At 35.3% G+C, this 144,179-nt stretch overlaps 2 protein-coding genes and 1 long non-coding RNA gene across 9 annotated transcripts in view; 2 read left to right on the top strand and 1 right to left on the bottom strand.

Annotated features, from left to right (window-relative positions):
* LOC149774266 (uncharacterized) overlaps positions 1-1,500 on the top strand; it is a 46,784-nt gene extending 45,284 nt beyond the window's left edge. For all 5 annotated transcript variants that reach the window (XM_089945579.1, XM_089945577.1, XM_089945574.1 and 2 more), the window contains one exon: positions 1-1,500. This exon is cut by the window's left edge and continues 1,285 nt beyond it. The gene's annotated coding sequence lies outside the window, so the exon portion shown is untranslated.
* Positions 1,501-41,134: 39,634 nt separating this feature from the next.
* Positions 41,135-46,895, top strand: LOC149774265 (uncharacterized). Its single transcript, XR_016416918.1, has 3 exons — positions 41,135-41,499; positions 43,937-44,039; positions 45,209-46,895. It is a non-coding gene; the product is annotated as an uncharacterized LOC149774265 (long non-coding RNA).
* Positions 46,896-55,324: 8,429 nt separating this feature from the next.
* LOC149774264 (uncharacterized) lies at positions 55,325-129,504 on the bottom strand. Of its 3 annotated transcripts, none has more exons than XM_089945594.1 (10): positions 129,349-129,504; positions 92,561-92,631; positions 90,127-90,447; positions 87,550-87,683; positions 76,842-76,974; positions 74,514-74,681; positions 72,338-72,406; positions 64,377-64,430; positions 60,474-60,524; positions 55,325-57,671 (listed from the first exon to the last, which is right to left on the bottom strand). In XM_089945594.1, the coding sequence occupies exons 2-10, from the start codon at positions 92,619-92,621 to the stop codon at positions 57,427-57,429; spliced, it is 1,236 nt and encodes a 411-aa protein (XP_089801720.1). In that variant the 5' UTR covers positions 92,622-92,631; positions 129,349-129,504; the 3' UTR covers positions 55,325-57,426. The 3 variants fall into 3 exon arrangements, with proteins under 3 accessions (XP_089801720.1, XP_089801721.1, XP_089801719.1); XM_089945595.1 differs by lacking the exon at positions 129,349-129,504 and adding an exon at positions 110,998-111,170 and having other exon boundaries at positions 72,353-72,406; XM_089945593.1 differs by lacking the exon at positions 129,349-129,504 and adding an exon at positions 110,998-111,168.
* Positions 129,505-144,179: the final 14,675 nt, after the last annotated feature.

The following is a 144,179-nucleotide window of genomic DNA, read 5'->3' as shown; positions in this document are numbered from 1 at the left end:
TGAGGGCCCAGCAAGGCAGCTGTTAGTATCATTTTGATAAGTCTTTGTTATGGTTCAGCCGGTGTTAAAGACTTCCTGCATCCGTTCGGACGCATTAACCACTAGTCTACCGTAGGGTTAACCGTAGGCTGTAATATACCGAGTAAATTAGCTTATTGTCTTACAAATCTAATAGTTTGATTTTTGAATTTAAAAATAGTTTTTGGATCTTGATTATATAACTCCATATGCTTTAATATACATAACTGACACTCTATGCTGACATTGGTATTTCATACTTAAATGACATCATACCCAGCACATATGTTATTCCAATCGATACTAAATAGGTCAATATTATGGTTATTGGGCATACTTTTTGTCAATACTTTCACATTTAAAAACTAGCATAAAAGTGGGTTATTATATAGTAGCAGTGATTTTAGAATTGTTGTGTTTCTTGAATGCAATTCAGGAATAGTTCCTGAAGATCATGACAAATTACTATTAGCATTTCACAACGAAATGTAACTATCGTGTTTACCCGTTGATATAATGTTTATACAATCTTTTAATCTGGTTAAAAGGAAGTGTCTTCACTTGTTTTTTAGTTCCTTATTTCATAATTATGGCAACAATATAACGTCATTGGTCAGTATAGTAAGAAGATCGATTTATGTATTGAATGAGTGTGGTTTCAAGGCATACAAACACCGTAATGCTATATAAAAGTTATTTGCTAGATTATTTTACAGATGGATAATAAAAAATCAAACAATTAGAGGCTAAATTATAAGATGGTGAGGGTAAGATATGAAAAAGTGGAATGTAAATATTGTGCGCAAATGAATAGTTAGATAGCTAAACATATTTAGGATGATTGACAATAGATATGATAAATAAAATTAAAAAATATAGTACAACAGTTATAAGTTAGGATAAATGTTAACTTCAGTCAAGAAATTGAAAATGTAAAACGTTTACTATATCGAAAAGTTCAATCATGTGTCGAAAATGTAGAAATGATGGCGTATGGGCTGGACATTCTATCACTAAGTGATTTAGAGTGAAGGGTTCATTTCAAGAAACGCACTCAGGTGGGTATTCGAGTTATATGGAGTGGTTTATATAGGCAGACCCAGTTTTAATTATTGCGATTACTAACTCGTCCCTATGGATTGCTTTGTGGGAAAGAGTCCAATCTCATAAAGTTGGCTTGATGACATGGAATTTGTTTCACAAATTTACTCCACTTACTAAACAGTGAGTTTTTAATACAGAGTTTTAATCAGTGTATGATATTTTACAATCAGCTTAGGCTGTGAGAGGTAAACAGCATGGTATGTTTGATAAAAGTACTGGTCAGTGATGGGTTTTCTAAGTTCCTATTGTGTAGTCACTGAAGGAATGATAGCGAATCTGTGACGATGCCAGTATTTAAAATATGTTTGCTTTCTTTATATTTCAGAGCAAGGTCTATTGCCTTGATTTCTGCTGTAAATATTAAAATACCATCTGGCACTCGTGTGTTTGTATTGTGATTTACACTAACGATGGCTTCATAAGCCATTTCCTTATGCTTTGATACATCAGTATAAATACTCGTGTATTTATTAAATCTGGTGGTGAGTTTCTGATAAGAGCTAAGAAATATGGAAAGGTTAGTCTCATTTTCCACTGTATAGTGTATAATGTACTATTGCTCTCTTTAAATAGACGGGGATTTATTTTGGATTACATAAAGGCGAATTTATTTCTCTGTCAAAGCTGCAAGATACTCTAATGCTAACGGTAGCTACGGCATTTGGTTCGGTTTGGCATAATGTTTTTTTTGTTTTTTTTTTGAAGGTGTACTGTATTGATAGTATATCTCCACGATGTAATAGAGGTGGTTCATTCGCTTCAGCTATTAGGCTTTCACATGGTGATCTCCTAAATGCTCCCAGAGCGGGTCAAATTGTTTGATGGTGAATAGGTTCAAGTATTTTTAAATATGAATTTCTGGCTGAACCATACAAACTCATTCGTTGTCCAGTTTAGGGCACATAAATAGTCTTTATTGATTCCTTTCCGTCATCACTCTGAACAGTCTGTGCATTGCTAAGTTTAGTAAATCTAAAGATTGCGAGTTTTTGGTTTTCAAGTTCTGTATGTGCGGATAAAGGGTGTGTTTTCTGCTTAAGGCAATTCCTAATAACTTCAACAACTAGTTTAAGTGTACCGTCCAGAGAAAGTTTTGGTGCATCATGATGTCTTCATAACTGCCATAAATGCATGCGTACTGTTTTGACTTTGAACCAGTGGCATTAATCCAACATTGAATCGTATTTAACTATGTATCTATCTATCTATCTATCTATCTATATATATATATATATATATATATATATATATATAATTCTATCTATATATATCTATCTATATATCTATCCATCTATCTCTCTATCTATCTATCTATCTATCTATCTATCTATCTATATATATATATATATATATATATCCATCTATCTATCTATCTATCTATCTATATATATATATATATATATATATATATATATATATATATATATATATATATATATATATATATATATATATATCTGTATGTCTATCTATCTATCAAAGGAAACAGCTAACTAGGTGACCAATGTTAATTAGGCCATATCAAAAGCCACTTTGGAAAGGAGGAAATAATTGTATTAAATCTAAGTACCAAACAATACGAGCACTGACTATTCGTTGCACTGGGTATGCACACAAATCATCAAAGCAATGGGACGATAATGGTAGGATTTATATTATCCGTACATGATTTGGGGTTAGACATTACTACCGCTTCGTTCTAAATGGTTGCATTATTTTTCAGTAATCCATCATTCGTTAACAAATTTCAACGGATAGATCATTAGTGGTTCGTTTTGCTATATCAAAGATGGTAATGTATTTCATCATGTATAATATCCTTGTGCAATGCTTTATTTTATCTTAAGTTAATACGATTGGATATGACTTTCTGAACTGTTGAAAGTTAATTTTAAATGTATTTTTACTTGTTAGCCTTATATTCTTCCATATTCTGCCGAAAAATTAGATGATGATTAATTTCTAGAGTAATTACTACTTGAAATTGAAGTTCTTATTTGTGAAATTTGCATATCGAAAAGAGATTGTTATTGTTTGCGAATCATGTAATTTACTTTCTTTATGGAGGAATGAGCGTTTGAAGTTGAAATTATTTTCGTTCTTTAATTGTGCGACGAAATTTAACCCGGAGTATTTGCTACCCACTTAAAGTTTCATTCGTAGGACGATTGTTAAATTTTCCCAATGATTCTCGGCGTTGTACAATGATGTCTTTACATTCTTAAGTGAACCATGATTTTGGGGTTCGTTTAAAAAATATCGAATGGTTTCTTCTGTAATAGCGATTAAAATAGATGTCAAATGATGAAACTTTATTTTTAAGTAATTGTTAAGCAAAATTGATTTGGACTTTTCAACAGAAATATTTATGTATTTTATAGAAGCTATAGCATTAAAATATGAGAAACATTATGTTGAAAAGGGTTCACTACCTCAGTTTAGTATTAGTAAAGATGTCATAGGAAGATATTTATAACTTAGAATTGTTAACTAGTTCTAAAATAAATAAATTCTTGAATAAAATAGATTGGATAAATATGTGGAACTGGCTCTCTGCTTCATAATAAAATCAGTACATGTTTTTCCCTACATTAACTCATTATATCCTACTGGTGTTATAGAGCAACAAACAATGAATTCACATATCAATGATATAAGAAATACTTCGACGTTACAGCAACAAACATAAAAGTGATACGTCTAAATATCCTTACGAACATCAAGTAAATGAAAATAATACAAAACAGGTTATTTTCCAGCTACAAAAAAGATATCTAACATATGGATGGATATCAGCATAGTATTTGTAAACTATAATACAAAACATAAAATAAGGGTTAAAATTTGCAATAGAAAAAGGATACTTTATGCAACAAACCGAGGAAGAAAATGAAACAAATAAAATATATTTAGAGAATAAGGTTGTTGACTTGAAAGTTATTAAATGTATAATACTTTAGAAACTTAATCTTGACAAAGTTGAAAACACTCATGGAAATGCGACCTGTTTCTCTTTAGACGACAGCTCCAATCAATATTTAAAGGCAAATATTTAATAATAGCACATGAATGCTTAAGTACTGGGATAATTGCATCAGAACTCGCTGCGAGCGTAATAAATGTGGTAAAGGGTGATGCTTGTATATCTCACGGCAAATATTGCCTTTTTGATTATTCTTACATTGTACAAAGAGATATACAATTAACTCCAATTTCAATATCAACATGACAAATGCTAATCTTTCTTTAAAGCAGACATTTTTATATATTCTTGTTTTACCTCCGAGTTCCAAAATACCTGTTCCAACTATAGTAATTAAAAATGTACCATGTGTGCTGCTACTTGGGCCTATTAAGCATTGGTGAGGTTCGTTTTCTACCTAACCACGAGTTAGAAACACTATGCATTAACGTCGAGGCAGAACTTTACTTATAATCTGAGGCTCGAAAAATGGCAACGGACGACGAAACAGTCTACTTCATATCATACACGCTTGGTGAATGGAACAAGTGTCAGTATAACAAAGCCTCTCTGCTGACCTAACAGTGAGATGCTTGCGTATCACCGAACCAGGAAGACAACCATAACTCCACCGGACCTTTGAAGTAGGCGCAAGCTGTTTTTCCTCTGGATGCTTTCTGCGATTAGATACTTCAGGTAGAATCCGAATATGTTGCTGGTTTGGTGTTACATTGAAACTGAGAATAACGCTTAATGTACTCCTCACGATGTCTCTTAATGTGACGCTATCATCTTCTGTGTGTTTCCCCGCTTAGTGAAAGGCATATATAGTGGTCATGTAACTTTGTGGAAATGTACAGAAATATTGTGTCGGAGGTTGAACCTAAAAAGACCCAACGGAGCAGTACCATCACGTCGATGAGCACGCCTACAATATAGAAATTCCTCTTAGGATATTACAGCGAACATATCAAAAACATGACTGAAAGAATTAGGCACAAGAAGAAAGTTAAAGAGACATAATCTTGCAATGACCTTGCAGCCTGGTAGGACTGCGTATTGCATTTGCAAACGAAGCTCTGCGATGAACACAGCAAAGATTATGTGGTATTCCGAAATATTATTGTATTACATAAACAGATAAACGCTTAATTCAGACATACAGTTCATAGTACATGAGGGCACACACTTCCATCTTATAATCAGCGCCTCTGACGCTGTCTATACCAGTCGTAGAGTCTGCAGCGTTTCAAAACCTCTTTGCACAGTAAATACAGTCCAGTTCCAGACACTAGGAAGCACGTTGTATATCCATGATATCATATTATGTTGGCAATAGCCAGCTACTTTACTAGTGTCTCCATACGATGCGGCACTCTACACATCCCCTTTTAAATACTCAGTGACACGTGTGACTGCCTTGCAAACTAAGCGAGTAAGACAATGCTAGACAGGTCATATTATTTATTTTATTCATGTGACATTCGACAAGAGCTACGTGATGTGACCAGCTTATATACATGCGCTGTGCAAAACGAATGCCAAAATAATTTTTACAAATACGAATCCTACTAAGGTTTTGTGAAATATGTTAGGTAGTTTTTAATCCCAGACGAGGCCCACATTTTACGATACGACTCTAAAAATCAAATTAATAGAAAACGCAAAAACCAAAATACTTTTTGTAAAATTCAGCATATGATTTATTTCCGTAGAATATACACTGCAAGCATACAAAGAACTTACAATATTATGAATTAAATTTCAAATAGTCCTTAAAGTGATATCATGTGTTTAATGTAATGTATGAATATTTAATATTGAAATGCTTATGTGTGTGTAGTCTCGAAAGTTCTAATAAGTCAATGACCTGGATTATGTCCAACTGTTAACAGTCTTGATGTTACACCTTAATATAATCCTAAAGATTTTTGAATGAATTCACACAATTTCCAAAATGAAGTATTATTTCGCACTTTGTAATTCATGTAAATAATTTAAGTAAATAAATTTACCGAAATTGAAAAGTGAACAAAGCAATAAGAATGATTCCTATGTTAAGTTATGAATGAAACAATTTGAAGTAAACAACGTCAATATAAACTCTAAGTTTACAAGAACAGAACCCTGATGTAAGTCAGATCCATTCTGCAATATTTAATGCTCTCAACATGATCAGGATTTTCCAAGTGGAAAACTTATGTCATACACTTAGATGCAGATAAACATGTTTATCTGTATTAACAATGATTCGAAAATTAATATATAATCATAGATACATATTAGCTTTTCATTGTGATATTTACAAAATAAATGTCACTTGTCAGACAATTATTTTGACTTTGGGCAAAGTTCAGTTACACAATTTGGATATATAAAACATATAATCACAGAGAAAATGTAGCAAACAATGCAATTGAAATGAGCACCACATTATATTTTAATTAATATTTGAAATTCTGAACTTTAATAGAACTTTACATTATGACTATCAACTATGTTAAACTGACAGTATAGGCATATTCAACGAGTGGATAATTTTCTCATCAAAATGAAAGATAAAGGAATAAGATTTTAGAACGCTAATCATGCTAAGATTTGTCCACTGTTGCAAATGAAATTGAAAAACCAAAATATATCATAATAATATGACTCGGTGATCAACATGCACAAATACTGGATCTAACATTTCGTAAGCATATGTATTGCTTTTTGTGAAAATAATATTAATTTTATTGTTATCTCCCTTAAAATCAGTTTCTTCTAGAGTCATTGATTATACACTGAGCTGATTTCTACCTGTAGGTTCTCTTACGGTATGGGACTTTTAGTATGATGGTATTTATCCTTTTCGGCAATGGAGTTGTTCTAACGTATTCCCAAAATTATCCTCTTGTGAGGAGACAAGATCGGAACCAACACAAATTTAACAATGAAGTAGTACGACTACTGCTTCGGTGAGAAACATGTGTCCACAGGCAGTTTCTATGGAGAAAGTGGATAGGAAGGGGAAAGATAATGGTATGCTTTTCAACGCCAAATAATATGTTATATGTTCAAAAGATACTTATTTGGAAGCAAGTGATTGGATTTGATATTCTTTGAAATGTTCGCTGTTATTGCAATGTGTGCCTGATCTTAGACCAATGAGGTTATTTTGTAATTAATAGCATTGCAACTGGGTTAAAAAGAGGGAGTGCTTTATTTGGGAGATACATTAACCATTGTTTTTTACTATAAACTGTGGATTTACTGTTATGTATATTTTTAAAGTATTATGATGGGCAGAAAAATGCGATACAGACTGCTTCAGTATGTGACCCTATGGTATAAGAACAAACGAATTATTGTAATTCATAACGACACTAAATGTGAAAGAGTTAGTGACATTGATGACATCGGGAGGTGAAAGTCTGTCAACATAATTTGTTTGTCCTGTTTGTGTTGTAGATCTAATTTAGCGTCAGTTACTGAACTTTTTAATATAGTTTCTAAAATGAAATCACTTAACTCGTACAACTTTAAGCATCTCACATGACGGATGCCTTGTAATCGAAACAGTCTTTAAGTATTTACACAAAGAACGTACACATATTTATACATGTGCGTCCAGAAAACTGACTTCAGAAGGTGTATGTATAAATCTTAATATAAAAATATATCACATGTTGATAAGATGATTAAATATTAAAGTAAAAATGAAAATAAATATGTAGGATCCATGTTTTGGATATAAAAATATTGTTACAACTTGACTTATTGCAACCTATTGACCAAGTTTATTGTGTATTATTGATCAAGATGAAGATTAGACTATATTTGGCAACTCATCTCATCGTAAAGATCGCGCGGGCCCATACCTAAATAATTTAAATCAAACATGCACTGTTTTGTTTAATGATCCAGAATAAACCGTTATCTTCCAGTTGAACCTTTCTAAGAGTAACACCATTTCCTGCAATGTGGATAATATAAAGAATGTGGAGTAAAATCGGAGCTGAACTCATCTGTCTAGAAATACTCTCTTCGAACGTGGATATTTTGTTTTGGGACTGAGTTCCATACACTGATCAAACCAATCGGGTATAGGTGGCCTTCTATGAACATGAGTCTTCCCCTACTGAAATATTTTGCAGCAATACCCAAATTCATTTGAAATGAGGTATTCTTAGTACAATAATGAAGGATAATGTTAGAAATCAGCTTACATATGCAATGACTGATGTAACTATGATGTAATATTGTTCTTGTAGGGTACCCGTCGTTTCATTAACTACTCTAACGTGCATGTAGTGTTCTTTAATTAGGAGCAATAACTGAATATAATTTTCAAGAGGAGTTTCATAATTTCTCAGCCAGTAACATTTTGAAGATGTCTGTACATAAATCATTCATGGTTTCCAGGGAATGTGTGCAATCATGGTGTGGGTTTTTTTCTGAAACTGCCCATGTTCTCTTACTTTATTAAAGCACCACAAAACCAGTGTAGATAACAATTTATGAGTCTGATGTCACCTGCTCATTCAAATATGCAATATGTTTGTATCCACACCTGTGCATAACGTATCAGCACACCATAAAAGCACCTTAGGTTATTTGATAACAGCTGTATGTATACATCCAATTCGAAACGACCACAATACATTTTATTATATTACAACACGTGGATTTAAAATAATACAAACATGGTCTTCAGAATGTCTGTAAATACTCTTATAAAACGAGCGTTCAGACGACAATTGCACAATAGCAAAAATTACCATTATATACCTATTCTGATATTGTTTTGGTGTATACAGAAGTTGAGTAACGATTGACTTGTTAAAGATGAAATGAAATATTCTATTTTTAAAGATATTCCCCAAACGAAGAGTTAATTTAAAAACACACATATTCTGGTTGTATCACATTTGAAGATTTTAATGAAATTCCCAGGAAGTGAAAACACTCTTCCATTCTTGTATTGCAGTGAGAAATGGGAGAAAGGGGAGAAATAAAATAAATAATTGTTTCCGAAAAGAAATCTGTATTTCTCGTAGGCAAGTTAAAATCAAAATGCTCCTTAATCTATGGAATTAATGATACAGAAAAGATTAGTAATATGTTAGTGTTATAATTAATTGATCTGGATACTCATGGGTTAATAATTAAAGAAAAATATTACAAAAGAGCCGGTATGTGGACCACTACATATTAATATATGAATGCCACACTGAATACGTATGTATATATAGCAATCACATATCAACATAGGCGGTAATGAACATTAAATAGTATGAGTCACTATGGGTAATGATGGAACTGTAAAAGCTTGACCCAAACAAATGCATAGGTAGTTATGGGCTGTGGGTATAGTTGAATGACTTTGCAAAGAAATGAAACCCCTCAACCAATAAAGAATAAAGATGGTTTATTGCAGAATAACATCAGCCTTTAGAATCCAGTGCCATCCTATGCAAACCAGTTTATAATGGTAAGGCTGATATGTTAGGACAACTGGCATACATGTTTAAAAACCCCAACACTGAGCATTACAATCAACTGATGACGTAGTCAAAAGTGCCTCTTTCTAAAAGCATTTTGGAGATGGAACAATATCAACTTACGGTAAACCACAGGTCGATTCTTTCAAAACGATGATACAATAGACAAAAGGCACACCTTATGTAATAAAGAAAGAAATAAAACTAGTTTAGCACATTGCGTTCCGTAGTATGTAATTGTATGGCTCCACAAATCAGCTGAATAAACCATAGCACGTCATGTAAACATCCCGATTTGGCTAGTGTTGTTTATCTGCGATAGGAATTTATAATTTATATTGACAGAGTTTAATACAGTTCATAACACCGTTGGATTGAAGTTTACCACGCTTTAAGGCTGAAGCTGGGGCCGCATTCATTCATTATGTCAATAATAACATTAAAACAAAGCTGAACTTAAAACAGTCGCTCCTCTTGCCCTTCTGGTGGCATAATCATTATTAATAGATTTATTGTATTTGATTATCTGAGATATGTTTGACTTTAAGACTAATTTATATCAGCAGCAGCACTGTTGTTGAAATACAACGGCTTTCGAAAACATAATGCTGGAAACTGTACACATTTGTTAGACATAAGGAGGAAAAGGGTGACCATTGAACAAGATTAGGAAGAGAGTGACATTATAAATGAGATTTGTAACTCATGAGTCAGCACAGGGACGCATGGTAAGGATTTGTTTCGGACACTATGTGTGTAATACCTCAAATACTCTTAGAACTTAAAAGGGGGGAAGAGTGTTTATACATATATATGGCAAAGCCCAAGAGGAGGAATCATACAAGAATTTGCGGAAGCCAAAGGAGAAACAATGCGAAGAATACTAAAAAGCAATAAGACCGAAGACATAACCGGCGGTTGGACAAAGCACGCTATAGGTACAAAAAGAGTTACAGCTTCGAAAGCGTAATAAAGACACAGTATTCGTAGATGGAAGCAATGGCTTTCAGCACGCACAACAGCAAAAATGTGGACGAAACGATCTAGAAAAACACATGACAATACGGACAGGACAAGGTGTCAGAACCAGACATATAACACACTTGCATATTTGTATTATTACATTTAAAAGATCAAGCATCAAACTGTATTCCAAATGTTCGCCATGCCATCCACAATAATGGCAATGCAAACATTTCAGCAGGTCAATCCAATCCAGTGTCGTCAATGACTACGGCAGTTTCCAAGGAGTTCGATCTTAAGGAGATAACTGAATACAATATCTATCTCAAAAACACTTACCTCTTTCCCAACACAACTGCGGATTTGTATAGTTACAACAACACATTTACCGTTAAGAAACTTAATGAAACAATCTACTCACTTATGGTAAAGAAATATAAGCCAAGAATTCTAACCTAGATGTGTATGTGGTGATGCCATCGGTACGTCCAGCGATACAACATTTAAAAAAAAAGTTAACTCTCTCACAAATGCAGGTGCAATTCTAAGTCACTCAACTGTCGTTCACTAACATTGTCAACGATGCAGCCTTTCACAATTATTTTCATTAAAATCCTACCTTATTCCATAACATGTTTTCATGATAGAAGTCACAAGTGATGGAAATGATATGTGCACCTGTCTCTGTTTGAAGCAACATGACCATATGATACTAACGATGCACACCATAATTTATATGACGATCATGGAAACAAACAAGTACATGAACATTGCTCAAAGACAATACGTTACAAAAAGATAAGCTGGCATCATTTGTTATCTACCACTTTCAATAATTTGCATATAATCTTGAGAACGACTACATCCACGGAACATTGCTACTATTTTTTGAGGAAGTCAGTGTTATGTTCTTATTTATATCAAATATTTGTGAAGTATTTTGTCTTGTTCAAGGATAAAAAATATTATATAATGAACAAAATGGTGATTTAATTTGTCCGAATTCTCTACCTTCTAAGACTGATTATCATCCATAGTGTATATGCAAAGTTATATGAATTGTTAAAGCAACACAAACTAAGGCATACAGGTCAAAACCGGCTTTTATAATTGACCAATTTATCCCTCCATGCACATGTTTAAAACAATCTCAACTGTATTAAATTGAATGCTACCATAAGCACTCGAGAATCAATAGTTGTAAATTTGTGTACATATGATAACAAATCTCTATCGTATAGAGCATTCATTGCCAAACATACATGTAAGCTAAGCGATCTAAAGAAACAACAACTGATGATTAAATGTCATCGCATTAACACATTTGTTAGCCATATAAAATGAAGTTTCCTTTAAATTTCTCATTATACAGCTGACTAACATTAAGCGGTTTAGAATGATGCATATTAAAATTTGACTCAGAATAGCTTAACATCAAAACCCCAAATATATTACTGATTGCAGATTAGGAACCAACGTTTAATTAACTATAAAGTTTGTTACTGTTATGAGAAAATACTTGAGTGAGATTTTCAAAGGTCACTCATTAATTCATTTTAAAGTGAGTCATTCTTATCTGCAAATATTAAGGTCATGGTAGGATTATTAAGGTTTGATCCAAAAAGCTCTATTGTTTCATCATTCAAGAAAGTTGTATATTCAGCACAATTTAAAGAATGCATCTGCATATATTTTATTCCCAAGCACTTTAAAAGACTCCAACAAATAAACACTTGAAGCTGTCTATGAATTGGTCGAAAATCATGGGCGAATAAAGTTACTCGGAACATGTGATTTAGGTGATGAAAATATTTGACAGAAAGAAGAAATCAAAAAACGTTGCAATATGGAGGGAATAACGTGTATTATAAATATCTTCAGGTTTTATCTTGTTTTTATTTGACTGAATGGAAGATTATTTCTCATTTCAATGCGTTACGAGTAGTATTCAAATAATCTGTGGTCAGAATTAATAAACATATTCCACAATTTATGGAACGTCATTTAGTCTGTAAATGCTTTAACTGTATATTTAAATTAAAATGATTGATTATTGACTTCTCTAAATAGTTCATGTTGTCTCGTGGAATGGATGCCACGAGGTAATACATCGATTCAATTTGTATACGGTTTCTCCAGTATTGTATAATTATGATTAAGACAGTAAACTAACTACAAACTCAACTAAACAATAATTTTTAAAATTTATTTTAGGTACTATGTTGACAACAAAATATAAATAATCAGTTAAGGAATTGCATAGTTTGGTCACATATAAATTTGATTTTCACAATTTAATCCAATCGTTTTTGTTAAGAGACCTTTAAGAAAACAGTCTAGTCATTCATGTTCACTGTATTGTCCTAACATAAAAGTACAGCGCTGAATACGTTAAAAATTGTATTTTCCTTCTAGTCTTTGCGCTAGCTTTACTGTTAAAACAACAAATATTCTTAACTTTTCATCAATTATCAATGAAACAATTTATAGAAAAATAATAATGATGCTCAAATGGACTGTACCAGCATGCAACATCACCTGATTGGCTCATATACATATCGACTTCACGTCTCTGTGCATGCTCCTATTCACGTTGCAAATCTGAGAATCTGAAACCTCTGTTGGAAAATATGTATTCAAAGGATCTGAGTGAATTGGATGGATGTAGTCATTGAATTCCATCGTACTTGAGTTGATGGGATTAAAGTATCCAACTATTTCCTGACTTACGTAGATGTCATCGTGTCTCGTTGAGTCTTCTGATTCACTATTCTCAGGAACTTCATCTGGTACAACCAGTAGTGCTTCTCTCTGTAATTCAATGTCCGTTTCAACGGCAGTGCTCATTTCACCTTTTGCATTGCTTACAATTGTCCAGTATTTTCCAGCCTGGTTTACCTCTTGTACATCTTCGTTCTCGTCATCACTGTTGGACGCTTCATTGACATTTGAACTTCTGCCAACATGCAAGCTAGAATATATATATATATATATATATATATATATATATATATATATATATATATATATATATATATATATATATATGTGTGTGTGTGTGTGTGTGCGTGCAACCTTTACAACGAATTAAATTATCACCACTGAACCCTGTACGATTATATATCATGTCAAGTGCATTGGATCCAGGAATGAATAGTGTGTGTCAGGAATTGAGTAAAACAAATTAATTGAAGTGACCAGTTTCTAGCCAGTCTGAGCGCTTTCTCCTCCGAGTCTTTCTCAAAATCAACACAAACGGAAATATGAGAACAATATCCACATAAGATATGTGAAATGTTTGAATTTTTACTTCTTTATTTATGCTAAAAAAAGCTTAAAAAACTTTTAATGTTTCTACAAGTTGACTTTACCTTGCCTGAATATAGCGTGTGTACGTAGATTTATATCAACCTAAAAATGGGATGAGCTATATGACTTTATATCAATTGAAGTAATCGTAAATGTTGTCTCATACATTTCTTTATTTTTTAGCAATTATAGGTAAGCTAGTGACTAGGTTCTAAAAGTGTTTCGAAACTTTTCCTTTCGGGAATGGACCACATACTAACACATTTCATTTGAATCTATTCATTACATGTCTCCCATGATATTATCATAAGTTTGGGCATTGCACATTCAATTAAATTGAACAAGAGCCTACAAAGCAGGTCGCACTAGAAGGACTGGCATAGCAACATCAGAAAATAAGAAACCTTTGAGATTGACTGCTTCAGAGTCATTTACACAGTGCCTTCTGCAACACACACACACACACACACACACACACACACATATATATATATGTGTGTGTGTGTGTGTGTGTGTGTGCGTGTGTGTGTGTGTGTGTGTATAACAATAACACGTTATAAATAGAAAGGATGAAATAAATTGTTTTATTATTACATGTTTTGCTTATCCCGAAAATACCAGACTGGCTGTGCTAGCCTTGGGGGTGCTGGAGTACGATACCTTTTGTATAATTAAATTGTCCGAATTGATGTTTTGACTCTAATCAGCCAACCGTCGGTTGGTCTCCAAACCTTAGGATACATTTACCATTCATTTGAGTCTGTGTGTGTTTTGTATTTTTAACGTAGCTTTAAAATAATGTTCAGTCATATGGCTACGATGTGTGCAATGTGGCATTTTTTAGTGACCTGTAGCAGTGGGGCATCATGCCGCAGATATACAGCATGTGTCCCACCCAGTCACGTTAACCTGACACCAGGCTGACCAGCCCTAACACTAACCTCTTAATGCTAAGCGCAAGACGAGACAGATGTCAGTACCATTTTATAAGTCTTTGCAATATCTCGTACTTGGTTCGAACCCGCGACCTCCGGCATCCAAGCTTGACGCTCGAACCACTAGGCAAAGGGTACAGTCCCAAATGAGTTTCGTTTGATGCTACAAAATTTGAAGAAGAAATAAGAACAGATGAATTTAATAAACCACTACTGTTTTCGTTCCATTTAATTTAATGGAAGCATGCAGTTAGCTTGGTTATGTTATTATTTCAAAGTATTATACAAAGAGAGAGAGAGAGAGAGAGAGAGAGAGAGAGAGAGAGAGAGAGAGAGAGAGAGAGAGAGAGAGAGAGAGAGAGAGAGAGGAATTTATGTAATAAATTGGAAAACAAAAAAGGCCAAAGAGAAAAAATTACCTGTAGTATCCTTTATCATGGTAGTTGATTAGGTAGTGAAATGATCAATCCCTGAAAAAGTGAAAAATGTACGAAATGTTTGCCTTATTCAGAAATACATGCTGATAAAATGGTCTGTCTAATACCATTACAGTTGTAGTAAGAGATATCGGAGCCAACACAGATTTTAAAATACTCTCGGAAGTAGCAGCCTTTAGAAGATAATTCATCTAATGGTTTTTTGTCTGAAAGGCAATTTTGAAAAGCAAATTTTTTTTCTTTTCAGGGTATCTCTATTTGCAATAATATACACAGGCACATATTCCAAAATGCATCTATTTATTGGTTTACATTTGTCACAGTTTCTTTATATTTTCCGTTGAGGAAAATACGACATTGTGTTTTTGTTAGAACTTCGATAATGCGATTCGATATCAAGTATTTCGCCATTGTGAAACATATACTCTCGCTACACGCCGTGTATATTTGTTCTTTTTCATTGCATATTTCTAACGCAAGGCCTACATAATATAGTCTGACGAAATCATATTTTCTCCTTTGAAACGTTTATCCATCATATAATTGACTTTGACAATATTCGTTTACTTAGTAAACTTGTATATACTCTCTTAGATTTTGAGAGAATACTCTGAGAGAATCAGCCTTAGGTGGCGATCAGAATAATCAATATCTTTATCTTGGTTTATATATTCATTAATATTTTGTACCTGGATTGTTTCATGACTGTAAGCTGTAAATGGAGTTTTTACATACCAGAAGTTGTGCATTATTGTAAGTTGTAAACCAGATGTTTGATATAATTTGAGATTAAGGTGTATAGTTGTTTGAGAGTTGATGGAATCGTCCACTGGGAAGGAATAAGTTTCCAGAATATTAAATTGCGTCGTATGTCAAGTACAAATATGTACATGTATGAAGCTGACCCACGAAATCTAATGAGGCTATTAGAATCATTCGAGAGGACGAACTGATTACAATTATTCATTGAAATTCATATACTGTTCAATGACTTTGGATCAATACATTTTATTTTATTTTTGTGAATTCATTCAAAGACAGTATTATTGACGCATTGATATATCAGTACATGTAAGACTACTTGAATTGATTTGAAATATTCTATATTCTTGGATATTGTATTAGGATTGTTTGGAATTTATTTCAGAATACTGTGTTTTCTAAATTGTCACATTTTCTCCGTACTGATACATATTTTAACAGCTAGATTCATAAAATCTTACTCTCTTAAGATCTATTTGAATGTTTATCTCACATGAACGTTTCCAGAGAACTATTTATGTAACTCTATATCGTTTTAGACTTGCTTCATATAGAAAACACATTGCACACATACAATATGTCTTAAATCACATAAACTAAGGTTCTAAGATATGTTAATAACACTATGTTGCGATTATCTTCTTTAAAATAATTTTAAGAAATGTTGACAAAGTTCATCAAGCTGTCACTGAATTGCATGAAATACGGTTGCCTTAGTACCTTTCCCATTCAAATATAGTGATAATCTTATCGGCAGCTTTATTTATTACACCAAAAGATGTATCCATCTTGTGCGCCTTAAATGTAGTGCATTCTGTATCGAAGTAGGTATATCATATTTTAAAATCCATGGACTCTTAGGTTGCTTTCAAACTCGTACCAAGAGCAAGTTGGACAAAGTACATGGATAAACATTTGGTAGTATCCTACACATATGAAGTTTCATTATTTAAAGATGGTTGCGAATAAGCGGATCCTGCCTCAAGTTGTTGAAGACGTTGCCTGACTACGTATTGTATCACGATCATTATTTTGTTAGCGGTTTTCAATATACCGAAGAATCATTTGAGGCTCATAGGGTTTTATGCAAGATGGATGTTGCATTGGTTGGCCACTGGTCAAAAATAGGCTCAGGTGAAATTTACCAAATAGCTAATCGACAAATAGAAGCAGAAATGTTGTAATGAGTTTGTAACAGGTGATGAAACATGAACAAACTTCTTTGAATCCTCCCGTAGAAAACTAATAAAGTTTAGTAGGGAGACATTGATCAGACACGAAAATTCACTCGACCTAGTCGAAATGACAGGAGAACTTTATCCGTTTAATATGATACAAAGTGCGTGGTCATCCACGTGTCTGTGTCTGACTGTGCTAGTGTCGCTAGGCATTTGTATGCTACCAAATGTTGCCAAATATCTTAGAAAACTACCCATCCACATATTCAATCACCAGTATCCAAAAAATCCATATGTTTCGTGAAAACGCCAAAGTTACTGACAAACTTATCTTCTAGTCAGTTTTTGACCGAACCCGTTATTATAGACTCGCCTAGAGGCATGCTATTTGAGAGATCTATGTGATTGGAAGTACATTTTTCAAGCGTATGAACACTATATTAAAACGCATGTAATGACTATACAATCAGAATCTCAAAGTGTGTAGTGGCGCACGGGAAGTACATCGGGGCGGGTGGGTGGCGATTCTCTAACACTCTGTTCACTAGCAAATAAATGTCCTGCATAGTGCCCCAATAATAATATCGTTTGATATACCCAACGTATTCCTTGCATACAACTCTTTAGTTGCTAAGGGATGTTTTCAGCACTAAAATACTCAAAATTGTAGAAAACGGTCATGATTTAAGCACCATATACAATATACTAATCATATATTACAGATAACTTTTAATTAAGCAGAACATTATCCTTTCACAGAGTATCAGTAGAATCGGTATTTTCTGAATTCTCTACTTCAACAAATCCTGATTATAAACTATCATGCCCAATCTCTGGTAATACAAAGTATCAAATGGATTATTAGTAATAGTAGTAGTAGTAGTAGTAGTATTGCTGTTGTTGTTGCTGTTGCTGTTACCATTGTTGTCGTTGTTGTTGCTGCTGCTGTGATACTAGTCGTAATAGTAGTAGTGACATTAATTTAACATAAATTGTCATACCCACTTTTACATGTTATTTCAAGCGAAATGTCAAAGTTGTGCAATGTATTACTATGATTTTTCTAAATTCATATCCAGAATTAAATTTCCAGAAATACATTAAACACTATTTAAAAAAAAAACAACTGATGTTTATCATCCGTAATACGAGAAGCAAATCATGACAGGATAAATATGCCAAGCTAAGTATTAGTATATCAGTGTAGTCGAAGAACAAACATTAGAGCTTATTATATCGATGAGACTGTGTGGTTGTTAAATGAATTGTCTAATGCGGCAGCTGATTTTACAATCCAAAGACAAACAAAATCAACTTACACATTTGTATATTATACGGATCACTTTCAACTTTCAACTTCACTTCTGGGCTCCTTACATGTGTATAAGTTGTACTTGTCATCAGCTGTTACATTCCTAATGCACAGAAATGTGTCGTTTTGAAAACATATGTTTTGGTTTTCTAAAAGAGATCCATTAAGAGTCCAAAAGAATTTCGTTGTTGACGTACTGGACACTTTACAATTTAAAACCAAGGCTGAGTCAAAACTATGACTTGGAACCATTTCTATATTTGGTAATAACGTTTCATCTGCAAGGAGAAACAAACAATCACATACTTCAAAATAATGGAAAATGGCATTAAGCCCATGCACTTTTATATGTGGAAAACTACAAAGTGGCATTGCTTGACAAGAGAATTGCTTAACTAGCTCGACTTTCCTATTGCTCTGCATTCATATGTACAAAATAGTAGTGAATGCTTTATCTCCGTGTCCGTGTGTGTATTAACAGGCACCATATGTTGCTTAGTCCTTCTAAACCATCGTAAGTTGAGAAATGACTCCTTTTCACATCTGATCTGAAATTTGGGTCAAATCATTTGTTCCCGAGTAGGTGATTTGGTGTCGTACAAGGCTGATTATGGAAAGAATTTGTTCTTTTTGGTAGATTGGATTATGTTACCCAGACCTGAGTCTTCTAAGTGTTGCTAGAAGCGCATGTATGCGTTATATCCCTCAAACCCGACACACTACCCAGACCCAAAAGTTTGCACTGACCATTTATTCTTTTGGTTGTCCATTACAGTTGGTGAGCTGCAAAACGTAACCTAGAGCAAAATAAAACAGAACACGTTATATTATATTTTGAAATGAATTGATGGTTCAATTGTACTAATCTTGCCGGTTTTGTTTTCTTTCTCTTATTTTGTTTAATATCATAGAATCGTAACAGTAGTAAACATGTTCAGCGACTTCAGCCTGACAAGAAATACAAATATTAACAGAGCCAGCGACAATCTGAATATTAGGATTCAAAATAGATTTAATGTGTTAATGAATGTGTCATACTAGAATATGTGTATAGAACAAATGAATAATCACTGCATCTCAAACATATGAGTTGAAATCATAATTCAAATGGCGATTATTTGTCCTAACTGGGACTTTTTGATTTGAATCACTCTTCCTGACCGGATCGGAAACAGATGTCATATTGTACAATTAAAACAAAAACAGGGAGGAAAAAGGCAAACTTCTTGTTTTAATGAATGGAAAGTTATATACAGACATATGACCCCTCACACATATATCAAGATAGATGAAATGAAAAGGGACACATAGAATAGAGAACAAACATGTTATTATTATCATTATTATTATTATTATCATTATTAGTTATATATATATATATATATATATATATATAGAGAGAGAGAGAGAGAGAGAGAGAGAGAGAGACAGACAGACAGACAGAGAGAGACAGAGAGAGAGAGAGAGAGAGAGAGAGAGAGAGAGAGAGAGAGAGAGAGAGAGAGCAGACCCGTGCATACAGTCCATACAAGTGACATTTTGAATGTAGGAAACGTTTTAAAAGAAGCCATAAGTGTATCCATACCTAGTTCTACGTGAACGTATTCATTTGTACAACGGTAGTTGCTGCTGGGTTAAACATCAACTTTGACGTTGTTAAACGGTTTGTTTCCAGCAGCGTTGAAACAAAATCATATCAATGATACATAAGTCAATATACGTAAAAAAAGAAACTGATAACGATAATGACGATTCTAATAACAATGACAAATTTAAATGTCAATTCGAATCAGATTCGCACTATTGCAGAAGGCAAATTATGGACAGAAATCAGGTCACATCGTATATTAAACGAGGTGCAAGATGCTAGAGACTACATACTGTAAATGGTAACACATGATACACAGACACCAAGTAAAATAATCCAGATGATTTTCGCACAAAAGTTACTTTGCAAAGTTTTTGCGTCAACGTCGTTAGCAAGTCTTCTATTGATAATGCAGAGCTACTAATCAATGATTTTGTCAATTCTCTGTATTCTGATTATTAATAATTCAAATTTTTGGTTAATATGGGTCATTGAAAACATAACCTTTTAACCTAAAATTCATAGGCTAGTATTAAGAGTTAGTTATTAGAATGTATTTATATTTGCCGAGGTACATACTGAAAACAGAGTAATTTATTTTCCGACGGTAATGTCCATGCCAATACTTTTGTTTATGCTGCCTCTCTCCTGAATACTGATTTATTCGAACACGGTGAGAGTGTTTTAGTAGCATCTATTAACACAGTCCACCGAACTCATCGTGGTCAGTTTCTTGGCGTTTGAGAAAATATCACTTTTATGGGTTCTTAATAGTGGAAATTACAGATTCGCAAAACATGATCCGCTTTCCGGGATTGCAGACGTGCACTGTGTTGATAGATATCTCGTGGTTTTCGAGTGGATCTAATATGCATTTTCTTTTTTTTTGTAACAAGTTATGTGTTGGACATATACCGTCTGATACATTACCATCATTCTGGTCGACTAAAAGTCTGACTCGGTCAGTGATATTTGTCTGAACAAATGTTTAATAACAAGGAAGTAAACAAGTCACATAGGCTACTGCACAAAACCTTTGATATATAAACGGCTAGTTGTATTCAGAAAAAAGTATTTTGACGACAGAGCCACTCGTATTCGCTCAGTTTTATCAACTATATATTTGACCCATACATCACATTACCATGGTTGTTTATTATGTATGGGAGCCATACCTATTCGTAGTCTGTCATCCTGTATCAAATACATCTATTAAATTATTACACTGCGATATTAGGTTGCACCTGATAGAGAAACAATATTAGTTCTCTTATTGTCAGCCTTACTCGTCCTCAAATCCTTAATCTATCATCAACACGTATTTATGGATCCACTACTATTCCACTTTTTTATGTAACAAAACAAAGGTTGGTTTTCATGATTTATGTAACAATGAAACTGTTATCTGACGGAAAAGTTGCAGCCTCATCACATCGGAGTGGACGTTAGGGAAGATATGGTAGCAGACTGTTTTCTGTGGAGTTTCGGAATGCTTTGTTAAAACATGATTAGGTTTGCATAACAGTATATCCTAATCCCTCTTCCTTCCCGTATGAAATTTGTTTGCAACTGTGATTTTATGCTTCTGTTTTTATCAACAATATTTGCTCTATTTTATCCACGTTTATATTTGGTATATTTCTGTGTTTCAGTTTGTGAAAATGCGATTGATAAAGAAATATATCTGATCACTCTACCCAGCTTTTCACTACACGATTCATTCCCTTGATTGTAGCCGATAGTCAAGGATTTAACCATTACTATGTTTCTTAATGTAACATATCTTCTATCGTCTCTCTTTTTCGACAGTTGTAAGGACATCATTTGCATGTTAATTTATTGACTATTATGTTCGCTTGTTCAGTAATTCCTTTATAATAATATTATTGCACTGAACATTTAAACAACCGTACTTAACAAAGATTGTATGAGGAATATGTACATGTCTTTTATCTTACTAACAACTAATGATTGGTAGATAAAATCAATGTATACTAAGTTAATTTTGGCGAAAAACATAACAAAATATACATACAGATGTAGTTTTATAGTTTTGCAATTTACGAAACAAGTTGTAGCTATTCATCGATAAGCAACAAACATGAACAGTATGTCGAATTTATAACGTGTAAGCCCATACTTTAACAAACCTGGTGCAATAGAAGTGCATAGCATGGAATAAATATCAATGACTTTAAGTGTGTTTCTGTGACGAGTTTCCTTGTCCTTCATTAGGTATGACAATGCCCATTGCAATTAAAGTTTAATAAAGTAATTAATGAAGCAGTATTTGAAGTTTACATATTGCTTTCTTTATGTTTCTCTTGTTTGCAATCATTTTAATTATATTTTAGTTATTTAAAATTAATTTATTTATAATTCAAATTAGTGGATGTTTACTCGAAAAAAAATTGATGTAAGTAGTTTAGAGATTTAACCTTACTGGGATAACCTGAGGAATTTCCTGACTATTGGAAAATAATCCAAGAATATACACCTCGATACATCGGTGGCATGTAAACCTGACGCTTTGTTTGTTTTCAATGATACAGACTTGACAAACCATGACAAATATTTGTTAAATGGTCTGACGCATGTCGGATTCAATCAAAACTGTATCGAGCTCACTTCGATCACTGATATTAACGAATTGAAAGCTAAGAGTGACGCCAAACTATAAGCATGACATTTTACCTAAACTCTGAAAATACAGCCATGCATCATCTACCTACCAGAAGATGTAACAATCTTCACAACAGCCTCTGAACCTAGCTTAAGGAAGCAAACTCCTTGCAAGAGAAAAATTATATGAATATCAAATAAATCATAAAAGTGATGTGCTGTTTGATTTGTGGTTGATGATCAGTTGATCAGAAAAGGAATGAACATTTACACCAGCAGGTACGAATTTGATATTTTTAGAAACAGATACGTCGCAGTTATTGTCACAAATTGAACCTTTATTTGCAAATGTCCCTGTTAGTTATGTTTCGCAATTTAAACTTCAGCACATCTCTTCTCCATCTTTGGGGATGCGATGTTATGATACTGTTACGTGCCTCCTACGGTATTATTTCTAATACTGGAGAAGGTGGACGATTAAAATTTAAATAGCTCTGAGCCCCAGTAACCAACAATCCCGACGGTCTAGGCGTATACATAAATCAAGGAGAAAGGTATAACTATTTAATAAAATATATCAAATTTATTCAATAATTTCATCGACAAATTTCTCTATCGCAATTTCTTTCGAAAAAATAAAATCAATGACAGTTGCCAATTACTGTTTGATCATGAGAAATTAAAGGTCTTAAGTAAAAGTGTTTCCTTTCAGTGACGTCTCTGTTACTCATTTGTCAATCACTGTCTGCCTCATGTTTCTCTTTGGTAATTCGGGTACCCTAAATGCCTATCACGTGCTCTCCATGTCTCTTCTATCGTCTCCAAACCTTGGAGTCGATTCTAACACCCACCGGGAAAGCTTCCACAAGAAGCCTTTGTTCGCAAATGCTATCCTAGAATTTATCTAGAATTTCTTCCCCGTTTAACGAGCACACCATTCGGAGTACAGTCTAATGCCTCTTAACTTTTCTATGATCCACCCCTGGCGAGTTTCACACATGTACTGACTGATATATGTATTTAGTTCTAACATAAGCGGTAGCTTGTTGAGACTCCTCCGTAGATCTAAATCTCCCAGGTTTGATTGGATATGGTCTGGTCTCTATGAAAACTGCCCCTGTGTAATTTATCACTTTCTTGTAAGTTTCTTGTTTCCGGTACCTCGAAATTGCTTAGTGGTTCAGCAACAAACGTTCAATTTCTTTGTGTCCATAATCTGGTATATAGTCGTAATCTTACATTATATGTATTGACATTAGTTCAGGTGCTCTTAACTACGAATTAACTATATGAAGATATCAGTATACATGTAGCATGAGGCATCAGCACATTTTGCCCACAACGTGACAGGTACTACGTTTGTGTCTATATGTGTGAACACTCTTTCAATTGTGATGGGTGTGTGCTATTGTATATAGGTATGTTTGGATATTGAAAATTACTAACGTTTTCTCTTCTTACTCTTCACATCTACATTTATAAGGATTATAGGTATGGTAGGGAGGTTCGTATGTCTTCATTTTTGTTGTTAACAGATGGTGGGAATATTATTGAGGATATGAACAAAAGAATAAATATTTATTTTGTTTAAAATGGCTTTGACTGCTGTTGTATCCCCTTTCTCTTACTTCAATTAATTTGTGTAAGTGTCCGACCTCACATCAGAAGACTTTAATTAGTAAGTATCTATAGTCTTAACATTACATTTCCACTTGTCACCATGATGTTCAATATATGCCATTTTTAATATTAGCCTTCCCATTGTAACCAGGCTTTCCCATAATGCTTGTGCTCTGGAATTAATGGTAAATTTGTATTGTCCTCAGAGGGTATACAGTTTCAGTGGTGGCATAATATTACTTCGCATGGTCCATAGACAGTCCAATTTTTCCCGTAGCATCCCCATTAATACATATGTCACTTACTACGTTCCCTGTCTATGTAAACCTTTACTTAAGGCGTAGTGCAGCCGCTACATGCAAAACATCGTATGCGCCAAACCGTCAATATCAGAGAATAATGAAAGATATTGGTCCTAAACAACATCGTTAGGTGCCCTCAGCATTAGATAATATCGACGTTCCACCACATTATAAGCCATGTAGATTCTCCCTGAGGCTGAGAAAGCTGGTAGTTTTTCACTTTTGTACCAATTAATCTATTTTTTGTCGGCGAAACCCTCTAGTCATCGGAGCTGAAACACATGACTTGATAATGCCACCATTGTTGACAAAAAAGTAAGTATCAAACTACAAAGCATATGACTTAAGACGTGTTGAATTCTGGTTACAGCTTTGAAGTGGTAGGTGACGTTGAAATTATTCGTTTTCAATAGCAATCTAGAACTATTTTTTGCTTTATTTGTTTTTTGTCTCTGTTTTGCAAGGTGAACTCGTCCAAACTAAATTAGAGTGAGCGACCATAGTTACTATGACAATTTACAAGGAATGAGTTGACAATAACAAAAGCTTTTGACACATTGTGCTGATTCTGTATTGTCCTGGTGGCGGGTTGAAAAAGCTCTAACATTTCCGTATGTCGTGTTAAATCTTGGCATTTTGAGTATATTCAGACGAATGTCTCTCGATGTGTACATGTATATATCACATTACAGTGACTTCATTCATTAATTCAGAGCAATGCTTGAAATGTTCCCAGGAAGCATATATTCAACAGCCTCCATTTTATAACAAAAGGGCTAAATCTCTCATAAATTCACCACATCCGATAAACCAGGAATTGAGAAACTCCATATATTCAATGTACCTCTGCATTTGAAACTAACAACATTTATACTGCATTGTTTATGTTATTCAGATTCGTTTACAAGATATGGACATTGTTTTCAGTCGGAAATGAATTTACCATTGCCCCTTTTTGTAAGAAAATACAAAGAAATAAACGGAAATGTTTGTATGTATATCAGAGTAGTTAGGAATACACTATACGTTAGCGAAACAGAAAAAAATACAACTGGATGAATAGATAGATTCATATGGACTGCATGATCAACTGGAATTGATGGCAAATCGTTGCCATTATGCAGCAAAACAAACTTAAGACTCATCTACGTAGAATACATGAACTGTCTACACTCATCTGGATCATAAAGGATGTTGAGGGCTGCGATAAAACTATCAATGTTGTTTCAGGTTACAAGATCACCTTCCAAGAAACAAATGGGGCAAGATCCTTTTGACTGTCGCGGAACATGGCAACCCTAACATCACCTGCTAGGAGTTTTCAATGATGTAGGTTGGAGCCCAATAGTTCTGCCTTACTCTTGAATATTCCAAATCCTTGACATGGTCATTCAGTTCACTTTGTATTACTAAGTGTGATTCAGAGGAGGAATATTGGATACAAAAAATCGGTCGTGTGACATTGGTGGTTCATGACTAGAAATTTCTTCTTCTGTCTTGCTGATTGAAGGGAGAACGATTCTGGTGTATCAGAAACCGGTAGTCCTTCTCCGTGTGGTACTTGGCCTATAGCTGATAGAAAGTTTGGATAATGCACAAGCCATATATGTTTCTTTGACGGACTTTCTCCAACTAGAGGCACCATGAAGATGTAACAACTGCTGATATGATCCTTTGGCTCTATCCGAAATATTGGCGCTGCAAAAGGAATAGATTTCCTATCCATGTTTATCCACTGGCGAAGATTTGTTGCACCAGTGCGGCACCATATGTGTGGGGCCGACATAATCCCCTGGTTCCCAGTTATGCAGTCAAAACGATGATAGGCTTTTTTACCATAATGGTTATACTGCGCTTTTGTGATGCAAAATCATTTCACCACAAACATAGCAGAAGTTATCTGCATTGTTCACACAAGCACGAGGCATCTCTGACCACTTTGGCTGAACAGAAACGTGTGCCTTTGCAAAATCAAACACTTACAAATACGAACGCGTGATACTGTATGATTTCTAGACCTCGTATAGGGTAATTTGTTCAGTAGAGTGATGTAAGCTTAGTTATGATTGCATCAGCCATGAATCCTAGGAATGACATGGTGCAATTCATATCATGTATGTAGCAATATCAGCTTTAGATTGCATAATGTATTCCTTAGCCTACAAAACAGGTCCTGTCCAAACCCAGTTTTGTATAGATCCAGTCAAATATGTATTTTAGTTATTTCTAGTTTAAGTTGATATCCCTTCCCTTTATAACTAACTTATCCTCCCAATTGGTGCAGTGCGTATATTAACGTTTTTTTGTAGAATTGGCAACACGCACGGTTTCTAAATGACAAGTCACGACTATCGTTATTATATTTAAGGCCAGGCCGATCCATAATGTATAGTTGTAGCGATAGTATTTTACCGCGAAGATCCACAACGTACCTGTTCACATCCACAAGTGTGAACGGAATATGTGTAAAACTGTTAGTACGACATGGAAGAACCATAGGTGCTACATTACCGTGGGAGTCTACACAGTTCAAGCTTGCTTTCAAGACAACCACTCTCAGTGTCATATATTAAATTCACCTGGGTTGTTGAGATAATCCTAACACTATCATGTGCGACATAATATACCTTATGTAAAAATCGTTTTTCATCTGTAATTTTGTTAATCCAGCCTATAACTGATCATCTGGACGACCGTGCAATGCCGTCCGATCACGTTTGAGATTATATTGCGATGACAGAATTGAGAGTGGACAAGTTCTCACGTATGGAAATTTTAGTGTCTTTGGTTGTTATTAATGTGATTCTTCGTACGTTTCTTCATTAATAAATGATATGTTGTATCGCCAGAGGGAAGTTCAACATTGTACCATGTGGCAGCAGTATCTATTGAAAATGTAACTGTGTTGTTCGCATGCAGACCACCAAACGGTTGTGATCATAAATTAGGCAAACTATACTAAACTGGCAGCGATGCTAGTGAGATCTCAAGTGTTTGCAATTTACTGGTGGTAAAAGGTGCTCAAACAGTCAACTGTGCTCTGGTTTTGTTGATGAGATTTTTATCATCGATGTAATCCTTGGGCTGTATTTCAACAATCGGCTGCATTGCCGCATCTATTTTACGTAAAACTCGATGTGTCGCAATCGATTCAGAACTCATCATCGATGTTTTGCGTATATTTGATATCTAAAATTTCATTCATATGCGATATGTATTTTCGTCGATGAGGTGATTGGTGGCCAGTTGCTGACAAATCGATGTGGCTTCATTAATGAATTCGGATTCGTTGTTCTCCGCACGAACCGATCAATCAAGAGATTTTAATTCATTCAAGAGGTTGTTAGGGTAAAACATTTCCAGTAAAGCCTTCTATTTGGCTTCATTAGTTATCAGGTATGTGTATAGCATGTCGATTCTGCGTGGGTGCTGGCGTACATTTTGATTGAGTTTAGTACTGTCTTTTTCTTATGATTTAGTCCAGTAGATTGTTCTTGCCGTGAGTAATATGCGGGTCTCTGTTGTTGTGCCACATGCTTTCTTAATTGCTCCTTTTCTTCTTGCCTTTTTGTAGGCTTTGACTGTGCATGGGCGGATGTTTGGGTACACGTGCTGCGTATTGCTGAAACAGTATTCATCCTCAATTGTTCATCTTGCAAACGTTGTCCATCGTCATCTCTAAAATATTTGAGGCCAGGGTTTGGTTCACTTGGAATTTGTCTTTTATCAGATCTCATCACAGTTTAATATAAGCTCCACATTTTCATAAATTCTCTCCACAAATCTTCGTCTTAATCAATAAATTCACAATTACATGAAATAATATTTTGTTAAACAAGTGATTCCACAGATCACTGGTAAAGTATTTCTTTCCAGCAAACTCCCATAATACCAACTTAGGACATTCTACGTTAATGTTTTTCTGATGTGTCCTTGACTGTATTTTGCCGCTACTTTTTCCAGTGGCTAGCATCGATTATAGGCGTTATGAAGATCGCCTGGTGCATATTTTTCTCAAGTCTTAAAACTGTGTCTGTATCGCTGACTGGTACTCGTGTGGCACAACAGGGAACCTGGCAACTGCTTCTCTAACGACCTTATCAGATGTACTTTTACCATTTTGTAAGTAATCTAGTGGTTTCTCCCTTTTCACCAATGTCTTCGTGGAATTAGGCAGAAACAAAATAATCCTTGTTGTTGGCCTTGTGGCCTTGTATATCATTGGCCAGTTTAGCTATCTAAATAATTTCACCACGTTCTTCATCTGTTTCAATCAGATCTGACAATTGTTCCACCGTTTATCTTGTACCCTTTTATTATCATCATCACGTACAGCAATTTATTTTGCTGGTCTAATAAACGGCACAGATGTTTCTCCAAAGCACACTATGAGGTCTACTCGTACAATCTTCCACAAATGCAATTTTGGGACAATTGCGGGATATTCGACTATGGCTTTACTCCAGCAACAATATTCTTGGAGAAAAGCATTAAAATTATTTTACTTAGCAAACAAAGAGATCTATACTGCATGCAAAACCAAAGCAAGGGAAAGAAGGAGTTTGTTCTTATGGAACCACATCCACTTAAAAGTGAGGTCACAATACTCCGACGGCTTTATCAGTCTCTGAAAGATTGACCAAACATGGACGTAGGACACATAAACAGTGTCGAAGAGATGCAAAATACACCTATTTACACAAAGCCAACAAGCACATCAATAGTTCAAAATATCCACTGATAATACTTTTTACAGTTACACAAATTAAATACATTCAAAAAGTTTTGTTGTAAGGAACTGGACTCTCTTTTACTTACTGCCAAAGCATAGCCTGCTAGAGTTCTACGTGATACCTACGGTTTATAAAACAATTTCTCAGTTGAAAGTAGATCGACCATAGAACATCCAATATGCTTCGGACCATCATTTATAGACACAAATTCATCAGCAAAGACTGCATAATTTCTGCATGACATTGCAAATACCTTCAGCAATAATGAACTTTCACACTAAGTTGAAGACACTGACGATTAATTGGCATTCAAAAATGCCATATGCAGATATCTTACAGAAATACACGGGTGCTGTTCACAAGACATTTTAAAACATTCTAGCAAGTATATGGAGGACTGTGTTGTATATACTTTACACCAAAGAAAACATATCAACACAGCCGTCTATGGTAATGACGCTATCGTTGAATCTATAGACGTTGATGAATATTTTAATCGTGTTGTGATACTCCATTGGGAAATCGATATTTCGATGAAACGGTGAGTGAAAAGTCTTTCAGAACATATTTTGACCACAAATTGCTTTCTCTTCCGGAAATAAACAATATGCTGTTGAACTGCAAAGAAAGATCAAATTCTGTCTGATTGCATGAATAACAACTCGGAGAGTGCTAACCATATTTGTGGAGTCTTCAGTTGACTGAAGTTCCAGAATCTTCCAAAATTCATCAACATGATGTACCACATTGTGTAACGAGAATAATTAGAGACGTGTCCAGCAATAAAGAAAATGGCGATTACAAGTCAACATAAATGTTCTTGCATCATTATATAGATTGTGATAGATGGATAAATATTTATGAGGAACAGATTTTCGGATGCCTGGAAAATGGACCGTAATAGTGTTGTTCCCACGGATGGAACTATAACGGTAGTAATGTAATCTTTGGCGTGGAAAACAAACCGAAACAATCGAAATGAAAAAGGATGGAAGGTTCGAGAACTCGTTCAGCGAAAACCAGAAAATGATAACAATCCAGCAACCCTGTGATCGACAAAGATTTTACTCAATGATGAACTTATTCATGCAAGATCAAATGATAACGAACTTATGTGTTTTCTTTTTGCACACAATCATCGTTTTGTAAATTGATTAAAATACCGCTTTTATCAGTCTCAAGTCTTATAGTAAGCATATGTTAAAAGAATATGCCAAGTTCAATTCAACGTAATTTTATAATTGTCTTTCTTATAGTATGCGTTCCGTTTGATAAAGCTATAAAGGAAGCACATATTCTTGTTGCACTTGTATTTTCTTTTTGCAAATATTATAAAGGTATCGTGTTTTGTACTGACCTGTTAAATGAAAATATGTTCTAATATTGGTATGTTATAATACGTTTTTTTAATGTTGTTTACACTTTTTTTCCTTTAACAAGAAGAATAATGGAATTTGAACAAGCAATAAAGAAACTACTAGAAATATTTTGTTATGCGCTTGTTCTTTTCGCAAGTTATTTTCAAACCCTATACTACAGTCAATGTGCTTTGTCATCTTTCATTTAAAATAATTATCGAATTTGATCAATACATAAAGAAAATATTTTCGCACATATTTATTCTTTTCGCAAGTACCTTTACATGCGACAGCGTGCGTACTGGCAGGTCTTGGAACCAAAATGCCATGACTATTGAAGCTATGAATCAATTTGTTCCTTTCATTATCTTTAACTTAAATAAAGAATGAATTATTTCATCTAATAAAAAATACGAGATCTTTTTGCACTTATTCTTTATTTTTGCAAGTCATTTTTAATTACTGTATTGCTGTATGACCAAAATGTCATGAAAAACACAGGCTTTGAATCTATTGGTCAATGTGCTTTGGTAGGATCTTTAATTTCAAAAACGAATTATTAAATTCGATAACGAAATAAAGATGATCAGAATGCTTTTGGCACTATTTCTTGTTTCTTTTTTGCAATTTGCTACTAACACATGGAAAGTTCTTCGTACCGTATCATTTTTGCCGTGTGTGCGAATTCTCGTCGGTCTTACTAACATTCTACATATGTACAGTGTTTGCGATCATTTCGTGACGTTCTTTGCGCCAACAGCCACAGTTAAATATGAATTAGGTTGCAGTCTCATATCAAATATTCAGACTGTTTACATGAGCATCTTTTTCATCTAATAATAACGGATATTCATTCTTAAACTCCATGTTATTAAATTAATGTGTCAAACACGGTTGAGCCATATCGACTTACACGTTGATGATTGTGATATACATCTGTGTACAACATATTGACCAGGTCACGTTAAAAATGTTTGATCTTGACATAACAAAAGTCATCAACAGCTTCAAAATTTCCAACACGGACGAACCAACATGGATTGGTTGTGTCAGCTTTAATTTATATTTGTTTCTACATGGCAACAAGTCCTCCATAAAAAGGACTTCCTAAGTTCACGGTTGGGTCAGAGATGTGCTTTCTATGTCTGCCCTGTTCTCTCTGACGGTCAAAGTAATCAAATTCGTTCGCACGGGTTCCGCATGGTTTTCTCGAACAATGTTTAAATTCTTTACTTCATCACTGATCCTCGTGTGACCCGCGCTGGTGTTGGCATGAAATTTGATATACGAAACGGTTGATATGAAGGTTCTGATTTATGTTATAACCTATATCGCACATTACTGGTGCTCTCGTGGGGTATAAATAATCATCAATAGCTGTTCATAATATTCACTCTGCAAGTGATGTGGGATAGACTTGACGTGTGTCAAGTTGCAAAGGAGCAAAATTGTCCAACAACGTCAAAATGACACTACTACTAGGGTTGATCTGCGTTTAATGAGCACTATAGATATATTAACAATATGTTCCAGTTATGTCCATGTTGTAAATCTCTATGTGCATTCACGGTTGATACGCATGATATAAATACAGAATAAACACACACAAACACACAATGACACAATCAAGACGAGATGAATCAGTTGGCTCTGAAGTTTTCTCAAAGTAAATCTAGATTTAGACTCGAGCAGCCGGTCTAAGGAAATATTTAAGTATAGGTTATTAGGACTGTAGCGTCAATTTACATTTATTCTTAAAATATAAAATCATTATTGTCAGTGTAGGAACTTAAAACCGCTATTTTGCCTCACTTTTGCAGATGACACATTAATTCCAAAAATAGGCATAGTCGGTCGTAATGTTTCGGATTTATCTGTAGTGTTACAGTGTCATACATTCCGCAAGTCCAAGGGAGAGTTCTCCTGGATGATTAATGGATCTCTGGTAAAACACAGTGACAGATATTCACCTGAAAATGATTTCCTCTTTGTACGACATTTAAGAGCTGAAGACCAAACGAACTTGTACACATGTCGAGAGCCAGGAAGTAAGCTCCAAAGTGATCCATTCTGGATAAAAACATGTAAGTCAATGATTGTGCGTTTGGCGTTTATAATAAATACATCCATCCATATGAATCCAAAAGAATCACACATTAAAATCGATGTGCTTATTGTGTGAAGGTTATATCGCAAATAACTTGTGCAAGAGGATATATAAATGTAATAAATTGTGCCACAGGTCATGGACACTTTTTGTAAGTTTTATCTGAGTTTGGAAGCTTTGCAATAATTTATTCTTAAATCTTATTCTTAATAGCAATATTTTAAATTATATACCTTTTCTGCATGGCGTGCGCACATAGTATAGTAGATTTAATGATCAAACAATCTCAACTATGTCAAATTATCGACTTGCGATCGCTAGAACCTTTTGGTGCTTCTCGTTGTATATAACTGAGTCAACTGCATGCATATTCCTTTCAGCTGGACCTATTTCAATCACGTTCAATCGAAAACATCTGGTTGTCAGCGAACATGATTGTTTGAACGTTAGCTGCCTTGCAGATTGCTCTCCACTCTGCTCAATTAAATCGTTTCAACTGGAACCGTCTTCGAGCCAAAACAACATTTTTTCTCTGAAGGGAATACCTTGCAAATAATGGATATTACACGAGAAATGTCTGGAAATTGCTCTTACAAAGTCGAAAATGTTATAACGGGTGTATTTAATGAAAGCTTCTTATCACTGGAAGTTCTTTGTGAGTGTAGTATCAGTAGGGGTTTTAATGAAATTAGTATTATTATTAGTAGTATTAGTAGTATCAGCAGCTGCAGTAGTATTGCTATTATTCTCTACTTCAGGACCGCTCGGTGGCCTAGTGATTAGAGCGTACGCCTCGGATGCGCGAGGTCGTGGGTTCGATCCCATGCCGATTCATACCAGAGACTTAAAAAATGGTACTAACAGCTGCCTCGCTTGGCGTTCAGCATTAAGAGGTTAGTGTTAGGACTGGTCGGCCTGGTGCCAGGATACTGTGACTGGGTGAGACATCATGCTACATGTCTGCGTCATGATGCCCCAGTGATAGACATCACTATGAACTGCCACATTGCAGACATCGTAGCGATATGACTGAAAAACTGTTAAAGCTACGTTAAACATCAAAATCACAAAATCACATCACATCACCTCTTCTTCAGTCATTGCTCAACATATGTTACATGTACAATATCACACAAACCTATGGACAGAATGTTGTGCCAATCATCAGTATCCATAAGTATTATCGAATGATGAAATTATGGATGGTAGCTTGTTTACGAACGCTCAAGAGCATTGTCTAAACATAATCGCACTATCAAATTAAACATTTTTTCCAGGTAAGATTCCTACAGTGCTTAACATTAGCAAATTACGTTTTGGACAATGTTTCTTGAACATACCACTCATCATGTCGACCTGAAATATTGACAAGTATGCTCTTAATATGCTTGCTGTTTTGCATCAATTTTTAAATTATAGAAAGTGTCACCAATACTTCTCATCCATCGCATTATGTCAGTTCTAGTCCTATGTATTTTAGATATAACGTCTAATTTCATTCTTTCACTGTTCAGATGGTCCGTATGACATTTTGTTTAATACATCCAGCAGCATTATCGAAGTGGACGAATTTGGTTCCATAGCAATAGTGTGCACTGCCGAAGGCTTCCCACCATGTATGATTGGCTGGTTTCAGAGACATAGAGAAACTATGATGCAGACTTGAAACTAGTTAATGTGAAAACGCATGTCAGGCAACGAATCGGAAAATTGCCAACGGCACGATAATAGAGGATATCGTGATAAAAGTTAGATATGGTATCATACTACTATTTTTTATGCTTATATTTATGGACACTTTCACTTATTTAAAATACGCACAAATAGCAATTCATAAATTATGAATTTCTCTTCAATTAAATACCACATTATAATCGCACAATTTTCTCGGAATCCAGCGGAACCTGAATCGATCTACTACTTAAGAATATTTGCTTTGAAGTTATTTTTTATTCATGTTTGAACAATATATGTATATATTTTCAATTGTGGTGGGAAGTAGTAATGCTGCATGCTAATACTAATATAATGGTCGAATTTTATAATATTTCTCCACAAAGAGTAAAGATTTAAAATCAAATTTGGTTTCACAAAATATTAAGTAACCTAACCATATTTGTTATATAGCAACAACCTACATGTATATGTGCATGCATATGATTAGACATTTTCTAACTGTAGGACAACGGAAATCTTATATTTTGCAGATTCAACACTGATTCCACGGATAGCTGTAGTAAAATATAATGCATCGAATTCGTCCATAGTTTTAAAGTGTATTTCACCCCGTACGCTAGCAGGACGGTTCTCCTGGAGACTTAATAGATCAATAATAATCAAAAGCGATATATATATATATATTCTGAAGACAATATGTTTCTCCTTGTAAGAAATTTATCAGCTGATGATCAATATAACTCCTATACGTGCACATAACCAGGAAGATGGATTTCAGAGTTATCCTTTCATAATGAAAATATGTAAGTTGAGGATATTGGTCATATTATTTTGTGTTTTGTTTTCTCTGTTAATAACATATGCTCACCACTAATTTTTACCATGGCACCATAAATCGTTTGGAACACCATCATAACAAAAGTATTTATCTAAATGTAATGAATCTCACAATTTAAACATCATGGAATCTACTAGAAGGTGTTGTGATTGAGCTGCATCTTTGACATTATGACATATAGTGGTCATCGGTGTGGGCTTCATTAGCAAAATATTATTATCAGCATGATTAAATTATGATTGTATGATTTATTACCTATGCTCATGGATGAACTACGCAAGCTCTTGAATGTAGAGATAAGTTGAGATAAGTTGATTATGCGGATGAGTGAAATGAGGAACAAAAGAAACGTTAATAAAGCAAATAACATAATGTGATATCCACAATATCCAGTGGTGGTTTTATGAAAACAAGAGTGAGACATGCAGCATGGAAACTATAATTCTGATCATGTAAACACTTATTGAATGAATCAGAATACGGTCCAAGTTCTTCGGAGTCTGTCAGCAATAACATATAAAGGCATATATGACTGCCAATGAATATCTTATCGATCTGAGAAACATCCAAATTTTGTAAAGCCTGTTCAAGTACTAAATTAAAGAAGGTGTAATGGAAGGGGTCGTTTAGTGAAAAAAACATGAGCCTAACAGCCAATACGTCTAGGTGACGAAGACAGACATTGTATTATCTCTTAGCAAAAGCAGCACTCTCACCCCAGCTACTTTGCTAAATTCTCTGTCCTGATTTTCTTTCAAGGCAATGTGTGGATTTGTATTAAAAGCCAGGAAGGTCATGTAACTGGGATCCCTTCAGCAAAGATAAGCAAGTCATAGGACATTTATAGCTGTAAATAATAATGGCAATGCATGTATCTCCTAGCGTTCTTCATTATAACTCAAAAATGCTAGTTAAAAGTTTCCCTTGCGAATGCAGTATCCAATAAATATAATAGTTTTCGTTATAAAATATTCAAATTTATCAGCAGGATAAAATGATATCGCCACAGTGTTGATCCCACATTGTTCTCGACAGTGGCAATATCACTTTTAGGACTTATTTTCCATTTTATGAATTATGTCTTCCATGTGTAAGATCTATAGACCTGTATTGCAATGTTGAGGACCTTTTTTCCTTCTTTTTTCGAGTGGCCGAGTGGTCTAAAGCGCTCTCCGTTACGGATCATTGCCATCTCACCTCTGTCTGCGTGGGTTCGAGTCCAAGGCTCGGCTAGCGTGGGTACGTGGGAAAGCCTGCCAGTAGCTTCTCGTGGGTCGGTGGTTCTTCCCTGGGTTTTTCAGGGTTCTTCCTCCACCATTAATACTGGCCGCCATGTATAGCCTATCGTGTGCTGAAAAATGGCGTTAAACCCTACAACAACCCTACAACAAAAATCCTTCTTCTTTAACTTCACTGTTTGTCACTGTTATTATATATGTCTCTGTTTCTCCCGCTCCTGCTCATAATATCCTCCCATCAAGATGAATTGGTGCTAAATATGCAAAGACTATTGGCCTTCTCTTATATATTCACAAAATCAATCACATGTATACAAAAACAAACCCCAAACATCTGCATGCAGACTTCAAGTATTAACACTTGTATTAGTTTTCTACATTATTCCTGCACAGTCTCAGTGATTGAACGTACATTATCTGATGATATTCGCTATTCAGTCTCCTTTACAGTATCGTATTCCTGTTACATTTTATGATCAATGGTCCATATTACTTTAGAAGAACTCTTTATTCAGTCATTAAAATATGCTTTTCGATTCGTCCTTGATGTCTAATATGTAAATACTTTTATGTACATCACCGATATTTAATCCAGTTTTGTATTAGAACCGATTTTGAATATGCTTTAGATTTTTATATGTTCCAACAGTTTGCTCCATTTTGAGAGTTGTTAACATCTAATCTTATGGAGCCTGATATAAATTTAGGATATAGGGCCACTATTTTACAGCCAAAGAACCCGTCTACTGGCTGAGAATAACAAATAGCTTGCTAAATATTTTGCTAGTAAATGGATTTAATTGTTTTGCATCTTTACTTTCTATTAATTCTTCTTCATCGTTCTTCTATAATACCAGACATTACTGTCGATGGTTTTCTTGTCTTCTAAATTAATTACTTTATATCTAAAAGCACTAACACAATTTTAAACACTTGATTGCCTTGCAAGATTTCATTACTTATGTCCTTTTTTATGCGGTGCTAATTGTCCTTGTAAATTAGTATATTATTACATATATTGCATAATTTCTCTATGATGCGCTTTAGTACATTTAACTAGCTTGTCTGTTTCCTTTCTCATTACTTGTTGGAGGCTTGTATCGCATTATAACTAGTGTTACGTCCCTTTTTAATATTGTCTTATGTACCTAAATTATGACTTGATGTTGAAAATCTATATTTGCAAGACATATGATCAATAACTTATTTCGTTATATTGCTCTTTCAGACAATGAACATCCAAAGGTTTCCATCATTTTCTATCTTCACATTTGTGCAAAATATACAGTTGTTCTATTAAATACTCTCCTTGGGTAACCTTGATTTTGAAAATGTGTAGCGATTTACTTTATAATCATTTGTTATTGACAGATCAAACTTTGCAGCTTGTCCCTCTATTTTCATTAAGGATTTACAATCATGATGACCTGTCAAAGTGTTTTAAAATAATTAATTAACATATAAACAGCATAAATTACCTCAGTTTCTCGAAATGTTTACTTAATGATGAAACATTTTTTGTAGTTATGCCGAGAAAATATATTAATTAACTTTCCTTATATGTAATGCTTCTATTCAATCTGTTTATGGTATCTCTTTCAATGCGATTGTAATAGCCAATAACATTTCCTGAATCGAAGTCATGACGATAAAAATGTTTAGATCAGCAGCTAAAACACCCATAAGACGTGTCTTTACATGTTGGTTTTAACTAACGTAATATTGTATTTTATATTTCTTTCCGACACCTCTGTGTTTGAATTCCTCAATAAACATTTGTATCATGTCGTTGATCATGAACCTAACATTAACGTCAAGAATTGTCCAAGGCATAGTTAACAACAGTTGAATACTTAGCACGATTTAAATTTAATTGCAGAATTACTTGCACTGCATTTCATTAATACTTCATATGAACCAAATAGATTCTTACAATCATGCTGACATTTGAGTATTTGCATAAGTACAATTACAATTTCAATGACAAAGCATAGTTAAATAAAACTGATGGCTACTAATGCATGTTAAAACTTGTGGTGGCAACTGCAAACCTTGAATAGGAAAAGGAAGACAGAACATATTAAAGACTGAAAGAAACAAAACAATCACTATTACAACTATTAAAGACAAGAACAAGGGGAATATGTAAACGAACATATTAAACAGTATATGAATCAAATACTCCATAACGTGGAATGGCAATTGTACGTGTCAAATCGAGACATCAAACGTGATTCTGTGTTCTCGCTTGTATTTTCCGATACTGAATAAACAAAAACAAATGCCTTCGCGAGTCAAACACTACATGCATAAATGTTAGCATTAATATGAATCAACACTGTGACAGCAAACAAGAAAATCGTACATGCGATAGATTGTGGAGTCATGTAAACTTGCAACATTATTGCTGATGAGAATATTCGGTCTCAACTACTTACGTCAGTTTTAAACAGACACTCTAGTAAAAGTACGCCTTATAAAATCATAACCAACAGGAATAATGAACTGCAAGACATACAGTACATGTGTTTTACCATTTATTTCAATGATTTCTTTTAAGGCGTTGTATGTCTTGTATTATTCACAAACTCGGTCCCTTTGCTGTGAAAGCTTAATTTCGCATTTCCACGATCGAGGTTGCAAATATAATATATTTTAATTTTATCTGGCAAGTGTTAAAAAGAGATTGAGATGATTTTAAACTAACTTATAAAACACATGACTGACCTGGAGTTATTTTTCATATATTCTTTTTAACAAGTTTAAATAGGAAATACATATAACTTATAGCTAGAATTTTATTTATGGCAGATTCTAAAGCAAAGATTACAATATATGACAATTTCTTGGATGTTTTGACCTATCTTGAATGAACATAAATCTGCACCGTGTTCTTTCTTTACCCTTTTGCTCGTATATTCGTTTAACAGTTATCTGTGTGTATGCTTGCTTCTTGCTATATACTGGAAACCTTTTCGATTCTCTCTTTGTCCTTGCTATCCTGTGTCAAATTCTAATATATAGCAAGATGTTTCTGGTACATTTAAGTATTGCTAAAATTCGATAAATTGTGGCAATTATGATCATACTTTTTGTCACCACTAACAGTGGACTTAGCATAAATTTAAAAGTCTGAAATATGTTCTAAAATTTGATTGTAATATATCTGTACTCACCATACTCCTTTTAATATTGAATTTTAAGATGACATTTCTGTCAAATAATTGACCTTGACTACCTAAGATGATATCAAATAAGACCTGATGCATTTTCTTTAATCGTGCGTGTTCTTTCTACCTTACCATATTGCAGAAAGAAACCTTAATCCTGCTTGTTCATCAATTGCTACTAAAGAACTAAGTTCATGAACCTACAATTGTATCCATTCTACAAGTGTGTGTGATTTGGATTATTCACGTAGCTTTAAAAAAAATGTCAGTCATATTGCTACAATATCTGCAGTATGGCAGTTTATAGTGATGTATAGATATGGGGCAACATGCCTCAGACGTGTAGCATGATGTCCCACCCAGTCACATTATTTTGACACCAGGCTGACCAGTCACAACACTAACCTCTTAATGCTGAGCACCAAGAGCGGCAGCTATTAGTAACATTTTTATACGGCTTTGGTATGACTCATCTGGGGTTCGAACCCGCGACTTCCCCTATCCAAGGCGAACGCTCTAGCCACTAGGCCAATAGGCCACCTGAGCGGTTACATAATAAAGTTATCTATGCTCCATGTATATATTTCAATATGCTAGCAGGTGGAGGTCCTCCAAGACCATGATTTAGAATTTAATTTATTTCTTTGCATCACCAGTCATCGTATAGTTTTTTACGTACAGATGTAAAAACATTGTTTGTATGGAAAAGTAATTTTCTGTTTAGTATAACAGTATATTTTTACACATTTGTTCCACTTCTTGATCAACTGGATTGTTAAAGAGAGTTAAGGGACACATATAAAGTAAATTAAATGTAAACTTTGCTAAATCTAAAGAAAAGTTTTTTTCCATACAATTTAATATTTGAATTAAATCATAAACAATTAAACATTCAGTTTGAATATTGTTTCAAATTTAATTACTGAACGTTATGTTTATGCTTTACTTGATATTGCGAAAATAACATATATAGCATTTAGACTGTAAGTCCTTTAAGCCACGTGGTACAGAGAGCCATTATTTTTCTTCAAAAGTTTAAACCTCAAACATTGAATCTAAAATTAATGACTTTGCATTAATTCCAGTAGTAAATGTGTTTATCCTCACGCATTTGGTGAGTTGGAGGACTATTTTATTTTCTAAGGGATGAGGAGTTGGTAAAAGCCGCATAACAGGTAAAATATGTATTCAACGTTGCAGCGCATCATTGGATATGTAGCAAATCATAACATAGTCTACCTCTGTTTTTGTTTTTAATTGCAAACATATTTGCAATAATCAATATTTGTTCGATGATAGTTAACAGATAGTCATGCTTGCTTGTTTTCTCAGTATTGTTTAACATAAATTTAAAATGTTAAAGTTAATGTAAAACCAGCAATAGGAAAAAGATAACCATTAATGCACAACCCTGCGTAATTTGCTTTGTTTGCCATCATTGTTTATTTTCGTGATTAATTGTTGCAATTAAAGTGATATTTTAGGACATGCTACATCCATTGTTTATCGTTCTTTTTAGATGGCCCAGATGAAGTAATCTTAAAAACTTCGGACAATAAAACAAAAGTTTATCAATTTACGTCCACGACCGTCTTCTGTTTTGCTGACTGCTTCACGCCATGTATATATCGATGGACTCTCTCATATACAGACAAAGTTATAGAATGTGCCGAACTGACACTTGTCAATGTGACATATAATGGTAGTCTCACATGCCATGCCGCAAATCCTATAAATATGAATGCTACAATTTATGAGACCATTGATAATATGGCGAAGCCAGGTAAGAGATAGCATTTTAAATTTATTTTCTGTAAATGTTGTTCATTTATGGAGATTTACACGAAGATAATTATATATATCTGTATATCTATCTATCAATATATATATCTATATTTATATATATGTATCTATCCTACTACCTTTATATTTATTTACCTATCTATATCTATCTCTCTCTCTCTCTCTCTCTCTCTCTCTCTCTCTCTCTCTCTCTCTCTATATATATATATATATATATATATATATATATATATATATATATATATATATATATATATATATATATATATATATATATATATATATATATATATATATATATATATTTATTTATTTATTATTTATTTATTTATTTATTCATTTATTTATTTATATATCTATTGTTACGAATCTATGGTAACATACAAAATCAATTAGTTTTTTAAAACTTAACAATTAATTTGATTATTAAAATAACAAATGAAACATGTGAGACGAACTTACAGTATAATAAAATGAATCAAAATTAGTCCTTCAAAGTTCTATGAAAGTCCGAAACGAATGAAAGGTCCCTTGTAATTTACAATACCGGAAATGAACAGGTCCTCAAGAATTATGACGTCATCAAGATGGTGTAATCTATAATTCTTTCGAAAAATTTATAACAGTTGCAGAATACTCTCTTGAATTCAAACAAAGAGTACTTTTCATCACCACTGAACAGTCCAGAAAATGCTTTTTATCTCTCGAAAAAAATTTAAGTACAACATAAAATACATCTGTAGACTTACGCCAAGACCATCAAATTGTGAATGACTCCTAAAATCGAAAAAAAATTGATTGCTTTAAGCTTTTCCGTACATACACCGTATTGTGAGACTGTAGTATGCGATATACCCAAGGTAACAAAATATACTACTGATTTTTGATAAACTAACTATATTCACATGACCTCCAACAACCAATGGACATCCAAAGAATTAGTAGGAAAAATCGATATTCCATTAGTCATTAAGACAATACTTCATAGGCGCCATTTTAAGTCTTATTATTACGATCAATATTGTAAATTGACAGCATGTACAGTACGTGAACAACTATTTCTGAATCCTATGTAGTTTGCATTTTTAACAGAGGGAATGTATAGCAAAAAATATTTTATAGCGTTTACGATCATGAAAAAAAAATTTACGAAAATTAAATTCAATTTTAACCGGAAGTTATAGAAAATGTAGATATACATTGCAATATATGCATACATACATATATATATACATACACACACATATATATATATATATATATATATATATATATATATATATATATATATATATATATATATATATATATATATATATATAGCACTGATTATTCGAGGTGAGATCACTAAATGTTAATATGAGAAATTCGATTTTGAAGGAAGATATCACTTGTTTCCAGAGACATTATCTGTTATCTTCGTGAGTCTTGAAAGCATTATCATTAATTAGCGATACATCACGACATTATAACAGTATTACATTTGCCACAGACAGCAAGAGAGCACTTAATCAGATTCGTATTCATATGAAATTCTAAGAAACAAAATTAGAATAACACACCGCAGACAACCAGTTCATATGTATTGAACGACACAAAGTCTGGACCAATCATCAGGGAAAATTATTCAGTTACCAAGGGCTCTTACATGAAACAACTTTTTCCAAGGAGGACATTCATCAAACGACAAAAATCAATAGCCGAAGACGAGGATATAGAAACTTCTATCATAGGTAGGAAAGCATATTCTGTCCATATATTTTGATATAAATCGATTGGCTCAAAGTCATTTACAGAACAGAATATACATCAAGGAATAAAAAGGTGCTATACGTAAAATATAATTTCGTCGAGAGAGGTTTCAAATGCAAAAGCTAATATTTTAATTTAAATTTTCGGTCTAAGATTTAGTTCAAAATATTTGCTGAATAAAATAAAAATAATGACGATGCAATTTAATTTCAACACCATCTGACAGAAATAATACATCAAAATATGATGTGAAGACTGGTTAAAAAATATAAAAGCCGTAAACAAATATTTGTCCGAACCACACCAAGAACAAAAACAGAAACTTCGAACAGACGAACCTAATTTTTCTTAATGTTAACATGGTGGATTGTAACATCTGCATATACATGAGTACATATTCTTGTGCAATATTGTAAATAAAATTATATTGAATCATATGTGTATGATAAAGACATAGTGGACATAGCGAGGTCAAAATTCGACCTAAATATTACTCTTGTATTTCTGTATTTTCTAATATAAATGATCTATTATGCGACATCACTCAATACTAGTGTGTGATAGAAGTGTATAAAACTAAGCTTTTTATAGGAATATATCATGATATTCACCTATCCATGCGCATCTTTGTTGTTGTTTTCTAACAAAACCAAAATCTATTTCAGACAATCCACCGATTCGTTGCCTGCTACAAGTTATTCCAGGCATTGGATGAATTGGGGTTATTGCTTCTGTTGTTTGCATTTTACGGAAGAAATATATACCCTGGTACTTAAAATTGTTCTCTTTTCTAAGCATGACACAAACATTCTACATGTAATAACATTACATTGTTTTATAATAAATGTGTTTTTAGACATATAGTTCTAAATATATATACGATTCTTTATACCGATCACTTGTTAAATAGTGACTCTGAACATCTGAACATGCAATAACCAATCAAGTTCGGCAAAGAAAGGATAAATAAAATTCATGTTTCTTAATTGATCTAGTACACGTCTGAAAGTGAGATCATTGTCAAGAGACTTGCGTAAATGCATTACTTTAATCGATTAAATACCATCTGCGATTGAATTACATCAACTGGAAAGGTGACTCGCACCACGAATTCAAATACATGTTGACTATTAAAATGTTACCAAAACAAACTTGCTAGATGACAGTGTTCAATTCAGTGTAGGATACCTTTAAATAAATCATATAAGGTCTAGACTAATGGGATTAACAAATGAAATCATATTGTTTAGGAATACCATGATTCGACACATTTATAAGGAAGGTTTATTGTGGAAAGTATATGAAACCCGAATAGAGGGCCTTTTTAAAGGTCATTATTATGTCATTGTTGTACGGATATATATTTCAGAATTTTACATCTTGCTTTGCTAAACTTATATTTAGTCACGTGTCACAGTATGTGTTCGTGTGAGAAAGAGAGATAGAGTGAATATCTGTACTATTTCAAGAAAGATCAATCACTGCTGGTTAATGGTGTGCTGATGCAAATTAACTAAAACTTTCATATATATAGTTAACTGCTTCTTAAATCATAGTTCCTTAAATAATATAACTAGTTTAATTAGTACTTCTTATCCCATGGAACTCACTTAGATGAGGAAGTATATCTCACAACGTGACTGATCTGTTCATTATGGAAGGATTTGATAATGGCTTTAGTCCGGAATAATATATGCTAGTATGAATCATTCATACGCGTATCAGATTGGTACAGTTTTTAATAATGCTTTTAAATGTTTATTTCAATCTTACGTATCAAATAATGACGATACAATATAATTCTTATTTCTATCCAGGAATGCCCTTTTAATGACAAGAAATGTAATTGCTGATTCATTTATAAAGTTTCCACGTTTCACTTTCGATCCCGATTAATGTTATGGCAATCAAATTCCTTGAATTATTTTCTTTTTCAGCTCACGTGTAATCCGAGTATCAAACAATGCTATAAATGCACATTCTAATATAGGAGAAAGCCACCAAGAGGAAACCTTATCGGGACATTACTGGACAATTGTGACTAACGTAAGAGGATAATTTCGCACTGCCCTTAATGTTAATGTGGAACTCATAGAGTACGTCGATCCATGTACGAACATAACTCCAAGACACCACTTTTCTGAAGAGACGGACGTATATTCCATTTCTTTAATTTCAGATCCCGTGAAAATGGACACAAGCTGTTCAGATTCTGTAAAAAGTGAAGGATATATTAATCCTGTTCCTTCAGGTCCCGGAAAATTCAATGAATGTGTCAATCCAAGATGGTCACATCCCGTTGATTGCAACGAATACATATATCCTGTTCCTTCAGATCCGTTTGAACTTGATGGATATACTAATCCTACTCGAGACAATGGTGCACCCGATGTTCAAATCCCTTCACTTCCATGGAAACATGATGAAAATACCACATTTGGTCCTGCAGATCCAGTGGAAAGTGATAAAAACTTTGATTATATTCCTTCCGAGAACATAGAGTCTGATAGATATATCGATAATATTCCTTCAGATTCAATTGATTTTATTGGGGATGTCGATCCCAATAAGCCAGATACGATATTACACGATATACATATCGATCCAAATATTTCTGATCCCTGATATTCCGATAATTAATGGAATCAATTTGTTTGGATAATGTGGGGTTTAAGACTACATCATTTCAGTAACCAATTTCACATTGAGGAAGACTTGATACCTACATATCATTGGAATTTGCCTTGCCAAATGTCATTATATGGCTGGTCACAAAGTCCTCAACTTTGCAGCTGTGTCAAAAGTTGTGATTTTCTGATCTAGGACGTTCTTAGAAGATTTTGTATTCTTATGCATCATTAGATTCGGGTTTACATTGGGTACCATTTGATTTTAGTATAACAAGACACGTAAGAAAAGAAAACAAAATGACCAGTTACCTTTACAAAACGTAGCATTAAATTGATCTGAAAAACATATATTACATAAGGACATTGAAATTTAGATTGGTATTGGAACTGATTTCGTTGTTAAAAATAGTTAACAAGTAACATATTATAGCAACAACAAATGGAACTTGGAAGTGTGACTCAGATAAACGTTTGATACATAAAAGCTTCGATTATACATACGCCAATTATCTGTGATAGTCTGTGGTACTGGGTGGAATGGAGAGAAAATTAAAAACATATATGTAATTTACTATCTTTATAAACGACAATTTCGACTTCATTATAGAAGCAACACTGTATAATAAACTGATATCAACAACATATTTTACATACATCAAGGACATCTTATTAATGTACTAAGAATTAGATGAAGTTGACTAACTGGATTTTAGCCAATAGTCGGCACCAAATTTCATTATAAAAAGCCATCAAAATCGCTTTTGATGAATATGCAAAACTCTTTGGAGTAGTGATTGACTCTCAACGAAATGTTAGCAACTAGGTATCCAACAACTGTCAAAACACGGCAAGACACTGAACTATTTTGAAACATTTCAGCCACTAACTGTTGTCTGATACTTAGCTAAATATAAATAAATGTCTTATAAAGTTAATCTTCAATTACTGCACGCTTGTGCGTCATTTATGTAGAAAATACACATCTGGCAGATTGGAATTGGTACTAAACTGTTTTTTCTATTATATATATATATATATATATATATATATATATATATATATATATATATATATATATATATATATATATATATATATATATATATGTATGTGTGTGTGTGTGTGTGTGTGTGTGTGTGTGTGTGTGTGTGTGTAATGTTCTGTAACTTTTGTATTAATAATTAGTTAAATGTCTTTGTCCGGTGTGTTTTGTATATATTGCCTAATAATTGATCAGGTGGTTACCGCAGAAATGTCATATTTTATATGATGACTTGTTTTTTTTATTTTTGCGTTTCGATTGCATGCATTATATACTGTTGCATTATATAGCAAATAATGTGATGAATGGCCCTTGGCCTGTACATTCATTAATTCATACATACAAACATACGTACATACATACATACAAACATACATACATACATGCATACATACATACATACATACATACATACATCATACATACATACATGCATGCATGCATGCATGCATACATACATACATACATACATACATACATACATACATACATACATACATACATACATACATGAAACTATGAAAAACATAGCGTCGTTGATGATATGACCCTGTACACGCATAACTGTGAGGAACATATTTCATTATTAATTTATCTGTTTGACTAATTCCACAAGGCCTGCCTCACAGAGAGACCCAACAAGCGTAGTATAACATATTTTAACTTGAATGTTTATGACATCTAATCATCAGGTCTGGGCAGTTAAAACCCACCCTGAAAAATTGATGCTCCTAAATCAGAAGCCAAAACACAAATTTGGTCGTTCTTTGTGCTCACAGGGTTTTGTTTACACGAATCGTTTTCCAAATTTCGCCTCTGTAACTAGGTTACAGCTATTCGTAAACATGAAATGGCAACCCAATACAGTTTCTTGTGGTAAATGGGATGAATGAGATTTTAACGGATATTACTGGACAATTGGGTGGTACGAGAATTTCAAAGCCTCCAGAACTAAATAAATCATTGGTATTCAGAATGAACATATATGTCTAACACGGATCAGAAACAGTTTTGCTACAGTACATAGAGGGGAAGAGTTACCCATTGCTTATGCAAGGACGGTGTTACTCGGCTTGTTTTCGTTTTTATCATTTTCAAATTACTGAGTAAAATTCACACCATTGTGCACGAGCACTGTGCGTGCAATGTTAAGCACGATTACCTTAAGCTCTCTGGCTGTTGATTTAACCAAAACAAAGATACTTATAAAGTTGTTGCTGTTATTGGGCATGCCGCCATTTTCCAGCACATGACAGACTACTCATGGCCGCCAGTAAAACTGGTGGAAGAAATACCAAGATAAATCTCGTGAAGAACCGCCAACCTTTGGGAAACTACTGGCAAGATTTCTCACTTACCTATATTTTGCTGTAAAGTTTTACGGATGGCTTCCTGACACCCAAATATGAGTTCAATGTAAAATGCCTTACAGCCTGTGTGCCAAACCAATACATGTGTTTATTGTATATATAAAATTCCTTAAACCTATAACCTTCACGGATTGTTTCCTGAACAAACAAACAAAAAAATGCCCTGCAAATTATCTTATAGTGGTCTCAGCCCAACCAAGCCAGTAACTGACCGGTTGTTGAAAAATATATATTCCAAAGGGAAAGATGCATGTGCAATATAAAATACAATATTGTTTATGCTATCGATGTTATGTGATATAATTGCTGGTTATATTGAACGTTCGAGTATTTTGTCACTAAGTTTTAAAGTAAGTCCGACTTTTTTCATGTAACACACTGCTATCATATAAACTATAGCTGTTCGAAGATAGTCTTGTTTAACCGGAGAGACCCATTGAAGTCAGTTATGCGCTGTATGCATTGAAGGATGAGTTACGTTAGAGTTGTTATATAAAGTTGGTCTATACTGATGGGACACAGATTCATGGGTTAACCATCCGATCATAATAACACTCCAGTGCAATAGTTCTAATTAAACGATATGATAACATCAGTACTAATTACACGATATGATATGTAACGAAGCAAATGCATGTCTTGATCCACAACGTATATCCCTACATTTATACATACCCGTTTCTCATGTACTACAGGGCTCAATTCATTATATATTTAACTTAGTTTGGATTGGGAGTCTTATAACTCTGTGGGTTTACGTGTAACCTGTCTGTTTCTGTGTTTGATGAGATTGGCTAGGAGGACTTAAACGTGAGGGACCAATATATCAGGACCTATGGGTCTTCAGAAAATACGGAGGCTCTACAGGGAACCTTCCACATACTGGGAGGGGTGTGCCATACCTAGTGGTTATGTGACCACTGGACAAGAAATGTGTAACCGGACGGTCAACAAAGCATACACGTTTGATTTTGTTTATCCATGTTCAATATCACAATACGAATGAAATCAATCATTTAGTATCATTATGAGTGATAATAAGTATTACATATATCCTTTTTCTGGAAGATATTTGTTGATATTTTTGTACGTATTTTATACTTTGATACTCTTAGTGATAGTCAAAACATTGATTATATGTGTGAGCGAATTCTAAACATTCATGATCTATGACGATAGATCCATAAGTCAGTCATATTTTGTTTATAAGTTCAATATATTCATTCTGATTGATTACTCGCTTAAGTTACGTGTCTTAATTAGTTCCAGTAAGGAATGATATCATTTTCATTATATCAGTTCTTTGGCACGGTGCGCACCATTCTCTAAATGCCATTGATGGGTTTATGCGCACGAGTATGGTGTCAGATTCATTTTCCATTAAATTGCCTTATAAATACAAATCTCATTCACAAAGTTGCTTCCTGAATCTTTGTTAAATCGAATTACAATCTAGCTTCATCCTGTTACACATATTTGTTACGTTTGTACAAATAGTAGCTGAAGTTGAAACTTAACGTATCATCAAATTGGTACATACATTATAATTAGTAAGACAAGAAAATAAACACCGCGTGTAGTTTGCTGAATATATTCGCGCCTTACATCACTGTTGACGTGTATGTAAAGATGCTGGTTTTATTTCCTTAGTTTTCTTTAACTAGCACTTTTTAACGGAAGAAACGTAGTTGCACATTTCTACGCACTTATAAACAACTCATGAATGTCAGCGGATAAGTGTCCAGCATAACGTGCTACAAGGGTACATAACTTACATCATTGAATTGATGTTCGTGAAAGAACGTAATAAGAGTTTCTGAAATAAATTTTAACATATAAAATAACATGTTTTAAAAGCTGACTCCTGGACAGAATGACTTGTTGAGCAAACACATTACAGAAATTAAAGAGGTTTTGTCCTTTTGTGTTTTGTTTTGATCTAGGCTGTTTTGCTGGTGGTGGTGGTGGATTAGCTTGTCAATATAATATGTGACACTGTATAAACAACGATATTGAGCATATAGGGAGGGAAAAGACATATTAGAAACCGCTTGAAATTTTGTTGTAAGAGTTGAATTTTTTTCTTCTCCCTCTCTCGATCTTTCTCCCACCGTTTGTTTTTTGCATAATCATTATTGGGATATTGTCTGTTTTGCACATCTATTTGTCTATATGTATAAAAACCACATCCACAGCAATTATATTCTTTATATAGTTGTATATATAATCTGCCTACCCAAATCCACCACTCTTGTTATGTTCGTGTACGGTTAAGTGCTCCAAAACATGCGACAAATTAGCACACTCATAGTAAGTACAACTAATGTATGGTAACATAATGTAAACGTATTATAGTTTCTAAGATCCATGGAATGAAGCACCTATCCATATACTAATGTAAATACGAAGTTTTGTATAGACAAAACAGGTCACAAGATATTGTCGGACTCAAGCACTGCAAAGCATAAATACAATTTGTTATTGTGTTTTCTTGCTTCTCTTCGTGTTCGTTTTTGTTTTCTGTTATGCAACAAGGCTGTTGAATACAAAAAGAAAAGTAATTTTTGGGCTGGCAGAACAGCAACCAAATACAGTGTATTCAGGTCCTTTATATTTTGTTCTCCGTAAGGACAGAACATGCTGCAATATTTACGCGACAAGAAAAAAATATCAAGCCGGCTTATATTCGTGAAAATAGGACCTCATACAACCAATATGAGCGTAAGCAGAGATATATATGGTGGCGCTCTGCAGTTTCGTATTTTGCATAGGGTTAGGATTTTGAAGAAAAATAATTTCTCCGGCTTTTCTCACTGGTTATACTGACTATATAAAAAAGACCTTGTATATCTTAGGTATAATTCAAAGAACCTTTAATTCCCTTTATTTTGGTGTATGATTGATAGGTGTAATATGGGTTATAGATTATACAGCTTGGCTTTACTCTAGATGTGCAAGTTTCAAAAAAGTGTTAGCTCCACTTGGTCATTTTCACATCCTGAACTTCAGAGGTAAATTGAATGAAAAAAAGAGCCGATAACATTTTTTTTTACATATTATATATTTGGTAATTCATTCATAGCACTTTCAGAAGCTGGTATTGTCTAGTCTAGCACTATTCATTTTCCCTGTTTTAATAGCTGATATGGATAGCGTACACTAGACTAATTCAGGCTGATTTTTTTAGCACAAGGGAGCAGACAATTTAGTTAGCAGTGTGTTTAAATCATGTATAATTTTAAAAAGTACAATATCCAAAGCAAAAAATATCATCCACATTACATTAATGTAGCATAGAGGTATGCCAACATTCCCTCCATTGTGCATGTTTTAAATGCAGACAACTTCACCGTACATACGTCACTCTCACAAAATTTAATGATAACTGGTGAGCGTCCCCTATGCACAAGCAATACTATTCCCTAAACCATTAGTTTATGGTGGTGATGAGGGCTATGATATTTAAAACAATAATAATAATAATATAATAATAATAATAATAATAATAATAATAATAATAATAATAATAATAATAATGATAATAATAATAATAAAATTATGTTATGCCTAACTTGTCTCTGCATTGTAATTCATTTTTACAAGCAATCAAAAAGTAACCGATATGCGAACAACGACTCGTATAAGGTCGTCAAAGAATGGCTTTCTTTCACACTGTATTTCAATTTCAACATATATATTCTCGCTGACCTGAAGTTCGTTATATATATATATTATCATCATGTTGAATGTGAAGACGACACGAAGGTATTCATCGAATATCTGAGAGGGAGACTGATTCCATTGAAATTGAATATTCTTGCAAGATTACAAAAGAGAGATCATGAGAGTGTTATCTAATGTTATGATGTAAAATGAAGATAGAGACAGAGATTCAACCAAGATAGAACATTGAAAGCAATTAAATATAATTTATGTTCAGATAGCAGCATTAAGAATTACTCCTTTGAAATGGTGGAACATACGACTCATTCATGTCATAGGTAAGATATCAAAAAGTAACAAAGGTCTATAGATAAATCACTGAAAATCATTGATATACCGGCTGACACATGTGAATAGATGTGGCAAAATAAATAGAGATGAATACTCAAAATTAACGAACACTCACATCCGATTTTAGTTATGTTACGCACATATTTAATATCCGACGGCCATTATATGATTCAAACACTAGATATATTGAATTTTAGCTACATTATTCCCAATACCTAGAAAATGTATGTTAATTTTTCATATGAATCCTGATTTCGAAATGCAAGCGGAAGCAGAGTTTCATCTGTGGTGCATTTGTATAATATCTGCAGCTGAGGTCTATGTATTTAATTTACTTATCAGATAAATGACATGTTGCTTCTGTTCACTATTGCCTCAGTAGAAACGCATGAGCATTAACCAGCTGTGTATATTTGTATATAGTTACTGATGTTTTATTCTGCTTAATTCACATTATATCTAGGCCACGGTCTCCGAGATTTTGCTAAGGATCAATATATTTGCAAACTTACTCTTGAATAATTAAGTGTAATAATTATTTGGATGCTTTATTGATGTGTTTCTTATAAGGTCACGAAATCCTAAATAACAACTGTGCTACCGAATATGACCGTGTGTACTCAGACATTGCTTTTAAATTCATCATTTTGGCTTTCACCATATATCGCATAGATGTTCTTGTAGATGTTATAAGCCAGAGTTGGGGTACATATACAAGTACTTTAGAAACCAACCAATAATTCAGAGAATGAAAACAAAAATACAATACAAAAAAAAATCATAAACAATGAAGAGGAAAATGATTGAAGAAAAACAGGTAACACAAACAAAAACAGGAAAAGAGCGAATAGAAAGAAGAGGAAACAGCGAGAATAAATAGGATGAAAGAAGACAAAGTTGGAGAATCTGGAAGAAGAGATGAAAAGATAACAGAAGAAAGGGGGGAAACGAAGGAAGACACAGGAGAAAAGGCAAGCATAAAGGAGGAATTTGCATAAAGAAGATAGATGAAGAAGACAAGGAGAAATAAGATGCAAGAAGTAGAAGAACAAAAGAGGCAAAAAAATGCCGCAAAGGAAGCAGAAGAAAGATGTTGTAGTAGTAGGGTGTAACGAAATTTGTCAGGATAAGATAGGCTATACATGGCAGCCAGTGTAACTTGTGGAGGACGAACCCTGGAAAACCCTGAGAAGAACCACTGAGCCACTAAAAGCTACAGGCAAGCTTTCTCACGAAGCTACTTTAGCAGAACCTGAAATTCGAACCCACGCAAACAGAGGTGTGATGGCAATGAGTACTTGTATTGATTTATAATTTAAAACCTGATTATGCACATTGGGACCTTAACGCCGTTATCATCTGCGCCTTTCATTCCAAACGGACGTTTTCAGTGCAAAGGACGGCCCGTATGTCAGTCATTTCCAGTTCCTGAAGAAGTCCATTTTCAGCCATGGGGTGTATGCACAACTACACACGTGCGTACGTAGAAGGAAAATACTGTCGTCTTCTTTCGACATTTGCAATGTAGAATCAAGCAAAGGAAATGAATGAGAATTAAAATTTGCGTTTTACGTGGATTTAACAAGTGGTGTAATATCTATGTGCAAGTGTGCAAATGATATGACTATAAAACTCTCAACATTATGGTAATTTACCGAATTATCCAGCAGTTAGCGAATATGATGAACTACGTCGCAATATTGTCAGAGAAAATGAACTCGCTAATACTGTACGCAACATGGCGCTCTGTTAGTATGAAAAATCCGTTAAGCATGAAGACGCAACAAATGACAGAGTCATGACCATTCTGGTCAGTTCAGGTTAGAAATTATAAATCAAGGAATAAGAATTGACTAAGTTATGTGCACTATTTATCACATTAAAGGTTGCCGTTATTTAAATTGTTGGGGCGGGGTACAAACAAAAGGTAAGGTATATTCAGACTACAGAAGAAAAATGGCAAAGTTGTATGCCAAACTTATTTTGATTATGGCTAAAATCGGACAATTTACGATGACATAAAGGGTATAAACTTCTTCTATGACATCTTTTACAAGAAAGCACCATATGTGGTGCTCCCACAATAGGTGTGAGAGCACATGACTTTTAACAGGTAATGTTGATGTTCCAATACATTACTTATGTGGATTGAGAAGTAATTTATATCCTTTAAGAACTGAAATAGATGACAAAAACACTAGGCATGAGAAAAAATAAATACATTTAAAATTTCGTATTTACAAATATTATCTTCTTCAGTCAAACAGCAAATTTAATGAGTTTGATAAGATCGTACAGTCAAGAGATAAACAACATTACGGTTACTTTCATTATATTTTATGTCAAAATCTTTTTATTCAACACAAGAAACACATTGCCCTATATCAAATGTTATATTAAGTTCTAGTGAATTATTTTTGTCTCTTTTTAAAGGAGGACAACATGAAAACTTGTATTCTATTTAAAGATTTGTAGCTTTGCACGATCACACAGACAAAACTATCTCACTGAAACCAGTTTAGTTGGGTTTGTTGAGTTTCCCATTGCATCATCTACGCTAGCATAATCGTCAACCTGAAGCAGAATAGTAATGTCTTTGCATTTGTAACCATTATTTTAATCTATCACAATAATGTATCACATTCTCCGTATATTCCCTACCTTATCATTTAATCCAGTACTTCATATTGTACAGAAGAGTTCCGTAGAAGATGATGTTGTATTCAAATAAGTTACTATGTTTACTAAAATAATTTTAGAAGCTATTATATATGTAAAAAGATACTCATTCACCAAATAAACTAGATCTTTCTTGAAAGGAAAGCTTCACAGGTTGCATTGATTTAATAGATTCAGCTTAGCAGCAAACTAGATTTAACTGAAATTATATATAACACGAGCTAGTGTCCAATGGTCAACTTTAATTAATGATATTTGATTGAAATGTATCTGTTTATTTCTTTAAAACATAAACTAGATAGATGCAGAAGACAGACAAATGATAAATAAACTTTATTGTCTTCATCAAAATATATAATGCTCACACAATGAGCCAAGATGCATCATAATTAACGAAACAGTAATTTCGTATTTCATGATATGCAAAGAAAAACGAATTTCAATGGCTTTACTTTGAGACTATTTCATCCTCATATGGAGAAACGACTTCCTAAATCTTACAACGTGAATCAAATTGTCAGATTATCAAATAATATGTCGAAAAACCAAAACTTGTATAAAAAGTACACTAAGGGATAAAATTATCATGCGCTATTTTTCGCATTCCCAACGTATTCAAAACGATTAATAAGAGAGATATATACCTTGACACGACGAAATTAAGTTTAGAATTTTTTTAGGTTTCTGAATGTTTATAGCATTTTTTTATTTTTCTACTTGTAAGTCAGAAAATTAAATATATGGAGTACAGTAGAGAAATTAATACATCAATATAAATACAATATCAATACAACACATGTGATTTAAAATGTTTCTGTTGTAAAAGTCATATGAGTCATCCATGTGTTCAGCAACGACTGTCTCAGTAGAATGGGTGTAATTTTTAGAATTTGATTATACATAAGTACATACACCAAAGTCAATATTGAAGCAGGATGCCAGTTTTGGACGTGATCAAAACAAAAATTTGGTAGGGTACAATCGGAATTGAATCTAGCTCGTACGCATTTTGAGAAGCAAATTCGTACTACCGTATAGTGTGATTTTAATCTCAACGTGCTCTATTTCTTACACAATTTAGCATCTGACCACAATTATTGTAAAAGTCAAAAGCGATCGATACATTTATTCTGGAAGTTTCTTCGTGATAGAGTACGGAGCGTTCAATAATCAGAACTGAATAAAAACTGGCAAAACAAAAAAGTATTGAATCATAAAACAACAATTTATAAGATGGCATACACGACCTATATGACTTTCAATATACTATATTCATTATATATACCTTGCAAAATAACAAAAAATGATTTCCGGTACATACACAGCAACGGGAAAAAATGAAAACAATATTATCTGAAAAACGACTTCAATTCAAAGCTTGAATATATATCCTAGCTATTATGCATGATTTTATTATTTAAAATATTATGATTCTCGGGTATAAAAATATTACATCATTTGGTACCCAATAATACATAAACCACACCTCTAATTAATGTGTTACATCGCATGAGAATTGAAATGGAATATAATGTTGGAAACTTTTTTGATATCAAAGCATTGATTACAGATATTATGTTATTCATATTTTGATAGGTCCAAATATACAATAAATGTAGGATGGCATTTCAGCATTAAAAGAAAATAAAATTTAAAACAATTAAATAAATCTTGGCAATATCAAGATTTGCTTATTTACAAATATACAAATAAAGTTAGAACGGCATTATGCCACTAGAGAGATCAAAGCGGCTCTGTTACGCATGGTTTCCACCTGTTCCCTCCATTTCGTAGTTATTTTATCCATTCCTGCTCCAGGGGGTGATTATTTTTATACACAGGAGATGTGTACATATTTAGTCCACACAAATATGAATTTTCTTCTTCATTTTCTTTTCCAAACACTTATTTATAAGAATTAAAAAGTGATTCCTCAAATATAATGAAAATACTTATATTGTGCAGGTTTATACAAATAATTTCATATAAAACATACGGAATTCGTTGTTAAATCCTTTATACATAAAACATGTTTTGGACGTGATCAGAATTCTTGCATATAAATATCAAAGAAAAAACTAATCGAATTTAACATAACGCCTGTATGACACCATGTCAATTAACCAGACAATATGCTTAAACTACTACAGTTGGCCAACACATGGTTATATACATTATGTATAGGGATCTAAGATTTATTTCTTTTCTCAGGTTTAAAATTTTGCAAATATTCAATCTGACACACGTTGAACTAGAAGTAATAACAAGAGAGGAATTTACATGCTGAGAAAGATTATCCTCTATGTATCACTATGATCACACTGAATATTTCTTTATTTATCTTTAAATGGATGATACAATCTCAATTGTTTAGATTCATATACAATCCAGGGTGACCTGACCGGTATTGGAACCTATCTTCATTCAAAACGAATATTCATTTTCTCCGTTATTGTTGCTCTACAAACTGGACACACATTTAAAGTAATACTGCATTTGGTACAGGTTGCCATATGTGAACAAGGCATAAAACATACACTCATTCTGCTGGCAAAGCAGATTTTACACATGGCAGCGTAACGCAGTTCCAGGACCTCTTTAACTTTTTCTGGATCGGTGCCGGCTTGATGCTCAGTTATTGACTCTTCTATCTCATATTCTGATTCTACAAAGGAGGTAAAAAGATAAGCAAGACTTTAACGATGAAACAAACTAGCCTTAAATCTTAATTTTGTTAACAAAGCTCAAACATTCCAGCGAATACATGCGTACCAATTTTGTTCTAGCAAGTATGAATGTAACGTAGCAGCTTATTAAACATGCATAAGATATACAAGAAATACCAGTGAGTTAATAACTTAAAGAAAGTCCATTGTTACCCCATGTAATATAATACGACTAGTGTTAAAGCAACATTTGACTGAGAACCCATTCCATCTCCCGTCACAACTTGTACAGAATAACAGATGCAATACTCGCGACATGAATTTTTAATTCTGAATTTTACGTGTGGTTCTGGACAAAGGATATACTAGATTAAGAAAACTGAGTTGCATTAGATCTAGTGGGCACCCTCTCAATATCAATAGGCTCCGTCAGATGATTTTAATTTTGTTTTGCGGATTTTAGTAGCAGTGCCATGGAAATCGACACATTAATCAACACAGGAGAGGCATCCAACAACGTATGCACATCCATAGCTAGTGCCAATTTAATATATGTACAAAACCATAATAGCATTACTTGTGGTGTGTATGTGTGGTTTAACTCGGAATAGAAACAGATGCCTGCTCCTATATTTGGTTTGAAAGCAGGTAATTCTCCTCGCTGAGGTAGACCAATGGCACAGGCAGATATTTTTTTAAAACTTTCTTGAAAATAAATGCAGGTTAATTTTAAGTGGTTTGTTTGGCAAGACCGCTTTCGTTCACAATTAAAATTGTAAGATGATAGCCGTAATGGTCTAGGTTTAGGAAAATGGCGCTTTGGGAAAACTGTTGACACTTATTATTTCATTCGTTAGATTCGAAACCAATTGCGGTGGGTCTTGAGGCCAAACAGTTGACAAACACGTGTGCAAGCAAATCAAGTGGCGAGCATGTTATCTTCTGGGATCGATTGTTATGCATACGTTTGAATTGCATGTCGAATTCATAATGTTCATCTTGCTCTACAAGCCCTTATGGGGTTTCATTTTAAAGACATTGTTATGGATCTAGTTTGACTTGCATCAAGAATTCCAAGAGATTATTCGTAGGGGATTTTAATAGGGTTTTATTAAAAAGAATGTATAAGTTCAGCGGAAACCATTACCCGATTACTTTACATTGTAACATTGCGGAGATGATGCACACACATTAAAATAATATTGCGTTCATATGTTTCAGTGGCGACCTGTTCATAAGGACCTGGTAACATGCTCAACATGTTCAATGGTTTCAAACTCAGAATACGCTACAGCCGAATATTCGCTGTTATTTGTGATTTGCGTTGGGACAAGTCCATTATCCTTTTTTACCATACTGGTATTATGTATATATTGGTCGATACAATATACAGGATACACATAATGATGTCGCCAAGTTTGGAAGCCTTAAAAGCTTCTTGGTGGTCGACATATATTGTTGTGCACTAATCTGTGGCCCTTTGGCAGCATCCATGTTATGAATAAAAGCTTTTCACTCTCAGCATATTGGGACCTGCAGAAAGGTGCCCTAACATCGCTCAATGCACCATCGGCAAATATCTATGTATGTATATATATATATATATATATATATATATATATATATATATATATATATATATATATATATATATATATTGTGAGAGCTTTCTTGACTTGGTTTGGAGACAACTCAGATCCATTCATAACCCAATGTGTGTTCATATTTAAATATAAGATTGTTGAAGGGCAAAAGACACACCAATACCACTAGTAGTCAATAAACTGTAGCTTAGATGTTGGGATCTGCCACTTCGATGTGCAAAATGATCATGTTGTGTGCTTTGAGCTCCACTTTTAGGCGAGAGCATTTATGTATACAACATGACTATCTTTACAGCACACATATAATATACCGTACAAGAGTGAAAGTTTCTTTTCAATATGATGTTGCATGTTTAACATGGAGAATATATTACTTGCAGTTGACAATTTATTGAGTATTGGGCCTTCAAAAAGTAAGAAGAGTACAACTATTCAGTTTGGTATGTGAATATACAACTTATAGTCACATTATGTTGACACAAGTTGCAAGAATTTATTATCCCTTCATAAAATATTAATTATTGAAAATGCTAATTACTTACGAAGACATTTGTCTTAAATACACAACGGTAATTCAGTACGCAAATTATTGATATCTATATTAATTTAATGTCTGAGTCGGTGACTGATGGAATTCATTGAAAGCACCACCATCATTTCATGTTTTAAATGGGAAAGTATCACTTTAAGACACGTTTACCAGCAGAAATGACACAAACGTCTAATGTTGCTAATGTAGTACATAATTATAAATTCACTATTACTTGTGTGTGTAATAAAGTCAATTACAGGAGTGAAATTAAGTTTATTTTCTCGTTTGATCCTGGCTTCTGCATTTATCACAGGCTTACCAACAAACGACTTCCCTGTTTAACTTACTTTATGCCTGTAAGCTTTAACATTCTTCAAAGTGAACGAGTATACTATTTTGTAAGAATATATACATCATTAATCAACATTTGTTCTCAAAATCGCAAATCAAAGAAATATAGCTCAGCCAAACTGCACAAGCACTATCATATACACCATGTAATGGGATTAATATTATGAAATAGAGCTTACATGAAATTGAATGGTGTTTTCTCCACAGTACTCGTCCCAAATTCGTAGAGCCAAACGTGTTTGGCTGAACAGGTGGAAGGTTACATATGGGTATGATATAAACCATGAATCTCTTAAAATAGAAAACAATTTTACCTGATGATTGGGTTGCAGCCTGATGTGTTGCCAACTTCGGAGCAATTTCTTCTGGAAAGACATATCATGATATGTTATTTTCCGATGTGGTATACCTGATTAATGGAGCAATAAATGATCACATATTACAAAGCTGCTGCTTTTCTTATTAACTATTCCCTTTATAAAAGGAGTATACAGAGACATGCAAGATGAGATGGGTCTGCCTGTTAATAATGATTTCCAGATTGGTGCATTTATTTGCATCTGGAGTACATGATGACAACAGTAGCTATAACCGCCAACCAAAGGTAAAGTTCGCAACTACAAAAAAATAAAGAAGCTGACAATAATTAAGGCAGCAGCCCTTCCAAATGAATATATAACATTGTTGGGTTTGGTTTGTAAGTTTAGCGTTGAGCGTATACTAAGCTATGCATACAGTGCGTCGAACTCTAGCGGGCAAAGAAGAGCTTTGCGTATGATCTGTAAAGTCAGATCCTTTAGACCACTCGGCCATCCAGGGCTGTCATGTGCAAATATGGAGTTATATCAAATATGCCTAGAGAAGAATGTAAACATTATGTGAAATGTGTCTAAAATAAATGATAACGATAACACAGTAATACTTCTTAACACATACATTTATTTTTACTGCATTCAGGCAAAAGGTACAAAATATTCTCTATTGATGCATGTATATACAGTTTATTGATGCAGATCACATCAAAATACTCGTGCCATAGTGGAAAACTGCTGGCTCAGTAAGAATATGTTCCACAGTTAGTAGACACTGGTAGGTCGTAAAATCTGGTGGAGGTTCATCTTCTAGGAGATATGTGTGCGAGTCGGGTATGTATGTTTGATACAACAATACTTAAGATTTACTACTCGAGATAGGAAACTATCCTATAGTAGATATGATGTTATCGTCATTGCAGATGGCGAACAGGATGATTCATCACTATTCTGAAGTCCGAATACAAAAATGTACATAAAAAATGGGGGATTCCACGGCCATTCGGGAGCGTTATCTGCAATTGTATCAATGTGACTAGAAGTTCATAGTACTTTACTCAGATTGCATGAGCACAGTATGACTCAATCCGATAGATGTACATCTTTATTATCCATATATTGCTCTTTAGGATACCGTGTGTGCTGTTTACTGTATTCATAATGTGCTTGTTTGTATTCCAATCAATTGGTCTACATGATTTAGGGCAAATATGAGTAGCAGAAAAAGGGCTCCAGGATCATCTGTATCACCATGAATATGAGCATTCCTCGTACGATTATGTTGCTTGCTTAAGAGTACCTGCTTAGCGGATTGCTTTCTTCGCATGGAAAGCTAGTAAGATCGAATCGCAATGGTCTAATCAATTACCCCGCCCCCGTGTAAATACTTTGCTCGCTCGGATAAAATTAAGCGTGTTACTAGCAACGTCTTCAGAATTATACTTAAATTTGTTTGTGATGATTAACTAGCTTTTTACCTTGTTACGTGAAAAATTTTCGTAGATGTCATGCTTTTGAGAACGATAATTGTTTTCCTGGGTTATCTGGCATTACAGTTATAGTATCTCAAATTTTCAAAACTGGATTACGATGAGACGCGAGTGACCTATGAGATTATGAGAAACTAAAGGAATACATTTTAGCGTCCTCAGTTTCACATTTATTATGCGCCGCTCCACGATATCAACATGAACAATTCAGTGATCCATGAATCTGACTCTACCTATCAGCTGCTGGGAAATCTATGCCATCTGCAGTAAGCAAATAACGTTTGCAGGCGGGATACCGTTAGTTTTATCAACCTCCGCTAGCAGGATCTACATTAAGTATTTCCAACAGTACGCACTGTGTTAAACGTTTAGGCTTGCATAGTGCATTGTTAACGCATACCACTTGAGACATGCTCGTGATATTTTCTTTTAGAATAGTTATTAAGAATGCAATATTCGCCTGATATGGGACTCGTAATCAGCACAAATTATAAACGCAACGCGTGTCTTGTGAATGAAGTTTTTTTCAAATGTCGATATATGATACTGACACGGTCTCTGCCTTGATTAATAAGAAGTGCTTCGGTAGAAAACCCATGTGGACGCATTCTGCACTAGGACCTCGTACATTTGTTCTTGTTACATTGCACATTCGTCAGGCCTGATAAATATTTAATCCAGCAGTAGTGGATGTTCGCTCCCGTGTTTCTAAATTGTCGCTTACATTGGTCTTGGCGTCTTCTTATATTTGTCCGTGCCTCTTTGTCTGCAACGTTCTAGTTACATATTGATTTTCAGGATTTCGAGGATATTATCAGTTCTGTCTCCGTTCAGACGATCAATTAGAAAATCTTCCGGCATGACTCCGCGATGACTTTCGAATACAATTATACTCGCCAGCATTTACTTTGGTTCAGCGTAGCGACCCGTAACATTGAACCAAATTAACCGCATTATGTCATCTTGATTTGCAAGAAATCACTTAAGCCTGGCATGACTTATTTCAATGCGTTAGTTGGCTTCATAATTATTGTACATTAGGTGTGTTCCATTGGAGGTCATTGTATATAATACAACGTCAAACTCAAGCAAAAGAGCAAAATTATAAAAGGAAGATGAAAATAATACAAAGGAGCTATCACAAATATTTAGGCTCTGTCTTCTCTATATTCGAAAGAAAACAAGACCCAACAGTCGTCAATTAGAACATAAAATATAGTTCAAACCACCCAGCACTAAAGTAAGAATGCGGTTCGTTCGTTTTAATATTTTTCGCGTGTGTTGATTGAGCTGTCTTCGTTTCTTACTTTGCCAGTAAACGTATTCACACCTGTAGTTATACTGTTTGTCCGTTCTCTACCCTTTCATCCAGTATGCTGTACTTGAGATGATGAATAATAAAACCTATATCAATCAGACATACAAAGACAGATTCTTGCTACCTTCTGATATATTCTTATACTGTAACTTCTGTAAAAATTCAGATTCTTCGTAAGAATGTTTTAATGCATATTGTGTTTGACATTTCTTGCTCATTTGATTCATATGATTTGTATATGATCATTCTATGCTATTCTATAAGAAGGAGATTGCATAACGAGATTACGAGAGACTAAAGGAATACATTTTAGAGTCCTCAGTTTCACATGTATTACAATTACTTGCATTTTGTGTTAAATGCGAATATAAGCTAAAATCATCGACCATCATTTGCCTTCATATTTGTATAAAATCATTCATATAATAATCCGGCTATTCCTTACTCTGCAAAGAAACACATAACAATATAGTCGACTTCAATAGGTAGTATAGCAAGATGGGGCTACTGTGTCATTATTGACCCCGTTTTGCAATACAACTAATATGTGTGAACTACCTGTATTCCCTACAATAATTCTAAAATATGAGAATCGAAACATTTCATTATTTGAGCTGATTGGTAGAATTTTAGGAGAACTAGAAAAAGTTGTAAAATATAATAATATGTTGGCAGCTATATCAGTTGCATCATTTTATCCCTTTGTATTAGCACTAAATATGTCTAGTTAAAGAGCGTTTAATATCCGTTAATTCCTGCTAGCATAGCGTCAAATACGTTGAAATTAGCTTTGCTGTAAATTTAGACAATGTATTTATATGCCGCATGGAGTGTCGCGTTAACACTGCTATATTAGAAGCATGATGGTCAAAAGGACAAAGGGGAAAACTATAAAAGAGGGGCAACACCTTTTGTTGGACATGGTGGGTGTCGCGGATGCGTATCGGTTTGCTTCTATATTGAACCGCAAAATGATTGCCTGAGAGACCATACAAATACACACAACAGCGTTGCAAAATTTAAAATATTTGGTCATAAAAACAGCAATACAAATGCATGAAAAAAAACATGCGCTATAGTACAGCAAATGATACCTACCACAGCGTATTTCCAAAATCTGCTGCTGATCATCACCGAGCGATTTCAACTTGTCTGTAAAAAAGAGAAAATTAATTGTAATGACTATATAAAATAAATGTATGTCAACAGACTACATAAAAAGAATATCAGTGAAAGCTTATATTGTCTTGAAGTGACATTTAAACAAATATCAGTCATCAAAATGTGTTCGATGCAAGAAATGTATAAAATGTATAACGATTTCTCTGGGCTTTTAGTTTTGCAACTTTAAAGAAAACCATTTCCAAACTGGACTGCTTATTGTAATGCCCTTTGGATTTAATGTTAGTAGCTCAGGCAATCATATACGCATGCAGTTTGGTGCTATTTGACCAGACTGTTATTTGTAATCGATTAAGCAAGATACAAGAGACCAGAGTTTAAAATGCATTTAAAACGACCAATTTAACTAATGTGGCATGTAGAAAATGACATACAGTTTTTAAGCACAATGCGGAGGCAGATCAAGAAGGCAGATGGAAATATATCAACAGAAAAGATGGGATTTGGTAGTGTGCATTGGGCATCTGGTCTGAAACCAGTCAGAACTAGGCCACGAGCTCAAGAGGTGGCGGAATTCCGATGCTAGATGAATCGGAGATGTCTGTAGGTCTCTGTGCGGTTTCCAGCTCGCCAGGGAGAGAAACTGAAAGGGGCACAAATATAACCTTTTCAGACAAACCTGATCTTGCCCAGAATTTAAGATCCCAAACTGAGGTAGGTAAAGGCGAAGCAACAGCAACATATTGGCTCACAATGTCCCCAAATGGAACAGTATTATGTCTACTGTGTCCAGCAAGACAGGGATTAATCTTTTACTACTGTGAATATTTGTTGCAACATATATGAAATACTCAGAAGAATCTTCCTCTGTTTCTCTAGGTTTATCAAAAGATCTAGCCTGATCGCTATGTCCAGGAGCGAGACATATTTTGTCTTCGTTATTATGTATTAACTTGTTATCAATAGCATGGATAATACGTCCCCAAAGAATTGTGGTAGGCAATGATGTCTACCTTTACTCTAGAAACGTTTCTTGGTGTTGAGGACAGACTTAATTTCACATCGCAAAACTAGAAACATCCCTGGTCCAGACAAAATGTGAGCTATTTTATGTCATCTCGATACATGAAAGATTATTGTTCACAAAGTTGGAGACTTGACATTTAAGGGGCTCTCTAATACTCATTATCCCTTAATCGCAGCCGATGTGACTGGCAAACAAACATTTTAGTCTATGCCAGAGGAGGCTGCATCCAGAACTGAAGCCGGTAACATCCACTTATTATAGAGAGGACACACCCCGCATCCACTATGCTCAAGTAAGAATCTGAAAAGGTATATTCGAAATCCTACTGGAATTGAAGAAAAAGGATCACCATCAGGAGTGTCGCTAAGATTTGTATTACTTCTTATGAATGGGAAAAGAGTCCAAAGAGTGTATTCCTGGATCCTTTTGGTGACCTAATCTAGCTTTTGATGGGCGAGATGGGTGTATATTATGGGTTTGTATCTTGAACTAGGTATGTGGAATTTCACAGATTCCCCTGCGAGTTATCAGAATCAATAAGCTTCACTTCCTCCCTGGTTCCGATGAGACAGGGACTTACGCGAGGGATGGGTGTTTTTTGGTCCTTCATATCATTAGATTCGATGGACATAGTCCTCTCAAGAGGCTCGTTTACTCCAAAGATTCAGTCTGGAAAAGGTTCATAGAGAGTAAATACTCACTGAAAAATAATGATTAGCTCAACTTATCCTTTATATCTTATTATCTTTTGAAAACGTTACTTATTATATCTATATTTTATATCTTCCTCTTGGTAAATAACATTCATTATTATGTAATGTAAGTCCTTGGGTGTAATATGGAAAAATATAATGTTCATTTGAAAGTTATAAATTCAAATTTGAAATTATGTTTAAACCTATTTAAAGTTTTCCTATTCATAACCCATAGCAATAATTTTGCATAACACTCATCAAGGTTGCTAATGTTGCTTTAATAGGCAACTTAGCAAGTGCTTTATATCACGTTTGGTCAAATTGTATTCGTACTAGTATCTCTTTGTATACATTTCAATTAGGAATCTTTCAATCAATTCTGGTCAAATACGTTTGAAGAAGTAGTCGTTTTAGTGATTCTCCATTATTTAACAATGTTGGCCATATGTGATGAGGAATTGACATAATTTGCACACGTTTGTAAAGACATAGTTCGATAATGATTTGTGCCTAATTTAACTATATTCAATTCGGAAGTTTAGGACTTATTTAAAGTATTTTTATATATTTATTTTGTTAGTAATATTTGTGGCGGATCTGCAACAGTTATATAAATATGGAAGACCCCTTGCCAAGATGAATTGTTTTTAACATTGGTAAAACCATGCGGAGCAGTCTTTTGAATTTAAGTCGTTTTAACGTTCTTTTTGTTTTTGTAACATTAACCATATTGTGAAAAGTTATTTAAGTGCTTCTTCAGCTTTCATTAACAATGTGAATATTTGATGATATTTCATAGTCGTTTGCATAATTTGCATCGATCTTTTGAAATCAATTTCGCAGTCAGAGAGAATAAGTTCTTTAACTGTTTTCTATATTTACTAATGTCAGTTGCAGTTCTTCGTAGATCGGAATCATTTGCATACACTTTTAACTTCTTCGTACCTTAATGCTTTCTGCAAAATTAAGTCCAATTTTGTTCAGAAATTTCTGAGAAGCTTAAATGCATTGGTATAATTTAGCTGCAGTAGCAATGGTTGCAAATATTTATAGTTTTATATTTCATTTAACCACGTGCAAATTAAAAGTGTATAACATATGCTGAACATGCCTTTCATTTTGATAACTGGTCTGAGACTAAATCAGGAATAAGTTCTAGCTAATATTATTAATCCATTAACCGTTTTTTGGAATATATTTGGTATGGTTGTCACACCATCTCAGACTGGTGGAGATGCAGTTAGGAGTTGCAGATTTCACTAACATTAGTATTTGTAAGCAACAGTGTTGCTTAATGTAAACTCTTTAAATAATGTAGAGATTGACCAACTGAAAGTTACTCTCAGATTGACAGATAAGCATTTACATCAATAATAACCTTCTTATAAAGCCAAATGCTTCACTTGCACGTAACCAGCAGTTATGATATATATGCTTGTGCGATCTCTTAAAGCAGTAATAAACCACAGTATAATCTGAAATAGTCTCACACTGATTGCCGAAAGCCAAGACATGGCGCTTATACATGAGAGTCCTTGGCTATACATAAGAATGGATTTTTGAGAGCCGATGGCCACGAATTATGTGTAATCAAAGATAAATGTGTTCAATGTCTATGCCCTCTGATTTGAATTATGAGAGACGTACAAGGGGAGAAGCAAGTGCACCAAGAGTCTCCCATACAGTCCAGACAGGAAGTACGCTACAGATTGTCCAGAGACCGCTCTTTTAGCGCCATCATACAAGAGCTTTCGAAACTCCGTACAAAGAAAATGGATACCCTTGTGTTGCTTTGGAAGACGCTGTCAGTACCGTGGTGTCACAGACAATACCAATGCGATGTTGTACATGTTTAATGCGCTGTTGTTTGAATAGAAACACTACTCGCATTTTTAGCCTGTTTATATGGTGGGTATATTCTTCCCGAAACCACAAGTCCTAACGCACTAGCCTTTTTACTCCAAGTAGTCATCATGACCGAATATTATACACCCATGGTCGCGAAATGTCCAGTGTAACGCAAACAGTAGTGAACGTTCTATGCTAGAGACATCAGAGCTGTCTGTATCTTCATGCGTTGTCCGTGAAGTTTAATATCCTCGTAAGAGATAGGTAAATGCAAACCAAGGACAAACTCCAACTAAGACAAGAGTGTGTTTACTCATTCGAGTGGGATATGACGTAATTTCCTGTTTTTGAGGACATCCGTCCGACATACAGAAATTACGCAGATGGAACTACCTCATTTTTGTATACTCTTGGCAAAGGCTTAAGTGGACATTATGGATCAATCAGTTTTCAAATGGTTGAAATATATGAATAACCAAGTTCACAGACGGACTTCAATTACTGCCATTACACTGGAAATGTCTATATATAGACTTAACGGGAGAGAGCGAAACTAGACGTCTTCCGGTCCATACAAACCTGAGGTACGTTGTATAAAGGGGAAAAGTATGATGTGGAAAGTACTCATCGTGCATGTCAAAGGGGACCACCAAGTCGCATGGCCTTAAGGCATTCTTGACTGAGGCTGTGGACTGCAACTTGAAGGGTTTCTCCTAAACAATAATGAGTACGACAGAATGGCTAATAATCAAGCACATGTTCTGCCATTTTTAGATACTATAAAAATCAGAAAATAGAAGAATGGATGCTGGGATGTTAACAGCCTCTCTACTGTACAATTCTGGATATGAAAACGCACCTCTTCCCTTAATGGCGCTGGTATACTGGGTAGACAAGAATGGGACACTTGCCAGAGGATGATGTTCGCAAAACTGAAGATTGCATACTCCGTGTATTATCGAGAGGACCCACCCATCATGGACGATGCTCAACCAAACCTCTCAAAAGAGTGTTAGTCGAAACCAATGGGAACTTAAATAAATGTTTCCCGACCTGAAGTCGATAACCTCAATTTAGTTTATAGATGACAAACACAACGTCCACTAGATTCAACCAAGCCTCTGAAAAGGAATAGTCAAACATATATGGGGAATTGAATAAAGAGAGAAGATCCAGTATATATGTTATGTTCCACCAGACTAATAGTGCACACATGCGGGAAATGAGTGATGAGGAATAACCCGCAGGAGTGACACCGAAGCCATAGGGTTGTTCTGTATCATTAGGTAATGAAGAATGGTCTAAAGAATTTCTCTATGGACCTTGCTGGCGTCACCATTTCACCCGTGCTAGGCAATAGGGAAGTAAAACTTGGGGTTGCTCTTGGATTAATGTTGTACTTTGGAAATCATTCAGCCTTTATAACATTTAATTTGAAGGTCAAAATACAAAAAGGTGCACAGAAATGCATATGGGGCACCAATTTTTAATTTTATGAAGGTCAAGGAGGGATGATATTTAACTTTGTTTTAACCTAGAACCAGCCTGCAAAACAAAATTAAGTAGGATTGGACAGTACAATATATGTACGAATGCAGAAATGTGAATAAAAGTATTGTAAAGTAAATATTATTGTATTATCAAAGTGAAACAAATGCATTATTAACTATCCGGCCTGACTTGATCTTGGAAACTATTTAGAATATTATGGTAAGTTCTCGTGTGGGGTTAGTAGATTTATGTGATGACAATAATGTATGAAATTATTGTTTTCATAATATAAGTTTGATAACAATTAACATAAATATAAACCTCTAAAAATATATTAAACTTTCAGTCTCTAAGGAACAGCACATCAGCAATTATATACAACACATCTTCATCATCATTCATAGGATTTGATCATTACAAATATATGGATCACCAATCTGTTTCTGGTTTAATAACACCAGCAATAGTTGATGACAGATTGACAACATGGTATTGATGCATACATATTGTGTTTCAAATTTGCTCGCATTGTGATGAGTAGTTTTGAGAAGTTTTAAAATTTTTCGCTTTTAGCAGTCATAGCCATACTTGCATATCGGGTTATCGTCTGAAACAAATAAATGCATTGATGACAGAATGCCATCTATATAAATTAATATAATGGGACATTGTCTGCAAGGATGGCACAGGCTACATATCTTGGCATTGATTATTGCTACAAAATATTAGCTGTTGAAACAAATCTTTATATCCTGACAAGAAGCCAGAGTCGGTCTTAGATCAATCACCTGGTGTGTGACTTGAACCCAATACTCATGCATGTCGATCATGTATCACATGCCTAAGAATAAATTAATGGCATGTATAAAAATGCACAAGATTCATGTCTTTAGCAACCTGGGCTATGCGATTTTTTTTGAGGTAATTTGCATATCTTTTGTAGAGCATTGAAGGAGGTATGTGTGCAGAGAGGTAACAACAATATTCTCCTTGAACACTTTTCTAATATTTGTTGAGAAATCGAATGGTGTGCATCAAAGATACACATATACCTGGTCTGATTGTGCAAGGGTCACTTTTAAGGCTATACGGCAAAAAAAAAGAAAATTCATACACATGACTGCACAAACGAAATTACATTTAAGTAGGATTTGGTAGGATTGTCATATTATTTTATATCGGGGGAGGTGCTATCAGAATTATTTACCACTTAACAGTTACACTTACAATGAACTTTCTTAGCAGTCTTGTTGCTTAATGGAAATCCTTGATTATGGCGAATCCAAGCTAGATAAGAGACTTTCACATGTCATTACATAAATAATGCCCTCTTGTGAAACAAAGAGCCCATCATGATCGATATGATTGAGTTGTGTGTTTTAAAGCAGGAAGAAACTACTGTGTAATTTTGAATCACCGGGCTACCAACTGTTAAAAGCAGATTAACATTTATTACTTGACATTTATATAGAAAATACCTTGGGTATACACAAGAATGACGAATTAAATACGATGAAGCAAATAGCTGCTCCCGCTACAGGATGAGGGCTCCGCTGCCTACGCCCTTAAACCTGACACTGAAGAAACATAAAATTGAAGACTGTTCACCTCACACTCTGCAACAATCTGCACAGGACATAGTTTCTGCTACAAGTTAGTCCAGAAACCATTGCGGCAAGACCACTTTACCTTTCCTGAAAAATAAATCTTCTTCCCAAGAATATGCAAGCCTCGGCAGGTAAACATTTCCAAAGTTCCACATCCTGGAGCTACAAAACTCAATGCAAGGAAATGGGGCATATCTGCCTCAATGTCGCCTTGTGAATGCTACCGAAACGTTTTGTTTGAGACAATCGTTCAGCGACACCTTATTTAATTGATGCACCCCTGTACAGCAAACAACTACCTTAATTTAGATTGCCAATGTGCCAAGACGAGTTGATGATTCTGTTAGAACTAACCTCATGTTTCCAAAGGTAAATATTGATCTCGTATATCCCTATGATTGGGGAGTGCATTTAAACATTGAACACATGCGATCTGATGGTCTCAGAGAAAGACTGAGTATGTTCTATAGGAAACGGACGAGAAACGTCATGTCTTTCTTTACTTATCGGTGCACCTGTTTAGCAAGGACCCACACCTGGTCTCTCCAGAAAAATACCAATAGACTCCCTTATGTATCTTGGTAATTATTACATACATAACAGAAAGGTTGTGTATAGCATGGAGAATATGTATGCCCAAGTTTTTCCATAAGTGTCAGTGACATAGCTATGAGCAGGCAACCAAGGAAACTAACACAAGTTGGTCATTGGATTACGGATTACTCATGAATTGCGTGAGACCTGAAGTCAATTGCAGCTTGAAATCACTAATTCTTTACGTGATTTTATTGTTTTGAAGAATGTAACAGCAGTGAAACCTGTTGTCAAACTTAATGAAGGATCAACAATAATTCACTATAACATTTAAGTCAACTAACTGTAAACTAATGAAAAGTATAATATTATTATCAACAACAAAAAATGGAATTATGTCATCTCGTTGTATATGAAGAAATGTGGTATGCAAGCTGTTGTCAACCACGATTTATCAGCAGCAATACTTAACGTTAGCATTGGTTACAAATAATGCCAAGATCTCAACAAAACATTAACATATTTATCAATAACTTGTGTGCGACCGCCCGATCAGATGTAAAGAATATAATGATTATGTGTAAATCCATAAGTTAAGGCTACATATATAACATTATTTAAAGAATTAAAGACCACGAAAAATACTGAACTGAAGTGACAATATACTTACACCAGAGTCCAGCAAAAACGATTACAATTGAAAAGGATATAAATACAGAACGAAATAATATTTACCAAAATGTTGTGTACCTGGAGGAGGAGGTTTTTGGAGCAACCGCTCGTTTTGTTCTCCGTTGAAGTTTTCTGCAACAAAATAAGTGGTAATTACTCGGAACTTTGACAATGCAAAACGGCTTATATTTTTAGCAACTAAATAATTTGTTTGGAAATTAAAGCTTGGCTGAAAATTGTTTTGCTTCAGACTGATATGATAATTGTTTATGGTGTTTGGCTCTGTTAAGTGCAATACCAACTAAATCAAACTATATCAATACAACATGAGTATTCCGCAAAGCTTCCTTAAATTAAATCCACTTTTCAGGATATAACATTATGTCAGACCTGTGATCATATATATATTAAATACACAGACTCTAAGATGGAAGCAAGAATACAGTCTTAAGAGGTGTAGCAGGCCCGGGCATTCAACCGACAAATCATGGAGACCATGAAGAAAAGCAAGGTAATTCTAGCCAAGGAAAGACTTTTATTGAAGTGAAGCATGTATCCTGCATTAATAATAGATGGCTCACCCAATATTCACAAAATAGTATGGATGTTTTGCTTTCTCTTTTCTAAATATTTAACATCCGGTGCAAAAAGTGAATTAATAATAGATCTGCCTATGTATCAAATTGAATAAAGTTCAATTGCTCTGGCGAAAAGAGCATCTTAAATGTAGGTACTTATAATTATAAATAATTCATCGAGCCTAAATGAATTTGAGTTAAAATGCACAGTTCAAGCTCAAGGAAAGTGAGTAATGATTCGAACGTGTATTTGTACCTGCAAGTCAAAGACTGGGAAGTCACAGATGTACTAATTGCATGAGGACCTCCCATCTCTGAGTCAGGCACACTTTGGAGTAACAGTAAGCAGTCCAAAGGTGCCCATGTCCAATCATTTCATCCATATACAATGTATATAACCTTCAGAAAACAATGCATTAGGCAAATTTGAAAAGTCCAACTTCATCTCCTTTTGCACCTGGCCACACCCAATAAACTACCAACAGACAGATGATTCTCACTGAGGCAGCAGTGTATAGGTAAGTTAATTCTGGCTGGTGTGTCATCTCCGAGATAGGATACTAATATGGTGCAAATTAAAACAACTCCACGGTCCGAGTGAATCAATATACCAGTTGCAAGGCTTATAGATCATGCAATACGATTATTGACAAGAAGTCATTAACTTTGAGCTTTCACTCAATTACTGATGTGGAACGATTTCAAGGAATATCTCAAGAAGCATTTGTACTCAAACAGGTTCCTTGAAAAGAAACCATTAACGTCTTTGTAACAATCTAGAACCTTAAGTATCATCACATATATTTTGTTACAAGTCGAGTCCTAATGCAAGCTGAACAAACGCAGATATACTATCACATAATGCGCCGGCAGATCTGCGTCGAAGGAGTATGTTAGGAACAAGGCGTAGAGCAGCCAACACAGACACTCATCTACCAGAGCATTATGCGAGGTCAGAACTGAATATAGGTTGTGTTCAGATGGATTACTTATATTATATATCGTAAGTACTATGTCACAGTATTACAAGTCAATATTCTTTACAGTTCATTCAGTATTTTGGCATTACCATTTTCAATGTTTTATTCATTTCATTTATTTACATTTTGGAAAGAAAAGCAACTTCTCGGTTAATATTCATATTTTTTAACGAAGTATGGTTATGATACATAATAGAGAAAAAAATTATAAAATACAAAATTAAATAATACTTTGTGAATCGTGAAGGACGTAATAATTGAATACTTAATTACGTCTTTTGAATGCATCTAACGTTTTGTGTCCAAGTATGAAAGTCTGCTAAAATTTCAACCGATCATTCTATTCTGGTCTATTTCGGAAATGCCCACGTACTTTACCATTGGCTTTACCGTATGCAATCACATTCTCAAGGAATATAAATGTATGAGGACCACAAAAAGTAAACAAAATCATTTAAAGGTATAATCAAATTTTAAAAGTGACAGAAATTAATAAAATAGTGTTGCACGCCTGCATGACCTTTGTGACTTTGACTTGAGATGGACCGTTTATTACAACATTTTTAATTCTTTATCATGCTTTTTAAACTTCATTATAGTACAGACTTGCGAGGAAGATATGATGCAATAAATATAACATACATACAATGTTTTTTTGACCTGCGATACATTGTAACTTACTTTTTCCGCGAATTGTTTTGATGTATATCAAACTCACAGCTATGGCCCAAATGGATACGATTCCCAAGAGAGAGCTAACCACGATCAAGGCTGCCGTGTTACATGTCTCCGATGTTATTGTTGGTGCCGTGTTACATGTCTCGGATGTTATTGTTGGTGGACTGTTACCTGTAAAATAATACCATATATATATATATATATATATATATATATATATATATATATATATATATATATATATATATATATATATATATATATATGTATATATATACATGATGAGCTATGCTAGAAAAATCTATTTCAAAAATCTGAACGTTTCGTATCTAGAAGTCATCAGCTACTCTACATTTTACAGAATCAGTTAAGGAAATTTCGGATGCATTTTTATCATTAAGAATAAAAATGAATCCATATGTATTTGTACCCCCATTATGTCTGGTACATACGGTGATAAATAGGTGATAAGGCCAATTATTTCATTACATTGATTCATACAAAACATAGCACTGGATTTGCAATTTGAGAAGTATAAAGTAGTTTTAGAATAAAACCGGTATTTATTGTACAATGCCTTAAAAACATCTTTCTTCAATGAATGCAATTACGATAACAGAAAATAAGATGGAGTTAAAAAAATAACACTGAACTGTAGAAAATAAACAACAATGTTTAGAATAAAAAAGCCTTAAGTAATACAATGATGGACATATTATTGACAGATTCTAGTTAAAATAAAATATATAATAATGGCTGAGCTGTGCGTGGGTTGAAGGCAAGGTGACTCTGATTGTCGAAGCAGGCAAATATTTGAGCATATTCACATCGTCAGCAATAATAGTAATTAATATCAACAGACGTTAATCTACTTTGAAGAAAAAACAGAAGTAAGAGGCTAAATAAGGAAAAAAACAGTATCTACACACATATATATAAAAAAAATAATCTTCAAAATAAGCAAAGATAATTAGATGTTGCAAGGAATTGCATTTTTACTATCAATATGTTTAGGCTCTTATGACTGTATTATAATTATCAGTGTTTTGCCCTCAGTACGTAACTTTATTGTTTTAAAGACAGGATTTTCATATTGCAATGTTGAATTAGTCAGTCACACTTTAGATTCTAGAGTTAGCTCGCCAACTATTATCTGAACTATGTTAGACTTGATAGGAGAAAGTTAAGAAATTACGCAAAACTACTACTACTACTACTACTACAACTAATAATAATAATAATAATAATAATAATAAGAAGAAGAAGAAGAAGAAGAAGAAGAAGAAGACTAAAGGAAGACAACGACGAAGATGAGGATAATGATGATGATAAAAGAAAATGAGGGTGAGCAATATGAAAGATTATAAACTGATGCTGAGAATTTGAAAAATATATAATATGGAGTATAGCTGTTTTATTCAACCGAATTATATATTTCCACATCTGTATTACTACATATTCAAATGTATGCGCATGAACATTCTGAATAAATATCTGACCTATATATAATCACAATTGCAAAGTTACTGACTACTGGCTCGCAAAATATGAATTACCATACAGATTGGTTTGCCGTACAGTATAAATGCTAGTATTCTGAATGAATATCGCTTAATTTAACTGATTATATTATCAGAATGTTATCATTCTGATCCTGCTTGTTTTCTCGTTGGTGAATATCTGTATAGGAATGTGTGTGCCATCGTAGGTAATGCAGTATGACCAAGACTTCAATTTCTGAAGTAAAAAGCATTTAAGAAAATTGCAATAGTTGCAAGGACTGCGCTTTGAAAGAACATTCAAGGAAATTTCATGACATTCTGTAGAGATTATTTGCTTTAATTGGATTCTGAGGGTTTGCTCTTTCAAACATTTCCGGTGATTCAAATATGTGTATCATTGCTAATGAATCGCTGAACAAAGTATTCGGTTCCGACGTATTTCATAAATGAGCAGCCTATAACGCTTATCCTTTTTTACGATCATTGTTTATTCAAATACAAATACATTCATCAATTAATGACTTTTGTTTAGATATGTTATCGTTTCATATTGCTTTCAATGTACTGGTCCTTATTTGATAGTGGAAGTTTCACTACATCCCTTGCACTTGAATGCTTATTAGTCAGTACATTTCGTGGTTTATTTTGATTGCTGGCCTCTGACATTTCACAAGCAATCATCTTCCTCAAGAAAATGATCGAAAGGACCAGCAAGTCTGTCGCGTCAAGGATTTTTTTTTTTTATTTTAAGAAGGGCGGTTTTTTTTTACACCCAGGCATAAACATTGTGAAATTACAGAGTGATATGACATAATTAAATAAGCCTTACTTCTGTCTATAGAGAATGTTGAACAGTAGTCCTGTGACGTAATGTTTGTCGCACATTCTAAGGCTGGACCTTTAATGCAAGCAGAATATGTAGCGTCTTCCTTTCCTGGAGATAGCGTCAACATCGCTTCGTTCTGTAAAAGAACATAGTTATACATTATTAGTTTCCTAGTTGTAAACGTTAAAACAAAATTGCAGTGTAGTATCATTTGAAAACCGCGTTACATAAAATAAACTAGAGGTATTAATGCTGAAATTTTACAAAACATGTTTCATACTAAATTCTCATATTTGCTCCAATCAATTTTTGTTTTTCCCGTTGTTTGAGATTATTGTTTCACTTAGCATTTTGTTTTCTTTTCATTCGCAATCATTTATACCCTAGCAAATTCCATAAATCTATTATTCAGCCAGTTTTATTTCAAACTACTCTTAAGGAAATAAAGTTTAAATGAATTTTGTTACTTACCAAATCATGGACGAAATATTGCTTAACGTACAAAATATTTATAAAGGTAGACAATAAAAGTGTAATACGGTACTTGTACTTGATAAATTCAAATCCGATGGGCAACATCCTTGTTTATAGCATTTTGTCAGAAATAAATACATATTTGAAGTATTAGCTGCAATTATGACTTGTTATATGTTTGCATTTCAAGAGGCATTTTGTAAACAACATATTTCATAGCTAATTTGAGTCTATTATATTATATTGCATTTTAAGATAATTAGTACTTGTATTACTTTTATAGAACAATGTTTACCTGTATCTGAGTTTTGGGCATTGGTTTCCGCTAGGAAAGTCCTGGTCTACCTGATAATTTTCATGTTATTTTTAAAATTTGAGTAAAAGACTTAATTTTGTTGTAAGTTTGAATGTTCTAGAAATGAACATTTTGCCCTCTTCCTGCTTTTTTATTGCGTCGTGGATTTTATATTAAGGATGTTTACATTATAATTATTTATTCATGTCTTAACATTTTTAGCGAAAACAATCTTTTTATGTGTTCTGTTAAAATTTGAGAGGCTTTACATAGTTCAATCATTTATTGGAATTACAAAGCGTTCATTGATACTTTAGTGACTAAGTTACTATTTTTGGATTCTTGCGAATTCATTTACATGGCTGATTATATAATTGTGATAACCAAGACTCTTAGTGCATCAACACCATTCCAAGCTACTGGTACATCAACACATTGAAGATTGTAATTCAACCGGAACACCCTGACATTCATTCAGCTATAATCCGATACCTTTGGACTTTTGATAGTCTAGAATGCTTAGTATTGTTTTGGATTTGATTCTTAATATTGTATGTTCATTTTAAATGTTCAATTTTGTATTCCAGTGATATAAATTATTTGTTGGCGTTTGTCAAACCTGATGGTTTTTGCTCGTTTCTGTTACTTACTTTAAGACCATAGAGTCGTAACACTGGTAATGATAAATCTCATTCCAGAACACTGAAACATATATCCGCACAAAATCTAACTATCGTAAAGGATGTAATATTCAATTTATTGTATTTCTTTTCTAACTCCGTGTAATATTATGACGACGTGTAATTCAGCATTAGATTTGAAGTTTTAACCCTTCTTGGTTTCCATCAAAGTGAGGCTTTTTTTCGATATGTCATTATTTTTGAAAAATATGATTGAACTAGTTCTCCATTTCAGCATCGTTCCACTTAGAAAACAGGGTGGTACTAAGCAAAAAGAAAAGCGAGTTGATTTAGATCTAAATATATAAAAATGTTTAAAGAGTGGCAAGGTATAGCAATGACAAGTATGCAAAGTCGAAAAGTTTCTTTGCAAAAGGTTTCAAATTCAAGATTACTTTTCAAAAACAATGGAATAGAAATGTATAGTTTGACTCTCGGAGATTTAAATCTATTACTTCCTTTGGTATCAAATTAAAAAGTAACACCAAAGTATGTCAGGTAATGTTCCTAAAATTGGCAAATTTTAGATAATACTAGAATGTGTCATTTCTAATAAAAGAGCGTGAAATCACACGGAGGTTCAAATATTAAGCAAGTGTCTAATTTCTGTGATGACCTTGTACTCTACGCATGTGCTAAACAGAGATGTCACAAGTCTAGCCGCACTCGACAATAACGGTTCATTTAACATTATTTATTCACTGGTCCTTTTCATATCAGGCTATTTAACCATTTCTGTTCATCCCTACAAAAACAAATGCAAGAAAGATGGGCCTTCTTTAAGCCCTATGTTAATGTTCACAGTCCGAAGTACCAAGAGTTCCAGTCAATTACAGTAATATATTTATTTAAAAGGTACAGTTTAGCTATACCCATGCAGTCATTGATATGCCAATCACATCCTCCTGTATTTAAAAATGAAACATTGCAATAAATATTCCACACATATGTATCATAAAGATAAACCTCAGATCATTCCTTGCCATATTTTCTCCATTATTGTAACCATACACAGCTGTGCGTTTTGCCGAATTATGACTAATATCGACAATGACATATGTAAAATCCCAAACTCGTTATACAATAGCAAATTCAATAACTTCAGTACAGAAAATAACATCATAACATTCATGCCATTGAATGTTTGGTACCATACCGTTTATGAACTACTTTTTTCACCACTGCAGAAATAGTGAAAATAAATAATGAAAATATGGGCATGAATTTTACGTTTCCTTTTTGTTCAACACGAATCAGTAAAAAAAAAATGAATTCGCTAGAAAAAAATTGCAGTTAAAAGTGTTTTCAAAATAATTTAGCAGGCAGCGCCATGTACTGTAAATGCACTACTGATAAAATGCCACAAATTTGGTTTACATACTCCGTAATGAGGAAACACAGACACACATGCGCACGCACATACACACAACGTAGTATTGAAAATTTACTATAGAAGTATTGAAATTAATAGAAACAAGAAACTCAAATAATGACGTTTCGCAAACGAAACAAAATGTTTAATTGAACAAAGCAGAAAATTAAAATGAACAAAGGCAATATTATATAGTTGAAACAATGGGAAGGAGACTTCAGTAGACATCGAATCAATACCTTATCTAAACATCTGATACCACCAGACTTGTTATTTCGCTGTTCGTTCCTATTATGTCACGTTCCCCACCCGTCCCACGTATTTAAATGTGATTGAAGAGCAGCGATTCACATTAATGAAATCTCGTATGGTAGCAATAATTTAGGGATTCATTAGTGTAACAGTCTGATGCACAGTTCGCTGCAAAAATAAATCTATTGCAGTCTCTTTGCTTTCCTACGCACAATTACTTTTGCATAAGCTTGTGGATGGATGATCTGATCAACAAATCGTTTATAAAGCATCTAGTATAATAAAGTTTTCAGTGAAAGCAGTTTTATAACTTCTGTTTATTTTTATATAGATTAAATCTTGACTGTTTTACAATATAGTCAAATGAATTTCTGGTATTACTTTGCGTATTTTATTGCCATAACATAACAGAACAGAATGAAACTATATCGAGGAACAAAATATACTCAGTCATATGAGTCAACTATAATCAGAGGTTCGTTCTAAAAAAAATCCAGCATGGGGCAAAACAATTAGAGACTGCAATAATAATAAAAAAACAGATGGACAGTAATTTAGATCACGAATGGAGAGAAAATGAATGACGATATATTAAAAATCTAAACATCTAAAAAGAGAACTATCGATGATATAGAGAAAAACACTTTTATACATTTCGCTTAATATATAATAGCGTTGCAATGGGTTGCAATGTGAAATTAACATATGTTCCTGACCAGACCTACAATGAGTTTCTAAATCGTTTATACTGTTAATAACATATATAATTCACATTTACATGACATTATTGTTTTATTTTCATATGTAATTAAATGCTGATATTTCAATGTCTTTGGACGTCCGTTTCTTAATTAATTCTGTATACCCTCTCTACCGAATTCACACTCAAGCTGGTAACGTTATTCCTCATCCATACATTTTTGTGACGTTTTGGTACGTTTTCTTCTCGCACTTACTTTTATTACAGCTACTACTTTCAACAGAAATTCGTGCTTTGGTGATCTAAATTCCCAGAAAGGTGGGCAAACATTAATGTAAATTTTCATGATATATTCTTCCAGTTTGATATATGTTTTATAAATTTTATAATTTTGCACAATGTTTCACAGCAGGTACACACTTTTGCTTTTGTTGGTATAGAAGGCCGGCTTGAACATAATACGTTATGACACTAATGTTATTCTTTACCTTCCTCTCCTTTTAAGAACTGACTTGATATACGTTATTCATTTATGGGTGACCGGGACAGAACATCTAAATACATCATACAATATACCACACTTGACAATTCGTCTTATGTTTTAATTTCGTAAATGATAAGTGAAAGGTCAAGGACTAACATGGCTTGATCCATAATGTGAATCCTGTGCTTTTCAAAATTTCTTGGATTTTGCGAAGAGAATGGTTAGCTAGTTAAAACAATCAACCGCTTCTAAATTATGACCATCAATAAAGAATTGGAAATGCATGAATGTCTTCCTCCAAAAATACCTTGTTCCGATGTTTCTATAATTCATATTTAATACCTGTTCCTTGCATTATTGAAGAAAACAATTTAAAATATCTTGGGATTTTTGTTTTCATTCTCAACTAATATGACATCATTTGCTGAAATAAACCTGAATTAAACTTGTCACGTCATCGTGTGAAAAATAAATTTCAATTCTTTCAGTGTTATTTGATGTATCAGAAATAATTCTAAATCATCCTGAAATAAAAAGCAAGAAAACTTGATGAATTTTACTTATCTCGGGGACCATCATTGCAAGGGGAAAATTAATTTGTTCACCAATAAACTTAATAAACTATGTTATACCCTGATGCACATCATAAATCGCCCAAATCAAATTTTTCGTCAATATTTTATTTAATTAGATTTGAGTGTTCGGTTAGGGATTCCAAGTTTACAATATCCCTCCCAATCATAAATTCCAAGAAGTGCATTTACCCAAGTATCTATTATTACAAAACTTGAATGTTAAAGGATTAACAAATCTACATATATCACAGATAATATTTTGAAACTAAGGAAGAAATTTTTTATATAACCTGTAATTATATTGTCAAAGTCCACTTAATCTGATAGAAATATATCAACCTCTATATAATTCTTGTCATTTTATTTTATTATTCATATCTCCTTATAAACGCATTGCGGTGTGGTGTACACATGGGTACGATTCATGCATCAAACATGGTACACTAAAATCAGGTAATTCCTTCCTAGTGTTTCAATATTATCATCAGCTATTTACTTTTTTGACTTGACTATTGTACTTATATCCTATCTGGTTCGCCGCAATAATATAATCTTCAAAACATTTAAAAACACAGCTTCTCGAATCGTCCTTGGAGTACCTAAGGTCGAGCACTAGTCTTTACTCTCCAAATGATGTAAATCAGAACCAAATTCAGAACATGTTTTCTGTTTTATATTTTGGTGACAAGTTCCATTTCAAAATACTTATCGAAATTTCCCCTGTGTGCACAGTCCTTCTAGATACTCTTCCGAATTTATTAGTCACATCGTTCCCTCTACCAAAACTAGGTTCGTCGGGCAAAGGTCCCTTGCATATCAGGGCCCACATGCATTACTATGGTTTAATAATTTCTGCTTCGGATGATGTGTTCAATGGATCATTAAAAAATTCCATATCTTTCATATCATACATTTCAGAAACGCGCGGTGCCATATGGGTTCTTGTACTGTGCTATCTATTGTTTGAAAGATACATTTTTTGAGAGATCCTTTACATCACTATATACCAATGAGCGAATACACTGGTGATCACGCAACCATTCCTGAACAATATGGCAGAGTGATGGATTATAAATCTGGCATCCGCGTCCGACATCTCGTCCGAAATCATTCTTTTCCATTATGTATTTAGGGTATCCAAAGTAATTTTATGTGAATTAGCACAATTAGCTCAACGTCAGGATAATGTCTGAATGAAGCTATAATCAGGCAATGAGAGAGTGGATTTGTTGTTTTACCAATGTTTTCATCTTCTAGAATAAAAATAAATATATTAACAAACTTAACATTATAAATTAGTTTCACATTTTGCTGCGAGTAGTTTTTTCACATTTGAGCCAGTATTCAGTAGAACTTCGCACGCTACAAATCCAAAATCGCTTAGCGAGGTATCGGCACGATATAGCCAACATGGAACACTCTGGCAATCAAGTGCGTCGTTACAATCCTTTGGAGGTAAAAACTGCACACATGTTCAGAGTCAGAATTCGTGATAACAGCGTGGAAAGTTGTATCCCTACAGCATCTGATAGCGATCAAGATTGTAGTCTCTAAGAAGCAATGTTGGTACCACATCAATTGGAATATTCCACTGAACCAGATTATTAACAATTAATTCAGTGCACCGAACCGCTACTTGTGTAGTTTATTTTAAGACTAGGTAAAAACTTAGATATTAGAAAAGCAAGGTGACAGTCATTGTCAATCGTTTTGTCTTTTTATTTTTATTTTATTTCAAAGCTAAATTTGTGCGGACATGTCCGCTCTGAATATTCGTCTTTTTGTAAAGTCTTTAGACGTTGCACAGACGAGAATCAAAAACATATATTGTTGCTTCACTTATGGTGTAAATCCACTTCTGAATCAATTTCCATTACTGGGAAAGACCTCCGTTACTTTACGTGAACAACTAATCGAATTCAGGCAATGATACAACATATTACAGGTAAGGCCTCTAACCGCTTGTTTAACATAATTTAACTCATAAGAAGGGAATACAGAGCGTCATGGAAACCCTATTAGCTTTTGAAAAGTACTGAATACAGATTATAGAAGTTTACATATTAATGATTACATTTCAGAAAGTAAATGCTTTAATTCCACTAAATCTCCATGTTTTCAGACAAGCTGTTTCATGTTTTACACAGTAGCAGCCGCAAATCCTTAAAGCTGGGTTCCCCTGCAGAAAGTCAAACATGGGAGACCCCTACAACATTAGCATCGCCTAGATGGACTTAAGGTTTCCTGTATCAAAGTGAGTGTAGTTAACTTTAAAGATCCGCAAGAATAACGTGCAAAGACATTAGTTGTGACCTTGTTACTAGACATTTTATGTAAAATCTTTTTCGAGCATTTCATGTTTCATTTCTTATATGTGTACACGTGACGAAGATATTGCCTTGTGTAGCAAAGTACAGTATATACAGAAAGAATACCCTTGTATCGTTATGTTCATCATCATTTGCTCCGGTCGCCAAGTGGTTAGAGCGTCCGCCTCGGATGACGGAGGTCTCTCGTTTGAACCCAAGCCGAGTCATACCAAAGACTTTTAAAAATATTACTAACAGTTGCCTCGTTTGGAGCTAAATATTAAGAGGCTAGTGTTGTAACAAGATAACCGGGTGGGATATTTCGGATTGACAACAGAACACGTTTTGACGACATAGATATATAAGGTTTAATGTGGTGATTTATATGAGCAGTAGATTATGAAGATGTGTACGTATTTATAATCCATATATTGGATTTATTAAACATCAAACGCACAGATTCAAAATACGAATAAATTAGTTCAGTGACACAAAAAAATACAAGATAAATGATTCACAAATGATTCAATAATGGAAAGATGAATATAGTTCACTCATATAGTAAACGATGTAAGCTTTTTACTCATAGTAAAAATGTTTCGCTCAGGTAGCGAAATTATGTTGCTAAACACAAGAACGGATATACCATCTATCTTTCCAGTCCTGAATGATACACTGGGTCTTACGAACCCAAAATTAGCCTACAGCTAATAAAATACATGTACGGAGATACACTCCGTTACCCGTGCACCATATTCGCTCCACAGCTCCTACGAATCAATTTCACAACTGCTACAGACTCTGGACCCTCGGAATACTATCGTCACTCGGAGCATTAGACCCTCCGGACACTCCAAATATTAGACCCTCCGGACACCCTGGTCCTCTGACGGCTGTACAGCTGGGTCACCTTAGTCACTCTTGACATTCGACACTCCGGACACTAGATATTAGACACTCCGGCACCTTAAACGCTCCAGACAAACGGACGTTTCTACACTCAGACAGCACCGGACACCCCGGATATTCCTACCCTCAGACAACACCGGACACCCCGGATATTCCTACCTTCAGACAGCACCGGGCACCCTGGATATTCCTACCCTCAGACAGCCCTACAGCTATAGTTGTGCGAATCCTTTACGCAGGCCGCTTGCGGACAAAACTATTAGTATTGTAAAGACCCTTTACATACAGTAAAGTATTTATACGTTTAGACTTTTCGGTTTGCCGTATCGAAAGCACCGTGCACGTGTGGCATAGTACGAATCGTACTCACGATTTCGAAATACAATAGACCATATACATAATCACCCTCGGGTATCGTAGTACAGCGAAAAAACGAAACCCGAGTACATGTATTTAATGGATAACATTTACACCATTCCGTGACAAGTGTTAGAACCGGTCGTCCTGGTGTCAGGATAATGTGACTGGATGGGACATCATGCTACATGCCTGCGGCATGATTCCCCAGTTCTAGACGTCACAATAAACTGTCACGCTGCAGACATTTCACCGGAATGACTGAAATTATTTTAAACTACTTTAAAAGTCCAACACACACACACACACACACACACACCGAGTTCATAATCTTTTGAAATATATTGATATGAAGCATACACCTTACGAATCCTTACTCATCTATGCATTCCTTTAAGTACACGTAATCTAGAGTGAACATAAATATAAACGACATATCTGCGTACCTACATCATTCGGTAATGTTCAAACCTCATACGTTATTGACTCCATTGAATGGCTTCTACAGTAGCCATATGAGTGATTGCAACAGGAACTATGGAAACAAAACAGCCGTAAGAATACCCTACTAAAACAATTACTGTCATCGCCAACACCTTCAATAATAATAATAGTAATAATAATAATAATAACAATAATAATAACAATTAAAATGCTGTTGATTTGTGGAAAAGATGATACTCTTCTTTATTCCTTATATGAGTGTTAAAGTAAAAATAACCGGTTTTATTAATATTATTTTGTAATATTTTCATGTTTATAGATATTGATACACGCATGATGACTCATTACCAAGGGAAGCAAACACCGGTTGTATTGATGTCTCTTTTTTGTTTCCTGTTTCCAAAGACAACAAGACAAAGGCCGTTGTTAACTGTATGGTTCTTAAACGCTCAAATACTACATTATTTTTCCTAAGTCCCAAATGACCACACATCACTACAATCTGGTTTCACATTTACAGTCTTTCTCTAATTGCACATTTGCCTATCTCATTGGCAAAGTGTCCCAGCCGAAGATAGCAATTCGCGCCATGCACAACGATATATGTATCATACCCTAACACAAAGATTGATTCATATCACAAATTACTAACAACTTAGGGAGGGTCCATTTTATGATAACTGTTTGTGCTATTAAATGTCTCGTAAATACTATACCTGATGATGTCTGCTCCTATGAACCAGCTAAGTACGCGGCTTGATAAACATCTTCCAACACCAATTTCCCCATAATGAAAGAATAATCACTAAAATCTAAGAAAGCCATAAACAGACTTAAATTTAAAAACAAATTAAACAACACATACTCTGGTTCCTTTACACTATTTCCTATCAGCTCAAAAACTAACATATTGGAGTTTTCTCCTTGATATAAAAGATAGTGAAGCAACGAGTAAATATTTTAATAAAATAATAAAACTCAAACATCTGTCCGATGTATTTAAAACCGCTTGTGCGACTTATTTCATCATCCACGCAATGTCATTAAATAATGACGGCAACAAAGATGATGACCACTTTATATACAAAGATTTGATGCAAAGAGTTTTGAAAACAAAAATTACATTTGTTTACGTATTGTGGATTACACATCTTGCAACACGTTAGAAACTTGTGCAATCAAAAATGTACGGTAAAGATTGTTAAACAGTATTGTTCATGTCTAAGAAATCATTACTCGCAAATACTGATTTTAGTTTACCTCCTCCAAATGAACATATGAAATAGCCTGTGTTCATGCAAAAAATGTAAACACTCGGGTGATTTGCCCTGTTTTACCTATTGCCTTTTGAAATTGTACCAAATCTTTAATACCATCGCATTCCATCTACTGAACTGTCTACTCAGATACGCTCTCGCTCTCACTCCCTCTCTCTGTCTCGTTAACCCCTTCTCTAAAAAATATTATGTCAGGGTGTTATCAAGTGAAAATTAAGGTACTAAGCGGAATCTTGCGTCTTCCAGCGTCATAGGAATTGGGCTGTTTTAAGTTGAGAATCAGAACACAACCTGTAAATGAAACTCTAACCGACCATGTTTACTTACAGCAAATCCTACATTTTTCCTTTCTTTAGGCAACAAAGTATGATTACTGTCCTTTAAGTGAGAAATAATACAGTACTTAATCAGAAAATGCTGGTACATCGGCGATGAAGAATTTTATTTAAAAATATATTAAGTAGGCAAATGTACTTAATCATCATACAAATGAGTAAAGTAATTGCAGATATCCGACGAACTAACGTTAATGATTTTGCTGAACAGATAGAAAAATACGTAAGGAGTGAATGAGATTACTTACTGTGTTGGCAACACCATCATCACCCTCCCAATACGGAGTCGCTACAGGAATGCCACAATCTTCAGCTATCAGACTGGCAACGAGAATGCTTTCTACTTTTTTTATCATCGGCTTGCAAACCTTCTTTGGTGCGACTGTATATGTTAGACATACAATATTCTAGTTATTACATTAATATTTATAAGTGCAAAGGTTCAGACCAACAGAAAAAAAGGTTCTGAACTTCAAAGCATCATATGTATTTTTGTAAGTATGACAAGCTTGTTTCAGTTTCATGTCTTCATACAACTTCACGATATCATCGATTTATTTCACATCGACAGCACATTACATTTAAATTCTAACAAATAATACCTTAAAGAAATTTGAATAAATGTATAGAAATTCAAACATTTATTCTCGTTGGAATATCACATCATCACCTTGAATGGTGTTATGTTTTTCATTAATCATACAATACAATTAAAAGACGTGGTAACACAATAAAGAAATTAAAATATTATTATTTGCTACTAAAATATATCACCCTCAATTTGCTATGTATTCTCTGAGCGACACCACACATGTGAAATGTAACGTAGCATGACACTGACAAACACAGACACGCACGCACACACACATACACACACATGCAAACACATAAGCACAGACTCATGTGTTTACACACTTCTCTTATAGAAAACTCTGCCATAATTAACACATTTGAGCTTAACAAGTTTGGAAATCATTCGATGCCGCACATGCTATTTTATGCATCTCTTCAAACACAAAACAGACAGACACACACACGGATACACACACAGAGAGAGAGAGAGAGAGAGAGAGAGAGAGAGAGAGAGAGAGAGAGAGAGAGAGAGAGAGAGAAAAGTTAAATAAATATAATTATTGTTTCCAGTTTGTTACACTGACTAAATAATGACGAAATATGAACAATATAAATGTTATACGATTTTCGTCTAAAAGCAGCCATATCTGTATGAAGCGATATTATATAAGTGAACGATAGTTTTTTTTTTTTTGTAATAGAGAAAGATTAACTATGTTTATCTATCAATTTCAAATATGACAATATACACCCAAGTACGCTGGGGAAGTATGCCGATGTACACATCTTGCTTAAGTATGATGACATTGAAATAGGCAATAGTAACTTTGAAAGTAGGCTGTTTCGAAACGTTACAGATCTAATAAATATATACATTTGTATTACGATAAACATAGTTTCAACTTTCTGAATATAAAATACATTTTGAAGGCCAATATTGAACGCTTGAATAAAAGAATAAACCATTTGAACAAGGAACAACAACCAAAAAGCAAACCTAAACTCACAGTGTTTAATTTCAAAGAACATTTGATGGCTCCGTAAATGAAACAGATTTTGTAGAATCATCTATATAAATAGAACGGTTATTCACGAATTTAAAGAAACTGAATAAGCGCCACAGGTTCATGGTGTAGGTAAGTTCGAGTATATCGTTCCAAAGCTATAAATACATATCATGCAATGAACTACTTGAAGTGCCCGTTTCCTAGAATACAGTACTTGGTGTCCGCTCACCGGTATTCAAGTTGTGATTGTGTATAAGATATGAGTACATTTTAGAATGTATTTTGCGATTTGTTTCTTCCTGCATTTATACCGTGCTGGCTATATCCTATACGACATTAATTATGTAGAGTCGTAAGACAAATCACAGTGTGGTCGGGACAGGATATCATTTTAATTATTATTTTGTGAAAATGTATGCAGGCCCGGCCTTAGGCCAACTAGACTGATTTGGCCGAATCGGTTCCCCGCCCTCACAGATGCTTCACTCGTAGGTAATTTTTAAAAATATATTTACAGAATGAAAGTAATTTTCAAGCAATGGAAGAAACATTTAAGTTCAATATCATATAAAACTTGTTTTAAAATTTATTTCCAAATGCTGCGGTCACAGGGAGCCTCGCGTGTAAATCCAGGGGCCCCTCCAAAATGATCCAAATCGAGCCCCGCATTTGCTAAGGCCGTTCCTCAATATATGTAGCGTATTTCACCTACATGAATGCGCACGCAGCAAGAAACAGGATTTACTGACGTTTTACTTATTTATTTCCACAAAGAGTTTGCGTTACCTATCACCCACAATCAGATTACAAGGCATTGCTGGTGTAAAGTTGTAATGCGTTTCTCGGTTCAGTTTATGTTACTTATATATATATATATATATATATATATATATATATATATATATATATATATATATATGTGTGTGTGTGTGTGTGTGTGTGCGTGTGTGTGTGTGTGCGTGTGTGTGTGTGTGTGTCTGTCTGTGTGTGTGTAATTACTTACATTTGGCCTATATTCACGCTATTCTAAACTTCATAGGGTCTTTAGTTCAGTAAATGTCATTATGCCTAAACTCAAGCCATGCTCGGCTTGCTTTCAACTTCGTTACTCACAGAACATGAACACAATCATTTAACAAGCACATTAAAACGCTATTGTCTTGGAACGAACAACTTGTGTTGAATTGTTTTATTATAGAAATTGTGAAATATGCTGGGACTGCGCGAATATGATCGAATACTCACCCCTTACATGTAGCTGTACTTCGTATATCATCGGTAATTGATCCGTTCTAGAGGTAGCGACATATTTTGCCTGATCGAAATGATGAAAGTCGTGTAGAGTTATAGTTCCACTTCGGTCAAGAAACACCCGACCCTTGTAGTTCGGTGAAATAGTTGCATTTAGGGTGCAGTTTTGATATGACCAAATGGCAATCTCTGTATTTCTATCACCATTTCTGCTAAGGGTAACAACTGCATTGGAACAGTTGAATTTAATGTTTTGAAACACTTGGGCAATATCCCCAGGGCAAACATATTTGTGAGTAGCTCCTGCACCTGAAACTGAAGAGTTCATAACATATAATCGGTATACTTAATTAGAAGCTTGTCCTCCGTCCCCTATACTACAACCATTACTACTATAAATAATATTAATAACGGCATCAACAAATAGACGTACGTACAGATGATTCATTATTGCCGTAACCCACCATTATGAAAGTTGGCGTACGTTGAGACGGGAAAAGTCTAGCCTGACATGCTGTTTATAGGTCAGCAGTGTACACATATCGCCATTTCACTTTTGATATGAGACATAACAAGACATCGGAGATATCAAGGAATATGGCGCCGATGGAAAGGACAGCAAATAATATACTGAAAAGGACTACAACTTACTTGCAAAGTACAAGACGAGTTTTCGGAGAAAGTTGTGTGCCAAAATGAACAAAAACTGCCAGTCAATATTAGGGTGGAAAATACATTGAGGAAAAGGTTAAGAAGACTTTGTTGGCGTGGAGCGCAGATCGGCCGTCGTGAATACTGTGAAGTGTCGGCCTAATATGGACAGTCCGAATCATGTAAAGATTATTTTTAGAATGCAAATTACTATTTAGGCCAGTATACTGGTAATTTTCAAGACGAAAAGAGGTATCTTCAAAGAAAATTTACTTTCTAATTCGTTTATTAAATGTATGGACACCCTAACGCCATCGTTACCAATGCACAAGGAACGACTTGGAGGAAATAAAAATACTTACTGCTGAATGATGACTCGAAACTGTATGAGCGAACTAAATCTGAGATAGATTCCTTTATGCAAGAATTAAATATTTTGATCCGTGACATTCAGATAGACTTTGCCATCTGTAGATAAGTGAATAATACACACAGTAAAAGTGCAAAATAATAATGAGACGCAAGCGAATGTATACTAATAGTGATTTGCATCCTAATGTCAAAATAGCACGGCCCCAATCGATAACGTAAGCTTACCGTACATGCTGAGGAAGAGATGATAGGATAAGCTTTATGAAGGAAGAAGGCGTTCTCCAAAACAATGAAGACAGAATGATTACCAGCAACGTACTAGCATACAATGAAAAAGAAAAAGAACATGATAATGACTTCAGAAACACTAATCTGCAAATATCGGAATCTAGCTTATCTTAGATTTATTCCAGAGCCAGTGGAAAGGTCATGTCTAATGGAACGAACAGTATAAATTAGCTATGCACAGTGAAATAAAAATGGTCCGATAATAATGAGACGGGTATTGTACCAGACATGGTTGAACTCTTGAAAACAATACTTTACAAACACAGAGACTCACTGAAAAACTGTGAGACCCAATCAAAACCAGGTCTACTGCAGAAGTAGGCACACATCAGTCGAGAAACGTAACTACTACTTCACAATCCTAGGAAGCTCTAAGGCTACAGGAGTTGTACACTCCCTAAGATAAGAGAACTCTAGGGTGAAATTATTCCTTTCATAATGTAAACTAATAATAATAATAATAATAATAATAATAATAATTATAATGATAATGACAATTAGTAATTTTTATTAATTATATCTGGAATAATCGCACGAAAATATTCGTTGTTAGAAACCTCTACTAATCTTTATCTTTCTTTCTCTCTCTCTCTCTCTCTCTCTCTCTCTCTCTCGATAATATTTTGAATTGTTCTAAGGAGCATATTAGTTCCCATCCTCACTATATCTGGAATACTTGCTTCACGCTTTCTGTTATATAAGAACATATCGTCAAAATTAGACCATTCTTGTGGTGACTTAATTTATGTACATTTACAGTTTCTTTCTTTTACTATAATCTGATGATAATATTTGTCGAACCTCAATTTAGTTTGATCTGAATAGTGTTAAATTATATTTTGCATGTCTGTGTGTTCTTTGATAAATCGACAGAAAAAAAAACATTCATTTTGCTATCAACATAATCTTTCCTCCGAATTATCACAAATATGATTTCGTCCAAGAATTAAAATACTTTAGCAATGGTTCTGGTAGACATGTATTTTCAGTGGCAATTACCTCACTAATATACTATGTTTTTAATTATATATATATATATATATATATATATATATATATATATATATATATATATATATATATATATATTACATAGTACATATGTACTATTGCCCACCTGATAACAATCCTGCGACTGCATTCAAAAGCAGAAACATAAACCGTCTGGATTCGGACATCACGCTTTATCTGAAAAGCAAGGCATATTGTTATATACACTAAAGTATATCCCTTAACCTACCGATTGTAATCATGAAATGTTGTTGTTGTTGTTGTTGTGGGGTTTAACGCCATTTTTCAGCACGATAGGGCTATACATGGCGGCTAGTATTAATGGTGGAGGAAGAACCCGGAAAACCCCGGAAAGAACCACCGACCCACGAGTAATCATGAAATAAATTAGTGCATGATATTAAGTAAATAATGAATCTTACACGTTCGATTTGTTTGGTCTTTGCTTGAATCAAGTGTTAAATGAAATCCTTATATTTAAGGAAGTGTCATGTAACGAAGCACATAAACTATCGTGTGAATGCATTTTTAATGATATAATACATTATAATTGCTTGTTATTAACAAGTGTTTATGTGCATGTTTGATCGGGAAACAGGATGATTTCATAAACTATCTCATTGCATCCAGGTTGATATTAGTCAAGTAATCTTTGTAAGCATCGGGTGAATCATGGGGTACATAATAAAGGAATTTAAATTTATTCAAAAATATCTTTTTCATTTCATAGAAATAAATATCAAAGAAATGGCATTGTTGGAAGATGAATTTGTTCCAGCTCAATATAATTGTGTAAGTACTATATATTCGAGAACATAAAAAAAGATCATTTTCATTCCTGCGATGCCACACTCTATTTAATGATGAAGTTGATGAACATTCTGCCTCGTTGACTAACCTCGGATCAAGTTTGTTTTTGTACCCTCCGCAAATATAAATTTTTACTGAAAACTCGTTTCTGTTATACGATGCAGATAAATGAAAACCCAATGCATGTGTGTACCCATAATTCCACGACACTGGCTATTTGTCCGACTTTACATTTAACTACACACTTTTTTCTTTTGTTTTCTTAAAAACATTATTTTAGAACACTCAAAACCAAAATAATAAGTATAACTATAAAAGAGTTCTTTGAAAGGAAACTTTCGGTATTTAAAAACGATATAGTGCGAACTTGTTTGTGTATCCAGGGTATGATTTCAAGTGTTGACGAGTCATTGATAAATTTCAAGTACATCAAAAAGTTCAAAAGACGTCATCAGAACGCTACAAAAAAATGCTAAATATAGCCGTATGAGGTTAGTTTAGTTACATAACAGACAAATAATAAAGAAGTCAACCAGTTGCTTATTAATCAGCGGTCGAGTCACAGTTTATAAAAAAGTTCAAATTAACTTTGAGCTAGATGTTCATACAACGACTCTGTCGGACGATAATGTAGTATGGATAAGGAGTCATTTAAACCGTTGTCAGACTTGCTAGATGAGTTTATTTTTAATATATTCCCAGCTGTTATCATGACTCATATATTAGCATTAAATTAGTGAATACGTAACTAAGAGTTGTGAATTAGCACAGAGACAAATTATTTGAATACATTAATCGTTAACATAGGACATTTTAAGTGTAGGTGTTGTGCTGATTGCAGCGCTGATTTTCTCAATACAAACTGTATTGCCTTTTTGACTTACTCCGGATTTCAGTTATCAGCATACACCTGTACTTGTACGCCACTGAAGAACACTTATTCCGCTAAGGCATCACCTTGATCCTTGTAGGATGAGCTATGTACCAACCACACCATCCCAACGCCTACATATGGATTAGATTTTCCAGCAGCGATGATCATGTAGCCTATCTTGCACACAATATGATGTCGAGCTCAGACGGCAAAAAAATTAAGATATTCTCATACTTGCTTTTCTGTGTGCATTTATGTACACAAATCTAATCCCCTAAAGGCTCCGATAATACTTATAAGGTTTATGTCAGTGAAAATGAGGAAATAAAAAGAAGAAATTATTCCTTGTATTTCTAAGTGTCATTGATATAATTATGGCTATATTTGTAAACGATTATGCCTATTAAATTATATGACAATTCGAAACAAAACAAAGACTGTTGAAAACAAAGCATACTCCAGAACGTTAAGTGTGATATTCTAAGTGGTAGTAGCAGCAGCAGTAGTAGTAGTAGTAGTAACAGCAGTTGTTCACTTATTAGTAGTGTTGTTAAAGCTAGAAGTAGTAGTAGTAATTAATGTATTGGTTGAAGTAATAGAAGAGTTGTAATTTAAATTGTTTTGGCTATTGTACTTGAAGTGATAGTAGCGATCTCGTTTTGTTGTTATGTTGTATAACGGTAGAAAAGCAAATGTTCAATTTGGTGTTACTTTATTGGAATATAATCATTTTCGGTGATTGATCAGTATATCAAAATCTCATCCCACATCTATATAAACAATCTAGTTATTTCTCACAGTATAAAGTATATGCCTCCGGTGATGTTAGAGGAGAAATGATCTATTACCGAATGCACTCGATTACAGGTAATTTTCAGATTCCAGGAATTTTGTCATGGAAAATCACATTAATTAGTTGGTGGGCATTCAAAAAGGTTTCGTTCGTGTAAGTCAAACTGTATTCTCATGAACTACGATATATCCTTCTTACATGAGAAATGTGTGTAATCGTGAATGACATAATGGAACTATCCTTAGGAAAACTGTTCAACCAGTTGTAGAGTTTGAGAGGGAGGTCAATCATCCCAATCATCTCGCAAACTACCCATACTCTTCTAATTAAATATGATTATCTGCTTTGTAATGGTAGACTAAGCATCTTCCGATGTGTATTTATGATAAGTTTACCGCATTGTTGCTGCAAAGATGTGAAACAAAATCATAATCACTCCATTTAATTTCTCAGTTTTAGAGATCAATTCAACAACCTTCCCAGGCTGTGCAAATTATAAAGATTTGGGTACGTGCTTATCCATCGACCTCAAACTATAATCTGACATAACGATGACCATCACGCCGATCAAGGTATAGGTATATGGTGATAGGCGCAACAAGCTGCGTTGCTAGATAAGATGAAAGGTGGGCTACAAGCTTTCATTGTAGCTATGGTGGGCAAGGTCATGCCCCGCGGTCTCGACTTTCTGTTCAGCTGTCTCAAACCAAGCTGAACAGCTGACTCTGCGCGGGTCGCCTGTTCTCCGGCTAGTGTTCGAGCTAATTTGTATTTGTTTTGTGTTGAGCGTACTTGGTTTGAGTATGCCATTATCTTTACCTCTAATAAGCCCATTTTTTGCATTCGGTGTTAAAATATTCATTGAAAATAATAAAGTGTTTTAAGTACGCAAACTTTTCTTAATTGGAGTTTATATATATATATATATATATATATATATATATATATATATATATATATATATATACATATGAAGATGCAATGTAATATATTCCACATTAGATGACATAATACCTAGACATAAAAAGAAGGCTAGCCGCAAGTTCTAGCACATTGATGTACAGAAATGTAGCATTTTTCTGCATCATTTCGTCTTTGGTACATTCTAAATCAGTAACGCAGGTACCTGCATACAATAGTGAATGCTGACTTCTTATCAATAAACTAGATTGCACGCATTCACTCTCATGTTTCTTGCATTCGGAAACTTGGGACCACATCATAAACATGTAAACGACCATTATAACAAACATGATAAAGACATTCAATTTAAGTGTTGCGACTGTGAAGACATTTGTTCTGGTACCTCTTTATTGAATCCAATATACATTTGGCATAATGGCATAAACAATCTGCGGTTCAAAATAATAAACGTTTAAGTGGGGGTTTATTATACACTAAGAGCATCATATATAAAAGAACCTTTACTGGGATAACGCCCATTTGGTCGGGTGGTTTATCTTTGGATGTTTCAACTAACTAAGAAGATTTGTATCATAATGCCTCGTTCTGAAATTTATTTTCAGATACAATTATGTTTGTACATATGTACATTTTAAGATATTTGGAAGAAATATAGTAAACAAGATGTTAGATTTGTAAAGCACACTCTTATAACATATGCTTAGATACAGTCCATCTACGCTGCCAAGCATTTGCCATAATATCTGATTAAAGCAAGATTGTACAACGACAATTTTTTGTCTGCTATACAGGCACGAGTACACACAGACATTCAAATGACTGTCAGCGGTAAAGTTGTATGATACGTGTAAGGTTTATTATATGTGAGTAGAAGAACTTGTTCAGTTTCCTTGCTTCCGAGTAATGTTATGTTTAAGATACATTTATGTACCTTCCTCGGTTTTTTTTACCCTTAAAATATTTCCGTAGAGTTATTTAATGACTGCCTTGCACCGTCTTGAAACCAATGTATTAACTGAAACAATAAATACGGTTTTCACATATTGTCTTGTAACCCTGTAGGTAGTGAAACATGTTCTGCATAAAATGCAGTTGAGATAGATATTAGAGTGTACACATCAAAACAATACATCCCGTGTTTTGGGAGCCAGGTGCACAACACTTATGAATCAATATAAGTGAAATAGTAGAAAAATTACTGTTTTGTGGGTTTTACGCTTTTGGCCTGTCCATCATATATCATCATTTGCAACTCTATAAAAGAGCTGGCAACCTATCAGTAAATATACATGTGTTTGGTTATAAACATTTTGAAAGCTGAGATAAGTGCAATGTGGATGCTATCGCTTTAAAGATATTTCATTTGGCAACAACACTGTTCTACTTGTGTAGATAATGCACCCATAATAAGTAAGTATCCCCCAATTTTGAATCAACTTTCTTTTAACAAATTACGACATGAAAATTAGGAAAATATATTAAAAATATATTAAAAGTAGACTTGACCTTAATTTCAAAATAAGTTATTAGCACACTAGATATCATAGTAGAATGTTACTATTTTAAAGTCTTATGAGCATACACATCTTTCTTTGTTTAAAAATTACGACTCTCCATTCGCATCTTGTGATGTTTCTGGGGAGAAAGTGAAGGAGGTATTTGTCTGATTCGGTCACATACAAACAAAAAATATATATCGCACTGTAAACATATATGACAACATGTTCTTCTGACACTTTTCTACAAACGGTGATGACTAAAATAATTTGGTAATGTCAAACTACGGCCCTACATTTCCATTCTCATGTTATTGATTTGAAGGATAGAAACAGAGCTATAAATCTTTTACGCTGCCTTCTTTCAGTTCTGATTCTATTGTATATGATGATTTGGCTGAACTAATCATGTAATATAATGCTACACTTGAAACGAAAGCGCGCATGCTAAAACTATCATGGTAGAAAAATCAATATCACCCGTCTTGGAAAGTTAATCATTCCGCACTGACAGTTTTGTACTTCTTTAGTCACATACCCCACAGCAATAATTAATGAACAAAAGGTTGTCGATAAGAATAAAATAATAACACCTTGGAATAATATCTTATAAACACAGAAGCCTTCTGCAACCTAAATAAAATGCTCTTAAAATAGGTAAGTTAGTTATACACTGGCCTAGCTGAAGCAAACGAACCACCGTTATCATATTGTAGAGAAATGCTTTCCACACAGTATGGTCTCAAATTAAAATCAAACCCTCTGAATCCTGCTTTTCCGGCTGTTTTTCAACCCAAATACAAAGGTTTATACGAAAAGAAAGCAAACGCCATACCTTCCTTTGGCATTAGAATATGATCCAGCCTTGACAGTACAAAAATAGATTTTTCTAAAATTCAGAAAACGTCCATCTCCTAAACACCACCCTGGCTACTTAAACAACCAAAAGTACTTTTACGCTACACGATGGAAAAAAATCCTAAACAATCCTTACTGTCTTCCACAACTCTTACTATGAACTCCTCACCGAATTTAAAAACTACACATGAATTTACACCGATGGATCAAAGGATGAGGAAAAGGCTGCTGCAGCCTTTGTTTGTGGAAATCACACAACGTAAGTTCGCTTACCAAATGGAACATCTGCCGAAATCAGAGCAACAGACCTTGCTCTGCAACATATAGAAAACAAACGTATTTTAAACAGCATCATCTTCTCCGATTCACTATCAGTACTTCAGTCACTAGACAATAAAAACCTGGAGAATCCATTATTGAAAAACATACTCGTCAAAAATACCGAGCTGAGTGTTTCCCACAATGTAACATACTGTTGGTTTCCTAGCGATATTGTTATTAAAGGTAACGAGAAAGCAGATCGCGCTGCTAAAATGACCCTTACTCAAGAAACATCTGATTTTAAAATACCGTATACTGATTTTAAACCTGGTGTCAGAAAGTCTTTATGTCAGAAGTGGCAGGTATCATGGAATAATAGAGTAAATAACAAACTTCATGCAATCAAGCCAAATCTATGAGAATGGACTTCTTCCTACAGAACCATGCTTAGGGAGGAGGTAGACATTGCAAGAATCCGAATTGATCATACTTATATCACCCACTCCCACATACCAAAAGGTGAAGACCCACCAGAGTGCGTTTCTTGCAATGAACCATTCACTGTTAAGCACTTTATGATATAGTGTTTTGACCTGCAACCTAGGCGCGGTCAGTATTACAAAGTGCATGACATGAAGGAACTTTCTGATACTATAAACATCACCCGTATCATAGAATTCCTGAAAGCAGTGAATATTTATTCCAAACTCTAACTTTTATGCTATCACCGTGTGCAGTTTTATGCAATATATATACCGTCCTTTTTAATACCTTTTCATCATTCTTCATTAACACACACAATTTACATCCCCCGTTGATCGGGAAGCTTTTTTCACCGTTATCTACCTATTGTTTTATTTTCAACTATTTAGTTTGGGTATCACTGGACGATATGAGACTTTTTATAATTTTTAAAAGATTATACCTATAACAATTTGTTTGGCGCTAAATAGCCTAACAGCGCTGATGCGCCGTTAAAATACAAACAAACAAACAAATATATACACTGGTTTTGCATTATGGGGTGGGATGCAAACGTGTTTAAATTATGCATTCACTGTCATATCGGGTTTATTAAAAAGTTGTGTCCGGTATCAACATAATATCTGGATTGAAAATCATCTTTGCAATGCATACAACTAAATCTAGTCTGATGTAACTATGAAAAAGATATCAATCGTTGAGGCATTTTAATGTCTACTTTCAGATGGATATATAAACGAAAGGGAGTGCCAAATATTTAAATTATTTATAACAGTCACTCTCCTTATTCAGTTAATCTGTCTTTATGTTCAGTAGAAACCAGCGAATAAAGTTATATGATATAAATGGCAGACGAATACTCATATATATATATATATATATATATATATATATATATATATATATATGTGTGTGTGTATATATATATATATATATATATATATGTGTGTGTGTGTGTGTGTGTATATATATATATATATGCCATGTTAAAATCATATTCGATACTTTTACATGTGAAATATATTCCCTTTTATATCATGCATTTCGACATGAAAACACAAAATTCTATATGCTGTGTTCTTCCAACAAGAAACAAAAAGACAAAAACATATTTTATCATGCATTTAAATAGTTGGCCTCTTTGATGATGTAATTATGTTTTGACCTATATATTTGAGTCTACTCCACTCTAAAGAAATAATCCTCAGCAGGACTTGTATTTGCGGTCCTTAGAAGCTCAGATACTTCTAAATATTTTATAAACTGTAATTTATTTTTACACATTACGTCCTTCGGATCCTGCTGTTTTCTTATCTGACTAAATAGCTCGCTTTATTTGTCTGGAAGCTTTGTCCCGGTGATTTTTAGGCTAAACAGTCATGTAATGTATTTAAACTTCATACATTATTTATTGTACTCAGACCACCGGGAAGTTCAGGGACATACTTAAAAAGAATTACCAAGCGTTAGTCACTGTGTTAATAGCTACGCAAGTTAGGATACATGTCAACTTTTGTAAACATGCTTACTACATATTTACTTTATTCTCTGCATATAAGGCACTTGTTTGGTTATAGTTCACAAAACTGTTTATGGAAATAATAAGATCAATTCACTCACAACCTGTGTTTCAAACTTCTTTAGGCAAACGTAACACCTACACATTCTAAACTATAGTAAGCATGAATATTATCATTGTCAAGTATCATTCATAAGAATAAAATAAACTTTTAATAACAGTTAGTTGCCTTTGAAGCAGCTCTGTTCTAAAATACAATAATTGTACCTAAAGTACACCCTGATATTTTATTAGTAGTTCTGATATTTGTGGTTGTTGTTGTAATAATTATTGCTTTAATTGCTGTTGCTATTGTTGCGTAACTGGAGACAAGACAAATTCTTACTATTCCGTTTGTGAATTGAACCCGGGTTTGTCTGCTTTACAGTCGGGCGCATATACCATAAGACTTAAGCGTCTATGCTGCGTAGTAAGTTACCTCATATACTAATACCCTTGGAATTGTTTCTTATCTATTTCTTTAGTTTAGAAGGAAGAATTTACCATTTTGTATATATACATAAACGTACATATTCTTGAATTAGATTTGAAATGGCGTCTTTTATTTTAACCAGTTAGAAAATTGTATTGCTGATCGATGGACAAACCAATGTCTTACAACATGACCTGCAGCTGTACGCGTATCACACTGAAAACTGTAAACATATGCACGTGAAGTAACGTACGTAAATGGCAGAGGTAAATGTGGCATATAAAGGCCACCAACGTGTTATCAGCGCTACTTTCGTCAATAAGTGTTGCAACTTCAGTGGGAGTATACCAAGGAATTTTGACCGGCGAATGAAAGAAAATAAATCTGGCATAGTAAATGGTCGACATGTTTTCCCTGTTGATGTCACTGACTTTGATAAACCTGAACCTTATATCTTAAATGTGTATGGGGCTGAATCGTACCTATTCATTTTGTCCAGTCTTTATGATGGGTAGGGTTCGATATCAATGTTGATAAATAATATCCAGTAACATGCACCAATAATAATAATAATACTTAGCATCTTAGATGATAATGTTCCAAGATCTTTTGCATATACGATGTCGTGGAGGTTGGTCGCCGAATATGAGATTCATTTCGAAGAAATCAACATTACTACAGCCGGATATCTAACCAGTTTTGGTGTTTGTATTTAAATTGTATAGCTTTATGTATACATGATGGATTCAGAAGGGCTCCGCGATCATTATCTTGAGGAATTTCACGGTGACAAAGTGTTGGATCTGTTGGGATTGCGAGTCAACACCAATGTTGAATTTGTGCCGCAAATATAGGCTCAAATACAATCTGCTCTAGGGCCAGATAGAAGTCAACTTTTGTAACCCCCACGATATATCAATAACATATGTGGATTAAATGAAACCAGCGAATATCGCATTTTTCTTATTATACATCAAACTCTAGCATATGACTGGTACAACTCGAGCACAAATTCTTCCAAAGATCTGGTCGTGAAGTCACCGACAGGCTTGGAAACATTCATAGATTGGTTCTACAGCGATGAAGTTGATTTCATGGATCAAATTCTCCCACATTTGTATCGATCCAACATTAACAAATTCTAAATAAAAAGACCTCGACTGATAGTCATGAAAGATACATTTGCCAGTCTAACAGTGATTAGAGAAACACGGAAGAAGTCGTTGCTGACACAGACCAAGCCAATCGAGAGTGTAATTAATACAGTTATAGGTGAGTATGGTGTCAATGCCCACACACGTACAATCGCCGGAGACAAATATAGCCCAGAAGATATATTCTATGATTGCGTTGCAGCTATACCAATGACACAATATTCTTGATTCGAAGTTGTTGTTTGCGTTGAAACTGAGAAAGGTCAGCCTGTAAAGCAAGTACACTAGTAATGACGAAATTGTTTGTTCTCTTCTGTGTTGGTTTTTTACCTTTGCTGGCTATTTTGATGTGCCTTTTTATTCACAATAGATAACTTATATGATGCCTTAATGCATACTGGTACAATAGATCTAAACAATATTTTGTCACTGTAAGATCAAAGAATAAGCGTATTAAACACTATAACGTGCATCGTGCTATAAAACGTGCATTTGAATTATATCACTGAATTTTCTTAGTCACCAGTTGAATAATGGCCTCCGCGGTAAATTTTCAAAAGTATAGTGGTCTTTAAAAAACAACTTTCAATACTTGCAACCCAGGTACTTCCTGTTCCATATTACATGCATGGATGTAACATTTAGCTAGAAGAACATATAAATACAGAGGATGCTCATATATCCCTTCTGAACTTGTATCTTGCAATACTATATTTTTTGTACTTGGCATCATATCTATCTTCAGTTCATTCCGAATCCAGTGGGACACATCATTTCACAGCCTGTTTTTTTCAAATTACATTCCCAATACACATGCAGTATTGTATTCTTTTTACTCAAATTACATTTATCAGTATGGAATAAATTTATTTGATAAAAAATGAATTCATTGGTAAAATTCTTTAAGTTATTTGAAATTGAAACCAGTGTAATTTTCTATTTTGTGTTATTCTAAAAATTATAGTGTATATGTTAGGCCACACATTCATATTCAGCTTGAAAGGTTATACCATTTATGTTCACAGGTTCGTCAAACATTTGATCGCAAAAGTTGTTTGTAAAGGTCTTTACACCCTTTATTTGTTTTTGAAATACGATTTCCAAATGGAAATGGATATAAGGTCTAACCGGTGTCATTATACCTAACTATAACCTTTTTACCTATGAAATTTACACAATAAATTATACTTTGAAAAGAAAGGAAATTTGTGTTGAGACCGTACTTACCTTTAAATCTATCATAATCAATAATACTTCTCTGCTGTGAAAGTATATAACAAATAGAAAGTACATTATGTTGAAACCATTTCTTGTAGAAACGAATACCTTATTCAGCCTTATAAGTGAGCTCCTTGATAAATTTGCTTACATAAGATCTTGTCCTGTCTGAGGTATATTTTACTAAATGAACAGTGTTCAAGCCAATGAAAACATTACGCCAAACGCATTAAAAATATAAATATAAGAATATGCAGGACGCTCAGATCTACAGATGATAAACAGTATTGAAGCGGAGAAACGGCTGACAAATTAAATTATCAAGAAAACCGTTTGACTCGCAAAATACAAAACTTGTGTGTTGTCGGAGATTATGTTTGTGGATACGCAGCAGCAACAATCGTTGGCGTTGATATGGAGGGAATTTCTCCAACTGCAACTCCCATAGCTACGCCAGTCGGAATTTTTGTCGGGGCTATATCGATAACAGTTACTGTGGTCGGTGGTACCGGGCAAGAAACACTCCGTTATACTAATGACATAAAGGAATACGTGTCAGAAATTGTCGCGACAGCAAAAGGTAATCACATCACATGTGCATATTTGGCCATCGAAGAATAATCAACTACAATAATGGAAAGCTTCTGACGACTCAACACGTAAACACGGGACACGACAGATTATTATTTATTTGCATGCAGCAACGATCGAGCAAACGAGTAGTATCATAACTGTGATGTATGAGGCCACGCTTATATATCACTACTCCTCAATGCCTGAACCACTAATGGGGTTGTCAAGCAAAGCTTGCACGAGGACACACGCAAGCTACAATCGCGGTTGCATGCGTGTGCCAAACATCCCAAAAATGGAGAAAGGTTCTGGGTTAGCAGTCAGTATAGCTAAGTGTGAATTGAACCCGCATTACGATATTGTTACCGGACTTGCACGCGTTGTTTTGTAAGGTTAATGCTTCGTGAAATATCACAAAATGCAATAAATTTTGACAGATTACGCTATACTGATAGACTTGTTTCCCAATTTCGCCTGAGTTGCGTTAATTATATTTACATACATTTGAATGGTTTTCAATGCAAGTATCAATGATTACTGGGTTAGTAAACTCTCGAGTTAAAGTTAATATTACCTTCTGCTATCTAGCTACTGTAAAGACAGCAGCAAGAAGTAAAAGTTCCAATTCTCTAAAAGTATTTAGTCATATATTGAAAAATGATCCTGATGAAAATTCCCTAACCCAGCCCATTTCGCCCTGCAACTAGCGACGGGATCAGAACATAATTGCACTTCTTCAAATGTATCGTTTATTATTATACAATGCCTGTCCCAATGATGTGTGTGATGAAATCATGCTGAGTAGTCACAGACGTAAACTAATTAAGTATCATTTGTCTGTGCTATGCAGAATATCGGTCAGCTTTAATACAGATACATGATGCTCAGAAACATGCTATATCTTTTCTGAGAAGGAAATTTATTCTTGTAAACGTCATACGAATGATCATTAACTTTAAAGAAAAAAGCAATTATATAGAAATTGATCTCAGTTCAAGACTTTAATAAAAGAAATACCTATTATATTGGCCAAAAGTTTACAGTCTATGATAGTTTCTTGTCGTATGAGTAATATAACAATATTTCAAAGCATCAACATATCCAATGTAAAGCAAATTTTTTCTAACACATTGTGATGAATAATTACTTCATTCACCTCAAAAGCTTAAAAGAAAAAAAACGGTAACTGGTCTAATTTTATATATTAATTCTACATATTTTTGGGGGGTAAGAAAGAATTTTCTTTTGTTTTGCATTCACATACACGTTTTACCGCTATGCATTTACTTGTATTAAATTTAAAATGGACTTGATTGATTATTAACTTTTGCAAAAGCTGTTCAGTCTAACCTTAGAAAGGTAAATTCAACAATTGATGTGTATCGGTATTATGATCATCATTAATCTGATACAACCATATGTGTTAGTGTGATCGTCCTCAATACGATATTACGTGTATCTTCCTTGTTACAAGCAACGGTCGAAGATTTGTTATAGAAACGTCAGGTTCAAGACGATTCCATAAGGGCAATATCGATTTTCCTGTGCTATTAACTACAGATGAGGGGTTTGATGTTATCAGGCAAGACAAGATAAGACTTAATCTGGATGTAAAAGGTTACAACATAAGAGGTATATTAGAAACATAAAAAAATATAACATGCGATTTTTTTTATATAATTCCAATAATGGACAACATAATCTTAAAACCTGAAAATATTATTTTAAGATTAGTAAGTTACCTGAGTTGATTTTGTTTATCAAGGTTAGTCCAGGAAGTGTAAAAATGAGGCATAATGTTTTGTCTTTCATTGTAAAGATAAGAACATGAATGAAGATATTTATTTCCTAGTTCTAGAGGTTGACAGCGTGTTCAATATCTTTTGTTAACGCAAACATTAGCCCAACTACTAGTTTCAACGGAGCGCCAATGAGTTGTTAGTCTAAAACTTTTCAAAAATTTAGACGTATATTTTTGGAAATGATAAATAAATCTTGTCCATATCCAAACAAGTTTTAAATAAAACGCAATTAAAACTTTTGGATGACGTATTGATATTAGTTTACCAAGCTTGTATGTATATACATTTAGTGGATGCTCTATCGAATTTGTTAACTATTTAACCCAAACAAAACTTTTATTTCTCCATACGTACCATAACCCAAGGTCATCATATGGAATTTCATCAACTGACCATTTACTGTCTTACAATTATCACCAAACTGTTTGCATAAGAGAGAATACATACAGCACTATAATTTATCTTCATAACCACTAACCACTCTGGTCTTCTAGTTTATCACGCTACATTTATTGTGTATAAGGAAGAGGAAACAGCCATGTAGCACCGATATAAATTCAAACGCGCATAGCTTTGTTATGGCACATCAGTGTAAGTATGTTATAACATGCCGTGGTAATTTGAGTAAAGTGTATTGCCCAAGAACATACAACATCAGAGATCTAGTGAACTCCGATGACATGATTCAATCCAGAGACCTTTCAGTAGCAAGGTTGGCAAGACAACCACCGATCGAACGTGGCTCCTGTCTCCATTACTCGCCTCTTACGACATGCCTTACGTCGTATCTGGATTGCACAAACTTAATCCGATAACGCTGGTAAAATAAGTACAATCAAAACCCGTGCTATAGACAATGTTCAATGCTTGATTTGCTAAGGTATATGCTTATGTGGAAAGATGCAAATAGATCGTCATCATATCAGTGTTTTAATTATTATTGTAGCGAATATCGCGTGTTTCATATTAACCCTTCATATATTAAGCTATCAGTGATATATTAATTTCAAGAATGGATTTATAGGTACAATAGATCAACACAAACGATATCGGTGACAGTCTAAAACAACATATCGTATAAATTCAATTTCTCACCCCTATGACAAAAGAAAAATCTCGAGATATTACAATGTGCAACTTTTTCCTGACTGTGTTGTTCTCCTTCGTTTTCTTAGTTTTTCTTCCTATTAATTTTCTCAGGTCACGTGTCTTTATATCCTCGCCTCGTGAATAGGATGGTATGTTTCAGCGATGGTTATATATGCGGCTGACACCCGAGGCTTAATAACTCGAATATTTCAATTTGACGAGAACAGAAAATATAACGTTAGCATGATAACAATTAAAATCATTTACATCAACCAAACCATATTACATGTTGATCAATAAATTTATGATAAACATAATCAGCTACGGGTTGACAAGGAGATTCGTAAAATCTATATCACGTTTAGCATCGAGGCTAGGAAATCACAGAAGTTACTTTATTTATCTTTGGCTTGGCTCTGCTCATCAAAGTAAACAAATAGTAACTCGAGACTGGCGGCCCTACCTTACATCACCAATATATCGTAAATATGCCGTGAAACTGCAACCCTTACATGTCTCGTGTCGAGGGTCGGCATATTGTCTCAGTGTAAACGTGAGAAGCACGTAATTAAAAGTCTAGCGTTCGACTATTGTATACAATTGACTAACAACCTAAAGGTGTGAATTTCAAGAATGATTAAGCTTGCTACATACCAGCAATTAGGACCTTTACGACGAAAATCAAATGAATTCATATAAATGTTTCATAGAAGCAAAATAGAAGAAAATAGAAGAAAGAAAGCCATAATGAAAACGGTGAGAAATATATTTAATGTAAGCTTGTTATAAGTGTGCATACATCAATGAACTGCCAAATCAATAGGTGTGAATAAAGAGGCCTAGTTCTCCCATTTGCCAGCAGCAATGGAGGTGTGGAGTTACATTATTGCCACTGATTCTTTGCAGATTATACGATATACAAATACAATGTATCAGTTCAACGGAAATGCATCTGTTTTGATTACCATCAAAGAAGGCTGAAGCTTGTTTGCTTTGGCTAATGAATCTCATTAACATATCAACATAGCTTTAATATAAATTACTGATAAGCAGCTTCGTATAAAAGAACTCAATGATCATTTTAACTTCATTGTAGCTAGATATGTATTGGGCATATCATGATTAGATACTCCATTATCTCTTTGTCTTAGGGCCAAATAGCGTAAAGTCCTCGCCTTTCTAGACGTTTAGAAAGTTGAATCGAGATTTTTATACAACAATATTTAACACAAGCGCAATCAACGTAGGGCAACCTTTAAGCGATCGTCATTAACATCGTGTATGTTCGTAAAGAAAGGTTTAGATAATTTATGAAGGTCAGACCCCTGTACAGCGTTTACAGATATAGAGTGTTTGCAAATCGTGAGTGCATATTTCATTAAACCACATACAACAGAAAAGTAGATATGAGCACAAACTGCATCATATAGGACCAGGGCTGTGTACAGGATTTGTGGACCCTAAGAAAAATTATCCAGTAGGCCCCTACGAATTAGAAATTGAAACAGCAAAAGACCCCCTGACGGTTGTGGGCCCCCTGAACTTTTCCTACAATGTCAGTGATTCTGGATAGGAATTACAAAGATGGAGATCCATTTCTGAAAGGACAGGGCCTGGTGGACGATTTTATTATGTGGCAAGAATTACAATTTGGACAAATATACGTGTAATTCAGTTCACTCATAAGGACTATAAACCTGCTAAAACGTCAAGGCTTACAAATATCTTTGAAGCATATAATTAGTTACATGTTAGATGGGTGCATACTTGATACCTCACAAACACGGGGCTTATTGGTACTGTTATTAGTAATTGTCTGTTGCACCTGTATGGCAGGAACAGTTAACTCGTCATTATTATCCATGAATATTTAACGAGGTAGCAAATTAAGGAGAGAGAGAGAGTACATTGCTAACAGTCAAACTTGTGTAATATGTGCAGTTTGGAGGGTTCACATTCATTCCTATTTCATTTCTTAATCACATGAATGTCTTTGATGAATATGATTGTTTGTTTGACATATGATGTGTCTATTTTTGTGTGCTTTGTTAGCTGTTAGTCATTCAAGTTAACTTGTTTGTTATCGATTTATTTATTACTATGTGGTCGGGGAGGGGGAGGGGGCGGTAAAATCAGAGGCAATATTCAGTAACAAATATAAATGAAGTTTTTTCTGTTCTGCTGATAACATATAAACTGTTTCCACAATTATCTCAAGTAAAATGATCATAACCAACTGAGTCACGTTACAGTAGAATGGAGTATGCCAGTCTACAGAAAATTCAAAATTGAATGTCTACAAATTAATGTCGATCACCTAGTTTTTCTTAACGATCGATGATCAGCTAATTTCAACTAAATCCAACAGAAAATCTACTTTAAGTTAACTGCTGTGTATTCCAGTGTGTTTGAAGCGAGTTAGTCTTCATTATCACTCTTACTGTACTTTATTCACTAGTATGTGAATGCAGGAAGTTCAATACACGATCCGCGTATCGGGTTTTCAACTATACTACTCACCTAAGCAGATTGCAATATAAAGTGAAAATATACTACATATAGGGTTGATATCATAACTGCGTTCTCGGTTTTCTTAGTAACTTTGTGAGGCTTATGCAATGATATTTAGTATGTAATAAAACTCTTCCGGCATAATTACTAAGCAAAACGCAACACCACAACTCGGACACACAAAGAATATATACTCGCGGAAACACAGGAAAACGAAAGGGAAGGAAAAAAGGTGTGATGGGCTATATGTGGGCCGCAGTTTGCGAATACGTCCTACGATTTTCACATTAAATCGATACTTTATAGACATGTATTATCCTTGACAATGGAAAACCAGCTTACTGCCTTTGCCGATTAAGGATCGAGCTCCATACAGTACTGGATAAAGTAAGTCTTAATATCCAGACAATACCATGAATTACAGAAAAAAATATAAAAAAATCTTCACAATTTATATCTGGTCAAACATCTTATATCCCATGCGTATTTTATTTGATAAAATATGGTGCAAATCATATGGTTCCCATACGGTATCATATCTAGGGCAAGTCGTGATTATCAGGTTGTCTACATTTTTATTCTCATTTATTTTAAAACATTAAGATATATCTAGTTTAAAGAAATTCAATCATTTATTTATCTATTTATTGTTTCGGTGGTGGGTAGTTTTGCAGGGAAGTAAGTCTTTTACGCTTTCAGGGTATGGCATATTTTATATTTCTTTTATCAAAACTTTTGAGTCGATTAAAACTTTTTTTTTCTGAAATTGAACCTTAATATTATGATTAAAGTGCTCTGAAACTAGTCTAGACAATTTAATTCATATATTACCCCGAAATGAAAATACCAGTCTCTGATAATAATAATAATAATAATAATAATAATAATAATTTATTTGGTCTGTTCTTTAGCTATCAAGAACTGGAATCTAAGAGAAATACCGAACGGAATGCTATGTTCTCATTTGTAATTTGCTGTTCACCCGTGTTTATCATATGCGTCTGTAATGAGAGAGAGAGAGATGACATCAGTGCGATTTTTTACAACATAATTGTAAATAAATTGAAGCTGTTTGATTATAGTAAATATAACAATCAAAAAATAAAGCGTCCTATTTGATTTGTGCTAACTATCCCAATACAGAACCAAACTTCTGGCACTTGGCATTTTTGTTGAACTTTAATCACATTTTCTCTTACATCAAAAGGTTTATTACTATGTGCATATCTAGATGAAACATAGCTTAAATATATCCATAATAAGTAGATTAATATGGAAACGTAATAGCAATAACGTACTCGGAATCTTTAAATTGAATTCGTATGGAGCATATCATGTGTTAATATATTCTAGAAAGGGTTGAAATTACTCGTTCTTCAGTAGAGCAGACTTAACATATACGCAGTATGTTTTCTTCCAGGTCGCCCGCTCTTTCCCTAAGTCAAAAAAAATGTCATATCGGATCCATTCAGCAGCGAAATGCTATATTATAGTGTGTCATATACATAGCTTACTGCTTGATGAATGAACTAAAAATATATGCTATATTATAAACACAGTGTTATTATTAGCATGGTGATTATAAAACATGCATACTGTGCCATCATATATACACCACTAAGACATTACACTTTAATATAGCGGCATTAATGTTCGTAAATATTTAATGCAGGAAGAAATAGAACAAATGGTTATGTACTACATACCACACCACTCTTCAATCATCCGATTTGAAGAAAGAGAAAGTCCCAGTTACATATGTACACCACTGGTAAATATCCGATCTAGTTTTTGTATCTGCTTACCTAAATTGTCTTCTACATGTACAGTAGACCTGATCCGATATATACTAAATTCTAGTATAGGTACATACGTATGTACTAAATTTATAGATACAGACCCGTTTACAATTCATGCATATCACATGTCAATATACCTATGTCCCTTCAAATATTATATTATCTTGGCAACTATGCAAACATGAACTGACATGCATTGCAAGACCACATCGTAATAGGTAAGAGATAGTCGGGTACATGTATGTACATATATGTGTATATATTAGTGGCATGCATGCATCGGTATTGGGCTTGTTTCGTTCGCACAATCGATATGGACATCGTTCGTAGCAACGCTGGGCTAGGCTCGCGGGGTATGATACATCAAGGACGTATTGTGAAATAATGAGTTAGAGAAATAAGAATGACTACAGTTACAACTTAGTATGACACCAAATGTTTCCATTTGGAGAGTTGTTAACAGGTTATGAAGGTTTCATAAAAATACGATTGTCGCTTCGATAATCGTTTACATATATAATTATCTGCATGGCAACGAATTAAAAACAAATCCAGTAAAGTGTATGAAACCATCTTATCTTCAATCAGTGATAAGACATACGGGGTATACTCTGACCAGATTATCTCAACTTGTTTTACAAGACAATCCCGGGATACATTGCTTAAAAGCCCCCACTGCACACACACGCACGCACAGACACACATGCGCAAACACACACTGGCAGGATACGACCAAACCCATTACAATTCCAAAATCACAAAATAGAATATAAATCTATGTGATATTTTTATGAAACATATGTGAATACTCATCGGTGTTCGGTTTGCAAGCTCTAAATATATAGAGAAGTTGTTTGTTGTTCGAAGACCAATATGACATCATTAACTGGGCGGAATTCTACTATCACGTAAGCTGGTGATCAGTCCAACTGCTCTCTGACCTGTGCCAACGCTAGGACTAAAGTAACAAAGAATCATGAGCCTGTCTGATTTCAGTATTTCTGACATAAGATATTCCAAGTCTTCAATTAACGTGTCCTTCATCTCATCTGGGTTGTTTATGGTGGGTACATCGATGTATGTCTTCTTCCATATAGTGGGATTCTCATTTGAAATAATGCATATCGTCTTCCCGAAATTGGGAGTCTCGTGTGAATTCGACTGTCATTCATGTCCGTTGGAGGGGCACCGAGTAGCCAAGTGGTCTAAAGCGCTCTCCGTTACGGATCACTGCCATCTCACCTCTGTCTGCGTGGGTTCGAGTCTCGGTGTGGGTATGTGAGAAAGCTTGCCAGTAGCTTCTCGTGGGTCGGTGATGCTTTCCGGGATTTCCCGGGTTCTTCCTCCACCATTAATACTGGCAGCCATGTATAGCCTATCGTGTGCTGAAAAATGGCGTTAAACCCTACAACAACAACAACAACAACAACAAATGTCCGTTGAAAGATTTGCCAGGGTGCAAATTAGCTGATGTCAAAACTAACAGTGGCTTCGGGTCGGTCTTTCGTAATTCCGCTGCTGCAGAAGAAGGTATAGGGAACTCCTACACTGAGTTGTTCTTATTCTCGAAGGCGAGTCTCACTCAGGACCGATATACGTGAACTAGGATTAAGGTGAAGTAGGCGCTGTTTAAGGCATCCTTCTTTAGACCCTTTATATGATACGTAGGAAAGCAGCGCGATCCTAATATGAGCTGCTTAGTCACGGGATGGCGGGGCGGGGGTGGCTCTCGTTCAAAAGCCGCCCTGATTCTAGGGAAAAGCGACCTCGTGTCTAGAACCGCATGTGAGCAGGTCTGTAGCTACATGGGTTTTCCACACCTGCTGTTTTGCAGCTTGCCCATCAACCACAACTTTACGGTACTTGACGAGAGATGGAAATGCTCTCTTTAAGTGAGCCTAAATTGGCTGTAAGTGTTCGAGATTTGCGCAGTCTCTCTCTCTCTCTTTCTCATTTCTGTCTAAATACAGTAGAAAAGCAATGTCGAGAAGTCTAAAACAAGTCTGGATGCACTGTCTTGATTTCTTGCCTTCCGCGTTCACACCGAGGGCGGGTTGAGGTGCCGGCAAACATACATGATGTTCTGCCTTATCTAAAGCAGATGATTCTCCACAGTTAGCTCAGTGTAGCTAACCACTCTTGGTCAACATACACATGTAGTACCGTCTGCTCTTACTTGCGGTAGTGATCGCAGCTTGATGTAACAATACAGCACAAAGTTAGGAACTGAGTATGCAAAAGTCTTAGTTCTTGTTTCAATAAACACAGTACTTAAACATTAGTAAGAAATAAAATTCAGTGAATAGCACAGTTAAGTTACTGATTTACTTAATATGCATTTCTGTTTACGCATTGTAAAATTGCAACAAAAAATGTAATAAATCTGACGATTTCCTGGGTATAGACGTTATGCCATAAGACTAGCCTATCTTTTAAGATACTGCTTAGGATACAGTTTGATACTGATTCATTTATATCGATCTATGAGTTACATATTGTATCAAAAACAAATATAACATGCAAAATGGGAATTGAAGCTGTTATAAAGAACGGATAAAACTTGTGTGAATGTTCGCTTGGTTCGGATATACAAGCTGGTCATCATTTAAACACTTATATCAAAAAGCAAGTTCAGTATTTAACATGTGAGACAATATTAGGGTAATCATATAGGCTAAATTATCTGACTGTTTTAGATCTAGTTCACAGTATTGTGCATTATAGCTGAGTTAAATATTTTGCAGGAATTTATTTAGTTTGGTGCTGATCTAAAATGTATATTTAGAAAATATAGCGATATATTTAAAGAAAGTCGAACTTTAAAATGTCACAGATTTTTTGTAATGCCCTCATCAGTGCGAAACGTCGGAAAGATAGCAAATGGTAATCTTCATTTATATGTCTTTATGTCATTTTTTATTTCGTCTGCCATCGCCTCCTCTCTTGTCTTACTATATTCAGCAAAATATTTCTAATTTCCAGTGTACCATGATAACCTATGTCTTGGCTGTTTTTCCAAATTATAACATTTGTCCTTGGTATATATATATATATATATATATATATATATATATATATATATATATATATATATATATATATTACACACACCTATGCCTCTTCCTTCTTACGAAGCACATATATATATATATATATATATATATATATATATATATACAAGTTCGGCATAAAATATGAGTCAGTTGAAGGCTTTAATCAAACACTGAAGTTTGCTCTAGGAATGATATTTTTTGTTATAAATCTGCACTTGGGTGCAAGATGCTCATAGTGATTAAACAGATATGACGGTGGCATGATGCATTCATTTTCCTATGTCATTTTCCCAACACAGCTGGCTAATGTATTACCTGTCTAATCGAGAAATACAGTTTAAAACAGTTGTTTTTTAAAACAGTTGTTTTTGATTACCTGAGGCTGTTACTTTAATTATTTTTTCAATTATTTTCAACCTATCTTCAAATCTCTAAATTCCCTATAGAATGTAAAATGTGCCTATAATGTTAAATTATTTAATTTTGCATTGGTGATTTTGCCTCAATTAAAACGTATATAATACAAATGGGGTGACAGCTCAATAGTAGGCACTAAGGCATATCTAGCCAGTTTTGTTGGCGTATTATCTTTTGTTGTAGTATTGATCACGTTATTTTGGTTTGAAAAGTCGTGCTTACTATAACGTTATATATATATCTCTTACTTCTTGAATAACGGCTTCACGGGCTTACTTATATCTTACTTCCAAGAAATATGGGCAGTATTCTAGCACTAACATGATCAACATCTCCAGCAGCTTATTAAAATCTCGATCAATGATAACTATATATTTTTGTAAGTCACTCGTATGCAATAGCCTTGTAAAATATGGTCAGTGTTTTTTATGAAGTTTATATCATCATTAATCTTGCTAAATAACAAACGGTATTGCAATTACTATTGTACAAAAACAATTTTAACCATGAATACAAGCTTTCTGGTGGTATTTAAATGGTATCAGCAATTAAACTATTGTTAGGTCATCAAGTGTCAGACCTTTGCGAATTACATTCCAAATGTTGTGATCAACAGCATATAAAGCATGATCACTTTCAGCTCCTTTTCACAGATAATACTATATTTTACATTTATGTTATTTGAATTGCACTCATTTATCGCCAGAGTTGTTAATGGTCTAGTGGACAGTATGCATGCGGTTAAGTACTTTAAACTTCAACAAAAGGATTGTGAAGAAGAATGTTTTATTACCACCGTAATTTTAAAAGTTTTGTTTGTGGGAAGTAATAAGGTATGGCTGACTCTAGTTTTTACTGACTGCCAGTTCTCAGTGATCTAGATAGTTGGTCAGGGTGTGCGGTCTTAAAAGAATGTTCAAGCGCATGAAACATTATTTCCTTATAGAATCACCAAAAACGTAATTCCTCACAGTTGGATCGAATAGTCCTCATAATTATGTATTACACTAGGTCATGCTATGAGCAATGCTTTGCTTTGGAAACATACTCTAGAATGAAAATGGTTGTGAAATAAACCTCATTTACGTCAACTGACATGTGACCATATGATTCCTAAATCAATAGGCATCTTTCTTGCCCAATGTATAAGAATCCATAGACTTCGGTGGAAACGTGTTGTCGAGATATGAAATGTTTGTTCACAAACCAGTTTCTTTTTTAAGGCAAAAACGACTTTGACCTTTGACCATTTGACATCCCTTTATATAAATATGATCCTGTCTTTTATGCAATACCTTTTCCGGTCATAGTGAACATTACTCTGGCACTCAAAGCAATAGACGTCTTTCCTATCCTAGTTGTTAGCTTTTTATAAAGACTATTAACAGTACGTGCTTCAGTTAGGTAGAGTTATTACTCGAAAATTAAATCGAAAAATAATGATGTATGATTATACGCTTTAATAGGATACGTTCTGCATGTTTCGTAGACGTAAACATGTAATTAAGTAATAATATTGCTAACTGTACTGCCTTATATTAAAGTATTACCGCCCCGCAAACAATACATACGGCACCTCTTTAGAGGGATTTCATGGCATGTTCGCCACAGATTGATTATTTTAAAAGATGCTTATTTTGATAATAATAAAAGAGTAGACTATAAACTACATCAACTTGCAGAGAATGTTGCATTTAAATATTATTTACTGACAGAATAGTTGGAGTCTGCGGGGATGTGCGCTCGGCAAACTTTCGTGCCAAGCAGACGATCCTGTTTACCCGTAAAAGCACAGACACTTGCGGCATTTTTCAAGCCAAAACGGCGACTAAAGGCAAGGTCACAATCTCAAAACTTGTCATTTGAATACCAGCTATTCCACCGACACGAATTGTGGAGACCCAAATGTTGAACTAAATACGGGCAGTGGGGGAACACGAGTACCATAGCCTTCCAGGCCATGACCACTGTCTCCCAGGAGACAGTTGTCAACAGTCAGTATTCCTGACAAATAAATGCCCATCGGGATATATTTCTTCAACCAGGCAAATATGTGTTGCTTTCTATGACGCGACAGGGCTAACTAACGAAGAACGCAAATATGTGGTATTTGATAAGCTTGTCCTTAAAGAGGTGAAACTTTGTCTGCTGACGAAATCATTTCATACTATGCCGCGAACAAATTGGCTCGTACTTAACGCTAATTCCGATTTCACTAGACTAGATGAAAATCTGGACTCAGGTCTACAGATAAGTCAAAATAACTTTGCAGCCTCGATTCCAGTCTACAGCTTTAGTTTTGGGCACCTCTGCCTGGTCAAGTAGTTTATGATTTACAAGCCTAACAAATCTAGAGAACAAATCTGGCTCGTGCGGGTTTTTAGCTTCGTCTCAGGATTGTCGGGTCTGCATAAAAATCTCAGGATTTCGGGTTCCCATTGTGTGCAAAATTAATTGGGAATATTGAGTTGATAACAGTAATTGAAACATCGTTATAATCTACTATGAAATAAAACAAAAAGTACACTTCCCTAAGGTCTCAGTCAGAAAAGGGTCAATTTCGAAAGAGCTGGTGTTTAAAATCTACAAAAGGTCATCATTATATTTATTATACTGTAGGCAACAGAGATGTTAATTCTCGTTTGAATGATACTATCGCGGCTCTGTATCCAATCAAGTTGTAAAAAATCAGACATAATCTAGTATCATTTTATCAGCACAAAGGCTGAGTTTTAAAATAAGATGCATCCTTAAAAATTATTTAACTGCCTGTTTCTGGATTTGAACATTGTGCAGCAATTTAAATGTGGACATGAAGACACGATCAGCGTTTTCAAATTCTGAAGCTCCACACTTACAAAAAAAGTGTTATTAATTATATAAAAATGATACTTTCCGACTTGTAAATGACGACACACTAGATGTCACCACAACACAGCAATGTTATATTTAGTTCGGTAATATGACGATGGGGGGTGCGTGGTCTGGGCCTGACGTCCCGCTTGCCAAAGGAAAGTGAAGCGTCTCTCATAGCCTCTCCTTCCCAGGTGTAGTGATCGCCGCAGGACCACTGTCTCGCTCTGCGGGGCAGGAGGTTACTTGCATATGGCCTCTCCTACACTATTGTGTCCACAGCAGCACCTTCACGCGGTGCCCCCTGTTTAAACATAGCCTGCTGTGTGGCGCGACCGAGTACCCGGCGGTATAATTGGGTGGGCAGACTGGGCTCATTAGCCTTGGCAGGCAACCAGTCTAAGAGAAGGGAAACTCTGACCCCAAACCCGGGCAGATGAAGCTCGTTAGCCTTGTCAGGCAGTTCATATAGGAGAAGGAAACTCTGATTCAAAACCAACCAAGTCCCATCCATTGGATTATGGCTCCACTGCCTTGTGGATATCTTCGGGAGAAGGAAAGGCTACGGGAGTAAACCCAGACAGAAAATCAGGAGTGGAGCCCCTAAGACGGCTGGGGGTCGACTACGGCCTCCTTCCGGCAGCTCCTGCATCCAAACTGGTGCCAAATGTCATGCTCAGCATTCCTTTGGACCCCACCAGCAAGGACGAGAGGGGGATCCTGACGTCTGGGCAGCCCAGAATCTCCATACTCCACGCCCAGGCTTACGCCCTGGAGAGGACACTCCAGTCTCGCTACTGAGTGAGGAAACAACACGGAAGCTGACAGTTTACGGGTTACAAGTCCCACCCGATTGGCGTAGGGAAGGGGCGCCACGGGTCAGCTTTGACGGTGAGAGGGATCATCGTGTCCCACTGGCCAACTATCGCCCGCCTCAAGCCGGGCAGCCCCCGGTCAATAAGGTGTTGACCCGCCATCGTCTGCCTGCTCCAGTGGGTGTCTGGAGCTCAGTGTGTTGTTCAGCATGACAAGAAGACGGTAATTCCACACCAGACAAAAGAAACAAGAAACCAATAAAGGAAGACTCCAGTTCTTAGATTTGCAAGCTGGAATGTGCGCACCATGTGTACAGGCTTCTCCGACGACCTCAGAGAAGTAGACGACACCAGAAAGACGGCCATCATCGATAGAGAACTCACCAGACTAAATATAAGCATAGCTGCCCTCCAGGAAACCAGGCTCGCCTCTAGTGGCTCCCTCAGAGAGGAAAACTACACCTTCTTCTGGAAGGGTCGAGAACCTGAGGAGCCCCGTCAGCACGGAGTGGGCTTTGCCATCAAAAACAATCTCCTGGCCTCGGTTGAACCTCCCACAGGGGGCACTGAGCGTCTCTTGTCCATCCGCCTCACCACTGCTACAGGTCCTGTCAACATCATCAATGCCTATGCCCCAACCCTCACGTCATCAGAAGACGTGAAGGATCAGTTCTATGGGCAGCTGGACGAACAGATCAAAGGATGCCCCAAAAAATGAACCACTATTCCTCCTCGGCGACTTTAATGCCAGAGGAGGTGCGGACCACGAGTCATGGCCTACCTGCCTCGGATATCATAGCACTGGAAAGACCAACGAAAACGGCCAGACACTGCTGGAGCTATGCACCTACCATGGCCTGTGCATCACAAACACCTTCTTCAAGTGTAAGCCACAACACAAAGTGTCATGGAAACACCCCAGATCTCATCACTGGCACCAACTCGACTTGGTCATCACCAGGCGCTCTGCCCTTAACAGCGTCCTTTCCACCAGAACCTACCACAGTGCAGACTGTGACTCCGACCATGCCCTTGTGAGCAGCAGAGTGCGACTACAGCCACATGTGCTACACCGCACAAAACCAAAAGGATGTCCTCGCATAAACACTGCACAGATGTCAGTCCCTGCCAAGGTGGAGGAGTATGTGTCTGCCCTGAACAAGGCTCTCCAGGACCTGCCTGAGTATGACGCTACAGCCAAGTGGAACGCCATGAAGGGTGCCATCTACAGTACAGCTATGTCAACGTTTGGCAAGAAGGAACGACCCAGCCAGGACTGGTTCAATGCACACCTATCAAGGATGGAACCACAAATCGAGGAGAAACGAAAAGCCTTCATAGCTTACAAAAAATGCCCTAATGAACGGACGCTTGCTGCTCTCAGAAGTGCCCAAAGTAACACCCAACGCATTGCTAGACAGTGTGCGAACGAGTACTGGCAACAACTGTGTGAAGGGATCCAGCAAAGTGCCGAGTCCGGACACATCCAAGTCATGTACAGTGGCATCAAGAAGGCTCTAAGCCTTACAGTGAAAGGGGTCGCTCCCCTGAAATCCCTGACGGGAGAGAAGATCACAGACCGTGGGCAACAGATGGCCAGATGGGTGGAGCACTACTCAGAACTATACTCCCGAGAAACGTCAGTCACTGATGCAGCCCTCAGCAGCATAAAGAATCTGCCCACCATGGAAGAGCTCGACAAAGTGCCAACCTCAGAGGAGCTCAGCAAAGCAATCGTCTGCCTTCCAAACGACAAAGCACCAGGTAGTGACAGCATCCCACCCGAAGCTATCAAACGTGGAAAACCAGCATTGATTAAACCACTGCACGAGCTACTTTGCCGCTGCTGGGAGGAAGGAGTAGTCCCCCAAGACATGCGTGATGCCACAATTGTGACCCTTTACAAAAACAAGGGCGACCGCAGTGACTGTAATAATTACAGAGGGATCTCGCTCTTGAGTATTGTTGGTAAAGTGTACGCCAGCATCATACTTAACAGGCTGCAGTTGCTGGCAGCCCGTGTGTACCCGGAATCACAGTGCGGCTTCAGAGCAAGCAGGTCGACGACAGACATGATCTTCTCCCTACGACAACTCCAAGAGAAGAGCAGAGAGCAAGGTCAACCGCTCTACATGATGTTCATCGACCTCACCAAGGCCTTTGACTTGGTCAGCAGGAAGGGCCTTTTTGAACTTCTGAGTAAGATCGGTTGCCCCCCAAAACTCCTCAGCATGATAATCTCTTTCCATGCAGATATGAAGGGAACAGTCCTGTATGATGGATCATCCTCAACTTCCTTCCCAATTAACAGTGGTGTGAAGCAGGGCTGCGTGCTGGCACCAACACTTTTTGGGATCTTCTTCTCCCTGCTCCTGTCCTACGCCTTCGACACGTCCACGGATGGCATATATCTACACACCAGGTCTGATGGGAGCCTGTTCAACCTGGCACGACTGCGCTCAAAGACCAAAGTGAGAGCTGTGCTCATCAGGGAGATGCTTTTTGCAGATGACGCAGCTCTTGTGGCCCACGCCGAGGAAGCCCTCCAGAGACTGGGAGACCGTTTTGCTGTTGCCTGCACGCACTTTGGTCTCACAATCAGCTTGGAAAAAACAAATGTCAGCGTGCAAGATACCACCATTGCCCCTTCAATCAAAATCAACGGTGTCACCCTGGAAGCAGTCAACAACTTTACCTACCTAGGGTCAACCATCAGCAACACTCTCTCGATTGATATGGAGCTGGACAGAAGGCTTGGAAAGGCAAACACCATCATGGCTCGATTAACAAAGAGGGTTTGGGAAAACAACGCGCTGACAGAGCACACCAAGGTCCGAGTCTACCAGGCCTGCGTTCTCAGCACCCTTCTATATGGAAGTGAGACGTGGAGTACCTATATGAGGCAAGAACGCCGGCTCAACTCCTTCCATATACGGTGCCTAAAACGCATCCTGAAAATCAGCTGGCAAGACCGTGTTCCACACAGCGAGATCCTGCAGCGTGCAAGTACCCCCAGCATGTACTCCCTGCTAATTAAACGCCGCCTTCGATGGCTGGGTCACGTCCGACGCATGGAGGATGGAAGGCTGCCAAAGGACATCTTATATGGACAGCTGGCCACTGGCATGAGAAGAGTCGGACGCCCCTCACTCCGTTTCAAAGATGTGTGCAAGAGGGACATGAAGGCATGTAACATTTCAGCCGATGGCTGGGAAGAGCTGGCTGAGGACCGAGGCACCTGGAGACTGATGGTAAACAATGGCATATCAGTCGCTGATGCGAGGAGAGGCCAGTTGGTGGCAGAGAAACGTAAGAGAAAGAAGAACGCAACAGCAACCACAGTAATGCAGACTTCCCAGTATGTCTGCACCAACTGCAGTAGGGACTGTCACTCACGTATAGGCCTGCACAGCCACAGCAGACGTTGCCAACAGAGACAGGCAACACCCCAAGGGCGCTATTCGCATGGTCTTTCGAGACCGAGTCGCCAATGATGATGATGACGATACATTTGGATCTGTCAGCGGATATGTTTTTAAATAAAAATTTAACATCAGTCACATGTTTGAAGACACCAGTATATTTTGTATATTTGACGGAATGATTTCAAAACCGATAATATACGTCTAAAAATATGCTACACATGGGTACATCTTGTGTGAATAATGTAGTCTGAACTGGTAACGGTTGATTTAGTAGAATGAAGACTATCCAATTTAACATGGTGTATGCTTGGTGTATATGTCAGAGGATTTATATTGCTGCCAGCAAATGTTATTCAGAAATGCCCAGTGACATAAATGAGCTTCCATTTATTTTGTTTTATCACTTAAAGAAGTTAAAGCATAATACTTATCTGAAAAATCAACACAGGAATTTGAAGGTAGATAACCACAAGTTACAGAAATCATCTGACATGTAATTGCTGGCTATGTATGAAATCTCCAAACGACTGACTGAACAATGGAAACAATGGGAAGTCGTACGTCAGGTTCCTTCCATTAGATTATGAGGTAGACAAAGAAGGTATAGGGTTAAAAGAAAATTGACAAAATGCCAAAGAACACTATCATTGCGGTAAAACACTTACTGAACAGTGAGACGAATAGTGTGTTACGTGTTTTTGAAAGACTATTTAACAAGGTTCACAATGTTTAATATGTTTTCCACAGAGGTGATCGAGTTGCATATTGTTTAAGTGAAAAAATAAAATCTCTATGCAAAGACATTTTAAACTAGTTTATTAACCCATCTGTAAAACACAGATCTAAAAACAATTTACTAGACCTTACTACTGCTGATAGTATGAACCAACAACCAAATGAAGATTTGAAGATACCAGTTTCTTTAGTAATGTGGCCAGCTTGAAGATAACGGCTATGGAGACGTTGTTAAATAATGGTCTGTATTAGTTAGCATATTCTATTAGATAATATTAAAGGCAATGAAACAAACTTCCTTTTAACCACCAAATTCTGAATCATTTAAGATCTATAAATACATCACGACAAGAAAAACACTGTTACGGGTAATTTATAACACTAACTAAACAATTTCTAGATGTAAAATACACAAAGTAGAGTTGAGACATTTACATTCGGAACTGAGAAAATGTTATATTATATTGCATTATATATATATATATATATATATATATATATATATATATATATATATATATAAGAACTTAAAGAGAGCAAATTCATTGTTAAATGCTGTAATTAAGTAAATCGGATCAAAGACAATGTATTTCCTTTTTTCAAAAACTGTTCAAACTGGTACAATCACTGCATTTAATTCATCATGGTAATGCAGAATCCGAGCAACTGTTTTTTTTTTCAGATTAAAATTATATAAAGCCAAATTTAGGGCCAATATATCCCCACATATTTTACGTTATATTTAAGCTGTAAATGTTAACTCAATATGTGACTGTTCAGATTTAAAACCTACGCCGTGTTTGACTTCGGCACCAAAGGCGGTGTGTGCAACTAGCAACATAAAATAGACTGAGTGTAAATATGATTCTGGCTTTGTTTCCATCGTGAGTACCGATGATACCTTATCTGATGCAAAGCACCCACTTAAAATTCATAACCCTACGTTAAAATTAAAACGTTATGCCTAGAGGATAACTTCAGTGTGACCTGTAAATGATGTTCAAACACATCATCATTTATAGACCAGTGATCGAAGTAATGACACTAAAAGATTGTCATTGTGTACTTAAAATGTATTGCGCCATGAGACAAACGTGTATAGGTCCAATAATAAAGTTTGCTCTATTCCCTCAGATTATATGATGAAGACTAATCCATATTTCTCGATTTAACTTTGATCAAAATTTGATTTTCCATTCATAAAGAAATAATAATGAGAAGATGTTTTTTTTTAAAAAAACAAATAACAATGACAATAGCGGCTTCCTGCAGTTAAAACCGTACTTCATAAACTGTACATCTTTTCGGTCGATCAGTACGTAACCTCCTGTTTGCATGACACTAGTTCAATTCCTGCACAATTTACAGTGAAAATGTGTAGCAATTATTGCCGATATTGATTATTGTAACTGACTTATGAAGTTGTGATATGAATCAGGGGAGATATTGCTAGTTTATGTGCACTATGATCACAGTGCGTGTCATGTGGTGAAACACATTAGTCACGTGATGATATTCTGAGATATTTCCCATTGTTGTTCTACACAGGAAAACAGTACATTGCAAATGTATGAATGTGAGAAACATCTGTTACTATAACATTTATTAGGATAATATTATCTTTTATTTGGCATAATAGCTCTAATACCCGATTTGAAATCAGAAGAGCAATTATGTAAGACTCGTGATGGTCTAAATGACCACTCGCTGCCTTTTTTCGTTAGATTTCATTCCACTAAATATTGAGATTAGAGATCCACACGGTCCCAAGATTTGTCTATTCTGACCTGATCAGCTCTCTTTAACTCAAGTTCTCTTACCGTCTCTCCTTCAAATCCTATCAATCTGACCTTAAACTCCCCTTTTTTGATTGCTTGTCTCTCTTTCTTTTTCATTCACGCTAAAAAAAAGTCTGTATTGCATACAGGGCCGGCGCCAGACCCGGCCAGATTATCTGGCGCCCTAGGCAAGGTTAGATTCTGGCGACCACCCCCACCCCCGGGAAATATCAATTTCAAAATTTATAAACAATACCTTTTTTTTTTTAAATGCGCCCCCCCCCCCCCCTGAAATCAGCGCCCTAGGCGGCTGCCTAGTTTGCCTATATGGTAGGGCCGGCCCTGATTGCACACAAAGAGTGTAATAGAGTATTCGTTAGCTGGTTGTTACCCCCTCCCCTTTTGCAAGTTTAAAATTAGAAAACGCGAATGATATAAAAGTTCTTTAAAGAAAAACTTAGTCATTATATTAATTTAAAGTAGTTTTAATTTATCACTTGATTGTGTTCAGGGGCCCCAGTCACTGTAGTCTCGTTTGCGTTTCAAAGCAAGCAGATATCATGTAAACAACCAACGTACTGACTTACCTTTGCGGTTCTTGGAAAAGCCGATTATCCGTGATTGTCTGAAGTACCCTGGACTACACATGTATAGAGAAGATACACGCCGTGTCGTCTGCATACAGTATTTGCAATGGTTAGTTTAATATGTCACAAAGCAAATTTGAAGAAAAATAAAGAATATGACAATTTTAGGTAAATTGGTTGAAAGTGCTGTAACTCGCGAAGCTACAGAACTTACATAATTAATCAGAGCTTAAAAAGGACGATAAACTACATCAAAAATGTTTGAGAAAAACAGACTAGCCTAGAAAAATATGACTGCCGTGGTAATAGAGAGATTATATTTTTAGCGACCCCCTGGCGACATTAGAAATTACAAATTGATGAATTAAATGTTGTTTTTCTGCATTTTGTATATATGTGACGCAGATCGTTTCTGATATGGGGGTGATCTTCTAAAGGAGGTGTAGAATATTTACAATTATTATTAATGTTATGCACTTTGCATTTTTTATAGTCGTTTGAATAGGATTTTAATAGTCACAATTCAAAAACTTGACCAGATCTTTTATTCCTAATGAACTAACTCTCGATCGATGGGACGACCTTTTCCATTTGAGATATGTGCAGAAGATGTCGGGGATGTCCCAGTATGTGTGTAGTTTAATATGTACTCATATTACACTTGCATATACGGGTGCTCGTAATCAAATATTCTAAACCTGTCAACTCACTTTGTAAAAGCTGTATATACACGCGGTAAGCCCACCTGCACATGCACCGTTCAACATTTATCAAATCGATGTAGGTAAAGCAGCTATCCATAAAGACCCTCGGCAACAAAAGGGTCGTTCTTCCATGATAATACATGCATTGTTATATATTGTGCGGTACACTTTTAAAGCTACGTCGTATATACCAGTTTTAATGTTTAGGATCATTAGAAATCATATTATATTCGACAATCACTTTATTTAAGATACCTTCATTACGATACAAAATGCTTAGTAATATCTCTCTGCTCATTACAAATTGTTTTCAAAATCACGTCATTTGCATGTACCGTGACATTGTTATTTATTATTTTAATAGTAAAATAACGCATAACGTATACAAGAAGGTACATTTGGAAGTCTTAAATAAGTTTGCTATAAATGTGTTGCACTACATTGGGCAGTCAGATCAAGACACCTCGTATTAAGAAAGAAGCAAATTTATTCCATTTTCCAACAATACTGGAGGTGTGGAGTTAGAAAAAATATTCATTGTAGATCATACGATACATAAAATGATGTAATAGCTCAATGAAATTAAATCTACTTAGGTTACTTTTATGAGTGTATTTATTATTTGCAGGGATGCTAGACTGCATTTGATTACATACGTGCGAATATTTTTGAATTTTCAGTATTTATGACAAATACAAACAAACAAATAATAGAAAACGTAAGCGTATCTGTCAATGTTAGCAAAACTGTAAGCAAGTTAGAAATGAAATACAGTTTTCCATAGCTAAATATGCCGAGTTCACATTTCAACCGGTATTGGCCCATGTATATTTTAAGTTAGACATACCAAATAATTTTCATTTTATTGATATATGCTTTGTACGGAAATTAGACAAACACTTCAAAGGCGAAGTTCATTTTCTCTATATTCTAGCTGGACAATTCATGTTTAGATATTCCAAACATTCACTCTCTTTCACTTGTTTCTTCTTCTCTCTCTCTATTTAACAATTAATATTGTTAATTTGTTTTTCGGGGGAGGTGGTACTTTTAAAGGGAAGTTCAGGACAATGTTTAGAATGAATTGCCAGTGGCAGGTCACTGTGTTATTAAAACACTGTTAGCAAACATTGCTTGAATGAGACTATTACATGTGACTTAACATGGGCTTACGTTTCGAAAGTGCCATAAGAAAAATTAATATAGTTTGGATAGGAGATTTAGGAAACAACAAAACAAATTTTTAAAAAATATTTATAATTAAAAAAATCGCTCGACGCAGTCAGACTGTTAACCTAACCATATTATCTATACGACCCTTGTTGAGTGAGTGATGCGATATATTTTTTGCCTGGATACCTTTATTTCCAGTGGGACTGTAATGGCAACACATACATTATCATTGTGTACTGAGCATTGCTTGTGCAATGTTTGTTTGTTTCTTTCTTTCTTTCTTTCTTTACAGATTGATGCACATTTGCAGTAACAAAAATAAGTAACGGTGACATGTCATGCGTTTATATTTTCGCTTGCTGAAGTATGCCAGTCAAACATCACAAAAGCACCTATATTTAGTCAACTTTCATGGCATTAATCGTGTGAAGGTGGTACATCAGGTTTTACTAAATATTCATATTAATCTTTAATTTTAATATATTTATGCATTTTATGATGAAAATAAGAAATATTCACACTGCAAAAAAAGATTTCATCTTTGTAGCGTGTTGTTTTCTTTCTCTATTGTCTACACATCCTAATTCTTACGTGTATATACATAGATGTATAAAGTGTACAAAATAGTAAGCCAAATAAGCAGATGCTACATGTTGAAAGGAATTCCCCACAATGGACCACGTTATCAAGTGCCAAGTGAAAACAAGTGCTTTTGTCCGTTTTCTTAAAAACATTGGTCTGAGGTTTGAAATGTGGATTTGTTTTCTCTAAGCTCATATAATATGACAAAGCGATCACTATGAAATACACTCCCTCATCAAATACATATATGTTCAGCAAAATTATCTTCCGTTTCCAGTGCGTCAACTTAAACATATCTTAACCATTTTATGCTGTCTAACATTTTGTTTTACTTTTACAGGATTGACATATTATATATTAATCACGATGGGATTTCTGAGGAATTTTTATTAAGTACACATTTTGGGATTGTAATTTAAATTTGAATTATTTTAACAAAGATGACGATTGTACGAATTTGTATGTTGCGTAATTCATAATTGTATGCCTTTACTAGAGTATGTGATTGTTATAAATTTATTTTTTCAACCCAAAATGTACTACAGCAGTTGTACATTACACCAGTATATACTACTGTGTTTCTTGTATATTCCAATAAAGAAAGGTAGCTAATACAGTAACACAAAAGAAAAATGATTTACGCCAGCAACATTCACAACCTCTGACGTAAAAAGAAATGATGATTAAAATGAATGCAGTCAGAATTATGTTTTGAACTGTAGGCAATTTTTGACGAGGCAAATTATTTCTTGGAAGCGGAATACAAAAGGGATGGTTGTTCGTTGTTCTTCAGAGGAGCAATCCGAGCTCCAAGAACACATAAGTTGAAGCATAGTATTATAATCATGACCTATTAGGTATGTTAGTATAGAGAAAAAAAAAAAACATATTTGCACTCCGCTCTGAACAGCCTAGTCAAACTTGCTGCGTTGCAGCCTGCAGGTTCTGACTTTTTCCCGGTAAAAGAAATGTACCTAATCTTAGTTTAGAGATTTGTTTTCCTATGTACCTTAGTATAATGACTTTTGAGAAGAAACTTATTAGGAAGTATTTCACACACTTCAAAAGAGTTTGCAATCTTATATTATATAATAATAATTTTCAATTATAGTCTATCATGGATTATTTGAATATTTTTTAGAATGTAAAATTATTGGATTGACGTTTGTAGACATGGATTGCTACTAAATTCATCCCTATTAATAATTAATTTAGAAACGGAATACCCTTTTATATTACAAAAATTAATATTTACGATCTTTAGAACAAACATTCGATAAAATGATTCGATTGCAAATAATGTTGATATTAGTTTGTGCAATGTAATTTTCAAGAATATTTTTTATCATTGGTAACTTATTTGGCATTTGATTCCCATTGACAGAAATTACAGAACTGTGTGAAGTTGTTTAGCTTTAAATAAATACAACAATTTTCTTATAGAACTTAAATTTATAATTTGATTTTTGTCCAATTTTTCAGTATTGAGTGATGTTTGATTTAAATGAAGAATTGTTACATTGCAGACTTCGGGTTCTGGCTTTCATTTTGGAGTTCGAACCCAGTACCTCTTATCACACATTATATATATAATGCAGTTAGACCTACTACATGTATACCATTTTATTACAATATTTCTCATAGGTGGAAGGTTACTACCATTCTTTTCCACAGCAACATTCGTCATCCACAAGTTCTCTGTGAGATACATTCGCTTTAATATGTTAAAGAAGCGGAAATGAAACTTAATGGCAAGTTTAAAACTGTACTTGAATGGGGCCTAAGAATTGTAAAAATATTCACATGAAAATGTTGGCATCATTCCTTGTCTAAAACAACAGACGACAACTATATGTGCAACATTTTTTCAGTAAAAAAATGTCCTATCGGACGTATTTGATCCAGGGCTGGTAAATAGCAGATCCATTTGTGCCACAGATTAAGGTTATCGGCGGCTGGATGAATGAGAAAATTGTTCAATGGTATAAAGACATATATGACCAGTATGATGAGTCAATGAATGTATTTAGCACCTGTTTATATAGACTACTCACTCATTACAATTTAACAAGGTGACGTTAATTTTCGAAAATATTTGGTGTAGTAAGAACACAAAGATAGTTATAAACTACGTACCACAATCAATGTCCGTTCTAATTTCCACGCCAAATTCACTCACATCATTATGGCGAAAGACGATGCATTAACTATCACATGTACACCGCAGGTAAATGTTCGAATTAGTATTCTTTGCGTTAGCTTCCTAATACCATAATACTTTCTGCATGTATGGTACAACTGCTCTAACAGACACTAAAATCTAGTATAGGTAAAAATAGGCAGACACATATGTAAAACACGCATGTATATTACGTCATTTGAAGAAAAAATTCAACATGTACCCATGTCTCTTCAAATATCACTCCAAACTCTGGCAAATATTCAAATATTGAACTGAATAACATGTCAAGGTAATGTCTTAATAATTAAGAGAGAGAAGGGTGCACATATGGACATGCGTATTTAGATATTTATACTATTTCAACAACGTTTTGGGTGTGTTTCGTTGGCGCAGTAGGTATGGACATTAAAACGCTTGGCGAAGATGACGTGGGTACGCAGGTTAGAATCAAACTAGCGCAGAATGTATACATGGAAATGACCAGAACCAGAACTACTATCTAATATAATATCATGTTATATTTTTACAATAACATACACTTTTCAAAATTTGGCATTCTTCCAAACTTGATAACGATCAAGATTTCATGCAGAACAATCGATCTTTCTTGTAAAATATTTGCAGGTCAAGTGTTCAGATAGGAGAAAATAAAACGACTGACTGGAGTAAAACCAACATATATCACAAGAAACACATTTGGGTGATCCTCCAGGGTAAATTATCCGAATAATTTGAGACTATGCTCAAATCGACATGGTGGATAGTTTGAAGGAATTTGTACTGTTTAATATTGACCACCCAATTTCTTGCAAAAGATAGTGGTCTCCTTATTACAAAACATTTTGTGAACTATAAAATGACTGGACGATATTTGTTTTATTCTGTTTCAGGCACGCAATATAGTTACAAAATATCTTCATTTGTATGTCTTCATTCCTGCCTTTCTCTCTATGCCATCATCTTGTCTGTTTATTTGGACTATGTCAATGTTCTGGATGCTTTAATAAGCTGGAATCACGAAAACGTTTGTTAATACTTTTTTAATTCTAGATTTAAAAAAAAAAAACAATTTTATCTTGGTGTTTAAAAGCAAACGTGCAGGATACCGGAAACATCAATCAGTTAAGTCACTTTCCGCAACAATACCCCTATTTTTTTTCTTAAATAGAGATTTCTGATTATTTGTCTTTTATTTTATGTTTTTGTAGGGATGGATTAGGATGTAAGGTGATAGTAGCGAAGATCTTTTTGCAAATTAGAAAGGAACGATGATATTTTCTTTGTCATAAAGTAGTTAATAAATAAATGTATTATCTAAAGATCACTCGTAGTTTGAATTGAGGTAATGTGTCAAAAGTTCTTTTTCTGAATACAAAGAACAATCTAACACTAACACACTCATCATCCCTTACGGGCTATAATTAAATGGTTGTATGTTGTATATAGGTATTTTACTGCGTCAGTCATTTGCAGTAGCTCCGTTATCATATCTGTCTCGCAATAAATGTAATATATAATATTGCTAAATTCCAAAATACCCAAAATAATAGTTTCGTAAACAAAACAAAAGCAAAACATGAACGCTGGTTTTCTGATGACATTCAATAAATCTCAGCAAGTAAAATATTCCAAGTCAATCCAGACTCACAACTTGGCAAATTATAGTCCAAGTTACTTGATCATCGACAAGAGCTATAATACATTTTAATTTTCCAGCTCATTTTATATTGATAATTATAGCTGACATTAATATTGTTTTGATTTCTCGTAATTCTCCTCGGGATTTTAATGGTCAAATGATAAATGTACATGCGGTTTGGTATTCTAACCTTCAGCAAAAGAATCGTGTACATATTATAGGTCTGCCCGGTATTGAATAGTTCTGTATCAATGAATTAGTAGGGCATGATTGACTCAGAAAACCACGGACCAACTATTCTCAGTGACCTTGAACTTTTAGTTTAAGTATGCAGTCTTGGACTAAAGTTGCTGTGCCACATATAATTATTTCCATACAGACTTACCACGGACGTAATCTCTCACCTTTATATCTCTGAATGTGATCTTTGACAATAGACTTAGCCAGCCTCTACCCACGTTACCACCTCAACCATGAATACATCGATCTAATCGAGCTTTCTGCTGCAGATTTGTTCTTCAAGGCTCGAGTCACGGTGGGTGCAGTTCCAACTACAGGGCTATTGCCTTCATCCACTAAAACATAACACTGCTGCTCGACGACGTGAGGGCAGATGAAGTTTGATTTAAAAAAATATCCCGTGGAGGCAACCATGTGTACATTCGCAGCACTCGCACAAGCTGCAATTTATTACAAACTATGTCGACAGCAGTGTTGCATCGAGCGTTTGAAAACTGGCGATACGAAGAAATGCACGCTGGTGATTATAACCTCAGTAGATGTCAAGATGCAACTACAGTGAAGCTTGTCATAAACCAGATACAAAACCTATCAACACATACTGCAACCGAATCGTACGTTTTAGAATCTTATTTCGGCCGTCCCTGCCTTCTCGACTTTGAAGCTTGGGTTTCCAGCAGCCGATACATATGGGTTGGTCGATAACCACCGTTACGTTTACCAGGGTGGACATGATCAGTGGGTACCTGATATTACAGGTGTGTACTTAAAAGAACAGCAAAATGACATTTGTTAATTAGATTATGGCATTCGGTTTCTATCGGTGGAACGTAACGCAGAATTTTCAAAAGCTTGTTTGCTTTGCACTCAGTGACTACAACGATAATATCATCGTTCCAGGCTCCCGCATTTACTTTGTTAACTATAAATGGAGTCTGAGTACGTATAAATGGGGTCTTAGACCGACAGGATTCTGAGGTACTCTGACAGTTTTGGCTTTGAAAAATAGAACTCACGTAGCCTAAAACATATCCACTGCAGAATAAACAGAAATAGAACACGAATCATTAGTGCAGCCTGACATTCCTGACGACGGAGTGTTGGCCATTTACCAGTAGAATACGGGTTACCCATGCCACTCCCCACATTAGTATTACACGTTACAATCCTTATAGATGAATTATACTATTATCACTATGCCCAAAGCTTCAAGAGTCACATGATTTTCGCCTAGAAACGATTTTCGAAGCTGATACTTCCTAATGGGCAACAGGTTAACAGTGGTGCACTCTGTACAGAAAGTGCATGCACGCAGTAAAGATTGCAGATGGTGTTGACACCAAACATCTTTGTCAATGAGCAATGTTGTCAGCAGTTAATATGGCTCCAATTGCTATTGTCCTTGATAGGAGTACTTTCAGATGTGGTCTGACTGCCATTTCTAAAGGTTTTATTAGCAAATATATGAAAGTAAAAAAAAAACCACGACGAAAACTGCATTTTGAGCCAGACAAAACTCAACATATTCTCAGATCACATGTCTAAGGCTCTGCGCGAAAACGCCACGTCCAGGGAAGAGTGTCAGCACACCTTCCATAAAGTTGAACAATAACCAGCCATGAAAAATGAACTACTTCAGCATTATACAAGGAATATACTTCATTTGTAATAGACGAAGAAGAACATGAATTAGTAAATAACCAGTGGAAGTGACGCACCTCAAGAGTAGATCATGAAAGCATCTTTGAGAATACATAAGAAGTATTTCGTCATTTTTAGCTAAACTACACGAACGACATAAGTTGGAGCAACAGCTTTCCTCCTCAAGAGCTACCCACAGCTATCCCCAGTCGTACCATGTGTAATTTCAATAACGAGTGGACAAAAAGATGAAACTGAAAATAAGCTTAAATTTGCCCTTGCATTTGTGCAAATCACAATGAATGGTTGCTGCCTCAAACGATATCGCCTTTATTCGATATAGTCAACAAATTAGCAGAAATAGGACGTGAACAGCCAGTACTACTGTTGACAACCCAACCACAACTAGGGGTACCACAAAGTCGATAAAGACACGAATACATCAAACAGAAATCACTGGCTGCGCACTTAAGCTGATGACCATATTACGACACCCCCAAACTTGTTAATGTAAGCCAACTTATTATCTAGTGTTCTTCATCATTTGATCTGGACTAGAGTTATCTGAAACAAATTTCTTTAAATTGTGGGGATCACGATTTCAATGTCACATTGCTACCACTTCGGTTTTATAAGATCTTGTAAACACCCTGCCTTCTGCGCTTCATATTTAGACCTTTAATACATGATATGAAACTGTATCAAACCTCACAATAAATGAATTGGAAGATAAGCCGTTGACAAAACGAGCATTGAAACAAGATAACCTTCGGTTATCATTAATTATGTATCTTTATCACATGCCTTTTATGATAATTTCGTTAATATACCCATATAGTAATTTGTGTACATGTCACGAGTATAATGACACCTCATGACGTCACAAATGGCATGAACATCATGAGACGGAAATACGTAACAACTGATGCATCCGAATGTATTTCGAATTGAATACACGGCACGTTTTCACAGTTTGGTTAAACAGTCTGCATTTTCGTCATGCGATAAATATAATATTGTTTGTACTTGTCGGCCTTCACCAGTGGTGGAACCTGCTTAAACTGACTGGAGAAGGGATGACTGGATAAGGGATGACAGGCGAGGTTTTGGGGCCTCAAACCAGATGCTTCGGGCAGATGGGGCTCGTTAACCTTGGGTAGTCGCCCACCTAGGAGAATTTAAACTCCGAGTACCAACCTTCGCTGCCTTGCGAATATACCCTCTCAAGGGAAAGGCTAAGGGAGTAAACCCCAACAGAAATTCCGGAGACGGAGTCCCTACGGCGACTTGGCATTGATTTCAGAGTCATCTCGGTAACTCCTGCGACGCAGCTGGTGCCATAACGTATCGGCTTGTCCTTTTCCTTGGATCCATCAGCTGCGTGGAGAGGGGGATCATCTGCATGGGCAACAGTTGATTCTCCATATCACCCTGCCCAGGCTTGCGCCCTGGAGAAGACACTCCAGCTTCACTCCACAGGATCGACACAACACGGGAAGCAGCCGTTTACCGGTTATAAGTCACCGCTCGATTGGCGTAGAGCCAGGCGCCAGGGGTTGCTTCTGACGGCAGGAGAGACCAACAGGTTTCACGGGACAGCTACCGCCTGCCTCAAACTGGGCAGCCCCCAGCCAACAAGGTGCCGTCCCGCCACAGTTCACCTGCCTTGCTGGGTGCATAAGGCTTAAGGTACATGAGTACCTGACAAGCGGACTGCACCAATAAATAGCAAAAGAAAACCAATAAGGAAACCTCCAATCCTCAAGCTAGGTACCTGGAATGTCCGAACCACACTGACTGGGCTTTCAGATGATCTCCAGACAATCAGCGATGCTCAAAAGACTTCAGTCATCAACGACGACCTTGCAAGACTCCAGGTCGACATCGCCTCACTACAGGAGACACGACTATCAGATTCCGGGTCCCTCAGAGAAAAGAACTGCATATTCTTCTGGCAAGGAAAGAGCGTCGAAGAAGCCAGAGAGTTTGGTTTTGGATTCGTTGTCAGGAACAGTCTGCTGCTGGGGAAGATAGAACCCTGCCAATAAGGACATGGAAGACTGCTGTCCCTCCGCCTCCACACCACAAACGGGCCTGTCAACCTGATCAGCGTTTACGCTCCCACACTAAGCGCTTCCACATATACCAAGGATGAGTTTTGCAATGAGTTAAACTCGCTCATCGACAAAATTCCCAAGGAAGAGAACTTGACTTTGCTGGGCGACTTCAATGCTAGGGTGGGTGCCGACCATGACTCTTGGCCCTCCTGTCTTGACAAGTTTGGCGTTAGGAAGATGAATGAGAATGGGCAGCGCCTTCTAGAGATGTGCTCGTACCACGACCTCAGCATCACCAATTCAGTCTCTCAGACAAAGTCATAGCACAAAGTGTCTTGGAGGCATCCCCGGTCTAAACACTGGCAACAGCTGGACATGATCATTACAAGATGGTCAGCCATGAAGGGTGTGCTTTTTACCCGTACCTTCCACAGTGCTGACTGCGACACCGACCACTCACTGATGTGCTACAAAATGAAGCTTCTGCCTAAGAAGATCAACTGCTCTAGGGAAGAGGGTAAATCACGCATTGATGTGAGCAAAACATCATGTCCAGACAAGGCTGAGGACTTCACCTATGCTATTTCCAAGACGTTTGGTTCAGAATCCCCAATGGCAGTGCCAAAGAAAGATGGGATCACATCAGAGAGACTGTGTACAGCATAGTCACACGCATCTTTGGCAAGAAGCAATCAAAGAATAATGATTGGTTTGAGCCTAACTCCGCCACACTCATGCCAGCCATAGAAGAGCGTCGCAGTGCTCACTTGCAATACAACCGATCCCCTGCAAGAAGACACTACAGGCATACAGGTCTACCGGAAGAAAAGTGCAGAGATTAGCACGGCAGTGTGCCAATTAATACTGGCTTCAGCTCTGTCAGAGCATCCAGTCAGCAGCAGATATCGGAAACATCAGAGGCATGTACGATGGCATAAAAAGCAATGGGTCCCATGAAGAAAGTGACAGCACCACTTAAGTCTGCCACAGGAGATTCCATCCACAATAAAGGGATGGAGCGTTGGGTGGAATACTACTCTGAACTGTACTCCAGAGAGAACCACGTGACCAATGATGCCCTTAACGCCACTGAAAACCTCCCTCTCATGGCTGAACTGGACGAGACACCCACTGTAGCCGAACTAAGGAAGGCCTTATAGAAACTGTCCTTAGGTAAAGCTCCAGGAAAGGATGGCATTGCAGCAGAAGTCATCAAGTGCGGATGTAGCGTGCTGCTCACACACCTGCACGACCACCTCTGCCAGTGCTGGGATGAGGGTGCAGTACCTCAGGACATGAGAGACGCCAACATCATAACCCTGTACAAGAAAATGAGCAACAGAAGCGACTGTAACAACTACAGGGGGCATATCATTTCTCAGCATCGTGGGTAAAGTTTTCGCACGCGTAATCCTGAACAGACTGCAGACGCTTGCTGACAGGTGTATCCTGAGTTCATAGTGGTGGTTAAGCGCAGAAAGGTCCACAATCGACAAGATCTTCTCCATCAGGCAACTGCAGGAAAAATGCAGAGAACAACACATACCCCTCTTCCAGGCCTTAATAGACCTCACCAAGGCATTCGATCTAATCAACAGAAACGGACTTTTCACAATCCTTGCGAAAATTGGATGCCCTCCAAAGCAGCTAAGCATAATCCAGTCCTTCGACAATGACATGAAAGGCACAGTGCAGTCTGATGGCAAAACATCCAACCCCTTTAACATCTACGATGGAGTTAAACAGGGCTGCGTCTTTGCCCCAACGCTCTTCTGCATCTTCTTCACAGTCCTGCTCAAACACGCCTTTGGGACGTCCACAGAAGGGATTTACCTGCACACGTGATCAGATGGTACGACTGAAGGCAAAGAGAAAAGTTCGTGAAGTCACCATTAGGGACATGCTCTTCACAGACGAGCTGCTCTTCCCATCCACACTGAAGCTGAGCTTCAGCGCCTGAAGGACCACTTTGCTAAAGCTTGCGATGAGTTTGGGTTGACAATAAGCCTACGGAAAACAAACGTGATGGTTCAGGACGTGGATCCCCCAAGCATCATCATCAACAACTATGAACTTGAGGTGGTCAGTCAGTTCATGTACCTCGGCTCTACTATCACCAACAACATCTCATTCGATGCTGAGCTCAACAAGCAGATCGCAAAGGCATCAACAACTCTCTCCAGGTTGTCGCAGATAGTGTGGAACAACAACATGCTGACCTTGAACACTAAGATCACCGTGTGCCGTGCCTGCGTGCTAAGCACTCTCATGTACGTCATTGAAACCACGACTCTGAATGCCTCACAAGAGAAATAGACTGAGCGCTTTTACGCATACTCGGGAGTGATTGAGTAACAAACAATGAGGTGCTCGAGCGTGACAAGATTCCCAGCATGGTCACACTCCACCGCCAACGTTGCATCAGATTGCCGGACCATGTATGTCGGATGGATGAATGACGGATCCCCAAAGACAAACTTTATTCGAAACTCACCTCTGGTAAAAGGTCAATAGGAAGGCCACTTCTCCGCTTCAAGGATGTCTGCAAGCATGACATGAGAACCATTGACATCGATGTCAACACCTGGGAAGAACTCACTCAAGACAGATCAAGATGGCAACATGCTCTGATCACTGGTCAGAAAGCCGGCGAGGACAAGCTACACATGCTAGCTGATGAAAAATGATCGCAGAGGAAGAAGAAGCAGCTCCAACCAACACCAGACGCAACCTTCAAGTTCAGCAAGTGCAGCAAGGACTGCCACTCCCATATTGGACTACATAGCCACAGCAGACGCTGAACAACCACAAACCTGGACATCTTTCATGGGCGCAGTTCCATCGTCTCTCGAGACTAATGGAGGCCAATATACAACACTTGTCGATTAATTTTATAATTAAATGAGCACTACTGTCATATAGTCTATCTGCTCTAATTACTTTATGAGCATTAAAATATTTGTGGAATGATGTGAAAGTATTTAAGAAACTGGAATTTATGACCATTTAGAGGAAATGGTAATTTTCGGTTGATCAAATAAATGCAAGTCAATCATACAGCATTAATGGATAAAACCACACATTTGCATCTGTGTTTTATTTCAAGGGTTTTCCCTCGACTATAAATAAAGGATCTACGTGGTATTATATTTATTACATGCCAGTTTCTAAGTTTTCCACATAACTTGGTCTTTGTACAGTGCAAAATGAAATTCTAAACGAACTGTAATTTTACTGAGGCTCCATTCGTATAAATCTAAGAACATTAACACGCGGTAGTCTGTGAAATCATCTGAATAGTTCCTGGAGGTTTTTTGGGCGGGGGGGGGGGGGGTACTGAAACATTTATTGAACAGCTACCCTCAACACCAAGTGAACAATGTAAGACCGAGAGAGCATTAGTAATTAGATCCAATCTCATAGACATAATACTCAACATTGCATTACGATGTGCAACATGTCTGAAGGCATGAATTTGCTGGGATCAACAGTACAATGATATTTATGATATACGTAACGATGGGCAGTCTGATGAAGTATATTTCAATATTCGGATAATAAACAAATCATACAAACATATTTTGCTCACAATCATCATGAAAGCCACGAACAAAGAAAACTGGTAGCAGTGTTACGGAATATATAAAATTTAAATTAATCTTATTGTGTTATTCATTGGCAATGTTATATAGAATAATGTTTAATGTATAAATGCAATGTCAACACTTTTGTTTTAGCTCATTATTTTTGGCTGCCACTTAAGGTTTATTATTATTTAGTTGCATTCTGGTACTCTCTCGCTATTTTTCATTCGATAACATGTCATTCACGTGTATTTGGGGATGGAAACGTATATTTGATTGTCTAAGCAGGCTACCTTGGGGTGTTCCTAAAAAAAAAAAAAAAACACTTAGTTCCCTTTTCCTATTAATTATATAGCGAAATGCCATTAGAAACATGCAGAAACTGATACATGAAAGACAGTATTATCAACAAACACGTCAAATAGACAGTCTCGAAAAATAAGGTTTAATAAAAGCTGATTTTGGCCCTCAAAGTAGCAATAGATTCAAGAATTTGTATTGTTATACCATAAATAACATGTGACAGCTGTAAGATAAAAGCTTACTTTATAATGGAACAATGTGAAATGAACAACCAATTCTGTTACCAAATTGCTGCACATTTTTTGCAAAATCTCAATTTTATGGCAGATTTCAGCGTCTTTAAAATTCTCAAAAACTACTATTGCAAAGGAGAACACCTTTAATATTTTCAGTAGAAGACACATCTTATAAACATCTATGTTCAAATTTCATACATGCTCTTGCTTACACTCATGCGTAACAAACAGAAAAAAAAAATGAAGACATTACTTAGCTCAACTGTGAATGCTTTCGTATGAGTCTAGACTATTTAGTTCACATTATCTGAGACAAATACTGTTCTTCTTTTCACTAGGCAAAAGTGGCATTGTAATGATGACTGCTGTTTGTAGGAATATTGGATTGTTTTGCTTTCTGATCCAGTTTCGGGGCATTGTTTAACGCAGACCATACTTTTACTCCTTTTTTTTAATACCATGAAACAGACACACACATGTATATGTGTGTGTGCCTGCATGTATCCGTGCTTGATTGTTTGTATGTGTTTCCAACAGGATGTGACCCGTACATGGATTTTCTAACTTATCTGTACCTGAATTCATGGATGTTTCGTATATACGTACAGTACTTAACGCGTTATGGACAGTATTACACAAATGTAACACAATTTTAAGTTGTGATATTTACGTCTATTTGAAACCAGTTTTTTCTTAATTTAATCCAAATTTCCATTGTTTGCTTTCTCATAGTGTAAAGTCTACATCACTGATGACAGGTTCCCCTTTACAAATTTCACTTCCATGAAAAATAGATTTTTAGCACCCAACCCATCCAACCACTTTTCCCAACTCGACATCCACATATGTAGACAATATTACATGTACATCGGGCCCGAAGATGTCGAGATAAACATATACTTCTGTACTCCATTTCTGTTTACGTTATATCATCATATATTTGTTTTCGTACAATTTTCAGTTTTCTTTTTACTTTATTTTCAGCATTCCAGTTATATGTGCTAACACATTATTCATTGCTTCTATCTTTCATTCTATCAGTTTTGGTGCCGATCTAAGAATAATCCTTTTGATTTGCGTTTTATACACTTATTTTCTAATTCTTCCATTATCTAGCTTTATTTTAATCTGAGCCACTTAGGTAATTTTCATCATCAAACTCTATTTCTCTTTCTCTATTTTTTTAGCTTCCCTTTTTCCATCAAAGTTTTTTTTTATCTAGAAACAAATTTAATTGTCCCATTTATGTGTCCCCCCTCCAACTGTAAACTTTCAAACTGATGAAAGAATAAAGGATTTGCACTAATTCTTTGGTTAAAAACGAAGCCAAGATCATTGTGTTGAATTTACCTTCTGCCAGATAACGTTTACAATGGTACCTGGATAAAAGTTCAAACAATGGCGAGATATGTGATCATTGTTTACATTCAGGTTATATTATATGTGGGATTAGATTTTGAAATGAGCTTGTAAGCCATTTCATATTTTCTTACTTTATAAAAATTAGTTTTCAGTTCAAGGATTGAGCTGGTAGATTTGCACCAGACATTCCATTCCTCTTGAATATTGTTTTCCAGTTACCATGGACCATTTACTAGTTTATCTAATGTATTGACATTGTTCATGTCAACTAATAGGAACAACCTATGCATCTTAATTCCAGCCTTTTTTAATAATAATTGAATCTGGGATGTTGAACCAGTACTCAGGCTGTTAATGACCATCAAATTATTACAGCTTCTTTTAATGGTGATTCCATAGGTCATGCCATGAATTGTGTAGGTCACAAACGTTCTGCATCACATATGTTTAGACATATATCAGTAGTACTTATCTAGTAATTTAAAATGGTGTTTTGAGTTTCTTTCATTGTTTTGTGTTTCCAAATCAGCGAAACCATTATTAAGCGGGGTACGTCAAGTTTAAAGAGCTGATACAAATTAAGATTATTAACTTTTTAATTTCGTATCTGTGATCATGAAAGATATTATAGTTTATATATTATTTTGTAAGACCTGTCAGGTCCCTATCTGTATTTTGACAGATTTTGAGTTGACGAACCACTGTCCACTTCATCTTCCACACAATTCACTTCAGGCTCGTTTTTTCCTGAGGGAGAAATACATGTCAAATCTCCATTAAGTAAAGTTACCACCAGTTCTTACATTTTCTCATAGCTTGCTTCCATGCATTTCGGTGCATGTTACAAATCTTCTGAAACTGTTTTGACTTGCTCGCATCACTTCACAGTAGTAGCTGTAACAGGGTTCGGCGGCCTTCATCCACTGATTACACGACCAGATTATGTCAATGTTCTTAAACGTACAGGATGTGAATATCATTTATGTTACTTTCAACTGAGGATTTCTTTCTACTGACAATTGCCATTGAAAACACCAGCATACCACAGGCCACCTAAAGGTATGTTGGACAGACCCTGCCCAATTCGCAGCACAACAGATCTTCAGATGCCTTCTCGCATTGAATTTCATATGTATCCAAAGTCAGCTCTCTGATGTCTTCAAAACAATATTACCATTTTTTAGCGTGCACAATGCTTTTAAGGAAATTCCTTTTATGTTGTACAAGTTAAAGGGATTCAATCTTAAACTGAACAAGAAGTCTGCAGATACAAACTTGTGACTGATTCCGTCTCTCAGCAGCTTCGGTTAAGTAGACACACTCGTTGATAATTTTGGCTTGATGACATATAAATAGCTGTGTCAAGATAAAATACCAATATGATTTAATTTCTTTTTGTATTATACTACAACTACAATGTTATATCAGGCCTCTAGGAAAAAAATGTTCATTATCTTCCTGTAGGGCTTCCATTTTACCAAGTATTGCAGATATGATTTGACTGAGGGTTCAATGTAAACCATTCTCGTATGGCATATGACCTCTGTAGCAGTGACACTGCCGTGACTGCCCATCAACATTTTGCACTGTGCCTTAAGAGTCCATGATAAACAGTCTTTTGTCTTTGTAAACTGCGTTGCAACATTCGTCACAGCAGGCAACATTTGGAATGGAAACGGACAAGGTTCCAAATAAGAGTAGACAACTCATTAATTTCTTTTTTAATTAAATAAACAGTATTTTATCATATACTCTATTAAATAGCATTCCCTCATTATCACACCCTAGCCACTGAGGAGTTAGCAACGTATCTTTGGGATATTATCGACCGGTGGAATTCTCTAATGATCTCTCTTACACTTGGAAATGCCAGATTAGATGCCGAGAAAAAGAGAACATCACCCTTGGTTTTCTGTACCGCAATCCTGCTAGTCATCAACAAGACAGTCAAACTTTCAGCGTGCTTCTCATTAGTGTGCCCTAACATTATTTACTACATAGCAAGAACACGATAAGAAGACAGAGATGGTTCAAATGGAGGCTGCCATATACATCACCAACATAAATGGAATACTAATGCATATAGTAACACTGGCAGTGTCAGGATGAGTGCTGAATCATCTCTAGTGGGAGTCGAGTCCACGCGAACCAAAGGCAAGATGACCATGGCATTCAGGATTGCCTAACAAGTATTAGGCATATCTGCTGACAAATATCTGACCCAAGAATCTAGTCAAACGAGGGCCAATCACATTAACAACTTATCTGCAGCTTCTTACAAATTCAAATCTTCTTCCATGTACTAAACCGGAACTGAACAACTTGCCGGCCACCCCGAAGCTTTAGACTTGGTATCATGCAAGTAGGAATTATCCACTATCACAAGTCAACTTGGTCATCAATTACAAGACCTAGTGATTTCCAGAGCTACCCCGGTTGGGGTACACTTAACTATTTGCCAGTAGCTGGATTGTTCTGAGTATGAAGGATGAAAATGTAGAATGGCAAACTTTCCCTTTGTTCTATCTTGTTTTAACTCTCCTACCAGTGCTGTCATTACCATATTAAAATTATCATGTTATCTTCGTCAAACATTGTCCGTTAGTTAACAGTCAAGTTTGATTGTTTCAATGTACGTTGTAGATACTTATGTAGGTGTCCCCTGTATCTCTGTCATTCATCAAAGGAACATTTATGTCCTGCAGTATCAAGCAGACAGGTCCCCATGGCATGAAAATAATGTTCTAATCATGTAGGTAAACACTTTATTGGTGGATATTCTACACCAACTGCAAAGACTCGCCAATCACTTTAGTCTCCTACTATGAATTTCTCTTTAGCAAGCTGCTTCTTGGTTTGGATTTATCTGATATTTCCCATTTGTGTTTAGAACAGTTTTCGTTATATACATGCTGTATATTCGTCAGTCATGTCAGAGAAAAACTGATAGTCTAAACCACCCAATCACCCAAAACAAGCAAAAAGGAAAACAAAATAGCGAAGAAAATATTGTTGGTTGAAGTGAAAGTCAGCTAGGTCTCTAACAGGAAGACTTACATTTGATTCCTCAGAATCACACTTCATTCTCTAGGTCTTACCAACTGCAGTGAGATATGTATGTTTGAAAGATATCATAATACGAAAGAATTCCCTCCTTTGAAGAGTTTAAGCATAATTTACAACATCACTTGTGTAATGAGTCTATGCTCTTAAAATAAGTAACAGAAAAGAGTAATGACACCAAGTTTTGTAAAATTTAACAAATAAATTATTTTTCTAGACTAAAAAGTGTAAAAAAAAGAAGAATTTAATGTATTGTGAACTAATTCCAAATTGTAATCCAATAATTAAATCATGAATCCTATCAATAAAAGTGTAATAAGTTAATCACAATTAGAATCCCGATGAAAATCCAAAATGGAATTTGATTACATATGCAATAGTCAGCGTTGTATTGATGTGTCAACAGTCTCTTGTTGAATCAAAGAAAATGTTATTTGAGTTCTTGAATTCTGTATAAATTTTAGTAAATGTCTTTGTCCAAGAATTAATTAAGAGCATTAGTATTTCCAAGGAAAACAATCACTTGAAATTCAATAATTTGAAGCAAATAAAAATTCAGCCCCAAATCTGGACAGAACATTAACAAAATTGACCTCTCAAGTGTTAAGGCACAAAGATACAATTCTTAACATAACATCAGTTATAAAACTGAACAGAATG

The sequence above is a fragment of the Sinohyriopsis cumingii genome, unplaced genomic scaffold, assembly GCF_028554795.1.
Source record: "Sinohyriopsis cumingii isolate HCF-2022 unplaced genomic scaffold, ASM2855479v2 utg000360l, whole genome shotgun sequence".
Lineage (NCBI taxonomy): Eukaryota > Metazoa > Mollusca > Bivalvia > Unionida > Unionidae > Sinohyriopsis > Sinohyriopsis cumingii.
Note: the sequence above shows the minus strand (reverse complement) of the source record. Positions and strands in the feature narration are given on the sequence as shown.

Coding starts and splice junctions, on each gene's coding strand:
- LOC149774264 (XM_089945594.1), bottom strand. CDS start 92,621: ATGTCCGAATCCAGACGGTTTATGTTTCTGCTTTTGAATGCAGTCGCA. Junction 76,975..87,549: donor ATGATGGTGTTGCCAACACA/GTAAGTAATCTC, acceptor GTTCTTTTACAG/AACGAAGCGATGTTGACGCT. Junction 72,407..74,513: donor CAAAACAATTCGCGGAAAAA/GTAAGTTACAAT, acceptor ATTTTGTTGCAG/AAAACTTCAACGGAGAACAA.